The 107120-nt window shown below is 34.5% G+C and overlaps 9 protein-coding genes across 15 annotated transcripts; 4 read left to right on the forward strand and 5 right to left on the reverse strand.

Annotated features, from left to right (window-relative positions):
* The first annotated feature begins 1551 nt into the window (after nucleotides 1-1551).
* On the forward strand, nucleotides 1552-7593 carry lolal (longitudinals lacking protein-like). Its single transcript, XM_088237160.1, has 4 exons — nucleotides 1552-1740; nucleotides 2114-2268; nucleotides 5065-5151; nucleotides 6317-7593. The coding sequence occupies exons 2-4, from the start codon at nucleotides 2173-2175 to the stop codon at nucleotides 6524-6526; spliced, it is 393 nt and encodes a 130-aa protein (XP_088093286.1). The 5' UTR covers nucleotides 1552-1740; nucleotides 2114-2172; the 3' UTR covers nucleotides 6527-7593.
* A 13276-nt stretch (nucleotides 7594-20869) lies between these two features.
* Gale (UDP-galactose 4'-epimerase) lies at nucleotides 20870-30758 on the forward strand. The gene is made up of 7 exons (XM_088237156.1): nucleotides 20870-21200; nucleotides 24049-24294; nucleotides 25174-25287; nucleotides 27155-27334; nucleotides 27817-27930; nucleotides 28731-28902; nucleotides 30101-30758. The coding sequence occupies exons 2-7, from the start codon at nucleotides 24052-24054 to the stop codon at nucleotides 30343-30345; spliced, it is 1068 nt and encodes a 355-aa protein (XP_088093282.1). The 5' UTR covers nucleotides 20870-21200; nucleotides 24049-24051; the 3' UTR covers nucleotides 30346-30758.
* Nucleotides 30759-40159: 9401 nt separating this feature from the next.
* LOC148274413 (phospholipase A1 member A-like) lies at nucleotides 40160-41680 on the reverse strand. Its single transcript, XM_088237152.1, has 2 exons — nucleotides 41430-41680; nucleotides 40160-40889 (listed from the first exon to the last, which is right to left on the reverse strand). The coding sequence occupies exons 1-2, from the start codon at nucleotides 41657-41659 to the stop codon at nucleotides 40241-40243; spliced, it is 879 nt and encodes a 292-aa protein (XP_088093278.1). The 5' UTR covers nucleotides 41660-41680; the 3' UTR covers nucleotides 40160-40240.
* A 3821-nt stretch (nucleotides 41681-45501) lies between these two features.
* On the reverse strand, nucleotides 45502-48408 carry LOC148274414 (lipase member H-B-like). Its single transcript, XM_088237151.1, has 3 exons — nucleotides 48399-48408; nucleotides 47920-48223; nucleotides 45502-46099 (listed from the first exon to the last, which is right to left on the reverse strand). Exons 1-3 carry the CDS (start codon nucleotides 48406-48408, stop codon nucleotides 45502-45504), a joined length of 912 nt encoding a protein of 303 aa, XP_088093277.1.
* Nucleotides 48409-52383: 3975 nt separating this feature from the next.
* LOC148274415 (lipase member I-like) lies at nucleotides 52384-55083 on the reverse strand. 2 transcript variants are annotated; one of them, XM_088237153.1, is made up of 3 exons: nucleotides 55034-55083; nucleotides 53720-54011; nucleotides 52384-53019 (listed from the first exon to the last, which is right to left on the reverse strand). In XM_088237153.1, exons 2-3 carry the CDS (start codon nucleotides 53944-53946, stop codon nucleotides 52413-52415), a joined length of 834 nt encoding a protein of 277 aa, XP_088093279.1. In that variant the 5' UTR covers nucleotides 53947-54011; nucleotides 55034-55083; the 3' UTR covers nucleotides 52384-52412. The 2 variants fall into 2 exon arrangements, with proteins under 2 accessions (XP_088093279.1, XP_088093280.1); XM_088237154.1 differs by lacking the exon at nucleotides 55034-55083 and having other exon boundaries at nucleotides 53962-54004.
* A 4045-nt stretch (nucleotides 55084-59128) lies between these two features.
* On the reverse strand, nucleotides 59129-64070 carry CIA30 (complex I intermediate-associated protein 30). Of its 4 annotated transcripts, none has more exons than XM_088237144.1 (2): nucleotides 64014-64070; nucleotides 59129-61383 (listed from the first exon to the last, which is right to left on the reverse strand). In XM_088237144.1, the coding sequence occupies exons 1-2, from the start codon at nucleotides 64051-64053 to the stop codon at nucleotides 60722-60724; spliced, it is 702 nt and encodes a 233-aa protein (XP_088093270.1). In that variant the 5' UTR covers nucleotides 64054-64070; the 3' UTR covers nucleotides 59129-60721. The 4 variants fall into 4 exon arrangements, with proteins under 4 accessions (XP_088093270.1, XP_088093271.1, XP_088093269.1 ...); XM_088237145.1 differs by having other exon boundaries at nucleotides 63881-64054; XM_088237143.1 differs by having other exon boundaries at nucleotides 62896-64018.
* A 1506-nt stretch (nucleotides 64071-65576) lies between these two features.
* grsm (probable aminopeptidase NPEPL1 granny smith protein) lies at nucleotides 65577-86360 on the forward strand. Of its 3 annotated transcripts, none has more exons than XM_088237147.1 (12): nucleotides 65577-65696; nucleotides 70241-70398; nucleotides 71258-71431; nucleotides 72314-72485; nucleotides 73894-74063; nucleotides 75753-75854; nucleotides 77191-77313; nucleotides 78356-78501; nucleotides 80116-80272; nucleotides 81725-81901; nucleotides 83755-83865; nucleotides 84994-86360. In XM_088237147.1, the coding sequence occupies exons 2-12, from the start codon at nucleotides 70255-70257 to the stop codon at nucleotides 85138-85140; spliced, it is 1623 nt and encodes a 540-aa protein (XP_088093273.1). In that variant the 5' UTR covers nucleotides 65577-65696; nucleotides 70241-70254; the 3' UTR covers nucleotides 85141-86360. The 3 variants fall into 3 exon arrangements, with proteins under 3 accessions (XP_088093273.1, XP_088093274.1, XP_088093275.1); XM_088237148.1 differs by having other exon boundaries at nucleotides 65605-65680; XM_088237149.1 differs by lacking the exon at nucleotides 65577-65696 and adding an exon at nucleotides 65851-65945.
* Nucleotides 86361-89569: 3209 nt separating this feature from the next.
* LOC148274418 (coactosin-like protein) lies at nucleotides 89570-101356 on the reverse strand. The gene is made up of 2 exons (XM_088237142.1): nucleotides 101200-101356; nucleotides 89570-90141 (listed from the first exon to the last, which is right to left on the reverse strand). The coding sequence occupies exons 1-2, from the start codon at nucleotides 101320-101322 to the stop codon at nucleotides 90025-90027; spliced, it is 240 nt and encodes a 79-aa protein (XP_088093268.1). The 5' UTR covers nucleotides 101323-101356; the 3' UTR covers nucleotides 89570-90024.
* Nucleotides 91956-97961, forward strand: Orc5 (origin recognition complex subunit 5). Its single transcript, XM_088237141.1, has 3 exons — nucleotides 91956-93350; nucleotides 96445-96600; nucleotides 97657-97961. The coding sequence occupies exons 1-3, from the start codon at nucleotides 92194-92196 to the stop codon at nucleotides 97745-97747; spliced, it is 1404 nt and encodes a 467-aa protein (XP_088093267.1). The 5' UTR covers nucleotides 91956-92193; the 3' UTR covers nucleotides 97748-97961.
* Nucleotides 101357-107120: the final 5764 nt, after the last annotated feature.

Consider the following 107120-nt stretch of genomic DNA (forward strand, 5'->3'; position numbering starts at 1 on the left):
TTATGCGGGTGAGATTCATCTAATTGAATTATTCCACCTATAGGTCTGTAAAGTGGCAACTTAAACCAGCCATTGACAGGTCATAAGCCCTGTAGATGTCTAGACTTCTGTATTACCTCCTCTAAAATGTTCTTCATGTCTGTTGTTACATGTTAATTAAAAATGATAAAAGCGCCATCTATGAATATTTAGTTTCATGTTTTCACTTAGAATCACCTTGTCTGAAAAAACATTTCCTTTCTCTTTTTTGATATTTCCTCCTTTCCTCTTTCCTCTATATTCCTTTTTCCCATTGGGTAATAGTATTGATTCAAGGTAATTTATATACAAACACGGTTATTTCTATGTTAATATATCTTAAGTTTTTTTTTCTCTATTGAATATGTTTTGTAACTTGAATTATATAAAGAAAACTTTTATTTTATTGGTTGGTTGGAAAAAATTCCATTTGGCATTTACATTATGTACAAAAAGTTAAATAACTAAATGCCTGAAAATCCACTTTTCTTTCTTAGAACTATTTTTATCTCTGGTGCAATAAATTTAGACCTTAAATTGGGTATTTTTAGAAGCAGCGTAGATTGTTTTTAATACAGTAATTATTTCATAAGTAAATAAATAAGCCTAAATATATCAGTATTTTTTAAATTTTCCTCAAAGTACCTTGACTATTAAAATATCTTCGTGGACTGAAAGAATTATAATGTATTATATAATGTAGACTTCTATCTGTAAAGATGTATAAAAGACAACTATATTTGTACTATTTTACTCTTGTGTAATTTTAATTAAATAAATAAATATTATTATGAACATTTTTGTGTTTTTCTATGGCTAGTTTTTTATTTCAGAATAATTATCTTGCCCATGATTTGATTCTCGGTGATATCAAAGTAATTAAACTGGATTTTTCTTAAACCTGAGTATTTTGTATTCTGCCACAATTTATAATTCCTCTTTTGTATTGGGTATTGGGCCACTTCTTAATCTGACTTTTGAAAAACAAGCCGGTTGATTTCAACATCAGATTTGATGCGATGAAATCTATTGATTACAAAACTATGTAAGTCAAAGTTTCAATTTATTTATTAATTACTTTATTAATTTAATTCAATCAAACGAACGTAAATAATATGTTGACACAAGCATATGTAATATTATAAGGTAGGTAAGTATCTGACTAGTTAGGTACTAATTAGAAAAAAATACATGGAGATTTTTCTTAAAGCAACATTTTATTTGTTAAATGTTGAAATGTCAAGGAAACACGAATTTTATTTTGTAATATTATATTGAAATACTAATCATTTAGGAGTGTGTGTTTATCTAATAAATAAAATCACACACAGCTTCAAATAATGGTACAGAATACAAAGAAGTCATTTAAAATTTATACGAAATTCATTAATTCAGAATTCCCTACAAAATTTCAGTTAATAATTTAAATTTCCCTCTTAAAGCAAAATCTAATCGCCATGTTGTTTGACATGCGCATCGATGATGCTTCAATTTTACGTCCATAGAGAGTGGCCATTTCTCTTTCTAAAGTTTACATCGGATCTGCTGTTCTAACACATTTGACAACGCACCGGTGCGAAAGGGACGCGCTCACGTTTCTAACAATTAGACGTTTATTATCTGTGGTTTTCGTATCATGGAAAGATCATAAATTGTATGGCATATCAAAATTGCCGAATTTACGAAAGAAAATCAAAAAATAAATAATAAATCGCGTTCAAGGTGAGTTCTCCCGCATATTTAATGACATATGTGACCGTTTTTAGTGAAATTGTGCAGTGATTGCATTAGAAAATTTGGCAAGTTTACCAAAATTAGTTGAAGGGTTGTGTATGCACTTTGTCATTAGTTTACGAAGATAAATGCATCGAGGGTAAAAATGGCGCTGACTTAACTAACATGCATGCATTTTTAACACACTCACAAACTTTAATATTCGCCAAAATCACAATTAACGCCACATTTCCCCCATGCCGGATTCGTGTCGAAAATATTGACATACGAAATGTCATATGCACCGATTGCATAGGGTAATGTGTTTCCACATACTTTGTGTCTGTAATGACATAATTTGCAGTGTTTTTTTCTTTCGCAGGCGGCTGAGTTGACTCTGGGATTGAGAAATTCGTGTAGATAATTGAATTAAATACCAAAATGGGCGACCAACAGTTCTTTCTCAAATGGAATGATTTCCAAACGAATATGGTTACGTCTTTTAGGCACCTAAGAGACGAAAAAAGTTTTACCGATGTAAGTATTTTTATTTACAATAACAAACTCACGGTATTCTATGTTTCTGGTTTGAAATAATAATCCCGATTTGAAAAAAAAATTACAAAAATAGTTACGAGTGAATTGGAGGTTAGTTTAATATTCGGTTTTATTATTATGATCATTATTATTGTATGAACTGGCTGCATGCGTGTACCTTGTGCATTGTTTTTTTTAATAAAGAAATATCAGCAACACGCATACAATAGGAAATTTTATAAATTTATTTCAATTCATTTATTGGACCAAAATAAAATCACTGCATCATTCCAACAGAATCAATATTACTGATGATTGACCTGTTTGATTGAAATTTTTCCAACTTATTTATTTATTTATTAACGGACATTGTCCATTTATACAATTTATAGGGTTTTAATATTACAATACAAGAATAGTTAAAAACATTTTTAAAAAAAGAAATGAAGCATTGACAAACATAAGGGACATCGAGACAAGATCTGGACTATTTATTTAGTGCTCGTTTAAATCGCTGTAAATTTGAAACAAAAAAGTTCAGATCTTGTCTTGAGTTAACAATACGACCAAGACAGGTCGGGTTATTGGAGAATCAAGGCCATAGTTTGTTCTATGCTGATCGGTGAACAGTACTTCATTGTTTCTCAACCTACGAGTCGGAATATGGAATTCTACCTGTCCCAGTAATGATGGAACATCGATTATACCATTTAGTATGCCGAACATATATATGGAATCAATATTAGTTCTACGTTTTTGTAGATTAGGAATATTGAACATTGACTCTATATCTGCATAAGAATAATTACCTCTCTCTAGTCCAAGCATCCACGCTACTTTTTGAAGCAAGCGATGCTGGACTGATTCAATGTGATTTATTAAGTAAAAACTGCCTTTTTTGTCATGCTCCAAATGATGAAATCAGGCGAGAGTGTAAATCTGAGTCAAGTATAATTGATAAGATAAAGAAAGGGTCTCTGAGATGGTTTGGTCACGTAAAACGAATGGACGACGAAAGAATGGTAAAACAAGTATATATGGCGAAAATGAACGGCAACGTGAGACGAGGACGACCAGGGAAGACGTGGCATGATCAGATAAACCAAAATCTTAAGTCTGGTCATGTCAAAAGCAGACAGAACCGAAGGGCATGTGTGACAAGATGTATGAATGTGGAAGAGGCTAGGATTGTATGCCAGGATAGACGTGTGTGGCGGTCCATTCTCTCTGCCTACCCCTACAGCGAAATGGCGTGATGGTAGTAGTAGTAGTTGTCATGCTCCGTGCGCCTGCTACAGACATTTTATTGAAAAACCCTTTCATAATCCCTGATAAAATAAGTTTAAAATACTCGAAATGCATTAAAGCCACATTAAAGTAGTAGCTTTTATGAAAATCATTTTCAATATTTTTTTCATACGTTTTCAAGAAACTTCGCCGTACAATTGAATGCTTTGAATGCATTCTTACCACATATAAGATCAAATTTTTTATATCCAATTTCTCATTGGGCAGAACTTTATTGTTCAGCCCTATGAGAAAGTAGAAAGACACAATGGTACATAGTAGACTTTGTGGGAGGGAAGAAATAAAGCTTGGGATGTTTGTTGGCAGACCTAAGAATTCTGGGCATAGGGGAATGAAAAACATAGTTAGTTCTATGGTTATCGGTATGAAAGAGTCAGTTTTGACTGAGGTTTCTAGTTGGAATATTAAATTTTATCGAGCTCAGTAGTTCAGGCGCATCAAAGAGTGAGTTAAATATTTTAAATAGGACTAGAAGGTCGGATTTATTTCGACGGTCTTGAAGAGAAGATATATTTAAGCTAGTTTCTACCTCATTATATGTATATTGGTCTCTGGATATGCCCAACCTCCAGTCTTTACTCTCCCTATTTTACTTAAAAATTGATGTTGAACTGATTCAATATTCTTGATGTGAACATCGTAATATGGAGACCAGACAACAGAGGAATACTCGTGGTGGGGCTAACCAGGGAACAGAAGATAGTTTTTATGTTAAGACAGTGGCAATACAATAACTAATTATATACAATGACAATAGTCCAATAGCTATAACTGTGCTAATTTTCCACCCGAGTATAGCCGAACGTAATCCGACACATCCCAACCCCAGGTTTCGGACAATTTTGGCAACAATCTTAAATCTGTAGCTCAATCACAAATAACTATCGACGTGCTAATAAGCGACGTGATAACAATTTCTCACTGTGGTTGTTTATCGTATTCGCGATCACAATGGATCATCCGCGAACACCTAATATTAAATGTCAAAATATTTACGTTTCGCGATGTATAATCCTGCTGGGCAATCACATATTTCAATTTCACTAGTGTGAATATGAAAAATATTCCAAAACTGCCATGTTTATTTATTTATTTATTATTTATCATGCTATTTATTGCATTTAACCAGGGGTTGGCGAGCCAAATGTCAAGAAAAGTAGTCGCCATAGTAATTGTAATTTAATTTTCATTTTTTGTATTAGATACTCCTTACTAGAGATTACACACGCGTTGACTTATGACTGCGATAACTTAAGCATGTTCATTATTGTTCATTGTGATTGAGCTACTGGTCATGTCAAAAGCAGGCAGAACCAAAGGGCTTGTATGACAAGATGTATGAATGTGGAAGAAGCTAGTAATGTATGCCAGGATAGCTTGTGTGGCTTTCCATTCCCTCTGACTACCCCTACGGGGAAATGGCGTGATGGTAGTAGTAGAAAATGTTTTTCCTCTTTTGCAATAATTTAAACATAAATTTGATTTTAGGTAACGTTAGCATGTGAAGGGCAAACTTGCAAAGCTCACAAGATGGTCCTATCGGCGTGCAGTCCATATTTCAAGAGCTTATTAGAGGTAAGTCTACTAGAAGTGGAGATGATTTCCGGCTTTCTAAAGTGAGACTGACTGAAACTCAAAATAACCCATTCTTTGAAGGTTTGAAAATGTTGAATGGGTTGTCATAAAGTCTCGGGGAAGCTGGAAGCGTCTCCACTTTTTGATCAAAATGGTTTTTTATAAATTTTTTATTTTATTTATTTCGTCTTAAAATAGTACAAAAGTGTTTTTTATGTTTTTATTTTAATATAATTCAAACACTTTACTTTATTGTCAAATTAAAGCAAAATATAAATGGGGGCTAGATTACTTACCGTCCATGCACTCTGTATCTGCAAGACGTCCTGTAACCTAGCTCCTATATGTTAAAATTGAAATATATCATAACTGGAAAGAAGGAACTAGAATCCTAATCGTCCATGCGCTCTGTAGCTGCAAGATGTGCAGAAATACTTATTTATTGTACAGCGCTCTTGAGGTGATTTTCACAAAAATGGCGCTGTAAAAATTATCCAACTATGTATATATAGATATAATTGGTTGGTCTAATTAACTTTTCCCTCACTAAGCATCCAAAAATTACACCTGATCCCAATGGGGGGACCAAACGACCCCAGCGCCTACTTGTATATGGCATCGGGAGAATAAAACGTTGGAAGTGTTTATGACCGTGCAATAATTTATTCATATTTTCTTGTAAACATATTTTACTCATTTTTGTTAGTTTGCCGAATGCTTATGTACATAAAGTGAAATTGACCCTTGTGTAATTTTTTCTGATTTAATATTAAAAAAACTATTTAAAAACAAAAACAGGAAAATGATTCTTTCTGTTAATTTCACCATTTCAAAAATTATAAGGCAAATAGCTTTAATAATACTTGAATTATCTAATTAAAATCGGTCTATGGGGAATTCGAATCCCCCCCTTCGGTCCGGCTAGATCGAACAAAGTAAAACTTTACCAAGGAAGTTTATTGATATTTTATCAAAATATTTTGTCAATTACTACAAAAATCGTCAATACTGTCATCAAATTATTTCTGTATTAAAATGGCCGATAAAAAACAGTGTTGGAATGAAGAAAAATAAAGGAAATATTACTGTTATAGTGTACCCTACAACAAAAATATAGTAGATTTTTAGAAATCGTTATGTTAATAAACCATTGTTTTTTTTCCAGGAAAATCCGTCAAAGCATCCAATAATCATTCTCAAAGATGTATCGTATCTCCATCTCCAAGCGATACTCGAATTTATGTACGCCGGAGAGGTGAACGTGTCCCAAGAACAGTTACCAGCCTTTCTGAAAACCGCCGCCCGCCTTAAAGTCAAGGGCCTCGCCGAGCCCCCCCCCCTGCCCTCCGTCAAGAGGGAAGGCAACATTAAATAATAATTATTAATCATCCCCCTACTCTACTTTTGTCTCTGGTGCGCGACGCTCTATGGCAGACCCACCGCCGCCGCGGACGGAATTATAAATACATTTTTCTTAGACTATAGAGAATAGATCTGACCCTTGACAGCTTAGTGTTTGCGAACTTTTCACCCTTTTTTCATTTCGCATTCAGAGATATTATATTTTTTAATGAAGATGTATATGTACGTTGAATATTCCGCACCTTGATGCAAAACTAATGTGCTTATATATAATTTACGTAGCAATTTCATAAATTGTTGGAGTGGACTCCCTCATTCGACGTCAAGATTGATATTTGTTCCAACAGAAAGTCTGATTATTTTTGAGAAGGAAATATCTTTGTGTGGGGGAATGATCACATGAGTCAAAATGCCTTACTTTTCAGGAGAGAAGAGGAGTTTTTTGTGTCTCAAACATTGCCGGAATCAAATCTAACATTGAAAGAATGTCCCCTTTTTCTCCATGCTAATAGGAATTGGATTATTGCTAATAATTGGGAATACAAAGTTATGTGACAACTGTTCGATGTTACTTCGTAAAGGCATAAAGTTAGAAAAGGTTCTTTGAGAAAACTTATTTTGTAGCCGATAACTGATAAAATTATTTTCTGTAATAAAGTACATTAATATTATTTTTGATAACGTTATTTGTCTTACGTATTTTGGAACATGTGTAAACATAGTGGCATACTACAAGATGTGCAAATAAATGAAAAAAATTAAAAAGTTAACTTACGTGATTGTTCCCCCACTTGTAGATATGTAAGTCTAGGCATTTACGGGGCTTATTACCTGTCATTGGCTGATTTGGCTGTTTAACACGCTTAAATAAAAGAAGCATACAAATAGAAAAGTATTTTCAGGCGTTGCCTAATAGGTGAAACAATTCAACCAGGTGAATCTCACCCGCATCAAAAAAGGATTCAGCTCTTCAACTTCGCAAAAGTCAACAGATAGGAGAGTTAGAAAGAAGAAATATGGACTTTTAAACATAGATGTAATAATTTGTGAAATTTTTTATTAAATTTATTGAATACGAAATTTTTATTTATTTTATTTAAAATTTATTGCAACAGACTGGAAAAACATTTTAGATAAGGGGGTATGTTAGTCTAGCCATTTTCAGGGCTTATGACCTGTCATTGTCTGTGTAACATTGACCGTTTTGCCCATGTTTGGACATTCACATTTCTTTTGTTGATTTTTGTGAAGTTAAAGAGCTGAAACCTTGATCGATGTGAGCGAAATTCATCTGACTGAATCATTTCACCTGCCGGACAACGCCTGAATACAATTTTATTTCTTTTTTACTTCTTGGACCTGTTGGTTTTATAAACAATATTTTGATTCTGTTTTAAACCTTGTAGGTGAAATAATTCAGTCAGATCTCACCCCCATCAATAAAGGTTTCGGCTCGAAGGAAACGTGGATGTTCAAACACGGAGCAGAATGGTTGTTACTCGGTGTGTAAAATGGCCACTTAAATCGAACAACGACGGGTCGCGAGCCATGTAAATGCTGAGACATCCATATTCCCTTCTCACAAATGTTTTCCCTCTCTGTTGCGATAAATTCTAATTGATTTTAACATTAATATTTTTATTTTAAATCCATTCAACAATAATTACATTTGCCACAATAATTTTTTTCCACTCAGTCATTATTTTCAACAAAAAAAAATGTAAAATATTAAGCTTTTAAATTCAAATTGTTGGCCCTCATAAAACCACTTTCATTCCGTTATTCTAAATAATTCATATTCTGTACTATCTGTGGAATCATCTCATGTCTCCCAAATATATGTATTTTTTAAAAATGATTATTCATTTTTATAAAATAAATATAACCCAACTTTGTCTACAACCACCTATTTTCTATTTTTTCTACCGAAGGTTTGAAAGCTACACAAGCTTCTTAATAAGAAAAAAATAATAAATAACCAAATAAACAATATTTCTTTTAGTCCACTCCTGTCTAGTTTTGATGATCGTATCCATCTCACTTCACACTTCCCGTCATTAAAAGAACAACATGACAAAAACACTTGACTTGTTAGTTCCATAATATGTATCAATAATGTAATATTTAGTGATCACTGTAAAAATAAAATAGGATAGAATTAGTTAATTCTTCTCGTCCTATTTAAAATTCTCAGCTCACTCTTTGATGCGCCTGAACTACTGAGCTCAATAAAATTAAATATCCCAACTAGAAACCTCAGACAAAACTCACTCTTTCATACCGATAACCATAGAACTAACTATGGTTTTCATTCCCCTATGCCCGGAATTCTTAGGTCTGCCAACAAACATACCAGTCTTGATTTCTTTGATAACAAGTAAATAATAATTGGCTGATTTATATAGCGCTATTTTCGTGAAAAATCACCTCAAGGGCACTTAACAATTGTATACTTAAACTTACATTCTAACTAAGCTAAAGTGACATATTATATTTTCTGATTTAAAATTGAGGGTATGATAAACTAAAGAAGTGAGATTTTAGTTGGGATCTGAACTGACTGGGACTGTCGATGATTCGTAAGTTTGAAGGCAATCGGTTCCAGGCAGAGGGGCCGGCAACGGCAAAAGCACGATCTCCGAACCTAGTGTTCGGGGAGCGCTGGATTTGGACAAGTTTTCCTCTGCCTGAACCAAATGCTGACCTAAGAGTAGATTTTATTTGACATGTATTTTCCCTAATACAAAGGTCCGATAGGTATCTCAGAGCCATTTCATGAAGGGATTTGAATACTGTCCAGCAAAGCTTGTATTTTATTCTCTCTGGGGTTTTTAACCAGTGCAAATCTCGAAGATGTGAGATGTGAGAATATTTTTTACTTCTGTAATACGATTACATATTCTTTCATAAGTTCACTGAAACAAATTCAATTATAAACACCTCTCTCCCGCTTCCACTCCCACCAAGTCTACTGTATACCATTGTGTCTTTCCAAAATTTTCCATGTATACATATTATGGCCTTAAAAATGCCCATTGAAATGATGACATATAAATAAATGAAATAAAATAAATTATTTAAGTATACCTTGATAAAGAAGCTTATGTAGCTTAGAAACCAGTCGGTAGAAAAAAATACGAAATAAACTAAATTGTTTTTTATTTATTTTATTATAAATAAATAATCACAAAGTTAGCGCTTCAAATATAAATTTTATGTTATTCATTTGTTAGTTTTGCATTGAGATGGGGGATTCCACACTTAGCACATAGATTAGCAAAAACCAATTAATCAAAAAATTATTATAAAACATTTACTTGATTAATTGTGGTGCAGTTTATAGTGTACATACTTGTTTCAGATGTTTTGCAACACAGGCGAGTTCATTTGTCTTACGCTTCAAAAGAAAATAAACATTGTAGTAAAAAATGGTAACACTTATTTTGCAATGATGTTATATTATAAGCTAAACTTTCATGGAACTTAAGAATTGTGTAATCCGCAATGCGTAAAGGACATTATTTTATTGATATTTTTTACATTACAAGAGGTCCAGGGGTGCTATTCTGGGCCGCTCTCGCGGCACGAGAAAACAGTTTTTCTTGTGTATTTTGTATATAAATATGCGAGATAATACAGCCGCGAGAGCGTTTGGAATACCACCCCAGGTGGTGAACGAGGAAGTTAAGCCCTACGGGAAATTGGATACAAAAAAATGTTTTCTTATACGCGGTAAAAATTAGAGCATTAAATTGTATGGCAAAGTTTCTTAAAAATATTTTAATGAAAACGAACTACCTTGAATGACGTCACTTGTTCATATGAATCGACCAATGATAAAACAGTTGTGAAAGATTTCCGGATTATGGTACGTCGACGGACCAATAGGGTATTTTCACAAGTCGGAAATAACGTTAAATACATCTTCAGTGCGCGGGAAAAAGGGCTTAAGTCATAAAATGGTATAAAAGAATTAATAAAATTAAATGCAATATTTAATAAACCCAAAATGTTGAGGATAATTTTTTTAAAATATTACTCAAAACAGTTGAATCCTTATGATTTGGCAGCTGTTCTCGATTTTAAGACACGCTCAACACTTTTTTTTTTTACTTAAGCCCTTTTTTCCGCGCACGGAAGATATGATATTTAAAGCGAATTTTTACAATTCTATTGATATAACTATCGATTTATTCAAAACATGTTTTCATTTATAATTTTCGTTTTTAAAAATGAGCACATCCAAAACGGCCTACAGTTGGTATCACGTCATTTTGACGTCACGCTTTTTGACTGCCGACTGCGCTTCTAATAAACGTTGCTTACAATTTTAGCGCCAAAACGTCATACGAGCCGATTGTCCTACAGGCCGCAAAACGTCTCGTTTTTGGTTTATTAAAAAACATGCGTATTTTAAACCGTTCTAGAAAATTTATATGACGTCGCACGAAAAAAATATCAATATATCGTTGTAATTTTTTGCTTATTTAAAAACAAAAATAATTTTTCAAAATGTGATAAGACCCTATTGGCAGACTTGCTGAGAAGAAGCGAAGAGAACTTGAGACGTAACACACCGCGTAGTTTCAGAAATTCAAAACTTAAAAATTCGTAGCGCTGATAATACAATACATATATTTTTTAAAAAGCTTAGTTTAATGGTCTATTAATAAAAAAAAATATTGAACTTCCTCATTACAGCAGTTAACACCCAGTAGCTCAATCACAAATAACTATCAACGTGCTTAAAAACATGTTAAGCATTTGAGCAATCACAATGAACAGTAATGAACATGCTTAAGTTATCGCAATCATAAGTCAACGCGTGTGTAATCTCTAAGTCAACGCTCGTGTCAATTTGTTTTTTTTTCCTCATAAATAAATACAGTTCACTGGCGAAAAATCGGCGTTTACTATAAAAAATAATACAATATATTGCATTTGCAAAATAGTAAGGAGTTTCTAATACAAAAAAGTTACAATTACTATGGCGACTGCTTTTCTTGACTTTTGGCTCGCCAACCGCCAGCTAAATTAAATGGATTGCATGATAAATAATAAATCTCTCTTCAATCCGTGCCTCATGTCTGAGGATGGTGATTACGCCTGACTCCAGGCATGGCTCGTCTGTGGACAGTCTCCCTCCATCTGGAACGGTCTTGTGCTCTTCTATAGGCATTCGTCAGTGATGATTCTGATAACTCAGTGACTGTACCGCTCCATCTTGTCGGTTGACGTCCACGCGACCTTGTCCCTTCGACACTTCCCAGGAGAATAGTTTACAATACAATTACAAAAATAAATAAATGAAAATAGCAATTTTGGAATATTTTCCATATTTACACCGGTGAAATTCAAATATGTGATTGCGCAGCAGGATTATACGTCGCGAAATGTAAATATTTTGACATTGAATATTAGGTGTTCACGGATGTTGCTTTGTGATCGCGAATACAATAAACAACCATGGTGAGAAATTGTTATCACGTCGCTTATTAGCACGTCGATAGTTATTTGTGATTGAGCTACTGGTTTGAGAAAATCGCATTTAATGAGGAAGTTGCATAAAAAAAACGTTCTCTTACGTTTGGTAAAAATTAGAGTATTTAATTGTACGATTGGAATATGTATGAAAAAAATAACAAAAAATCAACTCTGTACCTTAGAGGATAAAACACAGGAGTCCACTTTTTGCTGTTTGGGAGTTAAAAATACAGAATTTTTTGCAATAAGCTATTTTATATTTTAATAAAACTCGAAAATCAACTTTTGTTATAAAAATGTTTTTTTAGGTTAAAATAAAAATCCAAAGTACACTTTGTTTTAATGCTAAAAAACATCTGTTGTCCCAGGTACGCTATTTTAATTTGTACTTTTACTACCAAAATAATCAATATTTTACATGGAAAGTTCTTCATAGATTAAAATTATCTCATTTGGTTCAAGAGTTATGTTTTGGAAATCGCACAATCGTGAAATCTTGTTTACTGAACATTTCATTCAATGTGACTCCCATGGTTTATCCTTCAAGGTACAGAACTACTTTGAAAAGCCACACAATCAATTATATGTTGTGATAGATTTCTAGGTAAAAAGGTTCTAGGTTCTCCTTTTAAATGTCGGGAAAACTCACTAACTAAACTGTTTTTTTTTTGTTTATTAACAAATTATCTCTCACCTCATTGTGTGATATCACTGAGAAGCGAACTCGGAATCCTCCGTGCTTGAGGCTAACGTCTTAGCCATTACACCACGGCATTATGGGCCGCCTATAAAGTCATGTCTATAAAATTTTGATAAATAATAGAAATTTGACTGTTGTTTGCTTCGTGGTCTTGTAGTTAGCGCATTTTGCTGAGCATTTCTAGTCTCTATAATGGTTTATGCATAATTTGATCTGTGGGTTCCTTATCTGTAGAAACATGTTGATAAATCTAATGAAATGGATGCTCCGAATAAGAATGACAGCTTGTCTCTAAAGCTTTCTCTCGGAGACTTTCTAAGTAGGGTATAAAAAAGAAAGAACCAGTATATTAAAATGTAAGATATAACACGTTAAAAACAAAAATACGTCAATATCCAAGTGAGTAGCGATTAGAACCGAAAAATCTCTATAGCTAAGGGCTGTCTGATACCAAGTAAAGAAATCATGCGATTCTGCCATTTTTAAAACGCCATTGTTTCAAAATCAACTAAACATTAAATAAAAAATCGTTTTTCTGATAAAAATTATACTTTAAGGTTTTGGATAGCTAAAAAAGTAGAGTGTGGCTACTCTGGCAGATCCACCTTATAGGCTGCTTAGAGATTAAGGTTTATTGGACTTTTGAGGAGGGCTAGACACCTAATAAAGTAAGCCCTTTAGCAGAAGTGGCTCTTGGTAAGCCTGAGAGATGCTGATTTACACCCGGATAGGAAGGACGTTGTAGGGTGTCTGGTTCCTCTCATGAATTCCCCTGTTTGAGAATCATTCTTCCCAGTACTATGGGGGAAAGTCACAGAGAGGTCCATTTTAGTGGAGAGGCTTCCCCGAAATCAGGGAAATTGGCCCCGATCTCAGCCAGACTTTGTTCCTTTATTGATGCTGATGTACTAGCTCTTTCACAGTGCTGGTAATTTCCATCTCGTCAGACAGCTGCCCCGAGGTATTAGAGGTGTGCAGTTCGCGAATTACCCGGTCTTACTGACAAGCTCGGAAAGAATCCAGTTCGCGAATGAGAAGAGCGCCCTCTTTTGATGCAATGATACGGAGACACGAATTCCTTAATCAACCGAATGAGCTAGTGATACTTTAGTTCAATTGAACTACTTAAAAGATCCTGTCACTTTGGTGATGCAGATTTCGGTGACAGGGTCTCAGCCCCCTCTACAATGCATGTGCTAAATTCTGTCTATGATATTGTTCATGGCAATTTTTAGGCCCGGCCCTGAGTGTGGTCTACTTCTGGAATTGCGCCATCGGGAGGTTGTGTCGAGGCCAGTACCAATTTGTTGGTCCAGAGCTCGTTCATGAAGACGTTCTATGGGACCTCTTCTTCAACGTACATCGAATGCTCGAAACTGTCTTCGTACCATAAGTGCAGGACTCAGGATTTCCGGCCTGACTCATTGGTCCCTCTTTCCAACTTTTCTTTTGTTATTGAGTATGTGTTGGGCTCTTGTGTTATTGAGTTTTTTTTATTAATAAAATTATTTTAAGAAATGAGATTGTTGTTTTTGCCATAGTAAAATAAATTAACAAGTAAGCAATCCAACAGATTGATATAATATATCAAACAGTGATGAAAAACGTATTATGACATGTACAGTGCTGACCATTGGCTGGTTTTTCTTTGTCTTTTGTTATATATCTGTCTTAAACAAAATATCTATGATTTTCATCATATCTTCAGAAAAACTGTGGCAAACACTCCTGAAAAATTGTTGGTTTATGAAATTTGAGGTTTTTAATTATCTTTTTAATGAAATTTCAAATACACACTCACTATATCGTCGGCTTACTTATAAAACTTTTCAAGTCCAGATTATAAAAATGTTCAGGAGACGATGAAGAAGTTCAGTGCTATGGAAAATTGGATAAAAAAAATGTTTTCTTACGCACTTTAAAAATTAAAGGATTTAATCGTATGGTGAAGCTTCTCAAAAATGTATGGAAAAATTCATCAAAACTAACTACTTTGAACGACGTCACTAGTTCTTCCGAATAAACCAATGATAACTTGTGACGTCACAGGTGGAGTAATTTCAAAATCACAGAACTTAAAAAATCCTAGCGCAGATAATGCATCATCATTTTATGTCCGCTCCCTCGTTGGAGCATATGGCATCCACAAAGAGCCTCCATGCATCTCTATCGGCTGCCAAGTTAGGTTCTCGTCCCGAAGTCCTGATGTAAACTGCCGACGAACAGTCAGCAGTGGACGTCCAGGATGTTGAAAACCCGATGCCTTATAAAGTAGGCAAGCGTGGTCAAGGCTCTCAGGAGGCATCTGCTGTATATGGCCCTAACCGTATTGCCTCCGCTTGATGACAGTTGTCCCCGGAGTTTTATTACTTCATTCCTCACAAAGTCAAACCACCGTACACCCAAGATTCTTCTGAGCAGATAATACAACACGTGAATTAAAAAAAATAATTTAGGTTAGTTTGAAAGTCTGTTAACAAATAAAAATTACCGAAATTCCTCATTAAAACACTCTAAAAAAATTAATATTAGCTCAAAGCAACATTTTTCCCAACATATAAATCATTTCAAAACTGATTAAATGAATTACACATTAGGATAAATGATTTTTTTCTCTAATAAAAAAATACCATGGTATTTGTCTATATTTGAATTTGCAAAACGACGAACAGACAATCCATATTATAAAAAATAAAATACAAAAATGTTGCTTTTTTTGCTTACCAATCATATAATAATAATGTGTAAAAAGATAGATAGAATTCATCAACTCATTGACCAAACAAAGCATGTTAAGAAGAAGCATCTTGAAGCATTGACATAAAATACTGAGACGAATTAATCGAGCAGCCTGCCTTTAAAGTGGAGCCAGCGTAGCGGGTATTTCTAACCTTCCCGCCGATTAGCACCAGTCAGGCGCATAACCCCGCATTACATGTGTTAACATTGACTTGTTTTATATTATATTCAAATTATATCAAATATATGACCGCAAATAGAAAAAAATTAGAAGTAGGTTAAAATTAGACATTTAATAATAAACTATGCCTTCGTAATCCAGTACTTGTAGCAATAAATAAATATTATTCGTAAATGTGTAATTTGAGACAGTTTGTGGTCCCGTAGGTTGTGTCGTGGACTCCGGATCGGAAGGTCTAAGGTTCGAACCCCCCTCGACCACAACGCGTTTACCATTTTCTAACGCGGTTATTTACGACTGTAAGAAAATGTTTAAAAAATTAAACTATAAGAATGTAAAGTTTTTTTTTTTTTAGTAAAAAAAAATATGTCCCGTATTGGCTAAGTGATTTATTCCAAAATCGAGTTTTATATATTGCCACCAAATAGTTAAATCAGCCACTCAATTGGATGGCTAGGCTGTTCATGTTGGAAGCAACTTTTAACGCAAAGGCTGGACGTTGCTTGGCCTCTTTAATTTTAATACAACAAACAATAATTGTTCTGTTTTCTTATGTGAAGTTAGGTTGGGTTAACTTTAATAATAAAAAGGGGGGTTTTTTTTTTACTTAACTTAATCCATCCTAACCTAATGGCTTTTGGTCCAGCCGTTTCCAAAGGGCTGTCTTTCAACCAGCAATGAAATTCTCAAAGTTACAAAAATGTTAAAATGCATAGGTCTATCGTAATTTTGTAATAAAATTTAAAATCTCTCTGATGGCGCTACAGCCCATATCGAGCTTTGGCCTTCTGCAACTTTCGCCTCCAACTCTGTCCTCAACCGTCGTCTTCCAATTTGCCACCTGGAGAAGCTGCGCTGCATCCTTTCTCACTTCATCCTCCCATCTCGGCCGGGTCTTCCCACTGATCTCCTTCCACCAGGGTGTCCGCGTGAATCAGACATTCGCCTTTCATGTCCGGCTCGTCTTAATCTAATCAAATGCATATGTGCCGAGAATATTAAATCTAAAATAATGGGCTCATGTATAGTGTTAAAATAAATAAACCACTATTTTATTTGATTATGTAAAAATAGTTCCATTTTCTTTGTAGTAACAACCTTTCAAATAAATTTTATACCCTCATTCGCACACTATAGCTTATAGGGCACTGATCATCCGTTACATAAAAGTAATGTGATCAATCTCCCGCTTCGGGTGCCAGGGCCAAGGTGTAAAACCACCCTTAAAACAAATGAACTATCTGCCGGCATACGGAAAAGATTGCGTCCCCTAATAGACAACAAAAAATAAATATTTGCAAGAAACTTGCTACCTACTTTGGCAATATTTTTAACAAAAACTGTAAATTCAAATTCCTCTTTTTTTTCGTATGAATTAAAGCGAGTGAATTTCTTTTTGCGTGCTTATAAAATATGAATAAGCTAACATATCGTTGGGTTGATGTCAAAATTACAAATATACACCATTCTTTAATATGACATACGACCACAGTTCTTCCGAAGTATTGCCATTGCACCTTTTAAATGATATGATGTATGCTCTGCCACTGCCTGGAATTTTCAAATCCTAGCCGCTAAATAATGATGTCTCGACTAACCTTTACTCCGCCCTCAATGTCAAATTAAAGTCAACTTATTTCTCTGTCATATTTTAAATAGGCTTCTGTGATAAATAGTAGCCACCTCGAAACGATTTGAAATTAAAACGAATCGCAAATAACGCAAAAAGGGCTCGTTTGAACACGACTTTAGTCAATTCCGGCGCGTAGATAAGCATACTGTGGGATACGAGTCCCCTCGGTATCTTCACCTCAAACTCCTCAACCATTCCATCATACTGCGGATATGTCTCCGCAAATTCCGATTGTAATCGCTCCTCTGAACATCGCAACGTTGCATAAACCCAACGATATGTTCACAATTTAATGTGTTTATAATTTCCTTTAAAAACTTTTTATAATAATTTGTATACAGTATGTAAACTTCTTTTATTGTTCTGGTTTCCACAGTTTAATAAGAGTTGTCTCACTACAAACACTAAATCTTCTTCTTCTTCAGCCTTATTCTCTCCACTGCTGGATAAAGGCTTCTTCCAAACGTCTCCATTCCTTCCTATCACGCGCTTTCATCATCCACGTTCATAGAGGCAATGTCGTCAACCCATCTTTTCTGTGGCCTTCCAACACTTCTTTTGTTTGTACACTAAATGTACCCTTCAAATAATTAACTACTTTTTCAATAAATTTGTTCGCATTTATGAATGAAAGGTTACATTATTTGTTCTGGTTTCCACAGTTTAATAAGAGTTGTCTCACTACAGACACTAAATATACCCTTCAAATAATCAACTACTTTTTCAATAAATTTGTTCGCATTTACGAATGAAAAGCATTTTCTCGCTACACACACCAAGCAGTTTTTAGCTCAGACATCATGTCTGATTACAACAAAAACCTATTTGGGAATGTATGCTAGGAAGGCGATTACCCACAAATTGAAATGCGGTTGACCTCGTGCTTGTAACGTGTCTATTAATTATACATTTTGGAAAAAATACTTCAATACTAGACTGTTCCTACTTCTCTCTTAAAGACTTCTTCAAACCATTTCCGAAATTCTAGTTTTAATTACAAAAAAAATCCACCGAGAATGGAATAATTGCACTAATTTTAGGTTAGAAAATTTGAAACTGTTTAATTTTATGATTTATAAAAAGTTTTCTTGAACTTTGAAAACAAAAACATGTGTTATTTTGATTTCTCTAATGTGTTTTGAATATTTAAATTTTTTATTGTAATTTTTTGGCAAGACTTGTTGGGATTATGATTTTCTCCCAATTAAGTATATTTATGTAAACTGTAGGCTATCAAATATTATATATATATATATGGAAATACATTTTTTAATTTCTAATTAGCACGTTTGTTTTATTTCATCTGATGTCACAAAAGAAGCTTCATTTTAAAGGATCACCGGTCACAACAAATGATGTGAGTATCTTCCCTTCACTTGAGCTATGGTTTCCTAAGAAAGCGGTGCCGTCATCTAGCAGTGGATGATGACATTAAAACGTCTGTACAAACCAATAGCACCCGTTTCCTAGAGAACGTTGATTGAAAGCAGAACGTCAAACAGCGGTACAGTCATTTGCAGGACAAACAGTTTGTGAGCATTTTTGTCGTGTGGTGAACATTTTTGTGTCTGAAAATGAGTGCAAACATGATTCTAGCTAAAAAAAAAGACAAAAATTTGTAAGGAAATCGTGAAATTTTATATTTGCACTAACTTTTAAATGCAAACTTTGAAGCATTTTTAAACATCTCACTCCCCTCTAAATAAGGAAATATCACTTTTTTTAATTGTATTTTTACAGTCAAAAGGGTCTATGAAATACTGTCAAGGAAAAAAATACATTTTGCTACTTTTAAGTGGCATTAAAATTATTTTTTAATTTGTAATTTTGAATTCTCCCAAAAGCAGTCATTGCATGTAAGAAAATAATAAGCAGTCAAAATTTTAGTACCAATTACAAAAATATTAGCAAAAACAGCTTCCGAAGTATACAAAAAACAGTTTTAAAGCAAACTCAAATCCAAAAAATAGAGACAAGAATGTAGGATGGTATTACTTATGTTAAATACTACATACTTATAGGGAAATAATTCAGTAGTCAGATGGCAGAAGGGACCATCTTTAATTTTCAAAAATGATCAGGAGAGCTAAAATAAGACCCAATTTAATACTTGAATCCATAAACTTAACAAAAATAGCGTTTTTTTTCCAATAATTAATTACCATTTTAAATGATGCTGTTTTTTTTAATTTTTTTTATGTGTATTTGTGGGGAGCATGGAACTCGGGGCAAGGACATGCCACAACACGCGTAAGTGAAATCGATACACGCAGTGCATCGCCTTGGAAGACATTACCTTCCCTCCGTCGTAGTGGGAGATCAGGGAACAAAGGAATCCAGCACATAAAAGGAGGACCCATTGGGTTTCATGGACCACTACACATCTCTCCAGTACTTTCTCACGGACGTTACTATGTCCGTTGTCATACTTACTAAATCTTTTACTTGTAAATTAATGTGAAATAAATAATAATATCTACGTCCAAAGCCATTTCTTCTGTCTACGCTTCGACTAGTGTAGGGACTCCTCAGCACACTACCCCTAGACATTTACATATTTACTGAATTATTAACTCTTGACAACTAAAACACCGAAAAAATTACAGATGGTCCCTTCTGCCATCTGACTACCGAATTATTATCCAAAAAAAGTGTACTATAACTTTTATACAATATATGTATAATTATTTAACAGTTTTTAATTAAAAATTCTTGCTAATCTAATTCATAATGAATGTAATCTTATATTATGCAAAATTTTATCAGTTTTCAGACTTTCAAAATCTGTGTAGTGTTGATTTCCGAGGAAATCAGAATGTCGAATCATTTTCTCAATGCTTTATCAATATTACATAATACTCATGAAGTAAAATGATTCACTTGAAGAGAATTTATCTTTGCTTCAAATAAATTCTTCAATTGGCAATTATTCATGATTAAATCAACATTATTACTAGATTACATTGGCGTAGAAGTTGGAAAACATTTTTTTTTTTGAAACTGTATATTTTATTATTATGAAATTAACAAAACATATTAGTAACTCCTTTTTATTTTTTTTATATGACCATATTTCAAATGGCTGATAATATTGTACAACATTTAGCCATACAACGACAGACATGTCAGTCCATGGATGTTTTATTTATTTTTTAATTTTACAAATTCTTGTGTGCTCTAATAATAACAATGTACATATATTTCATTATGAAAATAAAACTTTGTTATCAGTGTTGAAATCAGTAAGCCAATATTATCTAGATTATCTAGATTTTCCTATTTTTTTTTTTAATTAATATTTTTTTCTAAAATAAGTGCGTTGCATTTTGAGAATACTTAATCATCCCTTTATCATTTTCTTTCCGAACCAACTGGTGCATAGGACGCTGAATTGGAACACCAATCGCGGGGTATCTTGAATATTTTTGCAAGTACAACAACTTTTTAAATAAATATTTCATCTCAACTATTCAGGGAATCGAGCTCAAGATCTCTTGCAAAGTACGTAAACGCGCTGAACGTTACACCAAGCAAACATTACCTACCATTTAGTTCTTACTCAAGGTATTTAAAAATAATTAAAGGTGTTTTTTATTTTTACTGCTGGCAATTTTATGACAGATGTCAAATCGGGAAACTGACGTGTAGTTCAAATCGAACATTTTTTAAACATAAATAAATTCCAACATGGCTAAACTCGGCTCTGTTTTTGCCGGCTCCGATTTCCCCTCTGAACACTTATCTACCTTATCATTTACGAGCCACCCTGCACGGCCTATGTCGTGAAGTAACACGCCAGTCGTGATAAATATCGAATATTGATAATACGCTAGCAATAAAAAAATATGGATGTCAGATAAGCTGCGCCTGAGATTTTTAGCGCTGTATGTAAACAAAACTCGCCACGGCAGCTAATCTTATCACTCAGTATAGTTTATACCCTATACAAGGTAACGTGTTATATTAACTCCTTGATAATTAACCCACATTTCGATATAAAACCCATTAAAACAATCTCAATTAATCAATTTTTTGTATTAATCATTGATTTGTTCTGTAAAATAGCCGGAATTTTGCGCAAATTCCAGTGTTCAATTCTGCGATGTTTTTACTTAAATTGTCATTCGTGTTTATTAACAATAAATATTATTTATTTATTTACTTACAAGTAGATTATTACACATTTTTTGAGGCATAAGTCCCAACTCCGTGGGACTAAAAGTCCTGTGTTGAGTTGGGACGAGTAGTTAGACATAAGAGTATATCACCACAAATATTATATTGGATCAGAAACATGATAATATTTTTTTAAAAATATATATATTAAAAACTTTAATTAGCTGGTAATTTTGGTAATGTGTTTTCATTGTAATTTATTTATTTTAAATTTACAATAATTAATAAAGTATATATATATACAGTCGAACTTGGTTATTAAGAGGAAGATGGGACTGACTGAGTTTGCTTGTTATAAGGATTACTCGTCGTGCCAGAGGAAGTTTTTTTGAAATACAATCGCCATTGCATATTGTCACAGTAAACAATACACCATTTATACAGATAGTTTAAAAAATAATTACATTTATATATAAATTTGTATCAACCACTTTACTTTTGAGTTTTTTTTTTTTTTTTAGTTGCAAATTATTTGTACCTTGCTTTTGTTATATGCAAGGTTTTATCGAATATATTTATCTTTAGGTTATATTCAGTTGACTTTAACATTTTTCACCATAGATAACAATTATTAAAATAAAGGCAGAATCAGAATAAACAAAATAACTTTAGAAATATTACATGAACAAATGATAAAAAATAAAAAAGTTGTAAAAGTTGGACCCAAAAAAACAAAAAGAGCTAGATACCACCATTAAATAACTTAGCCTGCTTGATCGTCCCTGTAATGAATCGGATAGTCTCTCTTCGTGTATCATTGCAGTTCAGAAGCTCAGCTAGGTTATTAGTCGCAGCAATCCGAATTTTTACTTTGCATTCAAGCTCCCATCTCGGCCTATCAAACATTGGAGAGTATACTATAAGATGTTCTACAGTCTGCTCAGTGATGCCATCACATGGACAGCAACTATCATCTCGCAGCCCAAAGCGATGCAGATATTTCCTCATGCATCCATGCCCCGAGAGAGCTTGAGTTAATTCATATGTAGGCGTTTCATCCTTCCAAAATGTTTTGGCCTCGTCTGTGCTTCTCAAAAGTACTTTTGAGTTATACGTCTGCCAGTTTCAAGGTTACTTCCTCATCTTCAGGACTTGAATTAACTTAGAATTACATTTTTTGTAACAGAGAGGGAAAACATTTTTGAGAAGGGGATATGGAAGTCTGGGCATTTATAGGGCTTATGACCTGTCATTGGCTAGTTTCAGTTTTTTTCATATTTATTTATCAAAATTATTTATATAATGGTCGTAAAATTAAAGTCCTGCGTAGTTGTATACATATAACTCGTCAGCAGGTTCTTATAAATTGCTTCGATTATTCATACTTAACCTATATTAATAATATTTTTACTTGAAAAACATTACATATTATACCATATTTTATTACATTATTAAAAATCAAAAACTATTACTTAAACAAAAAACCTCTTTTCAATTAACCATAATTTGAGCATACATCTCACTGCTGTATTTAACTCAGTATTTTTAATATTGTTTGGTAACATGTTAAATATTTTAGGTAAACGGTTTTGCAGTGTCCTTTTGCCATATTTATTGCAATATCTAGAAACAGCTAGCCCTTCCATACTAGTAAACCTGGTGCTGTAATCATGTACCAACTTGTGTTTATACTCGGAGTGCGACTCATGCTGACAAATTGAGTTGTACCAAAGTAGAGCCCTAACTGATAATTTATTTACAGATTTATACATCAATGATATTGAAATATTGTGTCTCTGGCGGTATACATCTTTATGTAGTAGCAATTTGTTTGAATAAAATTAATATTAGTTTCACTTGATAACCCCCAGGAAGTTATAGTGTATCATATAATTGATTCAGAGAGAGATAAATAAACCATTCGGAAAGTATTAACAGGGACATAATTTTTTTAATACCTACATTCTGTTACTTATTGCGCTTAATCGCTTACACAATTTTCTTATATGTACATCCCATTTAAAATTACAATCTATAGTTATACCTAAATACACATACTGCTCAATATTTTCACACATGTACGGTTGCATAATATCACTGTGGATACATGCATAGTTTTATGATAAAATTTCATGTACCTCCTGTTTCGTCTAAGTAATTAGTGTAAATGCAAAATTCATATTTATGGCAGACTTTTAATATTTTTAATGTAATATCAAAATCATTAAACATAGATTTATTTGGAAATAATCATAATGACGTATGGCGTTTGCTTACTAAATAATTAGTAGTATTTTTTCTTTTCTATGGGATTTACATTAGATTACTGTTCATTTTATGTTCGAGCATATTTTTTAACTTACTGTGATGCTACTTGTAAAAACCTGTAATTGGCTTATTTGTAATTTGTTTTGTTTTATATTTAAGATAAATATAGCTGTTGGTTATTCAAATAAAGAATAAAAATAAAAAAATTCAAATAATATTATGATATGAGGAGGATACAAAAATGTGTTTTTAGTCGTCAACTTAAAAATGCTGACTTTGGAGTTACCTAGCTGTATTAATTTCCTCACAATATTTAGCCATCTTTCAACAGATTTCGTTGTAAGATTGGATCCTCCTTTCCAATGTGCTCATTCAGTTTCTGCCGCCGATGACTAACGTCCCGTGTGTCTGCAGACTATGTCTCTCCCCGTGATCCTGGTTACCGGGGGCGCCGGGTACGTGGGCAGCCACACAGCGCTGCAGCTCCTCAGCGCGGGGTACCGCGTAGTGGCCGTGGACAACCTCTGCAACGCGTACATGGACAAGGAGGGCGACCTGCCCGAGTCGCTCCGGCGCGTGGAGGCGCTGACCGGGCGCACGGTGACCTTCTACCAAGCGGACATGCAGAACATCAAAGAGATGACGAGGATATTCTCTAACGTGGGTACCGCACTGGACAGTGCATTCGTATTCTAATAGGGAAATATCGCATACTACGAATACCGATAAAAATATATGAAATGTAATTTTTAATTTACAACTCGTTGAAAATGGCCCTCAAAATTAAATATGTGTGTAAATCATAAAAATGCAAATGATTTATATCATTCACTATCCTGCATTAAAACTAAAGATTTGAACTCTTTTTTTTATGATATATTTTGTTGCCCTTTAATAGTAAGGAATATTTTTATGTTTTTTTTTATATTTCCTTTTTTGATTACTAGAAAAAAAAATACCGTATAATCTTTTATAGAATATTTTATTTTCTCTTTCTTATGTTACACAAAAATATTATAACTGTCTATTTATTATAGGAGCGAAAATTCATCCACATTTTCTTATATACCCACGAACAGGCCATGCCTTTGTGGGATTTTTTGTTTACTATTTTTACTATTAATATGTATTTCATTGCTATGTAATTATCCTTTATTTTTTTAATACTCTGTTTTACCTCTTGTGTATATTGTAAAAAAAACAAAAAAAATATTTTAAAAAATTTAAATGTCGGTAATCAAACCTGAGACCTCTTGCGTGATAGGTAAATGCGCTGACCATTACATCACAAGACCGACATCTTTCTATTATGCTTATTTATTTATTCGATTCGGTGGTGCTGTGACTATTCATTGAGGCAGACCATTCCACACACCCACAGATCTGCCATTGATGAAATATTTAGCTGGTTCGAGGTTGAGCTTTGCCTCCTCCGATCTAATGAAATTGTGTATTCCGGTTAAGTGCGAAAATTTCAACAAGTTTGCAGTCATAATACCCGTGCGGTGTTTTGTAAGTTGCGATTGTTTTTTTTTTCAGCATAAGATAGACTGCGTTATACACTTTGCTGCCCTCAAGGCGGTCGGCGAATCCTGCAAGATCCCCCTCACATATTACCAGAACAATATTACTGGGTCCAGTGTTTTACTAGAGGTAATTAAAGTTTTTAATTCTTTTTTTAAAAAAAAATGATTTAACTTTTTGTACATAATGTTATTTGTGCATTGCCGGGCTTATTGCCAAATGGCAATTTCTTCCAACCAACCAATAAAATAAATGTTTTATTTTTATAATTCAAGTTACAGAACATATTCAATAGAAAAAAAAAGATTAAAAAGTTAAAAATATATAAAAATAGAAATAAACGTATTTGTTTATAAATTACCTTAAATCAAAACTATTACTCAATGGGAAAAAGGAAAAAAAGCGGAAAGAGGAAAAAGGAAAGGAGGAGAGATCAAGGAAGAGAAAGGAGATGTTTCTTCAGACGTGATTTAAACAGAGATAATGTAGTAACATCTTTGATGGTGGATGGGAGATGATTCCACAGTCGAGCCGCATGGACACTATATGAGTTAGAGAAGAAAGAGGAATTGTGTATGGGTATTAAGAGAGTGCCTTGAGAATGAGAACGAAGAGGTAAACCATGATTCATGAGAACGAAGAGGTAAAAATTCTTGTACACCGGAACCTCTTTTTACACAGGGGTAAGTTCCACACAGTACAATAGTACTGTGTGGAACTTACCCCAATATCTGACTGTAAATATACAGTCAGATATTGATTCTTTTAATATGTTGTGCAAAGCCAGCTACCTAGAATGAAATATTAAAAAATGTAAAATAATGTCTTTTTATAGAGTGAAAAAACCTATCTCCTTTGATTACAAAATATTAATTTAGATGTGGTCAAGTCTATTAAGGACCTCAGAGTTACCATGGACTGTAAACTTACCTTTAATGAACATATTGATACTATGCTTAACAAATCACTAAAACTCTTGGGTTTTGTTAGCGGGACATCTAGTGACTTTACTAATATGTTCACGGTTAAAACACTATATTGCTCACTTGTTCGTCCTCTTTTAGAATATGCATCCGTGATCTGGTCTCCCTTCTATGTAGGCCGGATAAATCATATCGAATCGGTGCAACATCATTTGCTAAGAAAAATAGCATGGATGATTGGCCTCGAGAGGGGAGACTACACTTACGGAGAAATGGAATCAATGTTAAAAATCTCAAGTCTACAAAAATGTAGTAATAACATTGACTCCATATTTATGTTTAATTTACTGAATGGCTTAATTGATGTACCATCGTTACTGGAACAAGTGGCGTTCAATGTTCCAATCCGCCGGTTGCGAAATAATTCCCTAATAACTCCCCAGGGAGTTGAATCCAGTCCTTGTCTACAAAAATTTGGACAAACTCAAAATATTGTATTTTATTTGATTAGTGCCTGTATTTATTATAAGAAATTGTATTTACCATCGTTAGAATGGACTGCATAAGTCCGTCAATTAAATAAATAAATAAATATTAACTATTTTTACTAATGTTGCAGTTTCATTTTATTTAAAAACCACATTATGGTGATTCGTGTAAATAGAATTCACCTTTTCATTTAAAATTAATTTGTGATAGCGGACAATAAATTAATTATCCAAACTGACAATGTGAGCTAGTGGATGCAGCCAACAATCTATTAGAAATTTACTTAGACCAGAGAAAATCAACATGTAATAACGCTGACTTACCTGGTGTTTAGTCCTATTTGAATACCAAATACAACTTTGTACGAAGACAAAATATTTTTAAAAATAATCCAAACACAGGTTAAAAACACTTTGAAAAACATTAAAAGTGATCATCGCAAAACTCACCTTTGGGGGTTAGGTTGTTCTTCTACCAAAAGAAGTGATATTTCCGTATTAATCAAAACGAGTTTCCACTAAACCCCAGGCTAAAAGATGTTATTTTCATTGTTACGTTAGTTACTCGCCCATGTTTTTCCCTAGGTGATGAAGCTTCACGGAGTGTACAAGATAGTGTACAGCTCTTCGGCGACGGTGTACGGTACTCCTCAGTACCTGCCCTTGGATGAGGAGCATCCCACGGGTCAGGGCTGCACCAACCCCTACGGCAAAAGCAAATACTTCGTTGAGGAGATAATGAAGGACCTGTGTGACAGCGATAAGGTATGTGACATTACTGGAAAAGGAAGTAACCATATTCCAAATTACAATATGTAATGTATAAAAATATATAAGATTGCAGGGCAGAGGTATCTTCGACTGTCTATAAAGAATAACCGATAGATGTGTACGAAAATCAGCATATTTGTATGAACACTTAAAGTATCTTCATCGGTAACCTATAATTGAACATGTTTAGAAGAAAAAATTGTATGCATATTCTGCTTTTCATATAGAAAACTTAATTTTACTTTGTAGATAAAATTGAAGATATGTTAACTTTCCATTGTAATCGGGGCCCTGGTGGGTCAAAGATGTTAGGTATATTTGTGTTGTTTTTCGTATACCTAATACTGCGAGTATTATCTTTGCCTATTATATAAATGGTAATTAATATGGAAGAATTAATCAGAAATGAAAAATAAATTAAGCCGAGAATGAAATAAATAATCATATCTTCAGTACGTTTCTTCAATTTTCAACAGTCTTGGGGAGTGATTGCACTTCGCTACTTCAATCCTGTCGGTGCACATCAGTCAGGGGAGATCGGAGAGGATCCATCTGGAATTCCCAACAATCTTATGCCGTATCTAGCCCAGGTAAAATTTAAATAATCCGTACTAATATTATAAATGCGAAATTGTGTTTCCTTTACGTCTCAACAGAGCAACCGATTGGCATAATTTTTGGCCTAGGCGTAGCCGGAGAGATGAGAAGTAAAATAGGATACTTATTTTTATCCCGAATTAAAAAAATATATATATATTGCCAATGAGCAACATTATTTGAAAATGAGTAGGCGGTAAGGTGGGATGTCAAAAAGAACCAATTTGAAATTAGTTCTTTAAATTAGTATAATTGACTCGCTTTATCTATGGTAAGTTTTGTTTGCTTTTCGTTTTAGTTTTGTAGTGGGATTTTGGATTCGTGAACAGATGCGACGTCGCCACAGACTAATGGATCGTCGTATGTTTTTCATAGCGATAGTTAGAAGACCGGCAATCGATGCAAGCTACTTTCAGTCATGAAAAAATATATCATTCTATCGGGAAAGTTCTTACTGCTAATCGACAAAATTAATTAATTACCTTGCTAATTTCTTCCTAATATCACGTGATTATATATGTATAACATTCAATTTTCTTAGTGAAAATTCTTGCTACAAATAGACAAGTTGTGATGAATCCAAATTCAAAGGAAGATAAAAATGTCTTTTTAGTGGTTAGTTAAAAAATGCTAGTTTTGAGGTTACCTAGTTAGTGACAATTGCCCCACGGTATTGTGTTAATTAGAAAACGCTAAGTCGCTTTTTCAGTTGAAGTTCTAGATTTCTGATAAAATCATTCAGCGCATGTGTGTGTCATCGATCAACAAACCTTGTATCCACGCGAGTTTCCAGGTGGCCGTGGGTCGGAGACCCAAACTACAGGTGTTTGGGTCTGATTATGACACTCCCGACGGCACCGGAGTACGGGACTACATCCACATCATGGACCTGGCCGTGGGACACGTCAGCTCCCTGAAGCTGTTGCTGCAGCCCTCCTACACCGGATTCCGAGCCTTCAATCTTGGTAAGATTTCATGTTTGAAACCAATAAATAGGCACGTAATAAAGGAAGCTGATGCTTTTAGTTTTTTGCCTTCAATAGAGACTTCTATCAGTAAAGGATCTGGGAGCAATTACAAATGCTATCTTCATCGGTTCACGCGTTCTCGGTATTGAACAAAGATGGGAGAAAAACTTTACGATCAACCCAAACCAAGGCCAAACCTCGCTTCTCGAGGCCCAATTCAGATCAGCAAATTATGCTGTCTCACCCTATACAGTAAAACTCCAATTAACTGGAGTGATGAGTGCCAGACATTATTTGTTTATTTATTTATTAACGGACATTGTCCATTTATACAATGTATAGGGTTTTAATATTACAATAAAAGAATAGTTGAAAACATTTTTAAAAAAATAAAAGAAGCATTAACAAACATAAGGGATATCAAGACAAGATCTGGACTATTTATTTAGTGCTCGTTTAAATCGCTGTAAACTTAAACCAAAAAAGTCCAGATCTTGTCTTGAGTTAACAATACAACAAAGACGGGTCGGGTCATTGGAGAATTAAGGCCCTAGTTTGTTCTATGCTGGTCGATGAACAGTACTTCATTGTTTCTCAACCTACGAGTCGGAATATAGAATTTTACTTGTCCCAGTAATGATGGAACATCGATTATACCATTTAGTATGCCGAACATATATATGGAGTCAATATTAGTTCTACGTTTTTGTAGACTAGAAATATTTAACATTGACTCTATATCAGCATAAGAATAATTACCTCTCTCTAGTGCAAGCATCCACAATACTTTTCGGAGCAAGCGATGTTGGACTGATTCAATGTGATTTATAGGATTCACATAGAATGGAGACCAGGCCACTATTCTAGGAGGCATATTCTAGAAGAGGGCGAACAGTTGAGCAATAAAGAGTTTTGATTGTACGGACATTGGTAAAATCAGAGGATATTCTGTTAATGAAGCCAAGTAATTTCAGTTATTTATTTATCCAGATTAACCATTAAATTAAGGCAATGTTTTGAAAGAAAATGAAAAATTTACTCTAAGATCACTTTTTTTAGGTCTGTTGAAATAAAACTGCAAATTGAAATTGCATTAAAAACTTACTTAAACATGTCCAGCAAAGTTAATTGCTTTGACGAAGAAACTCGTTTACGAGCAGCGAGCACTAACATAATATACTGAATTTGTGTTCAGGCACCGGCAAGGGAAACTCAGTTCTCGAAGTGGTCGGCGCGTTTGGCAGCGCGAGCGGTCGCAACATCCCCTATGAGATGGTGCCGCGTCGCGATGGGGACATCGCGTCATCCTACGCCTGCGTCAAGCGCGCCGAGATAGAGCTCGGCTGGAAGGCTGTACTCACTCTCAAAGAAATGTGCGCTGACTCCTGGAGATGGCAGGAGAAAAATCCCAACGGATACAATAAAACGTCCAAGAACTAATCTCTACCGATACCAAATTTAGCAAAATTAGAATCGATAATATTAACCCACCAAAAATTTATATTTATATGGGAAGGCGTTGTAACATAGCCCAGCAGGCTTATTCTGTCACAATTTCTTTTCGTAAGTCCTTTTGTAAAGTCGTATTTGGCTCTCGTTTCCTCTCATATGATACGAAACAAATTAGTTACAGAATAAGGCCTGATATTTCTTCATACAAACGTATTCCGTATTTTCTCCCTGGATTATAGCACTAGAGCGGTGATTTTCTTACACACTATAGATATTTACCATTGGCATGTCTCTAGTGTTTTACTTTTTGGATAAATTGTTTTTTATGGGAGTTAGGACCATCCAAAAACCTGAAAGTTTTATCTGCCATCTTCGGACGTACGGTGAACAAATATGATAAATAATTTTTAAAATCAGAAAAGGTATGGACACTGAAAATTAAATTCTGATTCTTTCTTTAAAAAATCAACCAAATCGGTTCAGTTTTAAGGTGTGGAAAATGGGGCAGCCAAATGTCGATTCTGTCAATTTTAGCAAGACAAAAACAGTCCGATGTGAAGTTGTCTTGTTCGCACATTAGTGGGAAGGCATTTGCGAAAAATTCACACGAAAACAAAGTTCAAATTCATATTTATCAAAATTCCCGGACGCCGCCTATCATCTTACGAGGATGCGCGGTCTGACCTTTCTTCATACTGTATTTTCTCCTTGGATTATGGCACTAAAGCTACGATTTTTTACACACACACCATAGATATCTACCATAGACGTGTCCTTGAGTAATAATACTCCACTAATAGACGTTTGTTTTTAAACTAAAAACCAAATCAAAAGTTTGGAACGCTTTTGTTCTATCCAATAGAGGTAAAGGGCTTCTCTAGTGAATTATTACTCTGAGGTATTATCAAATAAAAACATATTTTATTTGTAAGAATTATGTATATATTTTTGTACGTACGTGTGCATATTGTATTTTTGTATAAATGTCACTATTTTATTTATTTTTATAGAGGATCGGTAGCGTATCTTAGTAATCGGTCGGGAGAATTTATCTTCGGCTATGACGTCATGCTGAAGCTATGTCATTTCAGTGCGTAGATATGTGTACCGTGACGTACGCTTCCCCTTGTTTCATATTGATGTACTCACCCAAAACTTGAAGGGGGGGGGGGGGTCGGTAGTGTATCTTCGTAATCGCTAGAGAGAATTTATCTTAACTATATCGTCAAGATGATGATATGACGTCTTTATCTTCCCATCTTAATCAAGGCCCAGGGACTATGAAATATTATCGTGTAAAAACACCTTTTTAAATAAATATTTCATGTCAACCATTCCGGGAATCGAACCCGAGACCTCTTGCGCGGTAGGCAAATGCGCTGACCACTACACCACAAGGCCGATAGCGATGATATACGATGCATAATCTTTGTCATATTTTTTTTCTACTTTGATAATTTATTATCAAATTTAAAAAATACTACTGAGCCAGTTTTCATCCTACTTACAAATTAATTAGTATTTTATTAAATTATGTAATATTAATTAGCATTTATCATTGGCTAATCATGTTTCATAACAAAGTCACAATGCTTCTGCTAACTCCATTACTATTGTATAAGGCTACTTGAGATTTCGAAGAGTCGGAGAGAAAAGTGCTGACCAGTCTAAATAAAAATGATCGAAGCGTTACCAAATATTTTTATTGTTTATTGTTTTTGTCTAGAAAGTATTGCCATATTATGTGTACTAAATAAATTAGGAAAAAACATGCTTTTCTTTTATTTATCTTCCAAAAGTTGTGTGTGTGAGCGATAGAAATTGCTGAAGAAAAGAGAGGTTTTTGAAATGAGCAAAATATTCTGGAAAGTGGCTAAGAACTAGAGATAAAACGTATGTCCTGTATTAATTTTTTTTCCCTCTCCTTCTGTATTCATAATAAATTAATGTAAAATCTGTAATTGGTCTTTTTTTATTGTTTTCTTGTACCATGATTTTGTTAAAAAGACTGTATGATTTCTTTAAAAAATAAATAAATAAATAATATAAAAAAACAATTTATTATATAAATAAAACACGAGTGATACTTTAATACACAAATTTGGAATATCCAGTGACCGGTTTCATCGCTTTCGCGACATCTTCGAGACTGGTATCTTTATTAAAAAGTTAAATGTATTTATACAGAAAGCGATGAAACCGGTCACTGGATATTCCAAATTTGTGGATTAAAGTATCACTGGTGTTTTATTTATATAATAAATTAAAATGAACTTCCATCAAGAATTTTCACTTACAAACTTAAATGTTTTATAAAAAAACAAAACGTACGGTTCACTGGAGTGAAGGGAAGTGGGATGGGAAAATAGGGAAGGAAGAGAAAAAGGTAGAAGAAAGAATATGTAAAAATAAAACAATGCAAAAATAAATATAAATATGTTTACACATACAACATACATACATACATATATACATACACACACACACATCCTTATACAGGGTGTTCTTCAAACCCTGTCACATCAGAAACCATGATGATCAGTATGGGCAAGAAGACATATTAGCATATTTAAAAAAATATTTAGAACGAACAATTTTTTTTAAAAGAAAATATTTTTAAAAAAACAAATTGTTGCGTACTTCTGCAGCGGAGAAGCGAGGGGGGTGCCGCTGCACGGTTGACTTTCCTCCCCTGCAGAAGTTAGCAACCATTTGTTTTTTTTAATATTTTATTTTTGTAAATTGTATTCGTTCTAAAAATTTATTTTAATGGGCCAATATTTCTTCTTGCTCATACTGATCATCGTGGTTTCGGATGTGACAAAATAAGGTTGCCTGTATAAGATTTATACAGGGTGTTCTTTAAACTCTGTCACATCAGAAACCACGATGATCAGTATGGGCGAAAAGACATATTATTAGCAAATTAAAAAAATATGAAGAAATTAAAAAATATGTATATTTTTAAAAAACAAATGTTTGCTGACTTCTGCAGGGGAGAAGCGAGGGGGGCGCGGCCGCGCGGTTCGTGGTGTTTCGGATTCCCTTCTCCCCCCTCCTTGTTCCTCCGGCTAAATGCAATAAATAGCGTGATAAATAATAAATAAAAGTAGCAGTTTTGGAATAATTTCCATATTTACACCGGTGAAATTCAAATATGTGATTGCACAGCAGGATTATACGTCGCGAAACGTAAATATTTTGACATTTAATATTAGATGTTCACGGATGTTGCATTGTGATCGCTAATACGATAAACAACCATTGTAAGAAATTTTTATCACGTCGCTTATTAGCACGTCGATAGTTATCTGTGATTGAGCTACAGTCGTACGCTTCAGATACCATTCACTATGAAATATTCTTGTTTAAAAACACATTTTTATATAAATAAAAATATGTCAACCATGTCGGGAATCGAACCCCGAGACCTCTTGCATTGTAGGCAAACGCGCTGACCACTACACCACGAGACCGGCTCACAATTATTCACTGAAATTTCTATTAAGAGCACAAAGCCGAAACACAATTTGACAGATTGTACGTTTGGTGGCCCTAAAAAGGGCCTTTTTATTTTAACGTGGTGGCCCTGGACGGGACTTCCTTGGTAGAAAAACTCGGCGGTCCTGACAGGGACTGTGACCATACGACTTTAAATTTCAGTTCTGTCTCGGGTCGTCCCCGGCCCAGCGCGCCCTGGGGGCTGGACCAAACCCTCTCGCGCTCCGCGTCACTATGACGCGTCGAAGATAATCGACCATTCTGTTGATCTGGGCGGCTCTTTCTTCAGCAGTCAAATTGTTTTCCAAGCCAGGGAGGTCTTCTTCGTCGTCTTGGGGTCCGTAAGGAGATTTGACGCTTTCTATCGGCTTCGGGGCGCACATGTTGACTGATTACGAAAATCATTTTCAAGGCGTATTTATTAAAACCTCTCGAGTACTAATGGGGCGATTTTATGTTTTGTTGAAAACTTCTGAGAATTAGTACCTATAGTCCTTAAAATATAGCTTGATAAGAATGACAGTTGTCAGCAAAAGCGACGACATAACTTTGTAGTAACGTCTAAGGAGTGATTTATATTGACACACGAAAAATCATTTGTATCTGGCATGTTAATTTGTTTTTTTTAATAGAATACTTGACATATAAATCAACATAATATAAAATCAGCTTTAAAACTAAAATAAATCTAACTGGATGCCCAATAAAAAAAAAATGACTAAGTCCAATTCTATCGGTTTTGAGTTGGTAACACTGCCATGTAGAGCATTTTGTGAACTTTATATTTACCTAATAATTTTTCAATAAAGAATACCCATGTCGAGTTTTGTAATTGAAAAATGAATTATAAAATATTATTTCAATTTCAAAAATTCAAAAAAGTCCCAAAAATCTCTTGGTCCAAGAGTTTTTTTCCCTGAGAAAAAAACCCGAAGTCCTGACCTTAGGCTTAAGTCCACTTTTTTATAAGCAATAATTTTTTAACTAAACATGCAACAATTTTATATTTTTTTAACTTAAAATAAAGACTAAGAAAAACTTTACAATGCGTATTTTCAATTTTCTGAAATTTTGTCATTTAACATTTCAGGAACAAAATAAACACTTAAACTTGAAATATCTGCTCAGAACTACAAAAACGGACTTAGGCATTTTTTTTAACTGGGCATCCAATTAACAGTGATATATTATATTATTATTAACGACGTTCTTACGAGGTAACATCATTTTGCAAAAACGTTAGATCAATTAACTCAAATTGATCGAATAAAAAAATAATTCATTTGATGTTGTTCAAAAGAAATTTTTTTACATCTATTTTTGGAAACAGAGTTGTAACTCTATATGTTTGCATGAAAAAACTGATAAAATCGATTTAATCGGACATTAGTTTGCCAGCTGTCATTTTAATCAAGCTAAATTTTAAGGGCTATCGGTAATTTGTTTATAGGTTAAGAAACCCCTGGGCCACTATTACCCAAAATTTAAATATATCCTGTACGAAAATGCATAGGACAAAACGGGGGAATCAGAAACTAAGGAAAAACTCTTTTTTTGCAATACCTAAAAATTTAATGTCTAATGCACTGGGTCCATCATGAATAGAAATGCAAGGCGGTAAAATTACCGCGGTATTTTACGGGAATTGTACCAGATTTTGGTAAAATACAGTATTTTTTGGTATTTTACGGTAATTTTCGGTAAAAAAACGAATATTATTAATGAATATTATTTTTCGAAGATATAACAAATACGAGTAGCCTTGTTTTAGGACACTTTACATGACTGCAAAAACCAGGTTTAGATCCATCAGGTGGTTGTCGAGATTTATTAGAAGTATGGGACGTTCAAGGTCATTCGGCATGTAATTTTTTAACTATTTTTGATAAAAAAGCTTATTATGTTTTGAAACTTAACACGATCGGTGTATATAGGGCCCTTAGCAAAACCTTAAGTTTGTGACCTTGAACGACCACCGCTAATCCCGCGGTTTTGAAAAAATGGTGCTTAAAATCAGTTTTTTGTGTATAATTATTCCTATTTTGAAATAGAGCAATCTCTTAATCTGTCTTCATTGGAAAGACGTAGAACTGTGATGGACCTTATATGCATTTTCAAAATACTTAATGCTTTAAGTGATGTCCCATCTCTGTTGCAATTAATTTCTTTTCATGTTTCCAACCGTGTCACCAGAACTCAAAATATGCTATTTATAAAATCTTCTAAGAGCAACTTTGGTTTTTATGCCCCAACGTCCAGAATGTGTAGATTAGTCAATTCATCACACGACTTGGAATTCTTTGGGACAGATCTTCCGGCTTTTCGTAGATCTCTTCGCGACTAAACAGTGTGGGTTGAAGTTGGATTGGCATGGTTTAGCTCGAAGTCTTAGGTCTTTCGTTTTTATGAATATATTGTACATAATTATTGTTTTGCCCTTGTTTGTCTTTGCTAAATAGTTTTATGTTCTTTTTATTCAGTTTCTTGCATTTATGTTTCTTCATGTAACTGTTGTAATTGGCTTAGCCCGTATATAGAATAAATAAATAATTACGTCCCTGTAGATTTTATAGAAAAAAGTTACACAGAAGTTTGAAAAAATTAAATTTATTTAAAAATCGAAAAAAGTATTGGTCCTAGGGAAAAAAATATGAGCGGTGGTCGCTCAAGGTCACAAACTTAAGATTTTACTAAGGGCCCTGTGTCCACCGATCCCAGAGGATCCATTTAATGAGCTAATATGGTGTTTAAATAGGAATCTTTTGCCTTTTTTATTTTTTTTCTTAACTTTTTTTTTCAGTTTCAGTGCTGCAGAGCAGCGTTTATTTTATAATTAAAAAATACATAAAAGAATCTGTTACCCACTAAGTCTAATGACTTTTCGGTGGGAAACATTTTTTTTATTTTTTTTTATGACAGGTTTAAATTACATTTATTTTATTTGTATTTTACATATTTATTTATAAACAGGCACTATAAAGTTTCTAGAAGATATTTCTTCAGTTCTTTTTTTTTCATTTGAAGATTTTTCATGTTGATGATGGTTTGTGGGAGATCATTGAACAATCTTGGAACAACGCAATTTAATGTTCGCTCTCCGAAGTAATTTGTAATTCGGGGAACAGACAGGGAGCCCTTAGTTTTTAATCTAGTGTTGTGAGTGTGGGAAACTCTTTTTTTATATTCCGGATCAACAAAGTGATCTACAATCAATTTGTAGTCACAAAGTCGTTTTACCGGCAGGACATTACAGAATTTAAAATATACACTTTCGCCCATATGTTTCACCTCGCGGATTATTTTGTTCTTTCAATATTGCAAAAACCCATGTAATGTGTAATACTTTGTGCCTTGATGCTCAAAATCCCATGAATCGAGAATTTAAAATACCTGGGAGTATATGTTACGGAAAATGGCAGCTTTAAAGAAGAACTGGGAGTGTGGTTAGGAGCAGCAGACGCCACATTCACCAGTATGAAGGCTGCCTGGAGATCGGATATTTACTCAGTGAAAACCAAATGCCGCCCAAATAACGCCTGCATAACACCTTTTCTCCTCTACGGATGCGAATCGTGGTACCTCACTTGGGTCCTAAACAGTAAAATTCTGAATTTTGAAAATAGGTGTCTCAGAAGAATCATGGGTATGCGGTGGTTTAACTTTGTGCGGAATGAAGTAATAAGAGAACAGACGCAGCAAACTCCGGTGACAACTGTCATCGAGCGGAGGCGATACGGTTGGCTTGGCCATGTACTGCGGATGCCTCCTGAGAGCCTTAACCACGTTTGCCTACTTTACAAGATCTCAGGTTCTCGACGTCCTGGACGTCCACTGCTTACTGTTTGTGTCAGAACTACGGGGCGCGAACTTGACTTGGGAGGATGCACAGAAGCTGACAGCCGACAGAGATGCTTGGAGGATCTTTGTGGAGACTATATGCTCCTACTAGGGAGCGGAAATGGAATAATAATAAAAATATGTTTTCAAATGTGCATTGTCATAAGGCACTGCTTGTCGTATGTATTAATAAATAAATTATTACAATATTTTATTATCATTTAAATTCTTCATTCTGAAATTCTTTTACTTTGCAAAAATCAAGTTCGTTCAAAATGGCGGTTGTTGCAGTTAGAACCTTTTTCATATGTAGTCTGTATTAGTAATTTATAAGTAAGTAGCTCTCAGAACTCACCCTAATGTTTTCAATCCCCTAATGAGCAATTAGCTAATGTCTCTAAATGCAGGTACCTACTTTTATTTGTTTCTAACCAGGGCCGTAGCCAGGGGTACGCCAGTAGCTCAATCACAAGTGCTAATAAGCAACGTGATAACAATTACTCACCATGGTTGTTTTTCATATTCGCGATCACAATGGAACATCCGTGAACACCCAATATTAAATGTCGAAATATTTACGTTTCGCGACTGTAAATCTATAATCCTGCTGCGCAATCACATATTTGAACTTCACCGGTGTACATATGGAAAATATTCCAAAACTGCTATTTTTATTCATTTATTTATTTATTTATTCACACTCTTTATCAAAATACAATTCCATGTTCACTTTTCCCAGCTAACAAGGGTTCATACCCCGTTCCAAGCTAGGCAATTACATTTTAATATATTATAATTGTTAACAAATTAATATAGAGCACAGACAAACAAAATATAAACTTATTCGGATACACATTTTGATTCATATACATACAGACGTACACATATATACACATACACACATACACACACATATATATATATATATATATATATATATATATATATATACACATAGATACACATGTACATACACACACACGTACATACACCCATGCGCATACATTCATAAAAAAACATAGACAATTTATTTATGCGAAACTTCATGGTTGTCATCTATAAATAATTTTTTTTTAAATTATTCCTTATATTTTAGATTTTTAAATAAATTTAATTTTGTCAAATTTATTATTTATCATGCTATTCATTGCATTTAGCCGGCGGTTGGCGAGCAAAATGTCAAAAAAAGCAGTCGCCATAATAATTGTAATTTAATTTTCACTTTTTTGTATTAGATACTCCTCACTATTTTGCAAATGCAATATTTTGTATTATTTTTTATAGTCAACGCCGATTTTTTGCCAGTGAACTGTATTTTTTACGAGGAAAACAAAAAACAAACCGACACGAGCGTTGACTTAGAGATTACACACGCGTTGACTTATGACTGCGATAACTTAAGCATGTTCATTGTGATCGCTCAAATGCTTAGCATGTTTTCAAGTACGTCGATAGTTATTTGTGATTGAGCTACAGAGCAGGCTATACCTGCCCTAGCCGTTAACCAGAACTTACTTACATATTCTTGCCAAATTTACCGCGAACATTTGATCAAGGGAGTGAATTACAAAACCGACGCTGTCCATGATCACTGTTTTTGGATCACATTTCTTTTAAGTTCAATGTGCACATTCAACTTAAAAATAATAGTCTTTCGCTACCTGTTATACCACGGACAAGTTGCACATTCAAAAACTTTTTGGGCCTACCCGATTAAAAAGTTTGACTACTGCCCTGTTTCTAATAATTTGCAACAATAAAATTATGAGTATATTTACAAATACCCTTGAATTGTGAGTCATCCGAATGAATAAAATGAATTTATTTAATATTGATTTATTTATACAAATATACATATTATAAAATAATAATAACATATCCCTAACTCTATGAGGTCAAGAGCCATGTGTTGAGTTGGGAGTTGGGATACAACATAAAGGAAAGTGGAAGTATGGCCTCTCAGTACCAGAGTAAAAAATATTTTTTTGTTGCATTTATAAATTCGCCGATCATGCGGTTATAATTGACGATTCAGTCACGGGTCTTCGGGCCACCGTAGGTAGCCTAAATAGCTACTCCGCATGCATGGGTTTAAAAATCAATATTGCAAAAACCCACGTACTGTGTAACACTTCATGCCTCGATGCCCAAAATCCCCTGACTCTGTCAAACCAAGTCATCAAAAGGGTCGAGAGTTTCAAATACCTGTAGCTGATCGCTCAAATGCTTAGCATGTTTTCAAGCACATCGATATTTATTTGTGATTGAGCTACAGATTAAGATGGGCCGGACATGTACAGCAAATACCTGATTCACGTGTCCCTTAAATATTAATGAGTGAACACCCGGTTGGAAGGAGATCAGTGGGAAGACCCGGCTGAGATGGCAGGATGAAGTGAGAAAGGATGCAGCGCAGTTTCTCCAGGTGGCAAATTGGAAGACGGCGGCTGAGGACAGACAGAGTTGGAGGCGAAAGTTGCAGGAGGCTAAAGCTTGAAATGGGCTGTAGCGCCATAGGAGAGAGAGAATTTAATAAATACGATCATTAGAATCTAAAATAATATAAAAACCAAGAACATCCCGGAGGGTATAGACCAGCTTGTTCAAGATAGTACGGATATCTAAAAGAAGTGCCCAAGTAGAATACTCCATTGATCTTTGGATCCGCCCCGGGTCCCATTAGAGCTGTTTTTCTTCCGCTCCCGAAGCATTTACCTCTGTCCAACTCTTCGACAGATCTGCATTTAACTCCAACAAACTTCCCATTGAACTCAACAGCCGAGCTCCAAATACTGACAGCTTTAGCGTGGCTACAAGTTGCCAGGCAGGAGATTCCCACTTCTGAAGACTGCGTTCTTCCTCCGTTGATGTAAAAGTCTACGGTTCCTACTGCATTCATCAGGCCACTCGAACCTCCATTCGTGTGTATCACCTGGACGAAGTCTGCGTCGGAACTCGACAGGCGTTCGTTTTCTTGGACGTCTCTGAAACAAGGGCCTGCGGGATCCAGTGCTACGATTCGCGGAAGCGTTTTCCCAGTTGATTTCTTGTACTGCCTCCCAGCGAAGCCCAGGACGTGAGCTCCCAGGCTGAAGCCGACCAAATCCAAACTGTCCATTTTTAGTCCTGATTTCGACAGTTGGACTAACACGAGACCGAGTCGGGCTCCGATGTATCTTATGAGACGAACAGACCTGGAAATAAACGACTCATGAAGGCAATCACGTGAATGGTTGCTCACTTCTGCTAGGGAGAAGCGAGGGGGGCGCGGCTACGCCGCTGACGGTGTATCAAACTACCCCTCCTCGTTTTTCTCCTGCAAAAGTAAGCAATTTATTTTTTTAAATTTTATTATTTCTAAAAATGTATTTTAATGTGCCAATATGTCTTCTTGCTCATACTGATCATCGCGGTTTCGGATGTGACAGGGTTTAAAGAACACCCTGTATGACATTTTAATTATATATATGTCACATGTAATTCAAATAACTTTTTTATTTCTTCTATCCTAATTTTCTTCAGCTAGTTCTAATTTTAAATGTCAGGAAGACTCACCGACTTGATTTAGTGACGTCATGGGCGGTGTAATCTCAAAATTACAAAACTTAAAAAAATCATAGCCGTGATAATACGGTACATAAAAATAAAATAACTGTTTTTTGGCGTAATTTGATGGTCGTAATCGACCAAATAAAATTTTTAAAAACCACTGAATTTTCTCATTAATGTCTTACCTTGTATAAGGGAGCCCAACCAATGAACTAGAATCCAAAATAACCACATTATATAATCCTCTATTTAAATACGTAGTTACTAGTTTCTTGGTGGATTCCGAGTCTGGTCCGTCCACCCCGTGGCAGTATACCAGAGTCCTGAAATCTGCGCGGAATGAGGGGTCCTTCATGATGGAAGCAGCCTTGCTGATGTTGTACGAATGGTGGACATTTTCAGAGCCTACGTACATCCAAAGGCGAAGGTAATCAGTATTGGTCGAAGATATTGTTATGTCGAGGACTGGTAAATTGCCTGGGGATAAAAAAATAGCTGAGAAATTGGATTTATTTATTTCTACACTGTGGGATTATTTATTTTAAGATCAATTTTATTTAGACCAGGGCTGGTATTCTGAACGGAATTGCAATCGAAGAGATCGCTCTGTTAGCGCGCGTGTATTTAGTACGTAAATACGCGTTAAATGCCCTTTCTCCGTGCGATTTTGCGTTCAGAATAACCACCCCTGTAGCTCAATCACAAATATCTATCGCCGTGCTAATAAGCGGCGTGGTAACAATTTCTCATCACGATTGTTTATTTTATTCGCAATCACAATGCAACATCCGTGAACACCTAATATTAAATGTCAAAGTATTTACGTTTCGCGATTTATAATCCTGCTGCGCAATCACATATTTGATTTTCACCGGTGTAAATATGGAAAATATTCCAAAACTGCTATTTTTATTTATTTATTTGTTAACAAATTACAACAGGGATAGAGAATACCTTCAATAAGGGAATATGGAAGTCTAGGCATTTACAGGGCTTATGACCTGTCATTGGCAGGTTTGATTAACCATTTTGCCTATGTTTGAACATCCGTATTTCTTAAATTCTTATATTTGTTGATTTGAGTGAAGTTAAAGAGCTGAAACCATTTTGTTGTGAAGAGATTCAACTGACTGAATTATTTCACATACTAGGCAACGCCTGAAAACAATTTTCCAATTTTAAAATTGTAAAGTATAAAGCACAATTGTAAAGTGGTCACTTAAACCAGCCAATGTCAGGTCATATGCCCTGTAAATGCCTAGACTTCCATATTCCCTTCTTGAAGGGATTCCCATCCCTGTTGTAATTTGTTAATCCTATATGACTACCGAGGGGGTGAAATCCAGACTTTTGTCTACAAACATTTGGACAAACTCAAATATTGTATTTATTTGTTATTTATCACGCTATTTATTGCATTTAGCTGGCGGTTGGTCAGTCAAATGTCAATAAAAGCAGTCGCCATAGTAATTATAGATTATTTAATGTATTAGATACTCCTTACTATTTTGCAAATGCAATATATTATATTATTTTTTATAGTAAATGCCGATATTTCGCCGAAGAACTGTATTTATTTACGAAGAAAACAAAAACAAACCGACACGAGCGTTCACTTAGAGATTACACACGCGTTGACTTATGACTGCGATATCTTAAGCATGTTCATTATTGTTCACTGTGATCGCTCAAATGCGTAGCATGTTTTAAGCACGTCAATAGTTATTTGTATAATATCTTTTAAAACTTACAGTTTACTAGATAGCTCTGGTCGTTTCCAAAAGAATCGTTCCTCCCGCATACTAATGCAATGAAAAATACGATACTCAAAATGAAAAAAAATATCTTCATCTTTGAAAACGTTATATAACAATTCGTTTGAATATTAAATGTTATTTTAAAAGGTGATAGGTCGACGTTTGTAATAGTAAATGTCAAAATACAGTATGTATTGCCTATTATAAGGCCTAACCTTTCTAAATTAGGTATTACAGTAAAAATATATATTTAGAGTCATTTTAAATCGAACACACTCTAACTCCTGCAGAAAATATTGTCTTATTTTGTGTTTTGTGGCCCTTTTTCAGATCTGTACATTTTACATACGAAGTTCGACTACCATTCTCGAGGTCCTGTAGCTCAATCACAAATAACTATCGACGTGTTAATAAGCGACGTGATAACAATTTCTCACCATGGTTGTTTGTCATATTCGCGATCACAGTGGAACATCCGTGAACACCCAATATTAAATGTCAAAATATTTACGTTTCGCGACGATTATTTTTATTTATTTTATTTTATTTATTTGGATAACCAACAGCTATAATTATCTCATATTTTTATAACAAAACAAATAACAAATAAGCCAATTACAGGTTTTCACAAGTACTATCACAGTAAGTTAAAAAAGATTCTCAAACATAAAATGAATGTTAATTAAATGTAAATTTAAAAGAAAAGAAAAAATACTACGAGTTATTTCGAAAGCAAACGCCGTACGTCAGATTATTTGCAAATAAATCTATGTTAAATTATTTATTCATTACATTAAAATTATTAAAAGTTCGCCATAAATATGAATTTTGCCTATAATTAGATGAAACAAGAGGTATGTGAAGAAGAGGGTTATTTCTTAAAACTTTGGAAGGAACATTGATAGAAAGAAGCACTTACTTTGTGGTTATTCATTATAATCAAATAAATTAAACAACTTTCTACTAGATGATACTAATTTAAAAAAAGAACTTAATACAATAAAACAAATTGCTCAAAATAATGGATATAATGAGAACTTAATTGATAAAATATTAAATCAAAAACAAAAACGCAAACTTATAAATAAATATTTATATTCGACTCCCACAGTAAATAAAGCAAACCCACCCAAACAATGGAGGCGGATTCTTTTTATAAATGTCATTTTTTTCAAAATAATTATCCAATTCCCTACCATCAAACATTAAACCGGCTTTCTACACAACTAATAATATAGGAACATTGTTAAAAAATCACAAAGACAAAGTCCATAAATATAATAAATCTGGGATATACAAATTATGTACTGTGATTTAACCTACATTGGAAAAACTAAAAGAAACTTTAATATTAGAATAAAAGAACACTTAAGATGCTTAAATAATAATAATTTTTCTGAATTCGCAAATCATCTGATGGAAAATAATCATAACTTCAATAAAGACACTGGATTTAAAGTACTTCATGTTGAAAATAAAATATTAAAATTAGACAACTTAGAAATATTAGAAATTAAAAAAGCGATTCATAATAAGAAAACAATAATTAATAACCAAATAAACAATATTTCTTTAAGTCCTCTTCTGGCTTACTTCGAAAATAATGATATCAAATTACCACCCGTGTAAGGAAAAAACGACTTGATTGAAAACGGGTCCACGTGTAGTATTTAGTGAACATGATAAAAATAAAAAAGGAATCAATTCATTAGTTACGTAAACCTTGACGAAGAAGCTTGTTTGCTTTGAAACCGGTCGGTGGAAAATAAAAAATAGTGGTTAAAAACAAAGTTGTTTTATTTATTTTATTATAATATAGTTGTTAGAGTTTAATTAGGGATAAGACTAGACAATATGTACTTTTTGTTGATTGTTTTTCTCCATTCTACTGGAATGTGGAGATATTGTATTTGACATTATACGTGAAAAGGATTAACTTAAGGTCATAATAACATACAATTTTGTAGTGGAATTATACATTAATTCCATAAAGATGGTATTATGAAAATTGTTTTAGTCCATTGAATAGAAGTATTGATTTTATAAATGGCGCTATTGATTTTATAAATTTACTAATAATTGACCATTGTCGGGGCTTTGTAATCTAGAAATCGAATACATTGGAAATATACAGGATTGTCAGACACTCGAGGTTGAAATTATTGTGGTGTAGAATTCCCTTGGACCTGTAAAATAAAGGTCGTCAAAATGTTAACCGTTTTCGAGATGATCAATTTTTACTGTTTTTTTCTCCTTGTTTTAGCTTTGGTTATTTAAAATTATATTTTAGTGGATATTTATACATTTTTTATTTATTTAATTCGTTTTTATTATTGTTCTTTATCTTTAACAATAAAGCGTCATCATTATCTGTTTTTAAATTTTATTTTATTTGATTCTTTTACGTAATAGGAAACATAAAATTACAAATATAATGTATAAAATAGTACATTTTTATTGTTAATAATGATGATGCCATAAAATGAAATTTTATCAATTTTTATTTATCAAGACAAAATGGAGGTTCGGCAGAAGTCTCCAAATAAAATATTCCCTTAACTTTACGGTTCATAAGAGGCCCCATCTCTCGCAATCGCTTCCGTCTAGTTCCACATTTCCTTTGGTCCACTTCCGCGACGTTATTGCACTCTACGCCGACAAACTTCTTCGTGTGCACTCCAGCGTAGTACCAAATCTCCACAGAGCGCTCGTGGCTGAACAGAAGATTAAGGAAAGACACTGTGTGTCCCGGTTGCGCCCTTCCTCCATTGAGATAAAAGTCCACGTGTCCGATTGGCTTCATGATGCCTAAGAACCCTCCATTCGTGTGGATCACTTGAACAAATTTCGCGTCTGATTTGTCCAAACGGTCGTTTGGAGAGACGCCTCCGTAGCAGGGCCCAGCCGGGTCTAGTCCAGCAATGTATGGGAGTTTAAGCCCCGTCACTTTGTTGAACTGTTTTGCCGCGTGTCCGACTACGTGGGCCCCGAGACTATGCCCCACCAGCTCTAGGCTTTCAATGTTTAAACCCTTCGAATTCAAAACGGCTAGTTGATTTCCAAGCTTTTTTCCCACAGCAGCGACAGCCAGAACCAAACTAAAAGCATATGAAGATGCTTTGTAAAGCAATCAAATAAATAATGGATGTTCAAACATAGGCAAAATGGTGAATATTACACACACGCGTCAAGTGGCCACTTATGCCAGCCAAGGCCACACACAGGTCAAATGCCTAGACTTCCATTTCTTCCATTTTCTTTTCCAAAATTTTCGCTGTTTCTGTTGAAATGTATTAATTTCTAAAGAAATAATAAATTGAGTAAACAAGCATTACTACTACCCATTCTAGATTACCCATTCTAGATTACGCTGATGTTTCCATGACTGATTTAAGTTGTGAGCAACTCAATAAACTTGAACGACTTCAGAATACTGGCGTAAAGTATATTTTTGGTATATTATTATTTATATCACTACAGAGATGGGTAGAATTTTTGTTTCAAGATTATGGATATTCGAGCGTTTACAGGGCTTATGACCTGCCATAGGTTGGGTTCAAGTGGCCACTTTTATGTAGAATTCTACAACATTCCCCATTCCGCTTATTAGCGATCGGTGACATTTTTGGCTTTTGTATATATGTCATGAAACAAGGAAAGCTTTCGCTAGCGCGTTTGGAGCGCCATCTATGTATTTGATATTGAGGTTAAGTATTAAAACAAATTACTTTATTTATGTAGCTAAGACTCTATCCGAGTTAAATTAATTACTAGTAATCGCCTGCAGATGACTCTGCAATTTATTTTTATTTAATTTGAACCCAACCTATGGCAGGTCATAAGCCATGTAAACGCTCGAATATCCATAATCTTGAAACAAAAATTCTACCCATCTCTGTAGTGATATAAATAATAATATACCTACTCCCCCTTGGGATAAAACCCAGAATTGTGTGTGTATAAATATGTAAATATATATACACATACCAAAAATAATATTGTGTATATTTTTGGTCTTAGGAAATATGACCACATTAATTTCTGATTATAGTAGGCAACTGAAATGGCTCAAAATTAGACAGCGGAGAGACTATCACTCCCTCTTACTTCTGTTCACCGTAATTCATAGTCCTATGAATAGACTATGAATTATATATACCTCACGGAAGTATATAGGTATATATACCTCCGTGAAAAATTTCAACGCTTATCAGTTCATTGTTTACCTCTTCGTTCTAATTCTCAAGGCACTCTCTTGATACCCATGCACAACTCCTCTTTCTTTTCTAACTCATATATTGTCCATGAGGCTCGGCTGTGGAATCATTTATTTAAATATTGTGAAGAAGTGATAGAATGTGAATGTTTCTTCTATGCCTCATACTGAGCCAGTGTAGTTGCGTGCAATATTCGGTTATGTGGTCTATTTTCGAAGATCGAGATCGCAACATAGGCAGAATGGCGAATGGTGTACAGTGTGTGTAAAGTGGCGGCATAATCAGCTAGTGACAGGTCATAAGCCTAGAATTCCATGTGCCTTTTTACTTTGTAAATAACGGGTAAATACCCTAACACATGCTGTGCTGTGAACTTTATTTTTTAACAACATTATTTGCTAATTGCTAATTAAAAATACTTAACTTCAATATCAATACATAGATGGCGCTCCAACTCGCTTGTGAATGGTTTTTCATTTTAATAACATATATACAAAAATCAAAAATGTTACCTGTGTGGATATTCGCTAATAAGCGGAAGGGGGGATGTTGTAGTCCCTACTTAAAGTGGCCACTTAACCCAGCCAATGACAGGTCATAAGCCCTGTAAACGCTCGAATATCCATAATCCTGAATTTGAAAAAATTCTACCTCATCTCTGTAGGGATATAAATAAAAATATATTTTTTAATGTTTCTTACTTAAAATACAGCATAGACAGCACCGGAAACATATCCATCAAAATGACATTGTAGTTACCAAGAGTCAGGTATAATTTTTTAACACAATTTGACGGATAGATCATAGAGTTCTGTTTGAATCCATGGGCGTATATGACAGTTTTGCGGTGGATATCGAAATGAGGATCCGACAAGAGTCGAACGGATTCGCTGAGACGATAAATCGCAACGGAAGTTGGAGTGTTATATTCATCCCTATGTAACTTCAACTTAACACTGCACAAGTCTTCTTCAGAAAATGAGTAGTTATGGAGGCCAAAATCACCTGCAAAAAAACAGGTGTTTTAAAATGATCATATCCTAGTGAGGGAGGAACATTATTCTGTATAAAAAAAATAAAACAAAAATTATAAAAGTATAAATACCGTCAAACGTGACAATTTTGCCCAGTTTTAACAAACTTTTACAATTTCATAATTTTTTTGTAAAGGAATACTTACTCCTATCCATTTTGTTGAATAGTGATACTAATTATTCTGAGCGTCTTTACAACTTTACAAGTACAAAACGTTTGCTTTTCTTTTATTTATGCAATTTTAAAAGACAAAGCATGCTGGGCAAAATTATCTCCACTTGTTGACAATTTTGCCCACTTGGAAAATAACTGCTATTTTTGGTTTTATCATCCTTATCATACGGTTTATTACAACTTTTTGGGCGAAAAAAACTGTTTATGTTTAAACAATAGCATCATTGAGGCATCACCATTATAAAATCAATGAAAAAAACCGGTGGGCAAAATTGTCAACTATTTCCTAAATTTTCTATACAATGTGAATTTGTGGGCCAGGGTTGGCACATAATTGGATTTTTAACAAAATCAAAGGAGTTTATCTCTAATACTTTTAATTTGTTCGTGTTTGACTATGCATAAGCCACTTTAATTTTTTTTACAAACCATTTCAGTTCTGATGCGATTTTCGTAATTAAGGGAGCTTGCCCGCAAAACAATTTTTCTTTAAATGTGTATGTAGAAACAATCTTTATTTTTTTTACAGCAGTGCAATTATTTGCTAGATTACCTATACTTTGAAATTGTATTTTATGTACAGAATTCATAATATTTTGTATGTTTTATTTTCTTCTTTAGACTGTTATAAATATTTGTACAAAAAACATTTAAAATAAAAAAATAAGTCTTCATAATTACACAAAAAGCTGGCGAATTTAATAAATAAAACTTTCTAAAATGTGGTTGGATATTCTTACATTTTTAAAATGGTTTAATTTATTTTTGAATGGTAAAAATTAAAATTGGTTTTTGCATAACAATTTTTAATTTACTCACAGAAAATGACTCAATCTTGCAGTTTATAAGATTTACATGGAATTTATGAAAACCTTGACGCAAGATTACAGGTTCAGGTAAAGATTTCACTATGTTCCAATTAAATAGGTACAGTAAAACCCCCTTTTGCGTTTTTCATGGGAGCAAAAAGTCTAAAACCGAGGAAAACGCTAAAGGGGGGAAATGGAAAATGTATCGAAAAAATAGGAAATACATAAAAATAAAATTGAATTGCTACACTATAGTGTACATATACTTCTAGAAAAATTGTAAAAACGATAAGTAGAAATTGTCAATATTTTTTTACCTATTTTCAATGATTTTACTAAAAATATTTTTATATTTTTTCAAACAACATTATGTAATTTGTTTTTTTATTTGATTTTAAAAACAGCATGTTAAAATTATTTTATGTGTAAATAAAAAAAACTAAAGTAGAATTTTGAATTTGCATAAAATAACGTAAAATATTTTTTCCCCTAAATGTTGGGATATTTATTTATACGGTATCACTTTTTATTATGGCATCACTAAAAACAACTGTCATATAGATCACGGGAGCTTCCACTTTTATGACAACTTGTTAACCCATCTTTTTTTAAATTTCTTATATTTCTATTGTCGTGTTTTAAACATCGCAATTTAATTATATTAAAACTTTATTGTTTCTAAACGTTTGTCAACTGTATATCACGATTTGTACAAGTCAATACGACGTTTTTGTTCAAATTAAAACTAATACTAAACCTATAGGAAGACACTTAAACAAAAAGGTCAATTACACTGCACCTGCTTTGAATTTAGGTTTTTTTTTATTTTTATTTATTTACAATTTTAAAAAACCCGTTAGGGTTACATTAGAAATTTAATATTGTCTAGTCATTTTATGTCTCGTCATCATGTGCTTTTTTAGATTGATTTTAAATTTGTCTCCAGTAAAAGTTTTCAAGTAGTAAGATAAGTCGTTGTAGTATTTTAAGTCCATTATGTAGTATTTTTGACTGTCCTGTGTTTGTCTTTGCTTTTTCAATATGATAGTGTTTTTGTTGTCTGGTGTTATATTTATGTATGTCAGCATTTTTGACTAATATTATGTCGTCGTCTTGTATGTTTCCCAGTGTTATTTTGTGCACAATTTTTAAGGTCTCAATTTTAGTCAAGTAGTTTATGTCAAACTGGTGTGTTTTTTTGTACAGTTCAGTCGTAGAGATCAGGTAGGGTAGGTTGTATGTTAGTTTAAGAATTTTATTTTGTTGTCTTTGTATTCTTTTTATGTCTGTCTTGTTACCAGTTCCCCAGAAGGCGATCATGTAACTCAATTTACTTTTGACATAGGCTTCAAAAACAATTTTCTCGTGCCGCGAGAGCGGTTTAGAACATCACCCCAGGACAGAGAGGCATGGAAAACATTTGGAAGAGGCCAATATCCAGCAGTGGAGAGAAACATGCTGATAAGAAGAAGAAGTGATACTTTGATTAATATGTCACTAAAACTCTTAGGTTTTTGACTTTACCAATATGTTCACAGTTAAAACACTCAATTTTTTATGTTGTCTTCCTATCACAGCCTCGGTCTGCCGACCTTTCTTCTGCCTCCTGGGTGCCATTTAAGATTCTTTTTGGTACCCGTGATGATGACTCAGGATTTTACGCAATTTTAAGCGGAAAAAAATAAACTTACGGTTCTGCAGAATAGGGCTATGAGAGTAATTCTAAGAAAGAATAGATACCTACACTAAGATAAAGTTGATGCTGAAACAAACAAACATTATGACAATACATCAACTGATATATTTTAATGTTATGTTTTTTGTTCACAAAATGATTAATGGTTATACCTCAAAAGAGTTGACTAAAAGGGTTTTTTCTAATCAATGTGAACACGGATATAAAACAAGAAATGAAAATGAAGTAAGGCTGCCATTTTGTAAGAAGACAAATACACAGATCTCGTTGATGCACCGAGCTGTACAGTTATATTATTAGGAAATACCATTAGAAATACGAGAACAAAAAAATATTATTTCATTTAAGTATAAGTTAAAAAAACACGTGTTTAGCAGATAAGTTAGTTTTTAAAAAATAATCTTATTCGAGTTGGCTTCTTAGAAGTGTATGTATATTGTTTAGAAATGTTAATAATTAGTATATGTTTTAATTATAGTTAGATATAAGTTAATATAAGGACATTCCATTATTATATTTGTACTATTTTAAGACTAAAGAAAAAAAGATGTCCATTTTTTTTTAAACTCGGCAAAGTTTAATAGCGTATAAAATATTATTGATATTAAATTGCTTACTTACATTCAGGAAAGAATCCATTATCTAGAAAGCCTGACGTATCAACATTTTTAGTATAAACAATAAAACACATTGTAAACACAATGAATTTCATTGTGATATACAGATTAATTATCACTATTGAAAGTATTCAAGTGCTGGGTCAATTGAATGATGGGTCAAACCGGATTCCTCCTTTAAGTAAAGTAATTTAAAAACTGAGATGTAATTTTATATGATAAACGTAATACCTACTTTTTGACTTGTGTCGTAACAAAGACTAAATTAAATTCAAATTTCCAGTAACAATGGTTGTGTAAATGCTTTTTGATAAGATTCGCATAAAAATAACATAAAAAAGACAGTTCGTGGTTCGTGTGAAGACACAGTAGGTACTACTTAAAACTAAGAAACATTAAAATGTTTTGAGTTTGTCAAAACTTTTGTAAACGAGACTAGAGGAAAATATTTTTATGCGAATAATGTCTAGGCATTTACTACGGGGCTTATGATTTGTTATTGACCGGTTTAAGTAGCCATATTCACCATTCTGTCCATGTTTAACCCTTTTTAGGGCAAATGAATTATTTTAGAATTTGAATTTCATATAGAAAATACCATTTTAGTTGCTCTTCTCTGGACTTACTCCGGCAACTGTCTTTTTCAAAAATAGGGACTACAGATTTGGTAGCCATACTCTAGGAGTGGGCGAATATATATGTTATATAAATTTTGAGTAATCAGCTATTTATTTAGGAATAAGTCCATGACTAAATACCTGATGACAATTGTAAATAAAGGAACTTTTCGTTTTATCTTTAAAAATTATGTAATTTGACTAGGCGTGAGAAAAATACAGAAACAGCATTATACTTTAATTTTCTTAGTGATGTACACTTTCAAGATAGTACGGCGGTTGATTTGAAGTGTGTATATAGTATATTCCATGCACGTTCGGATTTGCCAAAGGCCCCATCAGCGCTTTATTTTTCCCTTCTCCTTTGCACATTCTCATGTCAACAGCTGCGAAATTCGGGCAACTTACACCGTAGAATTTATTGTTATGCTTAATTGAAAAGTACCAAAGATCTACACATCTCTCGTGGCTCGTGTACGCATTGGGAGGAACAAATATCTCAGTCGGTTGGATCCTTCCACCGTTTATATAGAAATCAACATGGCCAAGTGGTTTCATGAGCCCAAGGTAACCTCCATTTGAATGTATGATTTGTACAAAATCCGCATCAGTTTTGCGGATTCTCCTATCAGGTGGGACGTCTCTGTAGCAAGGTCCAGCCGGGTCTAATCCGACGATTCGAGGAACCCTTTTGCCGGTTATTTCAAAGTATCGCTTTCCGGCAAACCCCATGATTTGGGCTCCCAAACTATGGCCAACAAGATCCAATGTAGTCATGTTTAAGCCCATTTGAGACAATTTGTATATCTGGTTACCTAGGCTTTTGCCGATTCTTCTGACAGCTGTCACAGACCTGGAAATTAAAACATTTTAAGAAATCTATTTATTGACTGGGAATATTGAGTTTTGAGAATAGGTGTCCCAGAAAAATCTCGAGTGTGCAGTGATTTAACTTTTGAGGAATGAAGAAATATGTGAATGGGCATAGCAAACTCCGATGACAACTGTCATCGAGCGGAGGCAATGCGGTTGTCGAAGCCACATACTACGAATGCCTCTTGAGAGCCTTAACCACGATTGCTTACTTTACAAGGCATCAGGTTCTCGATATCCTGGACGTCCGCTGCTGACTGTTCGCCAGCAGTTCATGTCAGAACTATGGGACGCAAACCTGACGTGGAAAGATGCGCAATTGCTGGCAGCTGACAGATGACTTGAGGTTCTTTGTGCACACCGTATACTCCAACTGAGATGGAATGACGTGATGATTACATGGTGAATTAATGGAAAAGAGAAATGTATTCTTACTACTAGACTAGAAAATACTGTCTAGTGTATTTTGTGACTATACTGCAGTGAAGGGTACAATGAAAGCGCGGTTCGATTGTAAAAATATATATAATCATCTGAGAGAAAGAGAGAGAGAAAGAGTGTTTATAAAATTGATAATGAATATGCGAAACTGAAGAAATACACCAGTCTTTATAGACAGTATTGATAAAGGGGTGGGTGCTTTCGTTGTATACGAGGGGAAACTTGTTTTATATACTCACTTCATATAAAACTTTGAAATATGCGACGAGGAATCCAACATCAGCACATTGTAGTTCTTTAGAGCCAAGTAAGATTTTGTCAGTACTCTCGATGCTCCGTTGGTAGCATTTTGTGTGAAACCGTGAGCAAATATAACAGTCTTCTGTCGCAGGTTAAATAACGGGTTCGTGAAAAGCAGAGTCGCATTGCGAATAGAATAGGCGGCATACTCCCTTCCTCTGTACATAAGTAATATTCTAACCTGGTCGAGAGAGCTCTCCGGTATTGTTGCATTTAATATTTCCACTCCGCCTGGAAAAATATTTCAATATTTCAAATACTTATTTATTGCTTTCATTGATTTCTTATCTTTGTTTCCACTTCATATATTTTTATTTTTTTTAACTAATCATAAAATAAATTTATGTTTAACCTTTCCCTTACTGTCCTAAAAACACCTTCGAGTTACGGTGCTGTGTAGTCACTACACATTAAAAAAATAAGAGTTTAAAAAAGAGAAAAACGGAATATTTACACCCGTGCCAACTTCCTGAGATCTACTAAGTACTCGTAGCTAGTACTGCGACGCGTGTAAATTCTTTACTCTTTTCTTCATACGCAACAATGCGAAACATTGATATACTGTGAGTATAATTTATCCGCGATTTCCGATAAAATGCTTTTTTGTGCCTAATAAGTACTTATTATTTAATAACAAATTATTTCAGTCGATACGTAAATGTGTAATGGAGGAATACTGAATATCTAAACCCAATATTTATTATATTTATAAAGATATTATAGTTATTAGACGCAATATGTACTAGCTACACATCACCGGGGAGGGAGGGTTAAAGATAAAAATTAGAACATAAAGTTTTAACATAGAGAAAAATTAAACATAACCTCCAATCCTAGGAACATGGTTTTAAAACAGTATTTTTCTATCTATGAGAGATAATAAACCTTAAAAAATATACATAAAAAATCCCACAAACGCATGGCCTGTGTGTGGGTATACATTTTATTTTAAATTGAATAAAAGTATACTGGAAGAATACGATAGATATCAAAAACATGTACTATATATATTATCTAATACTATCGCCGTCCTGGAAAGCCGTCGATCTTTCGACTTTATTCGGCAAAACTAAGGGGCGCCAGATTGACGTGGGAGAAGGCAGAAGTACTGGCTGGCGATAGGGTCTCCTGGAGGCCACTGGTGATGTCCACATGCTCCACTTAGGAGCGGATGTGGAAAAGAAAAAGAATACTGTACATGCTGTTACATATTTTGTTACATTATTAATTTCTTTAATTTATACATTACAGACTATATTGTTGAGTTTCTGGCTCAAGTTGGTAATTAACATTTCACTATTTGTTAGATATTGCACGATTAAAGTTAAAACCTGATCCTGATAAAAAATTTAATATTTTTGTTTACTTTTTAAACATTGATAATTTAATGCCACTTACAAAGACATACCCGGCTAGTTAAAACGTAATAAAATAAAAGACGCATATTATGTATGTTGATTACATAATTAAATATGTTTTTGTTTTTTATGATAGAATATGGCTCCGAACTATTTAGCCATTTATGCTGGAATAAAATGTATTATTATTACTATAAATGAATTCAATTTTAAACAGATTAACTTTTATTAATATTTAACGCATTTGAAATGAGTTTGAGTTTGAAAACCTCCTTGAATTTTTTTAAAGGGGATACGGTATCATTTATTAATGTTTTGAAACATCTACACTTGAGAAGAAAGAAGAAGTGAGTCACAATTATTCCAACTTTATTGAGTTGAAATAATAAAATAAATATTCAGGTTTTCATATTGCAAAATCCACTCCGACTCATGTTTTTATTGTGATATACATTATTCGATAGCTCAGTTCCATACAGAGATAACTAGAAATTGCTTGTTTTGAGTAACGGCTGACCATAGTTATGACAGATCTAAATTGATTTGTAACAAATAATTATTTACATCACCTTAAGTGTAAAATATATGAGTATATTTACCTAAAATATATACCCAATGGTTACTAGTTTTAGGATTAAAGGTGTAATCCAAATTATCACAACGTTTCAATTAGTTATGGAGTTGGGAGATTGTTAAGTTAATTTATTTCCAAATGAAAATTGTAGAATTGAAAAGGGATAATTTTTAAATATAATTATCCCTCTATGAAACTGAGCCATTGATATTCTAACTTAATTCAGTCGCAGAGTTAAAAAACACACTCCAACACGAACCAATTTGGTAAAATATTTTGAACAGCCTTGACCACGCAGGATAGGACAGTGGGATAATACAATTTGACTGTAGCTTAAGCGTTCGCCCCCTACCTTACAGTGCATTACTTTAAGGATATGGGCTAAGAAGAGGAGATTTAGCAATATGAGAACACTAGCCCTTCACTCAGTAGCTGGGCTCTTTAAAGTCCTAGGCCTGGAGGGCGAGAACTAATTTACGGGGACCCGTCACAATAGATCTACTCAAGTCGCAGTGATGTAAAGAGCTCACTGACCCTTATTTTCATGGTAAAAATAATCAGTTTAAATGCGGAACACTGCAAAAATGGATTCAAGATGACGCGCGTGGTGGTGACAGTATTGTCCTGTCCTACATTAGCTAGTGCCCGTTGCGGCACCAAGTCATGATACATGTATGTAAATGATACATATGTAAATCGAAGGAAACACTTACAAACTGGCAAAAATCCCATCACTTGCTGAGTTACCGAAACTTCGATTAAATTACTTTTAACATGTGATATTCCAAGAAACAGTATCACAAATAATACTATTCTGCGTCTATGTTTAGTCATTTTTAATGATTAAACCCTAAGAATCACTTATAATTCTAATAAGACATTGGTTATGAATAAACGGTCAAAGGAAAGTAACAACATACATAAAAAAATGTTAAAATGTTGCTCACGATTCTGTCATAAATAATATATTGTTTTATGAAATCGAATATTTATTTGCATTTTGATGGCAGTAAAATTGCGTTTTATTTGTGTTCAAGTATCTTTAAAATGAAAATATATTAGGATCAAAATAAAATCGCTTGGACAATATTTTTATCTAAAAAATATGATTCACGTATCTGGTTTATGTTTGTCGAATCACGTTTCTACGTTTTTAAATTGAATTATTTTTTAGAAAACAATATACCTTATTATAAAAATCCATTCGCAATAAGACAACATTCTGATTAATACCCGTATGCAGAGACAAAACTTAAGGTGAGGAAAGTACATTCTATTGTGGCGCCTCCGTCATAGACAATCCTCAAGGACCTACCGAGGAGCGAAACCACACAAGCGAACGCAGCTCGTCAAGTTACCAGCCTGCGGTTCGATACCCAGCCGGAAGTAGAGGGAGACAAGAACAAAGACTATAAAAAGCGCGAAGTTCAAGGTCCGTTCTTCTCTCCTTGTCCGAAATTCAACTGCAGTTCTTCCTCACATAAAATTAGTCTTCTATAAAACACGTGTTAGATGTAAATTTGAATTAAGTTAGATTTTATTGAATGTATTATAAAATATCTTTGCATTACACGCCAGCTTCTTATAAAATAAATAGTGTTATCCATGTAAGTAAGCCGTTCTTATTTCTTGTGTGATAAAATATATATATGAATCCTTTTCCCCGCCACCTTCTGAAAAGAACGTAGTAGGGTGTTGGTCATAAGGTACCGACGGGACCGATTGCAGGCTCCAACAGGGACGCGAGGCCCCGAGCGGATGGATGCAGGTAAAAAGGAAGATAGCCTAATCCTACCTCACGCACACGCCTGTGAGTACAAAAGTTACACACAGCGTGTACAGAGAGACCCCAACAGGTAAGCAAAACGCCAACACACCCACACTATTGTCTTCACCTTCGGGTTATTCTCCGCATTTGAGATTAGAATGTACTTTCCTCACCTTAAGTTTTGTCTCTGCATACGGGTATAAGACATTAAAGATATTGGTGGGTAGTAATCATTACACAGTGGAACCTCTATATGGGGGGTTAAACGCAAAACCGCCACTGTCCATGATCACTGTTTTTGAGAAGACCAATAAAACCAGTGGCCAAATTGCCATATCTTTTAAGTTCAATGTGCACATTCAAATTAAAATGAATAGTCCTTTTGTTGCCTGTTATACCACGCACAAGTTGCACATTGATCTAAAAAGAAATAGTCTTTTTGCTGCTGGTTTAGTTGATTTTCCCGAAAACAGTGATCATGGACAGTGGCGGTTTTACATTTGACACCCTTATATTGACGCTGGAGGAGGCGAAAGCGCTGGCTGGCAACAGCGTCTCCTGGAGGCGTCTGGTGATGTCCACGTGCTCCACCTAAGAACGGATGTGGTAAAGAAGAATATTTGTCATATTATTATTCTATATTTGTTAAACCCCCAAGGGTACGTATTCTGATGGGAAGTAAAAATTTATCTTCAATTTTATCTAAAAATTTTTTTTTTATTTAATAGCATAATTATACATTTTTACAATTTAAAAAAAAAAAAACACTTTTTATATTTTTACTAAAACTAAAATCCCACCAAGCCACTTTTTGTAGCTTGTTGGTGAAGATTATATTTATACTGACTTAATAACTTACATTTATAAAAACAATGAATAACAGATAAAAATTAACAGCCGGAAAGATCAGAATAAACATGTTTATACAAATAATAATATATAAATTTATTTTTTAAATACAAGAAAATATATGAAAAATTAAAATATTTACACCTAAGCTACTATTCATATATAAACTCTTGATCGAGTAGCCACTCTCTTATTTTGCTCTTGTTACAATGTGAGTTAAATTTAAGTTCTTTTGGTAATAAATTAAAAATTCTAGGTACTAAATATTTGAGAGTTCTATTTCCATATTTATTACATACTTTTGGTACTACCAAGCCATCATCAGACGTGAAGCGTGTATTATGGTTATGTTTGAGAGGAAACTTGAATCTACAAAGTAAAATTAAGTTTTCTTTATGAAAAATAGAATATGTTTACAATTTTTTTTTTTCTAAACGTGTTGAATTACCGGTTACTGGCAAAGATACTTTGAATTTGCATACAAATATGCACGCTTTCGTACATAAATATTGATATTCATTTATACCGTCTCGGTATATACTGATTAGTCTTCCTTTCTCAGTTTACTGCATCCATTAATATTCGCATCATAAATTGTTTTAGTTATTCTTTCGCTGCCTATTCACATTACTTGTCCAAACCAAAACCCAGATCTAATGATATGACGATAATGCACAGATCTCAACATTTGTCCACCTATTTTTTTTATTTTTTTTTTATGTTTAGGCAACCCATCCTTTTGTACACCTATTGTACATATTAAATTTTTAAGGGGGATATTAAAATAATAAAACATACATTAACAAATGGGTATCAATGTTTATATTATAAATTACAATACACAAGAACAATTTATAAAAGATGAGTATTATTTTGAGAAAAGCAATCAAAGCAGTGATTTGAGAACAAATTATATACATTTCAATCATAGAATTAAGAATAGTCCAGAAACCGCATACGCACATCAAACAGAAGGCTACTCAACTACTCATAAATGAGTAGGTTTACGTTTTAACTCATTAGTTTTTTTTGTAGACGTCGCTCAGTACGCAACTCCTGATTTGAAATCAACTATGCCGTGTTGTGTCCTTTTAAAGTGTAGAAATACTGCTAGGATTTTAAGGAAACAGGATGCAATCACATTTCATGTGTAATTAGCAAATGAATTTTTATATACCAAATGCATTACTTAAAAATTTAATTATTTTTCCATCTGTCAGATTGTCGAAGAAACAAATGGAAATTTCGTTAGTGCTGCCAGGGTAGTAAATTTTTTTACCCTACTTTGCTCCTCTAATGAGAGAATTAATGAAAATTGGATCTCGGATTAAACAACTCTGTGGTGCACAATAAAATCTTAGAGAAATTAACAGATTGCTTTTTTTACCTTACATTTGGGTTATGATTTTTCTTTTTCCTATCAAGCAACATTACTCTGCGACCTCACGAATGCGCGCGGTGAAAGTAGGGCATAGTGGGGGAATTATTGGACACAGTCCGTTGTATTCAAATATGATTCTACGCTCCTTCTGGTCTATTCTTAATTTTATGATTACAATGTAATTTTTTTTTGCCTAAAACTGCATTCTAATTTTTTTTAGATTGTTACACCCGTTTAGATGCACTGCATTTTTCTGGGTTTCTATGCCGCGTGTCGTTCATTTTATTCTGACGTTTAGGATCGCATAACAACATCCATAATAAGAGTTTATTTTATTTGTGTAGATATAAATGTAACGTAATGTATTTATAATTTGTACTGTGTTGAGTGGTTGCTATGCATTTTGACCTAATAAAACTAAGCTGAAATCAAGTGAGGGTTATCACTAGAGCCCGCCCAGGGCATTGCAGATTGAACAGAATGAACTTTTCTAAAACTTCTAGGCATAGGTTCTGCAGTGCAGATGACGAAACACCTATACACATTCTATGTGAATGCGATGCTTTACATCATAAAAGGAGCTTCATTCTCGGAGGACCACTAGTTAAACCTGAGGATGTTGAAGAGCTCGCCCCCTACCTGGGCTTGGAGGGGGAATTTAGCAAAATGTAAACTCTGCCTTCCACACAGTAGCCGGGCCTTTATAGACCTGGGCTTGGAGGACGAGAACTATTCACAGGGACCCGTCACAATAGATCTTCACAGGTCACAGTGACGTCAGGAGCTTGCATAGCACTGACCCCCACCACTAAGAATAAGAATAAGAATAACTCACAATTAGATTACCTTCAATTTTAGTTGTAAGGTGTAATTTGTTCACACGATTTGATGCAAATCACTAAAAACCCTGTGCTGAAAAATTGTTTCAAGCGAATGTTGTGTTTTGAAAAAACTGTCATCAATTGTTATATAAATATAGCTAGTTAAATGTTTCTTCATTGTAATATAAGTTTACTGAGCGGATATCCAATCGATTTCCAAAGTAGCCGGACCACACTGTTTAACTGGCAAATAAACTCCTCCGTAAAATTGCAAACCAAATCCAGTTATATTTGAAGTATCCAATGTCTCGGTAGTGTTAATCAACTTTCCTCTGTAATAAGGTTTAAACTCCTCAAACGGGAGTTTCACAATTTGGAACCCATCGTGCGGCCCGTCAAACATTTGTTCATAGGTGTAATTTGGCTCATCGTTCAACCCTTTATGTCTAAGCACGACTTTGAACCCGTTGAATTTCCCTTGAGCGCGACATTTGATTTGAAGTTCGTTGAAGCTGCTGAGGTCCCCGAAGAAATCGAGTTTCCTCACACCGGCAAACCCAGCGCCATTTGGTTGAGGGTTCAGGAGGGCGAAAAACACCGCTCTTTGGAAAACTTGGGTCTTCTGAAGAGTCAGAACGGCTTTCGACATCCCTACTTCTCGAACAGGGTCCGATTGCTCGATCCAATCATCTAAGTTTTCCAATTTAGTGAAGTCAAAAATGAATTGAGGAGTTCCCTGCATTGCGATGTTGCTGTGGCTTGCCTTTATGAAGCTGCCGATGACAGAAGTTGCGAGAAAAGAGAAAAACAATGTGCCTCGAGTCATTCCCTTGATCTTCTTTGATTTTACACCTGTTTATAAAATACAAATACATTAAATTATTGAACATTTTCTCATAGGTCATTTCATGCTCTGGCAAAAAGCCCCTGGTCAGCACCATGCCAAGGAACCGATAAAAGGGTACCCGTGAAGGTTTACTTTTGACCCAATAAAACTCAATCGAAATCAAGTGAGGGTTATCACTAGAGCCCGCCCAGAGCACTGCAGATTGAACAAACACCTTAAAAAAATTAACCTTTCCGAAACTTCTAGATTTAGGTTCTGCAGTGCAGATGAAAATAAAGATATATAGATATAAAGAAGCCTTATTCTTGGGGGACCACGGGTTAAACCTGAGGATGTTAAGGAGCTCACTCCCTACGCTCAATCACAAATAACTATTGATGTGCTAATAAGCAACTTGATAACAATTTCTCATCATGGTTGTTTATCGTATTCGCGATCACAATGCAACATCCGTGAACACCTAATATTAAATGTCAAAATATTTATGTTTCGCTACGTATAATCCTGCTGCGCAATCACGTATTTGATTTTCACCGGTGTAAATATGGAAAATATTCCAAAACTGTTATTTTTATTTATTTATTATTTATCATGCTATTCATTGCATTTAACCGGCGGTTGGCAAAAGCAAATGTCAAGAAAAGCAGTTGCCATAGTAATTGTAGTTGTTTTAGAGTAAATGCTGATTTTTCGCCAGTGAACTGTATTTATTTACGAGGAAAATAAAAAACAAACCGACACGAGAGTTGACTTACAGATTACACACACGTTGACTTATGATTGCGATAACTTAAGCATGTTCATTATTGTTCATTGTGATCGCTCAAATGCTTAGCATGTTTTTAAGTGCGTTGATAGTTATATGTGATTGAGCTACTAATAAACCCTATACTTTACATATTTGAGTTTGGAAGGGGAGATTTAGCAAAATGAGAACTCTCGCCTTTCACACAGTAGCCAGGTTCTTTAAAGACCTGGGCTTGGAGGGCGAGAACTATTCACGGGGATCCATCACAATAAATCTTTACAGGTCGCAGTGACATCGGGAGCCTGCATAGCACTGACCCCACCTATCAGGTCATATCAGTCGCCTATGTGTTTCCTCATTTTGCGTGCGTTTTACCTGACTACAGCCTTAGTTTGAAACCGTGTGAAATGTGAGTCTGATGAAATATATTGTGTTGTGTCTGCCATAGTATTTAATATTGTTACCTGAAGAGAAATCGTCTCGGGTAATGTAAAATATTGGAGATATTAAAACGTCTGCGTAGTAATAAAACAAAATATGTTTTTGGGAATTATTCTTAAATCACTCCGCGCGTTGTGAATGTATTGTGTAACTGTTTGAATCATTATAAAAATGATTAGAATATCATATTTTATTATGTTATGTGACAACCTGCGACAGTGTGTTATCTTGGTGTTAGGTTATCACTACCACAATAGACTAACCGGGGCCAACTACTAATTGATCACTAATTAAGGCGAAGTGATTGTATTATTGTATAGCTACCTACCTACATAAGAAGACGGCCCCCGTAATGCAGTGGTTAACTCTCCCATCCCGGTGATGTGTAGCAACTACACATTGCGTCTAATAACTTTAATATCTCCATAAATATAATAAATGATGAGTTGAGATTTTCAGTATTCCTTCATTATACATTTACATATCGGTAAAAACGTTTTTTTAAATTAAATAATTCATGCTTATTGGAAACATAAAAACCGTTTTATCAAAAATCGGAGATATCACCAATACAACAGAAAGTTTACCAATGTGTCGCATGTTGCGTTCGTAGTAAAAAAGTAATCTTAATGTATAATTGTCTCGCACACTCTTTACGCCTCACTCTCGATAATACGGGTATATTTGGGAGCGAGAGAGATAAATTTTATGCGTCAAACGCGCGGACAGCAAATTTTATTGTACTTCTCCCAGACGCTAGTTAGCTGCGTTAGTAGTTAGTAGCTGCTCGGCTTTCGTTGGGGACGGTTCTTTTGCGCGCATTGAGAGCATGAAATAATGTTTTTTTCATGTTTTTAGCAATTAGATTAAAAATACCATCACTTTTGTCTTCAATTATAAATTATTGAAGCAATTGCCGATGAATATTACACTTTTACGATTGAAAATCTCTCATTTTTTGCATGTGTAGTGACTACACAGCACCGCAACGCGCGGAAGTTTTTAGGGCTACTGCCTTTTAGGGAAAAGTTAAGAAACTTGACTGACGCACGGAAGGTTCCGGGTTCGATTCCCGGTGAGAACACAAACATTTAATGTGATTATTCTTAAGCCTGAGTGTTCTGGGCTGTAGTTGGCCTGTTGTGGTGCAAAAAAATATGGTACAATAGCTATATATTATAAATTACAGAAACTGATTGACAGGTCGTTCGTATTTCAAGAACTATTGACATTCTATGACAATAATGGAAATGATGTGATAAAAAATAAAGATCCTGAGTTATTATAATAATTGATTTCTATAAATTCTCTACTTTTTATACACCTGTCATCTGCTGTCATCAGCGCACTATGGCAGAAATTAAATTATGAAATAATAAGTCTTCCACTCTTCCACAAACTATCCAACTTAATACAAAATACAACTGTCATCCAAAAAGCCGTTACCCGTCAGCAAGCAGCTGTCATTCATGCTGTCATCTGTCATTGAAATTTGAAAAAATAGAAACTTCTACTTCTTCTTTTTCTTTTGTTGAATGGCATCTTTTGGTAGATTTTGGTTTCGAGACTAATTTTATTTTGGTTTATTTATAAGAATAATAAGATATACAGGTGGGGTGGAGCAAACTGAACAATTTTGAGGGGTTGTTAATAAAGAATGGTACTATTTAAAGAAAAGTGATTAATTTTATTCTAATTTGTTGGTAATCCCATTTTTAATACTATATTTTGAAAACGATTTTTAAATGAGAATAACCTTATCCACAATACATTACAGCGGAAAATATTTGACCATTTACTTCCATTCTATGCTTTTTTCTTCAATCAAACTTACTGTAAATTTTCACTTAAACATTGAACATTTTACGATAGTTTTTGAGTCCAGTCCCTTACAAAATTCAGAAATATTTTTTTAGGCAATTAAAATTTCCGAATTGTACCGCATGGCCATTTATTTCCTGTAATTGCTGCATGAAATGGCTTGAGTCGCCAAGTCGTTGACCTATAATAATTTCAACAGCTGGTGGTTGTTCCATTATTATATGTGTTCATTCCGGGTAGAAAAATTAAATTAATGACTTTGTTTTCAAGAATCTACTACTCTTAATTATTAAATAGAATCTGGTTAGTAAATTCTATTTTTTACATCATGTTTGAAAATTATATAAAAAGGATGACGGCCGTCAACAACAATACCTACATTAGTATAGGCAATTTTTAATGTGCTCGCATGATTTTCTGCACATTTCAATGGTTATGGCCAAAATTTCAAGGTGTTTGTGGCATTGCCGTGGGTTATTTTCAGACCAATATCGAATATTTTGTTAATTGTTGATACTAATTGTCTCGGTCTTTTAAACTTTTCTTCACACGAGGAAATAGGTCCGATTCTGAGACAGGACAGTATTAAATTGTTATTGTCCTTATGTGAACGCATCTTCAAATACAAGGTAAGGTGGAGTAAAGGTAGGCAGGTGTGAGTTTTGTTTCCACTGTCACGTCATTCCGTTTTGATCGTTGCTATGATTTGGACTGAAGTCCATCGAGATTTCGTTGTGCTTGTGATTTACGAAAATATCCGTTCGGTGATCGCCACGCAAAAATCTTTTTATCTTCCTACACTTCGACATTCCAGCCGTTTCCGTCCCTTCCACAAACATGGTCATATCTTAGATTCGATAATTTGAAGACATTGAAAGTACCTAGAGAGAAGCACACAGAGGACTCAGAACGGTTAAAACCCCCGAAAATATTCAGTTGATTAGTGCAGCAGTTGAGCAATCACCAATAGTGCAGCAATACTAAGCTCGGAAGCAAGCGTTTGCTTTGGGAATTATTTGTGAAGATTTGTCGTGTATTTCCCCTCATATTACGTTTTTCAAAGAAGTTAAATATAAATATTGATTTATTTATTATTTTATGTGACAATATTTTTTATACGGTGGACAAGTAAGTACTTACATAAAATAAATTATAATATTTATAACGGAATTCATGCAAAAAGACCTTGTCATCTGCTAACGGACGACCTCGCGAACTTCACTCGAATCGCAACTTTTAGCCGGCTGTCGCAGACCGGTCATTTTTTGTACAATTTCAAATCTTTAACAGAGGTTAGTACGGAATAAGGTAAATTATTCTTGAATTCTTAATTTTTGTATCACATATTTCAATTGTATGTTTGCTTAGCTATGCAATTTACATATTTTTTATCTTTCCATGTTGGTATTGTAAAAGATTTTTGATTTCGATACTGTGCTGCGAGTTTGCAACTTGTAGCTTGTCAAATTTACCTTTTATCTGACGGTTATGTCGTGAAAGATAAAATGATAATTTTCAAGAGACTAATTTTAAGATTACAGCCATCTTTCGTAATTCGTATGTTATCATAATTAATGTAATATCTTTACGTTTGGTATAACTGTAAGAGATTGATTGTCAGCGGCAATGAGCCCGCCATTTAGCCATAAATACCGGCATAAACTCATCTATTATATTGCATATTATGATTGATAAATATTATTATTATTCATTTACCATTTCAAATTTCAATACAATATATTTTTTTATTGACAAAAATCGATTGAAAATTTCTAAAGCAAATCTACCCACATATTCAACAAAACGAAAATCACGTAATATTTTTATCGTATATCTTTTTAAACTGGCGTTTAATTTTTTAGATGTGTATATTTTAGTGACCAACCAAAACAAGATTTGCATCCGAAACCGAATTTCGGCTTCAGCTTCTGTATTGAAATTAATTTAAAAGCCACTTCAAAACGCCCAAAATTATACGTTTTTATTGTTAAACTTTTCGAGTTCATTAAAAAGTATTAATTTAAATACACAAGGAAACAAAAATAAAACAATAAAACGCTTTGTACTTATAGCCAATCTACCAAACAAAATGGATTTTTTACCCTTGAAAATAGACGCGCTGTATCTGAATTATGCTATTTACATAAATTATTAAATAATAAAATACTCTTTTTACCTACTCTCCAAAATTAATCTTAATGTCCCCTTTCGCGTGACAAGAAATAAGTATTTATTCCATCTGCCAGTCTGTAGCACTAACTATGCACAACACTCTTTCCTCTATTGTTCTTGCTCTAACTATAATGTTTTTTTTTCATCTATTGATATATTTTACATACCCCTTAATTTATTTAAAAATAAATTAAGACTTATTATTTCTGGCTGCGATACGATCCCAATTACTATTCAATGAAGCACACTCCTGAACACTTTCTCCCACACTAATACACTTAAACACACATCTACACTTACTCTCATACAAATACACATAAACACATCCTTTTGTTGTAACACAATTTAATAATATGTATGATTTTTATTTAGAAACTTTGCTGGTCTGTCTTAAATCTGTATTTTTTTTAATGTTATTATATCATTGTCGACTTTAAAATAAATAAATAAAAAGCATAAATTTTCTTCAACAATGTTTTGAGTTTGTCAAAATTTTTGTAGACATGAACTGGATTCAACCCCCTAGGTGGCTGTTAATATTAAAATAATACAACAGAGATGAAGAACATTTTAGAAAAGGAAATATAGAAGTCTAGGCATCTACAGGGCTTGATAAATCCACCTCACCATGAAGAAGTATAGAAATTGAAAAAAAATAAAACATTTCAGGCGTTGCCTAGTATGTAGGTGAAATAATTCAATAATATGAATCTCACCCGCATAAACAAAGGTCCCAGCTCTTTAATTTCACAAACGTCAACAGACGGAAAAATTGAATGAATATAATTGAAAAATATAGGCAGAATTGTGAATGTTACACAGTGTGTAAAGTGGTCACTTAAACCAGCCAATGACAGGTCATAAAATATAAATACGAAAGATCTTAGAAATGCTAACTATAGTTAACAAATTGCAAAATCAGTTTACTTTTTGTTTTTTTTAATTAAAACAATAGCAATTTAATATATTTTAATGAACAACAATCCAATATCTCTAATTGTGCTAATTTTTTTATAAATGAATAATTATGTATGTTTGCGATACTGCCTTAAAAAAAACACATATTTGTTGGATTTGGTCACGCCATGTCTTTCTCCGTGTCGGCCTTGTGGTGTAATGGTCAGCGCATTTGCCTACCATGCGAGAGGTCTCGGGTTCGATTCCCGACATGGTTGACATGAACAATTTATTTAGAAGGGTGTTTCAGTCCCTGGGCTGGTACCTGAAGTGTAAGACTGATCATCTTACCTTCATGTTACAAAAATAAATGCGGAAACGAAATGATCATGTCTTTCTCCGTCTTTCTTGCTTCTGCATTCATCAACTTTTGCATTGTAAATCTTTTTAGCTGTTCATTCGCTGTACGTGTCCGAACCAACGCAGGACTCATTTCTTGATGTTGCCGATAAAGCTTATCTCATCATCATCAATATCATTCCCTTTCCACATCTAATGGTGTATAGGGCACTGCATTGGTACACCAATCGCAGCGTATCTTCATCAATTTTGTTACAGGGACTACGAAATATTCTGGTGTGAAAACACCCTTTTAAATAAATATTTCATATCAACCATGTCGGGAATCGAACCCATTTGCATGGTGTGCAAACGCGCTGACCATTACACCACAAGGCCGGCTTATCTCAGCCTTACGTAATGCACGGATCTCGAAATTTGTGCACCCATCGTACATAGTTTTACCACACATTCGCCTGAGAGATCGCTTTTCAACAGCATTTAGCCTACTTCCATCCTCGTGTACTTCGCTTCCATGCATAAGGCTCGTACCAGAACTCCATTGTGAACTGCTAGTTTTTCCTTCTGCGACAAACTAAAATATCTGTTTTAATAATAACTTAGTAACTCAAAACATATTTTTTTGTTAGTTTCAAAACATCGACGCTGGAAAGGAAAAAGTTACCAAGCGACATGTGACAACTTTACAGACAAGCCAATTTAAGTATTTTGTTTTTATTTTTTAATTAAAAAAAAATCTCATGCATATGTATATTCTTTTGGCATTATTCCTACATAATTTAAATAAAAATTAAAAATCGGAGATTCTTGATTAATTAAAAAAAATTATTTAATTAGCTCTTCTGTGAAGTTGTTATATGTCTCTTGGTAATTTTTCCTTTCCTGGGGTGTAATTATGAGTCTTCTCTATCCTTCAAAGAGTGGTTAATTTGGGGATATTTATTTTTTCCATGCGACTCATTTTTGCTTCATATAATGGCCACACTGATGATTTAACGTCAAAAAATATGAACACATGAAATCGAACATGATGATTTTCATTGAGAACATTTCTTCTTCTTTCTTTTCCCCATCCGCTCCTAAGTGGAGCATGTGGACATCACCAGTTGCCTCCAGGAGACCCTATCGCCAGCCAGCATTTTCGCCTCTTCCCACGTCAATCCAGCGCCCCTTAATACCTAATATTCTTCTCAAGCACTCGCTCTGAACACTCAGAAGTTTGGTGTTTTAAACCACACCATTTGACATTTGATCATCAGTGTGGCCATTATATGAAGCACAGTGTTGTCATATTTAAAAAATTACAATCTTCAAATTAATCGCTCTGTAGAGAAGATTCAGAAAACCATCACAGGGTTGATATGCAAATAATAATTTTTATTCTTCTTTTTGGACCAGTTAAAGACTCGTAATTTTTTTGATTTACCCAAAATACTTAATCGACAGACAAACAATATGACGTAATTTGTGATAAAAATTAAAAATACATGCCTTAATTCTCATATGACAAGTGAAACTTTTAGATTTAAACAGATAACTGGATTTATCTATTATTATCTCCTTAGTGAATATGTTTTTTCATTTAGTTAGTTTTAAAGTGGGCGTAGCTAAGGAGACTCGTGATAATTTTAATCAAGTGGGTGTAAAATTATTTTATCTCGACCGCTGTAATTTCCGTTTCTGGGCGTAAAAAGAACTCAGTTCTGGTTAAATAGAACCAGAAGCGACATTATTTCCACATCTAGGCGTTCGTTTTATTAAACTGACAGTTATGTCGGAATTAAATTCGACTTCAAAATTGACTTATTTCTCTCTCATATTTTTAATAGGCTTTTAAGAAAAAAGAGCCAACCTCAAAACGATTAAAAATTTTAATAAATCATAATTAAAGGAAAAATTGCTTAGTGGAACAAAATTTTTGACACTTTTAATGCGTAGATAAACGTATCGAGGGGTTCTAGACCCGTCGGTATAAACCGATGTACTTACATCAAAACTTGATGGTGAGGGTATCGGTAGTGTACCTTTGTGGTCTGTCGGGAGACTTTTATCTTCAACTATGACGTCATACTGAAGCTATGTCATTTTAGAGCGTAGATATGTGTACCATGTCGTACGCTTCCCCTTGTTTCATATCGATGTACCTACCCAAAACTTGAAGGTGGGGGGGTCAGTAGTATATCTTTATAATCGCTAGAGGGAATTTATCTTCAACTAAACCGTCAAGGTGAAGGTATGACGTTTTTATCTTCTCATCATAATCGAGGCCCTGCTTGTAAAAAAATACGGCCGAGCCGAAGTTTCGGACAATTTCTGTCTGAAATCAATACCACGGCCAAAATCAAAAGTTAGGTCAGTCATTACATTGCATACCAAATCACAATTTTTTTGTATGCAGTCTAAAGTATTACTGTTTTTTTTAGGTTTTTGTAGCAAAATGCCTACCGCTGTAAACGTGGTGTTTGGGCCGCCGCCTTCCAAGGCAGCGCCTACCCTGATAGTGGGACAACTGAGGCATCTGCAAGCTCTTCAGTTCAAAACGGACCTGGCTTCTAAACTCAGCCCCGATATCAAGGAAGAGGTAATATAATACATCCGTAGCCAATTTTTTATCTTAATTAATATTTTTTAAATTCCTAAGGACAATTATGATCGAAAGTGCGGAAACTAACAAAAAATAACTGTTAGAGATAAAATGGCGACACGAGTAGCAGTCAACACAATGTGAGGATGATTGAGGCATTTTTCACCTCAGTATCTTTGAAGGCTGATTTCAGCAAATAATAGCCAAAAAAGTACTATTTGTCTGTATTCTACTACTACTACTACCATCATGCCATTTCACCGTAGAGGTAGGCAGAAAAAATAGACCGCCACACACGTCTATCCTGGCATACAATCCTAGCCTCTTCCACATTCATACATCTTGTCATACATGCTCTTCGGTTCTGTCTGCTTTTGACATGACCAGACTTAAGATTTTGGTTTATCAGATCATGCCATGTCTTCCTCGGTCGTCCTCGTCTCACGTTTTCGTTCATTTTCGCCATATATACTTGTTTTACCATTCTTTCGTCGTCCATTCGTTCTACGTGTCCAAACCATCTCGGAGACCCTTTCTTAATCTTATCAATGACTTTTCTTGACTCAGATTTACACTCTCGCTTGATTTTTCCCAGAAAAATAAAAGATAACTTATAAAAAGTATTTACAAGAGTTCGCAATCGATCACAAAATTGAAATATTTGAAAATCCCATTTAAAATAATTTTAATGTATAAAATTTTTAAATTATAAAAAATTACCATACAATAATTGCTGTTATATACACGGTGCTGTGTGGAACATTTCACCTGTGTAAAAAGAGATTCTAGTGTATATTGCATCTGTGTATTATATGATATTGATAATTATTATAAATGTGTTTCCCTCGTCGGGCAGGTGTGGAGCTCTGCCCTCTCTAGCCTGCAGCCCGGAGAGACGTGCCCCCTAGTCCTGCGCAGCAGCGTGGCCGCGCTCCCCGCCCGCTGCTCGCGCCACTCGGCCCCCGCGCGCCCCGCACACCTCGCCAGGGCGGTCCGCCAGCACATGAGGGATGAAGACCACACCATCGTGGTAACACTCCCTTGATCATACATGGATGTTGTGTTGTATCCTTTGTTTCAAGATTCACTATTATTCAGATGGGCAAGAATGATGATGGGATGGAATTGATCCATTAATATTCATCTGGCTGGTCTCGGATAAAAATCCTGAACAAGGAAATCCAGTGGAGATATGTCCGCCTCCTACTATAGCTGGGGCGAATTCTCCTAATAACCGATTATTATTATTATTTTTAAAGCCAATCAACAGGCTTAAGTAAGTCCTAATAGATTGGCATTAATGAGTAATACTAAACAGTCTTAAAATCTTTTTATTATATAAATAAAAGACGAGTGATACTTTAGTCCACGAATTTGGAAAGTCCAGTGACCGGTTTCATCGCTTTCGCGACATCTTCAAGACTGGTATCTTTATTAAGGAGTTCGATGTATTTATACAAAACAGAGGTAAGGATAGATCATTCAAAATTATATGAAAGTAAAACATTTAAGTTTGTAAGTGATCCTAAGAACAGTGAACGAAATCTCACTAAACGGTACTGTCGATGTGTTCCTACAGCAAGGGCGGGCATTTAAGAAGCAAGCGGTGTTGTCTCTCCTGACTCGCGATGTCGCACTTGCCCTTTCCGCCTTGATTATGCCATATTTATACCTTTTGTTAATTATACATTTTGTAAATTTAAGTAGATTTTAAGACCTTTAAGTTTGTAAGTGAAAATTCTTGAAGAAAGTTCATTGTAATTTATTATATAGGGATTCCATTTATAATGTATTGTATTCCATATAAAACATTGACTCGCTTCTTCGGCCGTTGATCTATATCCATCGAAATAAGTTAGTTAGACTGTTAGTGTCATGACTTGTTTCATTATAGTTTATACGATATGTTTAGATCGTGTGTGAGAAGACGGAGTTGTACGCCAGTGCGTGCGCCATCGGGCGCGCATATCCGCTGTTCTCCCGCCGCTCGTCCAACTCCATCAATGGCGACTCCAAGGAAGGAAGTGGGTCTGTCACGGCATACGTCGATATTCTCATGGTGCCGTCTACCGCTCCCCAAACTAGTAAGTCACTCAATCAAATTAAGCGGAACCTCGCTTAGCTAGCGTCATTCATTCCAGAATATGTAATGTGAAATAGCGAAACAATTTTTCCCATATTCATCAGTAAAAATACTCACAAAATAGTTTTAACTTGTTAAGTTTTAAGTAATCCTTGGGGTCGCAATCACTGTGTTCGATTTTACATGTTCATATTTATTTGATGTTTAATCTTCAGTGTGGCCATATATGAAGCAAAATGTAAACACATGCAAAAAATAACAATCCCCATATTCATCACTCTCTAAGTGGAGAAGATTCCAGAAATACCACCCCAGGGCCTCGATTATGAACGCCATCTTCATCTGTAAATATCGAGACGGTATACTTAACTTCTGTACTATCTGTATCTACCTCGGTATGTTCTACCTACTTGTCATATCCACATCATATGATCGAAACAAGCCAATGAATTAACATTTAAAATAGCTCTCATTTACATTTTAAATAGTCTTCTGTGATAAAAAGTGCTCACTTCAAAACGATTATAAACTCCAGTAAGTCCTTATTCAAGCAAAAAATGCTCGCTTGAACATGATTTTTTAATAATTTTTGACATTTACCGAGACGGTATGCTTAACCATCGTCTGTCTTTATCAACCGAGCGATTGTGCATCTCGATACGCACTCCAGATGATAGTTAAACAGACATAAACAAAATAGAAACGCCTATATACTCTTATATGTTAATAGGGCAGAATTTAGCCTCATTATTTTTTGTATCTAGGCGTTCGTTTTCCAAACTGACAGTTATGTCGGCTTTTAATTCGTCTTCAAAATTTACTCAATTCTCTCATATTTTTAATAGACTTTTAAGAAAAAAAATGCCAACCTCTGAATGATTTAAAAAATTTAAATTAATCGCAATTAAAGGAAAAATTTGTCAGTGGAACAAAATTTTTGTCACTTTTAATGCGTAGATAAACGTATCGAGGGGTTCCAGACCCATCCATACAAACCGATGTACTTACATCGAAACTTGATGGTTGGGGGATCGGCAGCGTATCTTAGTAATCGGTCGGGAAAATTTTATCTTCAACTATGACGTCATACTGAAGCACTGTCATTTTAGTGCGTAGATATGCGTACCGTGACATACGCTTCCCCTTGTTTCTTTTCGATGTACCTACCCAAAACTTGAAGGGGGGGGGGGGTGCGGTAGTGTATCTTCGTAATCGCTAGAGAGAATTTATCATCAACTACACCGTCAAGGTGAAGGTATGACATCTTTATCTTCCCAAATGCGTATTCACATACTAAATACACGCTAACTGAGCGATCTCTTCATGCGGAATTCCGTTCAGAACACCAGCCCAGTAGTGAAAAGTACAAAGTGATTTTTATTTTCATTTTAATGTTTATCTTTGTACAGAGGGTAGTCCCGACGAAGCCAAGTGGAAGGCTCCGACCGGGGCAATGGCCACTACGAACATAACCCCGGAAGACAAGAAGACTCTGGAAGACGCTGTAGAAGCCATCAGGCTGACGGCTCTTATAGTCGACACACCGACCAATGAAATGAATGTTACTCACTTCCTCGAGGTAACAACATCACTTTTATTTTTCGACATAACTGTCCATTTTCCGCTTTCCCAACTATTTATCTCTAGATCTTGTCTTATTTATTTATTTACTGACATTGTCCATTTATTACAAAATAAGAGTAGTTAAAAGCATTGAAACATACGAAAAGAACAATTGACAAATATAAGGGACATCGAGGCAAGATGTGGACTATTTATTTAGTGACAATATTTTGAGTTTGTCCAAATTTTTGTAGACAAGGACTGGATTCAACTCCCTGGGGAGCTGTTTATATTAACATATTACAACAGAGATGAAGAACATTTAAGAAAAGGTAATATAGCTTCACAAACTTCACAAACATCAACAGATGAAAGAATTGAAGGAATATAGATGTTCAAATATAGGCAGAATGGTGAATGTTACACAGTGTGTAAAGTGGCCACTTAAACCAGCCATTGACAGGTCATAAGCCCTGTAGATGCCTAGACTTCTATATTACCTTTTCTTAAATGTTCTTCATCTCTGTTGTAATATGTTAATTTATTTAGTGCTCGTTTAAATCCTTGGAAACCCAAACCAAAAAAGTCCAGATCTTGTCTCCAGTTAACAATACGACAAAGTCATTGGAGAATTAAGGCCATAGTTTGTTCTATGCGGATCGATGAACAGTACTTCATTGTTTCTCAGCCTACGAGTCGGAATATGGAATTTTACCTGTCCCAGTAATGTTGACACATCGATTATACCATTTAGTATGCCGAACATATATATGGAGTCAATATTAGTTTTATGTTTTTGTAGACTAGAAATATTTAACATCGACTCTATATCAGCATATGAGTCTTGAGTTTACAATACGACCAAAGCGGGACATTGGCATATGATGGCCATAGTTTGTTACAAGTCGGTTTAATTGACGCGCTTGCTTCTGAAGATGTATGAATATAGAGGAAGCGAGGTCTGTATGCAAAGGCGGAGTGATATAGCATTCTATCCTCTGCCTAACCCTGTGGGGAAACGGCGTGATGGTTTGTTGTTGTTTTTGATCGAGAAACATCACTTCATTGTTTCTCGACCTATGGGTCGGAACATTTAATTTTATTTGTCCAACATTATTTACTGTATTGCGAATCTCCCCAATTTTTTTTATCGAGTGATGCGATACTATTGGTCTTGCAGAATGTAATGTATTGTATTCAATAGAAAATGCTGAGTTGCTTCTTGGGTCGTTGCTCAAGATTTCGGGTAAAAACATTTGGCACATGTGTGTGTCATTGATCTATGTATTAAACATTGTCCCCCACAAATGTAAGAAGAAAACTATGAATTAAAATGTCAACTAATGTTTTCTCGTTATAATTCGAGATCTCACTATTTCCGTGAGCGTTACAACCTTAGAGTAATAACACGCCACTGGCTAATAGAATCGCCCATGCGGACAAAAACCATTCTATGACTGAACCACGAAGTTAGCTGCAGTTTACAGCAATACAACTGAAATTTAAACCGTCCGTTACACGTTTGTTGTTAAACTAAAAACCAAACCAAAAATTTGGAACCCTTTTGATCTATGCAATCGAGCTAATCTAGTTAATTATTACTCTGAGGTTTTAACCAAATTCGAATGTAATATTTTTTTATCTAGTAACACTGCGTGTTCACTATGTTTTTCTTCTGTAGAAAATATGTATTCTATCATTTCAGAAAGTAACCGCTGTTGGCCAGGAGTTTAAAATAGTCCCGAAGATTATACGTGGAAAGGAATTAGATGAACAAGGGTTTGGCGGAATTTACGGAGTCGGAAAGGTAAAATTTATTTTAATTAAATTTCAATCTGTAATACGGCCTCGTGGTGTCACGGTCACGGTGCGGTCACCATTTGCCTACCATGCGAGAGGTTTGAGGTTCGATTCCCGACATGGTTCATACGAAATGTTGATTTAAAACGGTGTTTTCACACTGTTAAAATAATCTCTGGATTGACTTGAAATTTTCTGTGCGTACTTTTAAATATATTCAGTAAAACCGCTTTTTTGAGAAAAAAAGTGTAAAACTGAGGAAAACGCTGGGGAGGAAATAAAAATAGTATGGAAAAAAAGGAATTATTTTTAAATAAAATTGATTTGCCACACTATAGTGTAAATATGCGTCCAGAAAAATTGTAAAAACTAACAATATTTTTAAAATGATAATTTAAAAATGATAATAACTGATATATTTGTAAAAATTGACAATATTTTTTTCTACCTATTTTCAATGATTTCACTAAAAATGTTTTTATATTTTTTCAAACAATATTTTGCTATCTGTTTTTTTTATTTGATTTAAAAACAGCACGTTAAAATGATTTTATGTGTAAATAAATAAAAAAAACAAAATATATTTTGAACATAAATAATTTTCCCCCAAATGTTGGGAAATTTTATTTATATGGTATCACTTTTTTCTATGGCATCACTAAAAACAACTGTCATTGATCGCGACAATTTTTTTCCACTTTTATGAAAACCTTTTAAACCATATTTTTTATAACTTCAAATATTTCTATTGTTATGTTTTAAACATCGCAATTTAATGATATGAAAATTTTATTGTTTCTAAATGTTTGTCAACTGCGTATCATGATTTGTACAAGTCAATAAGACGTTTTTGTTCAAATGAAAACTAAGACTAACCCTAAAGGAAGACACTTAATCAAAAAAGTCCATTACACTGCACCTGCTTTGAATTTAGGTTAAGACAACAATTTATCCTTTATTAGTTGTTTACCTGTTTTTATTCTTCATTCGTGTGGCACACGCGACGGCGCGCGGGCCGCGGCATCATTGTTACAACATAATTTTGTCTTTTTTTACACATCAAATTAATTCCGAAAATTTTTAAGCGTAAAACCGGGGTGATGAAAAATGTAAAAAACGTTAATTGGTAGGGAATATTTGTATGAAGAAAAATGGGTCCTGAACATTTCGGTGTAAAAAGCGGGAAAATGTAAAATTGAGGAACGTAAAAACGAGGTTTTACTGTATATGTATTTTTTTAAATATTAGGTGGGTTGTGGGACTGTATAAGTACGTAAAATACCCAGCGTTGACGGGCGGCTAGTTTGTGTCTTGGGCCTTAGTAATGTGTAATATTTGCTCAGGCCGCCAGCGTCCCACCTGCACTGGCCATCCTCAGCTGGACGCCGGAAGGAGCCACGGAGACGGTAGCTTGGGTGGGAAAGGGAATCGTTTACGACACCGGTGGTCTGAGCATCAAATCCAAGGTATGTCAATTTTTTTTTTTTTTTAAACTATTGATAAAAGGTATAAAAAACATTCTAAACATTTATTGGCCGGAAGAAAGATTACTTAAATTAGTACTTACAGTCTAGTTGTATGATAATTTATTATGGCCACTTCATGATTCATAAATCAGTAGAGATTTGGAATCTAAACAAAATATCCAAGCAAACAGATCCAACGTCTTTCAGATCGGGTTGTGGTCCTGTGGCTTGTGTCTCAGACTCACAGACCAAAGGTCTGTGGTTCGAATCCCACTCTACCCCAACTTGATTCCCATTTTCTAATAGTGAGTTATTTACAACTCGTTGAAAATGGCCCTCAAAATTAAATATTTGGGTAAATCATAAAAACGCAAATATTCCTTTTTTAAAAAAAAAAAGAAGAAAAAAAAGAAGATTTTGTTTGTAATTTGACAACTAAAGAACTTGAAATTATACAAAATTTTCTCCAACATATATAAAAATGAACTACCTTGAAATGACGCAGGTTCTTGTGTCTTGTGTGTGTTTTTATAGATTTCTGGTTTGCGGGTGGCCATCTTTTTCAACGTTTAGTGTATTTCGACAGCTACGGGCTTCTACTTTTAAATGTAAGCTCATCTTGCCAACGACAACTTGTGCTGTCACGGGCGGAATAATTACAGGACTTATGATACATAAAAAAAATATTTTTGGGTTATTTAAAAAAATATGTTACATTTTTTTTTATTCATACAAATTCACAACAAAAAAATATAATAATAACATATCCCAAACTCTATGAGGCCAAGGGCCCTGTATTGTGTTGGGATACAACATAATGGAATGTGGAAGCACAACATAATCAAATAATAGGAAAATTAAATATTATTACATAAATGTACATAATGTATTTCAAAGGGCATCTGGACAACACGCTGAATAGCAATATCTCGCAGCAGTCTCCTGCAATGGTCTCTTCCCTTAGGCAACATCCGGACTTGTACACTCTTTCTGAAAGTGGCTTTTGTTTTGGAGAACTTAATATGTTGTCGGATCGTTCCAGACTGGAATGCCGGGGATGAAGAGAGATTGCGGGGGTGCGGCCGCCATCTTGGGGGCATTCCAGGCCGTAGTCCGAGCCGGCTTCCAGCAGAACCTGCACGCCATCTTCTGCCTGGCGGAGAATTCCGTCGGCCCAGAGGCTACCAGGTAGAGATTCCCAATCAATCTAAGAGAGTAAATCCTCATTTTTATGTTCCGCAATTTGACATTTTCCCGCTTTTTACGCGGAAATGTTCAGGACCCATTTATTTCCATATATTCTCATTAAATATCCCCTCCAATTAATGTTTTTTTTTTTATTTGGAAGTTCAACAAGAGTACATTTTTTAAGTAAGCATAACTAACATTCTTTATATATATTCTCAGTTATAGAACTCCACCATCTTTCATAAATTATATAAAATAAGTGTGTAAAATCAATTTAAGTAATAATAAAGACTAAGTTTAGTGAAAGATAAGAATAAAGATTGATTATGAAATTAAAAACATAACAAGATATAATAAAATCGACTAAAATTAATTTACATACACAAAAATAAGGATTAGGCATTTGATTTAAGATACATAGTAATATTTTTTTTTATAATCATTTGCTCTATCATGATAAATGTCAATGTTAACTCGATAAATGTTTTACATTGATTTTTTTTTTAAAGCTCGTTTGATCTGTCAGACTCATAGTCAAATTCGGACTCCATGTTTTTTAGTTCATAATAAGTATTTAGTCAACATGAATCACAGTGAAAACCTACCTATTAGAAAACTCCAAAATTGATGTAGTCAAGTCCATCAGAGATTTAGGAGTTGTTTTGGACTATAAACTGACATACAACGAGCATATAGATAATACAGTAAATAAATCACTGAAATTACTTGGCTTCATAAACAGAATATCCTCTGATTTTACTAATGTCCGTACAATCAAAACTCTTTATTGCTCAACTGTTCGCCCTCTTCTTGAATATGCCTCAGTGGTCTGGTTCTTCTATGTCAATTCTATGTCAATCGCATAAATCACATTGAATCAGTCCAACATCGCTTGCTTCGAAAAATAGCGTGGATGCTTGGACTAGAGAGAGATAATTATTCTTATGCTGAAATAGAGTCAATGTTAAATATTTCTAGTCTACAAAAACGTAGAACTAATATTGACTCCATATATATGTTCGGCATACTAAATGGTATAATCGATGTTCCATCATTACTGGGACAAGTAAAATTCAATATTCCGACTCGTAGATTGAGAAACAGTGAAGTACTGTTCATCGATCAGCATAGAACAAACTATGGCCTAAATTCTCCAATGACCCGCCTTTGTCGTATTGTTAACTCAAGACAGGATCTGGACTTTTTTGGTTTAAGTTTACAACGATTTAAACGAGCACTAAATAAATAGTCCAGATCTTGTCTCGATGTCCCTTATGTTTGTCAATGCTTCTTTCTTTTTTCTTTAAATGTTTTAAACTACTCTTTTATTGTAATATTTAAACCTTATAAATTGTATACATGGACTATGTCCGTTAATAAATAAATAAATAAATAAAACATTTCGTTTAAGATTTAGCCGTCAGAAAATTAACCGACTTGAACGTCATGAGCGGTTTAATCTTTAAATTACAAAACATTGAAAAACCATAGCTATGATACATAAAAATAAAAATAAAACCACTGAACTCTCTCATTAAAAAACCATTTAGTGAAATACCACCCTTCATCCGGACGTGGCCGTCCTCTGTGATATTTGCTCCCGTTTTTGCGCAGGCCAGACGACATCCACACTCTGTACTCGGGCCGGACCGTGGAGATCAACAACACGGACGCCGAGGGGCGCCTGGTACTGGCGGACGGGGTGGCCTACGCGCACAAGGACCTCCGGGCGGACATCATCCTGGACATGGCCACTCTTACGGGAGCCCAGGTAAAGTGACTGAACGCCCGCTTATAAATATTCCATCGATACTGCTGAAAATAATTATGCCGTTGCTTTGTTTCCATTTCTTGAAATTTTATTTTACGATTCATACAACAATTTACGTAATTACAAACAAACAAACCATCACGCCGTTTCCCCGTAAGGATAGGCAGAGAGGATAGAACGCCACAACACTCTATCTTTGCATACAGATCTCGCTTCCTCTACATTTATACATCTTCTCATGCACGCGTGCCGATTATTCCGACTTTTGACATGCCCATATTCAAGTATTTGTTGGATTTGGTCATGCCATGTCTTTCTCGGTCTTCCTCTATTTCTGCATCCATCAACATTCGCATTGTAAATATTCTTAGCCGTTCTTTCGCTGTCCATTAGTTCTACATGTCCAAACCAGCGCAGAGCTCCTTTCTTGATTTTGTCGATAATGCTTGTCTCAGCCTAACATAATGTACGGATCTCGACATTTGTGCATCTATCGTACGTAGTTTTACCACACATTTGCCTGAGAGATCGCATTTCGACAGCATTCAGCCGACTTTCATCCCGGTTTTTCCAAGTCCATAGTCCAGACTGATATGAGAATTTGCAGACAGAGAGCGTGAACTCCATTTGCGCTCCTATTAATAACATCTAAATTCACTCCAAACAAATGTGCGTATTCAGTGTTACCAATACAAGAAAAACTAACATTAAATAATAAATAAGTTCTTGATAAAAAATCCACCCAGTCGCTGTTATCTTATGGTAACACTACAAATATGCTAGTGACAGTGAGGTATTTTTTTTCTTCTTCTTTTAATGATATAAAATGGCGTTGCATAATAAATTTGATGCTTTTGCCAATGTCATGTTGAATTATTTTATTAACGAACTGGTTCGCAGTACATGCCATCTTATAGTAACACTATAAATTTTAATATGCTGGTGACTGAGTGTCATCTTGTGGTAACATTACAGATATACAGGGTGTTCATTAAACCCTGTCACATCCGAAACCACGATGATCAGTATGAGCAAGAAGACATATTGGCGCATGAAAATAATTTTTTAGAACAAATAAAATTTAAAAAAATATAATATCAAAAAAAGCAAATGGTTTCTGACTTCTGCAAGGGTGAGGGGGAGGGGAAGTCTTGTACGCCAAAAACGCGCGTCTGCGCTCCCCTCGCTTCTCTGCAACCATAAGTTTTGTTTGATATTTTATTTTTTAAAATTTTCTTTGTTCTAAATATTTTTTTAATATGCTAATATGTCTTCTTGCCCATACTGATCATCGTGGTTTCGGATGTGACAGAGTTTAAAGAACACCCTGTATATTTTTGACGGTAAATGTAATTTTTTAATTTATCCATATAAAAATAACGTATCCCTAACTTAACTCATAGAATTGAAATTAATGATTTTATCTTCCTAATCTTTTATTTCCACCCATAGGCAATAGCTCTGGGCAAGTACCACGCGGCCGTGCTCGGAAACAGCGGCGTGTGGGAGGAGGCAGCCTGCGCGGCCGGGCGCCGCTCGGGTGACCTGGCCTTCCCGGTGCCCTATGCGCCCGAGCTGCACTTCTCCGAGTTCTCCTCGGCCATGGCTGACATGAAGAACAGCGTCGCTGTAAGTTACTCTCCTTAAACTTGCAATAACATAAATTGAAAAGAGTGTGTATTGTTTGTAGCGCGCAAACATCTTGTTTTCGGGCAATTCAAAATATGTATATTTAAAACCTTTGTAGTCAGTTTTCACAGGTAATTGATTCTGAATATTTTCCCATGATTTACATTGATTTTTAGCATTTATTGTCCCGACACGTGTATTATGTTGCTTAAAAACTTTCGTTAAATCAACATATTTACTTCAGATACTATTTTTTCTCAATTTAGGAGATAAATTTGTGAATTAAAGTATGTTTACTGTTGATAATGACAGTTGATTACGGGCAATATGTTGGGGCCGCACAAGGCATCCATATAAAAACTATAGTTTGAGTTTTTATCGAGTAGAGGTCGATTCAAATTTTACTCGAAAATAGCAATGTTAACCTTGAAATCGCATCTAAAATGACGTGTCAAAATTTCAGGCCGCTACGACTCGCCGTTTCAAAGATGTGACGGACAAACAAACAAACTCAACACAGGACTTTGGTGCCATGGAGATGGGATTTATGTCTCAATAAATGTAACATACGTATATTGGGAATAAAATGAATAAATAAATAAAAAAATAGACACACAAATGTATTTTTAGATTTATAAAATAAATGTAGACGAATTATAAAAAAAATAATTGAATTAACCCTACAATAATAAATACGCAGGCACGTATTTAAAAGTATTTACAATGCAAATTAATATCCATTTGGCAAATCTCGGCCTGAGTACGGCCCATTGTTTTGCTGCAAACTGTAGCCAACATAATACCCAATAGTCATTGAATGGTTATTATATAAATAAAACACGAGTGATACTTTAATCCACAAATTTGGAATATCCAGTGACCGGTTTCATCGCTTTCGCGACATCTTCAAGACTGGTATCTTTATTAAAAAGTTAAATGTATTTATACAGAACAGAGGTAAGGATACATAATTCAAAGTTATATGTAAGTAAATAAAATAAAGTTATTTTTATCTTAAGGATCATTATCAACAAATTTTCTTTGGGTTAACTAATGAATTGATATAATGCTATTTTAATGAGTTTAAGTATTTTATTTTATATTTGGTGTCCCATCCTTCGTGAGTGTGGTTTTGTAAATAATGATTTCTGAAAAACAAAGGGCAAAAAGTCATTAGTAAAATTATATTACAATGGGTAAAGTAATGGAGAATGCTCATGTGTTATCTGTTCATTAAGTAATTAATTTTTAATCTATTAATTTCGAGAATTTCTAATTTGTCAAGTTTATGGCCTTTAGGTGCAATATGAATTATTTTTACATTATTTTTTAATTCGAAGGAATGTTTGTTTTCTATTAAATGATTGGCAAAATTTGAATTATCTTTATTATTAGACCATGATTGTATGTGCTCTTTTATGCGTGTTTTAAAGGCTCTACCCGTTTGGCCTACGTAGCATGTATTTTTACAGTCGTTACAATTAAGAAGGTAAGTTCCTGAGTTGGGAAACCGGTCACTGGATATTCCAAATTTGTGGATTAAAGTATCACTCGTGTTTTATTTATACAATAAATTACAATGAACTTCCATCAAGAATTTTCACTTACAAACTTAAATTGAATGGTTATTTTACGTTTGGGCTCCTCTATAGCTTGGCGAATTATTACTCTGAGATTATTCGTAACTTCCTTCCATATCCTTTCTTCCCCACCCGCTGACGAGCCTCTAGAATAGAGGCTTAGCGGGTTATTCCCACTAAAAAAAATGGTGAATCAATTTTCCTTGTACAAGTCATTACTCTTTAGCGGAAGAGTGACATCTCAGTACTTTAATGATTGTATTATGTTCTCAGGATCGGAATAATGCCCAAGTCTCCTGCGCTGGACTGTTTGTGGGGGCCCAGCTGGGCTGGGACTTCCCCGGAGTGTGGATACACGTTGACATGGCCGACCCATCGCACTGCGTAAGTATGAACCTGTCTAGTATGGATGGCTACGGGAGGTTTCAGTTCAAATGCATTATCTTCATCATCATTCACCCATGTTTCATAGAGCACTGTATCTGTAAATCTATTGCCTCTTATAGAGCAGGGGCGAACCGTGTATAGAAGCTTACCATTATATTTGACTATCCATAATAATGTTTTACGGTAACTTTTTGTACAGAAAAACAAACAAATAATTACTATTTCTTATAAATCATTGCCACCATTTGTATTTTTCTCCAAATACAAATAAAAATATCAATAAAGCGCGCCCAGCGCAGCGCCAGCAATGAGCCAAGGAACTAGCCAATTACTCCAGCTTATTTCTTCACACAAATAAGTGTACTATATTTTAAACATTTAAACCCAGTAGCGGGATTTTTCTCCTAGAGTAAACTTGCCGATTATACAAATTCTTTGAAGATTCCCAATTAGGAAAACAGTATTCTAAAAATTATTTCTTGAGGACTATTTTTGTTTGAGATTATACTTTTGATGTGTGACTCGCAACACGTGTGGCGCTCGATGCGGCCATTTTTGGCATTATTCATTTCTAGAACAAATCGGCCAGTTGACATTTCAATCGCAATGAGAATACCTAATACTGACTGAATTCATTGTGCTATTTTTTATAAACTTTTATAAAAGTTTTATTTTTTTATATTTTATTAATAAAATAAAATATACAGAGAATAAAACCAATGATAGATATCCACAGAAATACATGAAATACCCGTACAATACAAGCTAGTGTGTTTGTGTGAGAGGGTTATGTTTTATATAGCTACACAATATAATATATCACGAAGTTACGTCATTTGAGTTGATTTCATAGATGAGAGTTGCATCACACAGAACCACAGAAAAAATATCAATTTATAGTAAATATTACTTACATTGTATTATGTACCTACTATGTAAGTACAAATATATTATAATTTTTTATAGCTTACCTGTAAATAAAATCACCGTTCGCCACTGTTATAGAGCCTTATAAGCCTACCACTTATAGAGCCGAAAACTCCCTAGGGGGTGAAATTCAGTCATTGTCTACAAGCATTTGGGCTCATTGTTAAATGAATTATCAAATAAACCTTTTGTTTCCAGGGTGAACGGGCTACTGGGTATGGCGTCGCGTTGCTCAGCGTCCTATTCGGTAGTCGGACCAAGAGACAGCTTCTCAAGTGCCTGTCTCCCGAAGCTGTCGGCTCTCCGAGCAACTGCTCCCCATCCAAGAAAGCGCGACGCAACTAAACTAACCAATAAAATACAACGTAGACTGTCAACAGTGGTGGGGAACTCTCTTGCGTGAAAAATGGCTATTGAAATCTATTGTAATAGAGAGGGTTCTTGCGTGAAAAATGGCTATTCAAATCTATTGTAACAGAGAGGGCTCTTGCGTGAAAAATGGCTATTGAAATCTATTGTAACAGAGGGCTCTTGTGTGAAAAATGGCTATTGAAATCTATTGTAACAGAGAGGGAAAAAAATTAAGGCGGTAGTATGGAAGCCCAGGCATTTACAGGGCTTATAACCTATCATTGGCTGGTTTAAGTGGCCACTTTATGTACAATGTAACATTCATATTTGAATGTCCACATTTCCTCAACTCTTTTATCTGTTGGTTTTTGTGAAATTCATCATTCTTCTCTTTCCGCACCTAATGGTGTATAGGGCACTGCATTGGTACACTAATCGCAGCGTATCTTGGTCATCTTTGTTACATGAAGGTAAGATGATCAATCTTACCCTTCAGGTGACTGAAATATTCTTATGTAAAGACACCTTTTTAAATTAATATCCCATGTCGACCATATCGGGAATCGAACTGCGCTGACCACTACACCACGAGGCCGACTTTTGTGAAATATAAGAGCTGAGACCTTTATTGGTGGGGATGAGATTCATGCGACTGAATTATTTCACCTATTGGGCTGAATGTTTCAGCGTGTAAAGTGGCCACTTAAACCAGCCAATGAGGGGTCATAAGCCCTGTGAATGCCCAGACTTCCATACTCCCTTCTCAAAAATGTTTTCTGCTGCTGTATTTCACATCGCAGAGATCGGGGACATGAAATCCAGCCTTGTCTACATTTGGACAAACTCCAAATATTTTTGTAAAATGGCGATGTCAATGTAGGCATTTTACTCGTTTAAACATTGAGCCAGTTGAGTTCCAATGTTCAAGCCCCTTTACAATAACTTGATTCCCATTTTTTAAGTACGGCTTTTTCAGATTGTTTGAAATAGCTCAAAAAATTAGCATTCTGCCTTTATGTTATAAAAATAAAAAACAATGATATTTAAATTTAAATACCCAGTAACCCGTTTAATTTCTTTCGCTACATCTTCAAAACTGGTATGTATTATAAAATTATTCTCTCGAAGAGATTATTACTTCTCAGAAGACCTTATGACAATCCCAAATATTGATATGTCTTCTAGTCGGTCCCGCAAATGGAACTCCTCCAAAATTTTAAAAGGAAAACATTACGCTCTCATTAAACCTAATATCCCATCACGTCTTAGGTTTAAGAAAATTTTGCTGAACAAAAAAGATACATCCACCATTTGTCGAACGAGGATAGGGCATTGCTTTACGAGGACTCACCTAGCGAGGATTGGTGTCTTTGACTCCCCCATTTGCGATTGTCGTTTTGAAGAAGAAGATCTCAACCACTTGTTCTTTGTTCGCCCGATAAATTACCAAATGCCAACCTTTTTCAAGACTTTGGCCCCACTCATTTCTCTTCCTACAAATATCTATCTCTTAGCGAGCAGAAATCCATCTATATACAACCTTATGCTCGACTGGGGCCTGATGTCGGATGAGTATGCGTGGAGGATTGATCGTTTGGTGGAGGGATTCTCCTTTTTAGTGTTTAAACGAGAAAGGAGAGAACTCTCTCGGAACTGTTAGACTTACCTATGTTTACGTTGCTTGCAGACCCGACGGTCGGGCCTGGTTGCTGGTTGCTGGCTGCCTACTGCGAACCAGTTTGTTTATAAAATAATTTAACTGGACATTGGCAAAAGCAGCAAATTTATTATGCAACGCCATTTTATTAAATAAAAAAAGACCCTATCGTCCGCTAGCACTCTCGCCTTGTTTCACGTCCCTTAGTTCCGCCGAATAAAGCTGAAAGATCGCCACCGAAGGTCTCTCAGGACCGTGGGAGGCTGTAAGTGTGAAGAAGAGGCAACTTGGGTTGCTGCATCTGTTCTCGGACTTCAGTGTTGGTAATGAAATCATACCACCATACCTCAGTTTATCTTCAAAACTCTCGAGTTTGTTGTTTCGAGTTTTGGTATGGTGTCAGGATTCACACCTATATAAGAGTACCGGCATTATACGAGAGTTGAATGATCGGCATTTCATTTTGACCGAGTATAGACTGGAGTCGCAGACAACCTGCATCATGTTAAAAGTTGCTCTGGCAATTCCTAGGCGGGTGCGAGCTCTTTGTGCACGCTTCCATCCTCAGTTATGTGAACTCCCAAGTATTTAAAGCCATCAACTTTTTCGTTCCTCTGGCCATTGTTATAGAGGCTGATCAGGGTCAGGACAAGATTTGCTGCACATAATCTGGGTCTCTTTTGTATATAATTCAATTATAAAATTAAACTTACAAGATTTTTTAATTATGTTCGTCTAAAGGACCTTTTCTACCTATGTTTGCACATTTATATTTCTTCAATCCCTCCATCTGTTGATTAGCCATGTAAATGTCTCGTCTTCCATGTCCTTTTTCAAAGAAGTTCTTCATCGCTATTGTAATATCTATAGACTATTTTAAGATGTCAAACATTCTTACTTTAATCTATGTAGTGTCTCCCGTACTGTTTACTATTTTGTGTTTTAAAAACTGTTTCTTTAGTTTTAATATTCAATTTTTCAAAATAAGTATGCCAAGAATTAATTATTAAATAATAATAATTATTTTTAGAATAGCATTCAATTATTGTCATTCAAAGTGAATTTGTAGAATATTTTTATTCAAGAATAAAGCAGTTTGAATGTTCGCTTTTGTTTTATTTGTTCTAATATACTAATTTTTATCAATTTTTCACCGGTGTATTTTGGCTGGCTGGAAGATATTGCTTTTTAGCAACAAGTCATACGAATAGATGAGTCGTGATGCATTAAAATCATATTATGATTATTTGAATGTAAGACTTGTCGTTTATTTGTAGCATTTATGGAGGAGGGTACAAAAATGTGTTTTTAGTGGGAAACACAAATGCTGATTTTGATGTTACTTAGTTTTAGTTAATACCCCACGATATCGTTGGGTTTTTGGCACAAGTTGGTGACTACAAATTTTTAAAAAATGAGATCTCAATGGTATAAAATGATGTTTTTTTTTTAAAGTAAATAAAAATATTTGATTTTGATAAATTGTTGATTTGGGATAAGATTTTAACTTTAAAAGTGCGATATCTCACAACTACCTTGTAAAATATACTTACTAACTTGTGCCAGAAACCCGATGACACATGATTTACTTACCGGGCCACCAACATGATAAATAAAACACATTGACTATTGTTTTTTTTATACTTTTTATTCATTTTTGTTATGCAAATGTTGATAAATTTAAAAATAATCGAAAACTGTAAAAATTCCATAAAAAACGACTTGTATACACAATAATAAGGCGATTTCATCCTTCTAGGTACCACGAAAATATGTAAACAATTCCTGATGCTAAACCGGCTCCCAATCTCGGCCTTCAGATCCTCTTACAATAATTAAATCCAAATGATTTCTTGAGTCTCGAAAAGCAAACAAAAATACAAATAAAATATTGCACATGTACTTAGTAGAGCCGTTTATACGGATGATAATTGTAATTATTATCTGGCAAGACGCTTTAATTCATATATATTTAAAAAACGATGTTAAAATTACACAGTACGATTTTAAAACCAAATAAAATAATCCTATCTCTTTTTGATTACATTCCATGTTCTACAAACTATATATTTGACTAATAATGGTTAATTTAACAACAATGTCTTATTCGATACAATATTGTATTTAAGTTTATTATCCCAGCCATGCTTATGTCGAGAATGTGTAAAATTACTCTTGTGAGTCGTTAATGTGTCGACTACATCTTTTTACTAGTTTTACAACTCATTTTTATTCTAAAAACACTACACGAGAGTTAATGGCATCCACTCTCGCCTTAGCTCGGCTGAGATTTAAGTATTTTGTCGACTTAAAGTCAAAAGTTACCATCCTACGAACCATTTCTAACACAATAATTTATAATAATTATTAACATACAATTTTGTGCTCAGATAAATAAGTGTATTTTTAACTTAGTCCAAATTTAAAAAATGGAAAGAAATCTAGAAAATTTTAAATTTATTAAAGTGTTGCTCTCAGCAAAAATAAAGACCTTTTTTTTAATTAGATAAATAATGAACAATTTACCCCTGTTTAATGTACTGTTCCAAATGAAAGGCGTTTATAATTATTTTTCTAGTAAACAAAATATTACGATTTAATGATTCTAACATATTACAAAAGTAAATACGCCTTTTGTCAACATTTGTATCGTAATGAATAGTGATATAACATTAATTTCTAACATTTATTTTATCACGGATGGCGTTTCTAGATGTTACAAACACGATTTATTGCTAAGCAGTACAGCGTTTTAGAATTTCATTCTTTTCCATTTAAAAACATGCGTAAAAAAATGCTAAAAACACATTAAACTATTTAAGAATTTGCTAAACATATTAAAATACATCCATCGCTGTTGTAAATCTGCTAAAAAGGCATCGCAATATATTTGAATACATACATAATATAAAAAGCCATTTTGATTCGCGACAATACCTAACATTTCAACCGACATTCGCTTGACATCAGACAAACTAGAATGGGCAATTTTAAAAATAAAATTCTAGAACATCAATTTGATTTACGTTACAACGATCGAATGTTTTATCATAATTTATATTACGCAACTATTTCAGGAACGCATCTGTTTTTCTATAATTTATCGATGTTTAAGTGCGGACTCGCGTTACAAGTCTACAATGGCAATATTATGAATATATCACCGCTCACAAAAGGTCAAATGCACCAACTAACAAAATATTTAGGAACTTATGAGCCCCTCATAAGTCCCGCACCCCGGTGCCGTAGTTGGCGCCCCCCGCCCGATTCAGCGCGTCCCGGAACTGTTCCATCTCCAGCTCCGTGATGCTCTCCAGCTGCAGCTCCACGGCGAAATTCTGACAAAAACAAAATCACAGTTTAAACTTATCCTTAAAAACTCGGTTCTTAAATAAGCTACTGACGTCACAGCGACCTGTGTGGTGTGTTCTGGGGTGGTATTCTAAACTCAAAAGCGCACATAGAAAACACATTTTTAATGTGCATATACGTACCAAATACACACTAACAGAGCGATCTCTTCGCACGCAATTACATTATGAATACCAGCCCTGGTAAATTTACTGTCTCTCTCTTTTTACCAAAATTACAGCGGATATTGTGATCTATGACTTAAATTATCAATGCGATCATTTGTGAAATCATAACATAATAATTTATGATGCTTTGAAAGAAGGGTGTCATTGGTGTAACTTGTGGCTTGGGTCCAAAAGGGCCAATGTCGTAAATCACAACATTACAATATAGTAATTTTTTACTGACCTGCTTGAGGTGTTTGAAACTATTATCGATTAAAAAACACTACCACATATGTGTGTATATATTATTTTGATAAAAATGTATATTTTCGAATTAACATCAACCCTCCTCTAGAAAATCGGCTCTTTTGGACCCAAGACACAGATATAAGCTACAACCAGTGGTGTAGTCGGGCCGGAGCGCACCGGAGAGGCGCTCCGGTACTTTTTATCTGAGCGGATGATAGACAAATATGATGAGGGACAAATATTACTTTTCAAAAATATATCTACTTAAGTCTTTTCCAACAATTCAAAATAACAACAAACGTATTTATTACCTATAACTAGCAAAAGTCTAAACATGTGTCCCCCACCCTCCCTCCTCCCCCCTCCTATATCGCTCCTACTTCACCAAAGTGGTGGTGATGCGCTCCGGTACTTTTTTATTTAGGACTACACCACTGGCTACAACCTGTGTAGATCTATTGTGACGAGTCCCCATAAATTAACCTCACTTTCCAAGCCAAGGTCTTGATTAACTTTTCAAGAAATATATTTTTTTTTTGCTAATTATTAGCAGCATAATACATACTTTTAAATTTGTAATTTTGAATTCCCGCAAAAAAAGGTGATTCCATTGGCCACGCCCCTAATACGTCATGACTCATGTTAATTTGTTCCTTGCCATTGAAATTTGTGTAAAACAATATCACGAATCTTGACATCACAACAACCAAGGCCAAACACGTCGCGTTTTTCGACGAACGTATTTTTATTGAATTTCTTTTTTATATTTATGTATGAAAACATTTCTCCGCAATATCTATATTGATTTTGTAAACACAATTAATTATTCTAAACCCATTTCATATATTTTTGTCGGTATTCGTAGTATATCATATTTCCCTATTCTGCAAAATTTTGTAGGGTGAATCTTGCAACATCTTTGATGGGAGGAGTTTTCTCCCAGATCCATAGTCATTTAAATAAATAAAATAAAAGTTCGTAGCAGAATTTTTTTTTGTAAGGAATAGCTTAATTTATACAAAACAAAATATGCATTTATTATGAGCCTGAAGCGTAGACCAATTAAAACAACATTTTTAAGTACAGTTACTTTATAATTAATAACTTTATTAGAACTAAAATATTTTATTATTATGTAATTTCCCTAATAAGACAGATAAAATAAAACAATCATAAACATTTCAAGTAATTTAAAATATTTAACAACCATGGTCTAAATTATATTATTTGTTCGAAATGTAAATTTAAAAATAAATTTACGAAAAACGTAGGTAGAAATTTGAAGTCAGAAAATAATGTTACAAGAATTAGTTTTAAATAGGTAGGTACGACGATTATATTTTAAAATACACCCGGCCTATATTTTTTTAGGTTGCATTGGCAACACTGCGGTTCCCGCTCAAATTGTTTTGACGTTTGCAGACTGACAGCTGAACGATCAAAAGCCGGGCGATTGAATAAAGTAATTGAAAATATGTGTTTTGTGAGATAAATTTAGTAAAATAAACTCGGTTCGTACAACAGAAAAACGATTAGTCAACGTGTTTATTGTGTTAGATTAAGTTACACGTGTTCTGTGTATATTTTTTCATCGTAAAAAATCTAGTTGTATTTACACGCAAAATGGATGAATTTCTGGACGAAATGAATAAAACATTGCCCTGTCGGGAAGCCCAGTTCGCTCAGTTGTACAATTTGATACGGGAGGCGGACGAGCCGGTTCCGCCGAGTTTATATATATTCGGAAACACGTCGTCCGGGAAGAGCGCGTGCGTAGCCGCCGCGCTCGCCAAATTCGGGCACCGGCACGCCGCGCTCAGCGCCGTGGAGTGCTACACGCCGAGAATCATGTTCGAAACGATACTGAACAAATTGTCGGGACACGTTAGCAACAGGGAGAACAAATACTCGCCAGTCCACAGATGCGACACGGTGAAGGATTTCGCGTACTATCTCGACTGCATTCTGCCGGAGCACGCGCGCGAACCGCTGTTTGTCGTCATAGACAAAGCGGAAAGACTTCGAGACATGGATCACAACATTCTTCCCGCGTTTTTACGCCTGCGCGAATTTTGCCAGCTCAACATCTGTACGATTCTACTATCGGATCTGGTTTTTGAAAAATACTACTTAAAGACTGGCCTGCGCGAACCGATAAAAATCTTCTTCCCGCAGTACACAAAAGAGGAGTTATACAGGATTATTTTTACAGATAGACAGACGTGCGTCAACCGGGTTTTGTGCCAGTCCGCGACGGACGCGAGCACGCGGGCGGAGATCGAGCGTTCGGATCTGTTTGCGAATTATTTGAACGCGTTCTTGAGCGTGTTTTACCGCCCGTGCCGCGATCTCGTCGAGTTGAGGCACATGGCGAGAATTTGTTTCGTGAAATATTGCGAGCCGATTCTGGACGGGAGCGTGAAAGGAAACGACGTGACGAGGCTCTGGCGCCACATCGCCCCCGCTTTGAAGTCGAATCTCGAAACGCTGTACCTTCGCGTGCAGGTCGAGAATCCTTCCCTCGAGTCCGAGGATCCCCTGGCCCGGGACATCGAGCTGAGGATGGAGAGGCTGGGCATCCGGCCCGAGGACGCGGCGGCCGCGGGTCCGGAGGGCGCGGAGAACTTGGAGCTGCCGTTCTACGCCAAGTTCCTGCTGATCGCGGCGTACCTGGCGAGCTACAACCCCGCCAAGGAGGACAAGCGCCTGTTCATGAAGTACCACGGAAAGCAGAAGAAGCGAATGCAGCAAGTCAACGCCAAGGCCAAACTCAGCGATAGGTACAGTCATATGTTAGGTGTTTGCGTGAGTTGTGAAAGAAACTTGTCTACTCTGTAGAGTATCTTCTAAGATACTGCGTTTGCTCTATATCTTGTTGAATGGAAAAGATAATTTTGAATGAAGTACAAACATTACCATTTTATTTTACTTTACAAAAAGCACCAGCTCATTTTTAAATTTGAAAAAGAGCGGATATTAACATCATCATTCCGTTTCCGCACCTAATGGTGCATAGGGAACTGCACAGGTAAACCAATCACAGCGTATCATGATAATTCTTTGTAGCATGAAGGTAATGTGATCAGTCTTACGCTTCAGGTACCAGTCCAGAGACTATAAAATATTCTAGTGTAAAAACACCCATCAATTTTAAATCAATATTTCAAATCAACCATGTCGAGAATCAAATCCGAGACCTCTTGCATGGTAGGCAAACGCGCTGACCATTACACCACAAGGCCGATATGATACATAAAAATATTTTTTTTATTTTTATAAATTACGGAATTTCTAAGATTGAAAATGGCTCTGAAAATGTAAATGTTTGAGTAAATCATAAAATTTTATTTAAAAGGGATTTTTGAATTTTTTAAAGGGGACTGGTACCTGAAGCGTAAGACTGATCACCTTACCTTCATGCAACAAAAAATGATCAAGATACGCTGCAATCGGTGTACCAATGCAGTGCCCTATGCACCATTACCATTAGGTGCGGAAAGGGAATGATGATGATGATGTTATCAATGCCATGATGTCAAAATGCGATCTCTCAGACGAATGTGTGGTAAAACTATGTACGATATATGCACAAATGTCGAGATCCGTTCATTATGGCAGGCTGAGATAGGCATTATCGATAAAATCAAGAAAGGAGCTCTGCGTCGGTTCGGACATGTAGAGCGAATGGACAGCAAAAGAACAGCTAAGAATATTTACAATGCGAATGTTGATGGATGCAGAAATAGAGGAAGACCGAGAAAGACGGACATGTCAAAAGTCGGAATAATCGGCGCGCGTGCATGAGAACGTGTATGAATGTAGAGGAAGCAAGATATGTATGCAAAGATAGAGTGACATGGCGTTCTATCCTGTCTGCCTACCCTTTCGGGCAAACGCAGTGATAGTTTGTTGTTGATTTTTTATAGTCTTGTGGTTTTGAAATTACATCGCTATTTGAAAGTAAAACCCCATAGCTGTCAAAATAAACTAAATGTTGGAAAAAATGGCCACCCGGAAACCGAAAATCTATCACAACACAGCAACGCTATAATTGATTTATAATGTCCATAATTACCCGTGTTGTTTCAAAGTAGTTCATTTTTATAATTTTTTTATACATATCCAATAAAACATTTTTTGCATTTAGTTTCCTGTAGCGCTGAACTTCCTCATTCCTCTATTTTTATAAATTTTATATGTTATTTTTATATATTTCTGCGCAAAAAATGGCAGACTAAATGTATCTATAGTACACCCAATATAAAAAGTGTATTAGCTTGTTAAAGAAATTACATTTTTTTATTTGCCAAGTTGATAAGAATCTTAACTAAACAAGATAATGACAAAAAGTGTATTATTAAAGTTAATTGTGGCAATTTTATGAGCAGATAATTATTTTACTCTTAATTATGACTCAAATGCAGTTAAAGGCTCTACAGATAACACACAATATAAAAGGATTTTTTTACAATATGTAGGTGGTTAAATATAGAAAATCTACTGTCTTCCTCTTACATACGTATTGGAAATAATGAAGGAAAGAGAAAACCAGCGTCACCAATCGAGTGTTTGTTAGGTGTATTTTTTATTGCGATTTTAGTATCAAACTAATAAAATAATCGGCTCGATTGTGAAATGAAGGATTTTATCAAATGAAAAAATAATCAATGATATATTTAAGAACGTCGTTGTTATTATAATAGAAATTTACAGCAACACATTGTTGATCAACTCTTGTGCGGCTGTGATGTCACACTAGTCTACATAGGATACAAGTCTCTCTAATTTTTTTCCATGGTGAAGTTGAATTTTTTTAAATTTTCAAATGGATATTTTCACACCGGATTTGGAAAGTAAAATTTGTAAAAATATGCAGGATTTTAATACAAAAAATATTTGTCTCTGCTATGAGACGAGGACGACCGAGGAAGACGTGGCATGATCAGATAAACCAAAATCTTAAGCTGGTCATGTCAAAAGCAGACAGAACCGAAGGGCATGTATGACGAGATGTATGAATGTGGAAGAAGCTAGGAATGTATGCCAGGATAGACGTGTGTGGCGGTCCATTCTCTCTGTAGTAGTAGCTATTTAAAACTCGTTAAAAATGGCCCAAAAATCTAAATATTTGGGTAAATAATAAGAACGTAAATATTTCTTTTTTTTTTAAAGAAAAAAAAAGTCAACAGATGGAAATAGATGTTTGAACATAGGCGTATGGTGAATGTTATGGCTGCTTCAGAGGTTTATGATCACAGGGGGGTAGCTGCAAAAGTTAGAATTATGAGTTAGGCTCAGTTTCAGTGATGTCATAATCATAATTTCTGAGTTTCAAAGGATTCAAATCTATATTTGCAATCATCACAAAACCATATTATTTTAGTTACATCTTTGTGATCCTGAACCCCGAAATATGATTATGGCATCGTCGAGGCTGAGATTGACTCACAATAATGATTTTTGTAGCTACCCCTGTGATCCTAAGCCCCAAATTTAAACTAGATAATTTTTATTTTATTTATTAAAAAGGCAATAAGCCGCTAAGTTTCTATTTCAGAGACTTGTCTGCAGGTGGGAAGGATGGATGTAGAAGGAAGTTATGGAAACACACCACAACACCCAGACCAGATGAGAAAAAACCTTTCTTGGATTTTTTTGCAACCGGCGGAAATCAAACTTGCGTCCACAGATTCAGTCAGCCGTCTTACCAACTGCGAAGTTGACAGATCATAAGCCCTGTAAATGCCTAGACTTCCATATTCCCTTCTCAAAAATGCATTTCCTAGGGGAATGAAATGACGAAATGTCTATTTGCATATTCCCTTTGCGTCTTCGTCCTAATACACGGATTGTGAATTTGTTGTTAATTTCCAGACTAAACGAGCAGCTGGGTCCGAAGTACTTCACTCTGGACCGTCTCCTGGCCATCTTCTACTCCATCCTGGAGGAGAGAGTCGGCCTGACCGCCAACCTGCTAAGCCAAGTGTCGGCACTCGTCACCCTCAGACTACTGTCGGCCGACCACTCCAGGTAGACGCAAAATTATTTGTTTAGTGTTCATCGATCAACCATTTTTACAATGAATTTTTCACACAAAATCAAACAAACCTCACGCCAGGGGCATCGGTAATAAGTTAGTCTCCCATTTGGATTTTATTACTTAGCTTCTTATTTCAAAAATGATGTTTTTAAACTATTGAAGAGTATTTGCTCAGCTGTTGACAATATTTTTGTTGTATGTCCAAGAAGAAGCTCGTTATAAAAGTACATATTCACTTTTATGGAGAAAACCACGAACTAAAATGTCAACTAATGTTTCCTCATTATATCCGAGATCTCACTATTTCTGCGATCGTTCCATTTCGATTCTGTCATTCCAATTCTAGAAAACATACCTCCCAGATGCACAAATTCCTCTACCTGTTTTAGGATAACTGTCTCTGTCTGTAGCACTCGTCAATCTGTACTCTTCGACATTCCTAACTCAATGACTAATTATTTAAAAAATAGCACTCTACGAAGAATACAGATTACCTATAAATACCATATTTTTATCAGATCTGTTAAAGACATTTGAAATTTATCTCCTGCCTGACTTTTAACTTTTAATTTGATTTTTAATTTTATCTTTCAATTTTTAATTTTAATTCTTAATTTTAACTTTTTATTTAAACCTCTAACTTAATTTTAATTTAAACTTTTCATTTTAATTTTAAACATTTGATTTCAACTCTTAATGTATACTTATTTACATCTACTACCTGCATCTAACAATTTATTGTTGGTTGTGATTTTTTACAGTTAAATTTAAATGTTCATGGAAGCAGAAAGAGAGGGAGGAAAGTAGAGTAGCTTTACAATGTCTTCTCCTTTTTATGAACTTTTTATGTAATATTTTTATTTTTACTTTTTTAGAATTAAATTATTTTTCCCCTCTCCTCCTGCATTCATAATAAATTAGTGTGAAATCTGTAATTGGTCTTACTTTTTTAAATTGTTCTTTTGTACCTTGTTTTATATAAAGACTATGATTTCATTAATAAATAAATAAATAACCCTAATAATGATTATAATTTATTTTCTCAGGTATCGGTGTATCGCCTCTTCACACCTCGTGACATCCGTCTCCAGATCTGTCGGCTTCAACATCAGGAAATATCTATATGATTATATATGAAATAAATTGATCATCTATTTTGTTCGTAAGGCAAGTTCAATAGTAAGAGATTCAAACGAAGTATGCAGTATAATGTAAAATTTTCCAACAGCCATACAAACATGTTATGGATGAAAAGACTTATTTTTCGTACTGTGGTAATTTTACTAGTGATCTAATCTGTGTTTTGAGTATTTTGTACAAGTTTAGTAATAGATTGTTATTTTTCTTTGTATCTGGTGTTTTCATTTAAATTAAAATAGATAATAATAATCAAAGTTTATTAACAAAAATAATAATAACTTTATCTACTACATAAACACTTAGGTAATAGATTTCTCTGGATCATGTCTAGTCTGCCTAACTAGGTACAACCTGTTTTAAGGCAGACATTTTTATGCAAAAATAAACAATAAAATTACTACCTACTTGTTAATATACTATAAGGGTATAATATATTAATTTATTAGGAATTTATTTTTAGTTAATTTTCCTTTAATTAATTAGTTTAAAGTAGCCCAATAGGAAATAATCCAATCGGGTCAAATCACAGTATCGTGAAGGCCAATTAACAGAATGATCATGTCTGGAAGTTATTATTATTATAGATAACTTATATAGCGCCACAGTGATATGGCTGAACTTTATGGCTGAGATTCCGAAAATAAGTCTCGCTGCGGCATTCAATACAGACTAGGCGAGTCATTTTATTCATCGGTAGACCTGCGTAGATACCATTACAATAATCGACTCTAGACACTACAAACGCATTTATTAATTGACGGGCGGCATCAACTGGCAAATTTTTGCGTATGCATTTAATGAGTGATTTAAACTTATCGTTCTACTAATTTGAGCGTCTAGAGAACGGTCATAATTAAAGAAGACTTCCAGTAGTTTAACGGTGGGTAAAGCTGGTTATCCTCAAACTTGTCACGCAGTAAATTCATGGTTTCACAACAAGCCCTGTTCGTCTGACACTGATTTTTAAAGTGAATTTTCACAATTTGCGAGCATTGTTCGAGTGCAAGTAAGCAATGGCTGCTCTCGGGTAAAAGTCCTGAATATAATGGAAAAAGAACAGACACAAAATTTCATTCTAATACTAAAAAAAAACATCAAAATCGCTTCAGTATTCGTCAAATTTTCCTTACACTGCCTATCATCTTAATAAAAATATGAACATCATATTTTATTATATAAATAAAACACGAGTGATACTTTAATCCACAAATTTGGAATATCCAGTCTTGAAGATGTCGCGAAAGCGATGAAACCGGTCACTGGATATTCCAAATTTGTGGATTAAAGTATCTTTCGTGTTTTATTTATATAATAAAAAATTACAATGAACTTCCATCAAGAATTTTCACTTACAAACTTAAATGTTTTGAACATCATATTATTGTAACATAAATTAATTGATCATATTTTTTTACATGTTTCATTTTTATAGTCCTTAAATGTAACATGATTAGAATGACAGTTGTCAGAAAAAGTGACTACATAACTTTGTAGTAACTTCAAAGGAGTTATTTATATTGACACACGAAAAATCATTTCTATCTGCCGTGTTAATTATTTTTTTTAATACCATGCTTGAAACAAATCAACATTAATTAAAAAAATCAGCTTTAAAACTAAAAGAAAACTAAAATAAACTTAATTATTAACGACATTTTTACAAGGTTACATCATTTTGCAAAAACGTTAGAGATGGTACAAATTGATCAATGTAAATTGATCGAATAAAAAAATAATTCATTTGATGTTGTTCATGAAAAAAGTATAAATGTCTCATTTTTTGGTGAATAATTGTGTTAAACACACTATAATAGGCTTGTTTTTGCGTTTTTTATATCAATTTTCGGAAATAGGGTTTCATGATTGCATGAAATAACTGATAAAATCGATTTGATCAGTGATTTCCCATCACTAATGAAATTAGTTTGACAGCTGTCATTCTAATCAAGCTACATTTTAAGGGTTGGTTTATGTCTTGTAGTAGGGAAATATCACACACTACGAATACTGATTAAAATATATGAAATGAATTTAGAATAATTAATTGTATTTTCAAAATCGATATGGATGTTGTGGAGAAATGTTGTCATACATAAATGTAAAAAAGAAATTCAATAAAAATACATTCGTAGAAAAACGCGCTGTCTTTGGCCTTGGTTGTGACGTCAAGATTCGTGATAATGTTCCAAACACAATTCAATGGCCAAGAACAAATAAACATGAATCGTGACATATTAGGGGCGGGGCATCACCATTTTTGCGGGAACTCAAAAATTGGAAATATCTTTTACGCTACTAATAATTAGTAAAAAATTTTTTTTTTTACTGGACAGTATTTTCTAGACCTTTATTACTTTAAAAATGTAAAAATAAATTTAAAAATATTAATTAATATAGTTACATAAATTGTTTTTTTTTTTCTATTGCAATCTACTTTTACATATTTAACGTATTACAACAGAGATGAAGAACATTTTAGAGAAGGTAATATAGAATTCTAGGGCTTATGACCTGTCATTGGCTGGTTTAAGTGGCCACTTTACACACTGTATAACATTCACCATTCTGCCCATATTTGAATATCTATATTCCTTCAATTCTTTCATCTGTTGATGTATTAATTAATGTTAAATTTATATAGTTGTATTAAACCTTTATTTATGCGGGTGAGATTCATCTAATTGAATTATTTCACCTACATACTAGGCAACGCCTGAAAATATTATTTTTTCAATTTCTATACTTCTTCATGGACCAGGTAAATTATCAACAATATTTTGAGTTTGCCCAAATTTTTGTAGACAAGGACTGGATTCAACTCCCTGGGGAGCTGTTTATATTAACATATTACAACAGAGATGAAGAACATTTAAGAGAAGGTAATATAGAAGTCTAGGCATTTACAGGGCTTATGACCTGTCATTGGCTGGTTTAAGTGGCCTATTTACACACTGTATAACATTCACCGTTCTGCCCATATTTGAACATCTATATTCCTTCAATTCGTTCATCTGTTGATGTATTAATTAATGTTAAATTTATATAATTGTATTAAAGTTGAATCCAGTCCTTGTTTACAGGAATTTGAACAGACTCAAAATATTGTTTTACATATTTATCTTAAAACTGTAATATTCCAAAAAAAAAAAGAGACTAGCTCGTGTACTCGGAGAGTGGCTTACACTGTTTTAGTTATTTAGCAATTCAAAGTTATACACGTAATTTCGAATATAACAAAAGAAATAAAAATTATACTAAATAAAAAGAAAAACAGAAAATAATAATACAGTAATACTAATTAAAACAGAATGCTGTTTTTACTCAAGTTCAAAAAGTATCTTTAAATTTACTGTGAATTTATTCAGTGATATAATTAATAGTTTTTTTAACAACAAAATATAAAGTAACAAACATTATAGGATTAATAAGGTAGGGGAGGGGGTACTTACGGATATAATGTCCTTGACCATGGCCTTGTCGGTGGACATTTTGGCTCTCTTGATGACCGACACTCCGGGCCCCACCCAGGTGAGGAATAGAAACTTCCGCCGTTTGGACATCTCGTCGCCCATCTGTACTCTGCCAAATACATATAATAAAAATCAACCGATTGCATTATAGACGGAGAGATGGAAGTCTAGACATTTACATGGCTTATAACCTGCCATCGGCTGGTTTAGTGGCCACATTACACACCATGTAACAGTCACCATTTTGTCCATGTTTGAACATCCATATTTCTTCGATGAGGAAGTTCAGCGCTATGTGAAATTGGATATCAAAAATGTTTCCTCACACAAACAAACCATCACGCCGTTTCCCCGTAAGGGTAGGCAGAGAGGATAGAACGCCACAACACTCTATCTTTGCATACAGATCTCGCTTCCTCTACATTCATACATCTTATCATGCACGCGCGCCGATTATTCCGACTTTTGACATGTCCATCTTTAAGTATTTGTTGGATTTGGTCATGTCATGTCTTTCTCGGTCTTCCTCTATTTCTGCATCCATCAACATTCGCATTGTTAATACTCTTAGCCGTTCTCTCGCTGTCCATTCGTTCTACATGTCCAAACCAGCGCAGAGCTCCTTTCTTGATTTTATCGATAATGCTTGTCTCAGCCTTACATAATGTACGGATCTCAACATTTGTGCATCTATCGTACATAGTTTTACCACACATTTGCCTGAGAGATTGCATTTTGACAGCATTCAGCCTACTTTCATCCCTGTTTTTCCAAGTCCATACTTCGCTCCCATACATCAGGGACGGGACCAGGAGTCCGTTGTGAACTGTGATGTTTCCTTACAAGTGGTAAAATTCGAGCATTTGATTGTATGGTGAAATTTCTAGAAAATAAATTATAAAAATATACTACACTTTTACTTTTTGAAGTTCCTAGAAAATAAATTAATAAAAATATACTGCACTTTACACACCGTGTAACAGTCACCATTTTGTCCATGTTTGAACATCCATATTTCTTCAATGAAGAAGTTCAGCGCTATGTAAAATTGGAAATTAAAAATGTTTTCTTACAGGCGGTAAAATTCGAGCATTTGATTGTACAGTGAAGTTTCTAGAAAATAAATTAATAAAAATATACTACTTCGTACGATGTCACAAGTTCTTCCAAATCAACCAATGATAAGTGTTGTGATAGATTTCTGCTTTACGGAAAAAAAAACCCGCCGATCAGCAGAACTCACCGAAGAGAATATGTGGCTGGCGTCACCGGCGGAGTAATTTCAAAATTACAATACTTTTAAAAATCGTAGCGCTGATAATACGATAAATAAATTTTAATATTTTTTAAAACCCGCTAAACTTCCTCAATCTTCCATCTGTTGATTATCTATTTAATAAACGCCCTGAGGGCTCTTACAATATACAGTTAAAAGTACATAGATTTAACATATTACAACAGAGATGAAGAACATTTAAGAGAAGGTAATATAGAAGTCTAGGCATCTACAGGGATTATAACCTGTCAATGGCTGGTTTAAGTGGCCACTTTACACACTGTGTAACATTCACCATTCTGCCTATATTTGAACATCTATATTCCTTCAATTCTTTCATCTATTGATGTTTGTGAAGTTAAAGAGCTGAAACCTTTATTTATGCGGGTGAGATTCGTCTAATTGAATTATTTCACCTACATACTAGGCAGCGCCTGAAAATGTTATTTTTTCAATTTCTATACTTCTTCATGGACCGGTGGATTTATCAACAATGTTTTGAGTTTGTCCAAATTCTTGTACACAAGGACTGGATTCAACTCCCTGGGGAGCTGTTTATATCAACATATTACAACAGAGATGAAGAACATTTAAGAGAAGGTAATGTAGATGCCTAGACTTCTATATTACCTTCTCTTAAATGTTCTTCATCTCTGTTGTAATATTTATTTATTAATGAAATCATACAGTCTTTATATAAAACAAGGAACAAAAGAACAATAAAAAAAAGTAAGACCAATTAAAGATTTCACACTAATTTATTATGAATGCAGGAGGAGAGGGAAAAATAATTTAATTCTAAAAAAGTAAAAATAAAAATATTACATAAAAAGTTCATAATATGTTAATATAAACAGCTCCCCAGGGAGTTGAATCCAGTCCCTGTCTACAAGAATTTGGACAAACTCAAAATATTGTTGGTACATAGATTTATTTATTTAGACATTACAGAAAATAACAAAAAATAAAATCATAACTATTACACTAAACATGTAATTAATTATAAAAAAAGTGAAGATAAGAAACACATTAAAAAGAGGAGAATTGAGGAGATGGCCATTCGGTGGATAGGATAGCTAATTTGATAGCAGCAGGAGTGGTGTGGAGCAAGTCCAACAGATCAGCATAATTATTGGCTGTTCCGTGGATGCTCACTAGGGGAGTACTCTCGCTGGAACGTGTGTCGGAGTCTGGTGGTCCTTGTGGGTACACCAAAGTTTATCGGGGACAGTATATTTGGGCAGTCTATTATGGTGCATACCACTTTATGCATTAGAGTGAGGTCAGCAATTGTCCTTCTGGTGGAGAGCAATGGTAACCTCAACTCGGACATCAAAGTTTGGTGGCAAATTTCAAATGCAGTGAAGTTAACCTAGCCGTACCGAAGGGGGGATTCTAATCCCCCGTAGACCGATTTGGTCAGTTTCACTTTATGTACATAAGCATTCGGCAAACTAACAAAAATGAATAAATTATGGCACAGTCATAAACACTTCCAATGTTTTATTCTCCTGATGCCATATACAAGAAGGTGCTGGGGTCGTTTGGTCCCCCGTTCGGAACATGTGTAATTTTTGGATGCTTAGTGAGGGAAAGGTTAAAGAGCTGAAACCTTATTGTTGTGAAGAGATTAATCTGATTGAATTATTTCACCTACTAGGCAACGTCTGAAAATATTTTTTCTGGTACAATTTATTTTTTTTGATAAATATTATAATAAATATTATGATTTTAATTTTAATAATAAAAATACTTTATAGTTTTATTCCACTTTTTTTATAATTTTTTTAAAATAAAAAAATTATTTAAATTAATTTATATTTAAAAATTTATAAAATAATTATAAATAAAGTGGAATAAAACTACAAAGCATTTTTATTCTTATAATTAAAAAGCAGTTCCACCAAGTTTTAAGTTTTAAATATATTTTTATGATTTACTAAAGTGATTCAATTTCGGGGGCCATTTTCAACGAGTTCTAAATAACTCAATATTAGTAAATGAGAATCAAGTTGGAATAGAGCGGGTTCGAACCTTGGACCTCCGATCCGCGAGTCCGCAACACTAGCTATGGGACCATAAACCGATTAAAAAATAATAAGGATCGAGATAAAAAATGTATTCCACTAACAAAGCAATAAGCACCGGACGTGGACTAGGGAAGCGGCTGGGTTAGGGGGGGGGGTAGGGGTTTGTGGAAGAGATGCTAGTCCGAGAAATTAAGGATTGACCCTATTTAAAAGAAAATATGGTTTTTTTAAGTTTTTTCGCGGTCTAGCCCTGAAACACCACGCGTAACTAAATTAATATCGAAACTTGTCTTCAATGGGAAAAAGGAATAAATAAATCAAAAATGAATATTGTGTAGATTATAATGTATCTAATCAGTGAGTCATTTCCTGCGCTGAGTGTGGCCCAATATTACTAATAAAATCTAATATACTATTGTCATTAAATATACGAGATAAACTTAATTATTTAATATATTTTTTTATCCTGAGTCAAATATTATCTACTGACCTATTGCTTTTAATAATAATGACACATTAAAAAATACATATGTATATTTCTATATTGACATCATCAACATCATTCCCTTTCAGCACCTTATGGTGCATTGGGCACTGCATTGGTACACCAATCGCAGCATATCTAGATCATTTTAATACATTAAAGTAAGATGATTAGTCTTACGCTTCAGGTGCCAGTCCAGGCGCTGACAACTGCACCACGAACCGACAAATATTGATATGGGAAGGTTAACGCTCGTATACATGGGTCAGAAATGGTACAATCTTGTGCAAAATTTGACCTGATGAATATTGTGTAATATAAAAATTGGTCAAAATTAAAACGATGTCAAAATTTATAAAATCCGGTTATAATTTTTTTTATGGGAAAACGATGAAATTATTATCACCAAAGAATTTATTATAATATACCAGAAGGCGCGCAGAACCAAGTTTGCATGCATAGCATTGTGCAATTCTCCCCCCCCCCCCCCTCTCTGCACGACATCCCGCGCATGCGTTAAGTGGCCGCGTAACGTCGCCAGACCGCGAACAATATATTATCAAAACACAAATGTAAGTTAATTTTGTGCTATGTTATGTTTAACCACGTAAAAATATTTACGCCAAAAAATATAGTTAGATGACTGAATAATATCCGACTGTATGTCAGGTTCGAATTCTTTTTTTGTGTAACTTTACTATTTTTTATTTTCTATCAAATATATGTTTTGTAACTTGAATTATGTATATAAAACTTTTATTCTATTGGCTGGTTGGAAGTAATTGCCATTTGACAACAAGCAATGTACAATTTACATTATGACTTGTTGTTATCTAACTTCTAATTTTATAAATTTGCTTTTTACTTCGTTTTTAAAATATCACTTAAACTCTAAACTTCATTGTCAAATAAAAAAATAATAATGTAATTAGGGGCTAGATTTCTTATTGTCCATGCGCTCTGTAGCTGCAAGACGTTCTTTTATCTAGCTCATATATATCATAATTGTAACATATCATAATTGGAGACGAGGAACTAGAATCCCAACCCTTTTTAAAATTATCCAAACGTTATATTATCATTATTACTTTATTATGTACAAAAAGTTAAATCAAATAAAAATATGGAAGTCTAGGCATCTACAGGTCATAAGCCCCGTAAATGCCTGGACTTCCACATTGCCTTCTCTAAGATGTTCTCCGTCCCTGTCTAACATTGAAAAAATCAATGTTTTTAGGCCGTTTTTGTTATGGAAGCGACATTCTATTACAAAACTATTTTTTATTTATTTACCCGGCCTCATATCAAACTCATTTTCGGGTATCGGCGGACACTGCCGTGTTGTTTCCATACTCCTCAAGGGGACACAGCAAAAAAAAATACTAGACAGGCGCAGTTGGTAAGACGGCCAACTGTGAAACTGGCGTCGCGGGTTCGATTCCCGCCAGTTGCAAGAAAAAAATCTAAAGATTTTTTTCTCAATTGCTCTGGGTGCTGTGGTGTATTTTTCATTACCTCCTTCCATATATATCCCCTCTATCCCACCTGCTGACAAGCCTCACAATAGAGGCTTAGCGGGTTATTCCTTTAAATTAAAAAAAAAAACTATTCAATTATGTATTCTCGTTAATTATTTTACGACAAATTACTCAAACATTCAGAGCATCTTCACCGTACACTGCGCAAATATCGCGAACAGCTTCGCCAGCTTTATTTCTCGATTGAACGCGAACAGAAAGAGGTGTAGAAAATGCTCACTTAACATTATAATTTGAAGGATTGTAATTAAATAAAATAAAATATAATATTAAAAAAAAAGTATATTGTTAAGTGTCCTCGGCACGGGTAATCCCAGTGAGGTCACATTATTTTTAATATTAATTATAGTTTGTAATAGAAAAAAAAAGCAAGTACAATATCTTGTAGAACAGAAAATTTGCTTTCGAATGACGTATATTATATCGTGGGTATACTGGCAAAAAACGTTAACTCAAAAAGTAAAGTTTTTAACGCTCTACAAACTTCTATGTATAATGGTAACCTCAACTCTGACATCAAAGTTTGGTAGCAAATTTCAGATACAGTGGAGTTAACCTAGCCGGACCGAAGA

Source organism: Micrasema longulum, unplaced genomic scaffold (assembly GCF_059751315.1).
Source record: "Micrasema longulum isolate JH-2025_06_02 unplaced genomic scaffold, ASM5975131v1 h1tg001659l, whole genome shotgun sequence".
Taxonomy (NCBI): domain Eukaryota; kingdom Metazoa; phylum Arthropoda; class Insecta; order Trichoptera; family Brachycentridae; genus Micrasema; species Micrasema longulum.

Bases quoted from the DNA above. Each gene is read 5' to 3' on its own strand.
- lolal (XM_088237160.1), top strand. From the start codon at position 2,173: ATGGGCGACCAACAGTTCTTTCTCAAATGGAATGATTTCCAAACGAAT. The intron at 2,269-5,064 runs GTAAGTATTTTT...ATTTGATTTTAG, and splicing joins ACGAAAAAAGTTTTACCGAT to GTAACGTTAGCATGTGAAGG. The intron at 5,152-6,316 runs GTAAGTCTACTA...TTTTTTTTCCAG, and splicing joins ATTTCAAGAGCTTATTAGAG to GAAAATCCGTCAAAGCATCC.
- Gale (XM_088237156.1), top strand. From the start codon at position 24,052: ATGTCTCTCCCCGTGATCCTGGTTACCGGGGGCGCCGGGTACGTGGGC. The intron at 24,295-25,173 runs GTGGGTACCGCA...TTTTTTTTTCAG, and splicing joins TGACGAGGATATTCTCTAAC to CATAAGATAGACTGCGTTAT. The intron at 27,931-28,730 runs GTAAAATTTAAA...GCGAGTTTCCAG, and splicing joins TTATGCCGTATCTAGCCCAG to GTGGCCGTGGGTCGGAGACC.
- LOC148274413 (XM_088237152.1), bottom strand. From the start codon at position 41,659: ATGTACGTAGGCTCTGAAAATGTCCACCATTCGTACAACATCAGCAAG. The intron at 40,890-41,429 runs GTAAGACATTAA...GTTTATTTCCAG, and splicing joins GTTGGGCTCCCTTATACAAG to GTCTGTTCGTCTCATAAGAT.
- LOC148274414 (XM_088237151.1), bottom strand. The intron at 46,100-47,919 runs GTAAGAAACATT...ATATGCTTTTAG, and splicing joins CTGTCTATGCTGTATTTTAA to TTTGGTTCTGGCTGTCGCTG.
- LOC148274415 (XM_088237153.1), bottom strand. From the start codon at position 53,946: ATGTACAGAGGAAGGGAGTATGCCGCCTATTCTATTCGCAATGCGACT. The intron at 53,020-53,719 runs GTGAGTATATAA...TTTAATTTCCAG, and splicing joins ATTTCAAAGTTTTATATGAA to GTCTGTGACAGCTGTCAGAA.
- CIA30 (XM_088237143.1), bottom strand. From the start codon at position 62,941: ATGGGAGAGTTAACCACTGCATTACGGGGGCCGTCTTCTTATGTAG. The intron at 61,384-62,895 runs GTAGGTAGCTAT...TTTTATAAACAG, and splicing joins GGGGCCGTCTTCTTATGTAG to GTGTAAAATCAAAGAAGATC.
- grsm (XM_088237149.1), top strand. From the start codon at position 65,894: ATGATAATTTTCAAGAGACTAATTTTAAGATTACAGCCATCTTTCGTA. The intron at 74,064-75,752 runs GTAACAACATCA...CTATCATTTCAG, and splicing joins ATGTTACTCACTTCCTCGAG to AAAGTAACCGCTGTTGGCCA. The intron at 77,314-78,355 runs GTATGTCAATTT...GGATCGTTCCAG, and splicing joins GTCTGAGCATCAAATCCAAG to ACTGGAATGCCGGGGATGAA.
- Orc5 (XM_088237141.1), top strand. From the start codon at position 92,194: ATGGATGAATTTCTGGACGAAATGAATAAAACATTGCCCTGTCGGGAA. The intron at 93,351-96,444 runs GTACAGTCATAT...GTTAATTTCCAG, and splicing joins AAGGCCAAACTCAGCGATAG to ACTAAACGAGCAGCTGGGTC. The intron at 96,601-97,656 runs GTAGACGCAAAA...TTATTTTCTCAG, and splicing joins CTGTCGGCCGACCACTCCAG to GTATCGGTGTATCGCCTCTT.
- LOC148274418 (XM_088237142.1), bottom strand. From the start codon at position 101,322: ATGGGCGACGAGATGTCCAAACGGCGGAAGTTTCTATTCCTCACCTGG. The intron at 90,142-101,199 runs GTAAGTACCCCC...TGTTTTTGTCAG, and splicing joins TGGTCAAGGACATTATATCC to AATTTCGCCGTGGAGCTGCA.